The 144,179-nt window shown below is 47.3% G+C and overlaps 1 protein-coding gene across 1 annotated transcript; it reads left to right on the top strand.

Annotated features, from left to right (window-relative positions):
• Window positions 1-37,049: 37,049 nt before the first annotated feature.
• On the top strand, window positions 37,050-128,257 carry ADAMTS15 (ADAM metallopeptidase with thrombospondin type 1 motif 15). The gene is made up of 8 exons (XM_088476276.1): window positions 37,050-38,092; window positions 84,545-84,677; window positions 92,772-92,939; window positions 102,637-102,920; window positions 122,134-122,311; window positions 123,829-124,004; window positions 124,327-124,502; window positions 127,110-128,257. Exons 1-8 carry the CDS (start codon window positions 37,130-37,132, stop codon window positions 127,849-127,851), a joined length of 2,820 nt encoding a protein of 939 aa, XP_088332402.1. The 5' UTR covers window positions 37,050-37,129; the 3' UTR covers window positions 127,852-128,257.
• Window positions 128,258-144,179: the final 15,922 nt, after the last annotated feature.

Genomic DNA, 144,179 nt, shown 5'->3' with positions numbered 1-144,179 from the left:
AGGTAGTGACTTCATGTTATGTACTAGGCTCTACAGAACTTTCTCTAGCCCTTCTCTACATCATAGTAACAATGTGGGAGACAATACTACGCATTTCTTCTGCTGTCGGGTCCAGGAACAGGTAGTGACCTCATGTTATGTACTAAGCTCTACAGGACTTCTCTAGCCCTCCTCTACATCATAGTAACAATGTGGGAGATAAACCTACGCATTTCTTCTGCTGTCGGGTCCAGGGACAGGTAGTGACCTCATGTTATGTACTAGGCTACAGGACTTCTCTAGCCCTCCTCTACATCATAGTAACAATGTGGGAGATAAACCTACGCATTTCTTCTGCTGTCGGGTCCAGGGACAGGTAGTGACCTCATGTTATGTACTAGGCTCTATAAGACTTCTCTAGCCCTCCTCTACATCATAGTAACAATGTGGGAGACAATACTACGCATTTCTACTGTCAGGTCCAGGAACAGGTAGTGACTTCATGTTATGTACTAGGCTCTACAGGACTTCTCTATCCCTCCTCTACATCATAGTAACAATATGGGAGACAACTCTATGCATTTCTTCTGCTGATGGGTCCAGGAACAGGTAGTGACTTCATGTTATGTACTAGGCTCTACAGGACTTCTCTAGCCCTACGCTACATCCTAGTAACAATATGGGAGACAACCATACGCATTTCTTTTGCTGTCGGATCCAGGAACAGGTAGTGACCTCATGTTATGTACTAGTCTCTACAGGACTTCTCTATCCCTCCTCTACATCATAGTAACAATATGGGAGACAACTCTATGCATTTCTTCTGCTGATGGGTCCAGGAACAGGTAGTGACTTCATGTTATGTACTAGGCTCTACAGGACTTCTCTAGCCCTACGCTACATCCTAGTAACAATATGGGAGACAACCATATGCATTTCTTTTGCTGTCGGATCCAGGAACAGGTAGTGACCTCATGTTATGTACTAGGCTCTACAGGACTTCTCTAGCCCTCCTCTACATCATAGTAACAATGTGGGAGACAACCCTACACATTTCTTCTGCTGCTGGGTCCAGGAAAAGGTAGTGACTTCATGTTATGTACTAGGCTCTACAGGACTTTCTCTAGCCCTTCTCTACATCATAGTAACAATGTGGGAGACAATCCTATCCATTTCTTCTGCTGTCGGGTCCAGGGACAGGTAGTGACCTCATGTTATGTACTAGCCTCTACAGGACTTCTCTAGCCCTCCTCTACATCATAGTAACAATATGGGAGACAACTCTATGCATTTCTTCTGCTGATGGGTCCAGAAACAGGTAGTGACCTCATGTTATGTACTAGGCTCTACAGGACTTCTCTAGCCCTCCTCTACATCATAGTAACAATATGGGAGACAACTCTATGCATTTCTTCTGCTGATGGGTCCAGGAACAGGTAGTGACTTCATGTTATGTACTAGGCTCTACAGGACTTCTCTAGCCCTACGCTACATCCTAGTAACAATATGGGAGACAACCATACGCATTTCTTTTGCTGTCGGATCCAGGAACAGGTAGTGACCTCATGTTATGTACTAGGCTCTATAAGACTTCTCTAGCCCTCCTCTACATCCTAGTAACAATGTGGGAGACAATCCTACGCATTTCTTCTGCTGTCGGATCCAGGAACAGGTAGTGACCTAATGTTATGTACTAGGCTCTACAGGACTTCTCTAGCCCTCCTCTACATCATAGTAACAATGTGGGAGACAACCCTACACATTTCTTCTGCTGCTGGGTCCAGGAACAGGTAGTGACTTCATGTTATGTACTAGGCTCTACAGGACTTCTCTATCCCTCCTCTACATCATAGTAACAATGTGGGAGACAATACTACGCATTTCTCCTGCTGTCGGGTCCAGGAACAGGTAGTGACCTCATGTTATGTACTAGGCTCTACAGGACTTCTCTATCCCTCCTCTACATCATAGTAACAGAATGTGGGAGACAACCCTACGCATTTTTTCTGCTGCTGGGTCCAGCAACAGGTAGTGACATCATGTTATGTACTAGGCTCTACAGGACTTCTCTAGCCCTACACTACATCATAGTAACAGAATGTCGGAGACAACCCTACGCATTTTTTCTGCTGTCGGGTCCAGGAACAGGTAATGACTTCATGTTATGTACTAGTCTCTACAGGACTTCACTAGTCCTATGCTACATCATTGTAACAGAATGTGGGAGAAAACCCTATGCATTTCATCTGCTGCTGGGTCCAGGAACATGTAGTTACTTCATGTTATGTACTAAGCTCTACAGGACTTCTCTAGCTGTATGCTACATCATAGTATCAGCATGTGGGAGATAACCCTACACATTTCTTCTGCTGCCATGTCCAGGACCAAGTAGTGACCTCACAGGTTGTGTACTAGACTCTGTAGGACTTCTCTAGCCCTACGCTACATCATAGTATCAGCATGTGGGAGACAACCCTACACATTTCTTCTGCTATCTGGTCCAGGAACAGGTAGTGACTTCATGTTATGTACTAGACTCTGTAGGACTTCTCTAGCCCTACTCTACATCAGAAATCAGTGATCAAGAAACAAAATACCTAATGAAGCCAGGTGCGTCAGGGTGTGCACCCTGCGGAACCTATGGACTTCGGAGAAATAGAGTTAACAAAGGTAAGTCTACCATAACTCTTACTCTACATCATAGTAACAGCATGTGGGAGACAATTCTACGCATTTCATCTGCTGCCAGGTGCAGGACCAGGTAGTGACCTCACAGGTTATGTACTAGGCTCTACAGGATTTCTGTACCACTACTCTAATCATAGTAACAGCATGTGGGAGACAACCCTACGCGTTTCATCTGTTCACTTCTTCTGAGGTGTGGCCACTTCCATTTTATATATTAGGTGACTGATTACCCCTATGTACAAATGTTTCCAGAAACTGCACCAAATTGTTAGTGCTCAGAGACACAGAACAGAATCGGACGCCTGGTCTGTGGAATTCAGTGGGTGTTTCTGGGATGTACCAGGGGGGTAGCAAAGCAGATGCAGGCGTGACGCTGTAAGCAGCTACGTCCAGAGAAACACACGCACTCACACAGTTGGCCATGGTCGGACAGATGGACAGCTCCTGCCATAGGGTTGGTGCAAGTTTCAATGGTGCATGTGATGGTTTCTCTAAAGATGCACTACGACAGAACTGCAGTGCCGCAAGAGGCTGAAAGTGGGCTCTCACTATTGATTAAATTGGCTGCAGCATTAGAATAATGAGTAGCAGACAAAGTAGCACAACTGAGGAAGAAGTACACAATTTACAGTAAAAAAGGCAAAAGAATAGGTCCAATATGGGTGACCCACACAGACTTTATACTAATTCCTTTGCAACAACAAAACTAAACATACTGTAGTATAGCTAGTACACTATGGGCCTGATTACCGATGGTTTGTGTACAACTCTACTTGTGCAGATACGGTGGGGTGGCGCTACCTGCGATTCCAGAAAACGGGTGCGTCGACCCCATTTTCTAGGAACAGGGTCGCCATCAGGGGGGGGACTGCCGAGACTTTAGTCCAGGGCCCAGACACTTGGTAAAAGTAATTGACAACTGACAGGCCGCCCACACCCAGCGCCCAGTACTATCCCCCCGGCTGGGCCCTCTGCCACTGTCGTACAATAGAAGTGAGTGACTCGAGTCACCCAGCTGCCCTCCCGCTCCACCTCCTAACATACATACTGGCCGGTGTTCCCTTGAGAACGCTTTTTTTTTATATCACTGAAGACGGCGCGGCGTGACATTGTGACGTCATAACACACCGCTGAATGAGAAGACAGAGAAGCCGAGGTGGGTGGGTGGAGTTAAGATGAAGACTCCTGAGGAACCGCCCGGAGGGAGTGAGGTTTCTTTATTGAGTATGAATAAGGTAGTGGGGGAAGGGGGTTGTGGTGGGGAGGGAGGGCCCTGCCTGTTTTGTCAGTCCCGGGCCCCATCATTTCTGATGGCAGCCCTGTCTGGGAGTGCCTAGGCTAGGCTCTGCATCTTCCAACGCCGATATACTGGCCTCGCAAGCGGGCAGGAGGTGGCCATTCAGAGTACTCAGTTGGCTGATGCTCAAACGTCATGACTGATGGCTTTGGATCATTGTTGGACTGGGACATGAAGGGCCCACCAGAAAATACAATGGTAGGGGCCCAAGCTTAAGGGGTGTGGCCAGCCACCAAAGAGGGTGTGGCTAGCCACAACAGATGGACCTGGCCAACCATTAGAAAGGAAATGCAAGAACAGGGCCCCTTTATAAAAAAGAGGAGACTTGTGTGTCAGCACCGCCCACTTTGATTGGCAGGAGGGCTAATCTTAAGGAGGGGGTGGGGCCCTCAGGCAGTAGTGCCCACCAGAGATTTCCCCTGTACCCCTCTGGGCCAGTCCGACTCTGCTTTGGATGCAGGCATCGGATCGGAGATCCCGGCAGGAGGTATCTTTTCCCATCAGACGCCTCCTGCAGGCATTAGCATATTTTGCACAGCATCTGCAACCAAAGACGTAGCTTCTGTTTGCATAGTGTATATCTCTGTATCAGGCCCTATATGCAAACTAAGGTCCTGATTCATCACGGATTGCAATTGCAACAGCGCACGCAGATTGGTCGATGGTGCGTACTGCGCACTTGTAGGCACCGCAGTGCGTGTGCGCAGGCCAAGATTGCGATAGCACTGCGATCATGCACGCAGACAGAAAGCCATCGCAGAATGAGTGACGGGACATCAGCGTTTGCGAGTGGTGACAGGGGAGTGGTTGGAGAAACGCAGGCGTGCCTGTCCGTTTGAACGCTGTTTCCTCGGCGCGCATAAATTAGCCACTGCAATGGCATACACAGCTTGAGTACTCACTGCATGTGAGGAGACTTGCCAGACCTGCTGTAATAGTGCGTGAGAGGCCGATGTTACTTGATGTTACCGATGTTTTTTACGCAGGATGTGAGAAAGCGGTAGTGGGCGTCTCTATGCTGACTGAGCGACGGCTTTGCGATTGCAGCCATTAGCATATTTTCTAGGGGTGAGCGGGTTCGGATTTCTGAAATCCGAACCCCCCCGAGCCCCCCCGATCCGAGTCCGATCCGAGTCAGGCTCGACTTTTCCCGCCTGACTCGGATCTGACATCGAGGCAAAACGTCATCATCCCGCCTTCCGAGTCTCGCGGGTTTTGGATCCTATATAAGGTACCCGCGTCGGCGCCATTTTCTCACTCGGCTGTGGACAGTGAAGAGGGAGGGTGGGAGTTAGTGCTGTGTAGTGTAGTGTAGTGTAGTGCTGCTGTTGTCCACTACTTCAAAGTCCATAGGGGCTGGCTGTGTTGTGCTGTGCTGCTGTTGTTAATAGGGGCTGTGTCCACTACTTCAAAGTCCATAGGGGCTGGCTGGACTGTGTTGTGCAGTCAGTTCCAAAGTCCTGTGCAGTGTCCCAGTCCTAAAGGGGTGCTGTAGTGTTGTCCAGGGGGTGCTCTGTCCATCAGGGGTGCTCCCCCCAAGTGCTAAAAAAATAATATATTTTCTGTGTTTGTGAATTGTGTGCGCAGTAGCCGCACGTGCATCAACAAAGTAGTGCCAAGAGTGCGCCTGTGTCATAAGTAAAGGGCCGGCTGGCTTGACCGTTAAAGGGTGCTGTAACCCCCGAAAGTACACTCCAGTCCAAACCAAAAAAAAATTATTTTCTGTGTTTGTGAATTGTGTGCGCAGTAGCCGCACGTGCATCAACAAAGTAGTGCCAAGCGTGCGCCTGTGTCATAAGTAAAGGGCCGGCTGGCTTGACCGTTAAAGGGTGCTGTAACCCCTGAAAGTACACTCCAGTCCAAACCAAAAAAAAATTATTTTCTGTGTTTGTGAATTGTGTGCGCAGTAGCCGCACGTGCATCAACAAAGTAGTGCCAAGCGTGCGCCTGTGTCATAAGTAAAGGGCCGGCTGGCTTGACCGTTAAGGGTGCTGTAACCCCCGAAAGTACACTCCAGTCCAAACCAAAAAAAAAATTATTTTCTGTGTTTGTGAATTGTGTGCGCAGTAGCCGCACGTGCATCAACAAAGTAGTGCCAAGCGTGCGCCTGTGTCATAAGTAAAGGGCCGGCTGGCTTGACCGTTAAGGGTGCTGTAACCCCCGAAAGTACACTCCAGTCCAAACCTAAAAAAAAATTATTTTCTGTGTTTGTGAATTGTGTGCGCAGTAGCCGCACGTGCATCAACAAAGTAGTGCCAAGCGTGCGCCTGTGTCATAAGTAAAGGGCCGGCTGGCTTGACCGTTAAAGGGTGCTGTAACCCCCGAAAGTACACTCCAGTCCAAACCAAAAAAAAATTATTTTCTGTGTTTGTGAATTGTGTGCGCAGTAGCCGCACGTGCATCAACAAAGTAGTGCCAAGCGTGCGCCTGTGTCATAAGTAAAGGGCCGGCTGGCTTGACCGTTAAAGGGTGCTGTAACCCCCAAAGTACACTCCAGTCCAAACCAAAAAAAAATTATTTTCTGTGTTTGTGAATTGTGTGCGCAGTAGCCGCACGTGCATCAACAAAGTAGTGCCAAGAGTGCGCCTGTGTCATAAGTAAAGGGCCGGCTGGCTTGACCGTTAAAGGGTGCTGTAACCCACAAAGTACACTCCAGTCCGAACCAAAAAAAAATTTATTTTCTGTGTTTAGCCGCACGTATATATCAAATCGATATAACATAAATGGAGGACCAAACTTTCTCCGATAAAAATAAAATAGAGAAAGATCAAGAACCACTTCCTCCTAGTGCTGAAGCTGCTGCCACTAGTCATGACATAGACGATAACATGCCATCAACGTCGTCTGCCAAGGCCGATGCCCAATGTCATAGTAGAGGGCACATACAATCCCAAATGGCAAAGTTCAGGAAAATGACCTTGAAAAAGACATTTAAATCAGCTGAAGAGAAACGTAAACTTGCCAATATGCCATTTACGACACGGAGTGGCAAGGAACGGCTAAGGTCGATCCCTAGTATGTTCATGACTAGTGGTTCAGCTTCACATGACGATGGAAGCACTCCTCCCACTAAAAAAATCAAAAGAGTTAAGCTGGCAAAAGCACAGCGAAGAACTGTGCTTTCTAAGAAGATATCACAAATCCCCAAAGAGAGTCCAAGTGTGGTGGTGGTTGCGATGCCTGACCTTCCCAGCACTGGACGGGAAGAGGTGGCTCTTTCCACCATTTGCACGCCCCCTGCAAGTGCTGAAAGGAGCACCCACAGTCCACTTGCTGATATGCAAATTGAAGATGTCACTGTTGAAGTACAACAGGATGAGGATACTGGTGTAGCTGGCGCTGAGGAGGAAGTTGGCGAGGAGGATTCTGATGGTGATGTGGTTTGTTTAAATCAGGCTCCGGGGGAGACAGTTGTTGTCCGTGGGATGAAAAAGCCCATCACGGTCATGCCTGGGCAGAAGACCAAACATTCCACCTCTTTGGTCTGGCAATATTTCTATCCAAATCCGGACAACAACTGTCTTGCCATATGTACCATATGTAAAGGTGAAATAAGTAGGGGTAGGGACGTCAACCACCTAGGAACATCCTCCCTTATACGGCACCTGCAGCGCGTTCATAAAAAGTTACTGTCAAGTTCAGAAACTTTGGCTCAGACCGTAAGCAGTCCAGGGACACCTAAATCCCGTTGTCCTGTTGTATCCAAGCGCCTGCAAACCACACCGTCAACTCCCTCCTCGTCAATTTCCTCCTTAGTCAGGATCGGAAGTAGTCCTGCAGGCCATATCACTGGCATGACTGACTCTCCTATCCGGGATTCCTCCGGAGGATCCTGCATTGCTACGCCTACTGCTGCCGCTGCTGCTGTTGCTGCTGCTGCTGGGAGTCGTTCATCATCCCAGAGAGGAAGTAGGAACACCACTACTTTTACTAAACAATTGACCCTCCAACAGTCCTTAGCGAGGAGGATGAAGTACGACAGCAGTCATCCTGAAGCAAAACGTATAACTGAGGCCTTGACTGCTATGTTGGTGTTAGACGTGCGTCCGGTATCCGCCATTAGTGCAGTGGGATTTAGACAATTGATGGAGGTAGTGTGTCCCCGGTTCCAAATCCCGTCTAGATTCCACTTCACTAGGCAGGCGATACCGAGACTGTACAGAAACGTCAGAAAAAGTGTCCTCAGTGTCCTGAAAAATGCCGTTGTACACAATGTCCACTTAACCACGGACATGTGGACAAGTGGAACAGGGCAGACTAAGGACTATATGACTGTGACAGCCCACTGGGTAGATGTATCACCTTACGCAGCAACAGCAGCAGCGTCACCAGTAGCAGCATCTCAGAAACGCCAGCTCGTTACAAGGCAGGCTACGCTGTGTATCACCGGTTTCAGTAAGAGGCACACCGCCGACAACCTCTTAGAGAAACTGAGGGAAATCATCGCCCAGTGGCTTACCCCACTTAGACTCTCCTGGGGATTTGTGATATCTGACAACGCCACCAATATTGTGCGGGCATTACATCTGGGCAAATTCCAGCACGTCCCATGTTTTGCTCACACAATAAACTTGGTGGTGCAGAATTTTCTGAAAAGCGACAGGGGCGTGCAGGAGACGCTTTGGGTGGCCCGAAAAATTTCTGGCCACTTTCGCCATTCAGCGACTGCGTGCCGAAGACTGGAGCGCCAGCAAACACTCTTGAACCTGCCCCGCCATCACCTGAAGCAAGAGGTTGTGACGCGGTGGAACTCAACCCTCTATATGCTTCAGAGGATGGAGGAGCAGCAAAAGGCCATACAAGCCTATACATCCACCTATGACATAGGCAAAGGAGGGGGTATGCACCTGACTCAAGCGCAGTGGAGAATGATTTCCGTGTTGTGCAAGGTTCTTCAGCCCTTCGAACTTGCCACACGTGAAGTCAGTTCAGACACTGCCAGCTTGAGTCAGGTCATTCCCCTCATCAGGCTTTTGCAGAAGCAGCTGGAGAAAGTGAAGGAGGAGCTAAGACGGAGCGATTCCGCTCGGCATGTGGGACTTGTGGATGAAGCCCTTCATTCGCTTTGCCAGGATTCCAGGGTGGTCAATCTGTTGAAATCAGACCACTACATTTTGGCCACCGTGCTCGATCCTAGGTTTAAAGCCTATGTGGTGTCTCTCTTTCCGGCCGACACAAGCCTGCAGAGGTGCAAAGACCTGCTGGTGAACACACTGTCAGCTGAAGCGGAACGTGACACGTCAACGGCTCCTTCTTCATTTTCTCCCGCAACTGGGGCTGCCAGGAAAAAACTTAGGTATCCTAAGCAACCCGCTGGCGGTGATGCAGGGCAGGCAGGACCAAGTTTGGACATCTGGTCCGGACTGAAGGACCTGGCAACAATTTCTGACATGTCTACTGTCACTGCATATGATACTGTCACCATTGACAGAATGGTGGAGGATTACATCGGTGACAGCATCCAAGTAGGCATGTCAGACAGTCCATACCTGTACTGGCAGGAAAAAGAGGCAATTTGGAGGCCCCTGTACAAACTGGCTCTATTTTACCTGAGTTGCCCCCCCCTCCAGTGTGTACTCCGAAAGAGTGTTTAGTGCAGCCGGGAACCTTGTCAGCGAAAGGCGTAGGAGGTTGCTTCCACAGAATGTGGAGAAGATGATGTTCATCAAAATGAATTATCAGCTCTTCCAGGGAGACCAGCCTCCAGAAGGTACAGAGGGACCTGTGGTGGTGGATTCAAGTGGGGACGAGTTAATACTTTGTGAGGATGAGGATGTACACACTGAAGAGGGTGAGGAATCGGTGGATGAGGAGGATGAGGATGACATCTTGCCTCCGTAGAGCCAGTTTGTGCAGGGACACATTAATTGCCAGCTTGTTTTGTGGGGGCCCAAACGAACCAATCATTTCAGCCACAGTTGTGTGGCAGACCCTGGCGCTGAAATGATTGATTTGTTAAAGTGTGCATGTCCTGTTTATACAACATAAGGGTGGGTGGGAGGGCCCAAGGACAATTCCATCTTGCACCTCTTTTTTTCTTTGCATTATGTACAGTTTGGGGCCTAGTTTTTCTAACTGCCATCCTGCCTGCCACTGCAGTGTCACTCCTAGATGGGTCACGTGTTTGTGCCGCCCACTCGTGTCGCTTAGCATAGTCATCCAGCTACCTCGGTGCAACCTTTTGGACATAAAAACACTATTGTGAGGTGTGAGGTGTTCAGAATAGACTGGAAATGAGTGGAAATTAAGGTTATTGAGGTTAATAATAGCATAGGAGCAGAAAAACCTACAAATTCTGTGATTTTAGCTGTTTTTATGCTTTTTTAAAAAAAAATACAGATCCAAAACACAAAACCCAGAACCCAAAACACGGAAGGGTGGTTTTGGCAAAACCAATCCAGATCCAAAACACGAAGAAAGATCCAGATCCAAAACCAAAACACAAAACACGAAAAGTGGCCGATGCACACCCCTAATATTTTCGCAGCAGAACAGCGTGCGTAATCGCAATAGTGATCCGTATTGAATCAGGCCCTAAGAATCAAAAGGAAAAAGTAGGAAAATTGAGGAAAAAATGCACAGCATGGGAATGGCGCTGAATTGCTAACGATGGTCTCCAATATCAATATACATGAGACTTCCCATACATAATGAGGAAAAACAATGCAGCGTTTGGACAAATAAGACTGACTTTATCCATTTATGGGCCCGCTCGCAAGCGGGTCGATGGTGGGCCAGTGCGCACATGCGTGGCGTGCGCAAGCCCTGTAGCGAGTGAGAAATCACTCACTCCAGGGTTCGCAACAAAATGGGGCGGCTGTCGATGTTGATTGACAGCTCGCCCTGTTTTCTAGGCGGGGAGGGGGAGTGGCTTAACAAACGGAGGCGTTCCCAAAGGTATTAGGGACATAAGCTATAAATTCCATACTAATCTGTTTAATAAACAATATTATTATTACTATTCAGTATATGTGAGTCTCCATGTGGTGAGCGCGTGGAGATTTGCTGTTACACAATCACCTATATTATTCAGGCTTGGGGTACGTATGTTATATATATTTATTTCTTGCAAGCTATTATTAGTGCAGCCTTTCCTTTCCTTGTACCTACTACAACTTTTTATTGTTATCCTTGCAAGGGAGGACCATGTCATAGGGTGCTCATACTGGGATTCTCACACCTACACAATAGGAATGGATTCTAACACCTCTCCACAAGTCGGCTTTGTTTTTGGATTAAGTTGTGTGACAGTAGATCAGCAGCAGCAAAGAAAAGTCAGTATATTTAATTATTCCCTGTTTTAAAATATATCCTTAGGGGAGAGAGAGAGAGAGAGGGGCGTCTTCATCAAACGATAAATGGCCCGGTAACAGGAGATTAGATATAGTCTCAATAGAACCATAATACTCTCCGGACCTCATTCAGAGTCGGTCGTTGCGGCCGCACGGTCGTACGCCACCGATGTTCGATAAACTGCGCATGAGTAAAGTTCGCAATGCGCATGCGCAAACTAGCTGCTACGATCAGAAATTTCTCTCTCCTTGAACACAGCCAGGTCGGTAGTTTGAGTGACAGAATGAGGCGTTTGTGGGTGGTAACAGGGGAAGGTGCTTGAAAACGGGGGAGTGGAGATCCGAACGCAGGCGTGCCTAATTATGCGAACAGCGTTTTATGGGAGTGCATAATTAACAAAGTAGTGTCATGGCACACGTGACATGGGTGGTTTGTACACTGACCTGATCGTAGTGCTTAAGAGAGGGTATGGTCAACCTTAAGCTCTACGACCAGTTCCGATGGTTACCGATGGTCTCGATCAATCCTTATATGGCGGGAGATGACGTGTAATGCGTACGAGAAGGGGGCGTGTTTTTCGTCTTACGGCCGCATCCTCCCCTTGGTCAGCCAGCTAACGATCCGATCTTAAGGACGCAACTTGCGAGTGCATCATTTGCATATCCGGCCCCTTTTCCCTTACGACCGTGCGGCCGCAACGACCGACTCTGAATGAGGTCCTCCATCTCGACACTGGGGGGTAAATTTACTATAAATCGAGTTTGGTTGAGTCTGCTCAAGAACAAATACTCTGAGCTCCACCAGGACTCGGGTGAGTTTTGTCAAATCAAATTCTCAAATTTACAAATAATCGAGTGTTAGGAGTGTTAGCTGAAACGAGTTTTCTGATGGTGAATGAGATTGAGTTTTCTCTGGCGAGTTCCCTGTGTCTGACCGCGACTAAACACACCCGAACATGCAGCCTGCACATATCTGTAAGATACGTGCGGTCTGCATGTGTATTCTGTATTAAAAAGGGTTAAAAAATAGGAAAAACAAAACAGCGTGGGGTCCACCCCCAAAGCATAACCAGCCACGAGCTCCTGATGCCTATCCTGGTTCTAAAAAAACGGGGGACAAAACATGTAGGGTTCACCCGCATTTTTTGAAGCAGCACTGGGCTCTGTGAGCAAGTCCTGATTTTAAAAATGGAAAAAATGGCGTGGGGGTCCTTGTATTTTTAAAACCAGCACTGGACTGAAACTAGCCAGGGTGTAATGCCACAGCCAGGGGACCCTTTTATCGGGTCATCCTGGCCAAAGCATTATCACCACAAGCTAGTCAGCCCAGGCTAGGGATCTCAGGGGAGGTGGGAACCCCCCAATAAAGGGGTCCCCCCTCTCCTGAGCACCCCAGGCCTAGGCTTAAAACCTGGGGATCTTCCCTGCACCCATGGCCGGTGAGTGTAGGTGTAATAATAGATGTATACTATTGTTTTTACAATGGGACTACAGGTGCCAGTGTGGCTGCCCTTTGGCACTTGTGGGACTACAAGTACCAGCAGGTGGCTGGCACCTGTACCTACTGTTCAAAAAAAAAAGTAAACAAAAGACAGTACACGCACACCATAGATAGTAAGATTTTATTACACACTAAACACACTCTCACATACTTACCTTATCCACGGTGATTGGTCCACTTGTCTAGTAGTATTCCCAAGATTTCCCTAGAAAAAAAATGAAATACTCACCTACCTCCTGGCGCAGGTTCGTCCTCTTCTCCAGTAGCTGAGTCCAGACTGGCTCACAGAGCCCATTGCTGGTTCATAAAATATGGGGGAACCCGACACGTTTTGCCCCCCATATTTTTAGACCCAGGACTGGCTCAAGAGCCCGGGCTGGTTATGCTTTGGGGTGGGAACCCCACGTCATTTTTAAAAAAAATTTAACTATTTTTGGGCTAATTAGGAGCAGAAACATAAGATGGATCACACTGATCTGAGTATGTTTATGCAGAACTCGCATCTCACAGGCAGTGGAACTGTTTTCCCGAATTTGGCCCGTTCGTGAGTCTTATAATACTCGATATTTGGTAAATTCCCGAATTGTATCTTTACTAGGGAAAAAGCTCTCGAGTTTGGCCGATGGTGAATTGAAACGTGTTTGCTAACTCTCCTGAGTTTTTCTGTAGCAAACCAGAATGTGCTCCCGAGTTTGTTGTTGGTAAACTTCCAAGTTGTAAAGAAAACTCTCCCGAGAATGCTATTGCTTACGCGACCAAACCTGATTCTTAGTAAATATACCCCTGAGAGGTCGGAAACACTACAACATCATCTATGTCCTGTATTCTGTACAATCTTAGCTACATCCATAGGTTATTTTATGAAAACATTAATAAAAATGTATTGATGTAGAAAACTAAGCATCCTGTAATATTCTAATTTAACATCTGTAAATCAGTTTAGCAGATAAAATGTAATAAACTTACGCTCTTGGCAGCACAAAGTTGGCCATAACGATACAGGCTTTTATATCCCTGTAACTATAATGAAACCAAATGACATCCAGTACATTAGCCTAGAAGCGATGCTTGTGGAGCATTATGAGGTTTGCATAATGTCAGCACTAAATGTATTTGACAGAGTGCACTGGATTTGATTTATAATCTTACAATTGGGTACTGCATAGCTATTCTCTATCAAAACAGGGATATAATTGGTGATTTATGAGACCCTCTAGAGAACAAGGCTGTGAACTATATTATTAAACTGTTACTTAATGCTGGCTTAGGAGGTTCTTACTCTGCATCTCAACAGACCTGCAAAGTTCAAGAAAGTGATAACTAAAGTGAGTGCCTGGTATAGGAACATGACAGGGGCTTAATACTGTGATGTGTTTGCTAATTAGGGGTCTATTTACCCAGCTGTGTTAGGAGATAAAGTGAACGGTGATAAGGTACCAGCCAATCAGCTCCTAACTGCCATTTTTCAAACACAGCCTGTGATACGGCAGTTAGGAGCTGATTGACTGGTACCTTATCACCGTTCACTTTATTTCCTAACACAGCTTATACCTCTTTTCCACCAAAAACCCAGGTCCGACCTGGGTTTTTGGACATGGTTCCAACCCTGGTCAGACCCATTTACACTGCACCTTTGATTAGGGTTACTCCCAGGTCAGCCCTGTTCACACTGAACTCAGGTCTGCCCTGCTAAACCTGTGAGATCATAAAAAGTGGAAGGTGGATGCTCCACAACCACCAATCCGCTCATTTTAGACATGATCCAGGTCAGATAACCCGGGTTGCACCGTTTACACTGCACCATTACCTGGGTCCATCCTGGGTCCAACCCTGGTAGCTACCTGGGTTGGATTGCAGGGTCACTTGACCCAGGTTATTTTTCAGGGACCCTTTTACACTGAGCTGCGACCCGGGTAGACCCAGCAAAAACCCAGGTTTTTGCTCTGGTGTAAAAGGGGTATTAGTAAATAGACCCCACAGTCTTGTGCGAAAAGCGTTGTATAGCTGTTTATAGAGCTTTGTTAAGCTGGACTAGTTGGTGGTATTAGGAAGAACTGGATATTTTGTTAACAACTGGCAGAGGAGCCTATTTATCAAATAATATTTGCGGAATATCCCACGAAAAGACCCATTTTCGTGGGGTACCTGCAACTATTAAGCATCCCCTGAATGTAACATGGACGGACCACAGCATACATCACTGATATCTGACACGGTCCCTTCATTTCAGAAATAGACTGGGAGCTCCTAGACTGACGGATTTACCAAGTTCCAGAATGCAAAGATGGCGTCATGCGTTGTAGGCTATGGGCTACTTACCGCAGAAATGACCGGGAATCATTTCAGGTGCAGCATGGAAAAAGGGGCGCATAGCCAAAAGCTGCGCTGGCGTGGTGTGAACTGCGGTTAAAAGGGGAATGAATGAAAATGAAAGGTAACCTATTTGCCTAATTGCACCCAGCAAAGGTGAATGTGTATGCCAGACACGGCTTAATGGTAACCCTCTCTGCAGAGCCTGATATATAGAGGTGGACGGTGTATGAAGGACGCTCACAGGGCCCACTTTGTAAAACAGAGGGTCCGTCTGCCATGCACCCGTCATCATACTGTAAGTATTTGAAATCGCACCAGCCCATGCTAAGTGCAATTTTAACGTCTGACTCAATGGGCCTACTAACAGCGTGCGCTGGCTCTGCTGACGCCAGTAATTTACATAGGCAGTACACCCGGGACTTTCCTGTGTAATTGCGGTCCCTGCTGTGTCTGGTAAGCCACACCCACTTTACAGAATATACTCTTAGTTGGCGCAGTTAGCGCATGTGCAGATCATTCATCCAGTACTTTCGTGCATGCGCAGAGGCTGAAAAAATCGCCACTTTCTGTGCGCTCTTCACACACCGTCCACCTCTGAATGAGCCCCTCAGTGAGTGCCTGCTACTTCTTTACCTGCTCTGTCATATTATCATTCCTGTCAGACCTGGCTGTCCTTCCCAGTGACATCATAGGCCACCCCCCAATGATGTCACACACATTCTTTGTTGCTAGACCACACCTCCAGCTAATATAGTGTCAGACTCCCATATGACTGACAGGAGAGCATTGGGAGGGGCTAAAGGGTGGATGAGGTAGAGGAGAGAAACAATGGCATCTGCACTGAGCGATGAGAATTACCAGCACCATAATAGATACAGTCAGGTGCATAAATATTGGGACATTGACAGAATTTTCATATTTTGGCCTCTATTCACCACCACAATGGCTTTGAAATGAAACAAACAAGATGTGCTTTAACTGCAGACTTTCAGATTTAATTTGAGGGTAATTACATCCAAATCAGGTGAACGGTGTAGGAATTACAACGGTTTCTATATGTGCCTCCCACTTTTTAAGGGGTCAAAAGTAATGGGACTATCAACTCAAAAGCTATTTCACCCAAAGCTATCAACTTAAAAACAAATTACTACTCAAAATATCAACTATTGATATCTCTGTGATTGCTCCCAATTCCTATTAGCTATTTCAGAAAAGGCCTCAGAGTTCTATAAACATATAACCCCTGCAGAGGCGAATGGTTTTACACCTGTGCATGGTGCGTTGTCCTGTGCTGAGGTCCCCGGGTGGTGAAGCAGCTTATATGGCAGCACTGGACCAATACTGTGACGATAATAAGTTACTGGCTAAGAATGCTGCGTGGACCTCTTTTGTATAAAGGTTCAGTGAGTACAGTCAATGGGCCTGATTCAGAGTAGGGATGTGCAGGCTCGGATAGGTTCGAGTTTGCACGTGGAGTTCGGATTTTTCCCTCCAAAAAAACGGAACTCAGAACGAGGCAAAACGTCATCTTACATGGACGAACATCATCATTCCTGGTCTTTTGTCCAGGAATGATGATGTTCGTCCATGTAAGATGACGTTTTGCCTCGTTCTGAGTTCCGTTTTTTTGGAGGGAAAAATCCGAACTCCACGTGCAAACTCGAACCTATCCGAGCCTGCACATCCCTAATTCAGAGCCGCTCGTAAGCGGCAGCTCGTTCGCTCTGAGCGATGTTTGCCCAACTGCGCATGCGTACGGATCGTTATACGCATGCGCGAACCAGTCAGTGCGGCCGAAATTCATGTGCTCGCAAAATAGCGAATACCTGCTATTTTGAGTGACAGAATGAGGCGTTTGTGGGTGGTAACAGGGGAAGGTGCTTGAAAACGGGGAGTGGAGATCAGAACGCAGGCATGCTTAAAGGTCAAAACGGGCGTTTTATGGGTGTGCATAATTAATACAGCAGCGTCATTGACCACGTCACTGGGTTATTTTATAGCCAGAACTGCTCACAAAATTGTGGTAGCAAAAACCAACCACAAGAATAGCGAGCAGTTCATACCCTGTTCGATGTACTCGATTAATCTAATAAATAGCGGACATGACGTAGGATGCGAGCGGCCAGGGGGCGTAGTTTCCCAAAAAACGACCGCAAGTTTTGTACGCTCGTTCAGACCTAGAGGCGTGAACAGACCGCAAACAGCGAACGGTTCATTTGAATAGCCACCCCTATTTTCTGGACGAGCGAGCGCTAATTGCGTCCGGCTCTGAATCAGGCCCAATGTGTTCCTCAATGGCAATATATCATCAGCATTTTTATGTTATCCATACAAGAGCCGGATTTAGATCTCATGGGGCCCTAGGCAAGATACCTGTTTGGGGCCCTCCTCACTCAAACTGTGGGCCTGATTCAGAGCCGGACGCTCTGAACGAGCGCCCGCTCTGAATCAGGGCGTTTTTTTTTTTTTATTGGTGCGTCCTCCTGGACGCTCGCATAGCTGTGGGTTACCACCCACAGCTTATGTGAGCGTCCATGATGATGGTCGCGATGGTCAAGACCATCGCGACCATCGGGCTTGCGACGAGACCCTGTGGTAGGGTCTCGTTGCCGCAAGCCCTGGAGTGGTTTTGGCTCTATCAGAGCCAAAATCACTCCCACTGACATCACTAGTGATGTCAGTGGGGCCGGACTCAGACGATAGGCGTTCCCATGGGAACGCCTCCGTCAGGGCAGCCACTCCCCGGCACCCCCACCAAAGGGGAGCGTGCTGTCACTCACCATCGACAGCACGCCCCCTTTGGTGCGAGACACCGAGCGACGGCTTCCCCGTCGTTCGCCGGGTCCCGCGCATGCGCATTTGGGTACATCAACCCGCTTGCGAGTGTCCTGCGCTCGCGAGCGCGTCTGAATGAGACCCTGTATTCCCTAATACCTTAACTTAAACAACTAAACTAACCCTAAAACCCTAACCCTAAGATTTTCCCTTTTAGTACTATCAAGGTGGAGTGCCCGCTCCCCATTGCATACAGGCTGCTGTGCTCCACTGTAAGCCGGATCCTCACTGTCTCACCCAGATTCAGCCAGTGACATAGACAGGGCCCCCCCCCCTCCATTTGAGCAACTCCAGCACTGCAGTCTCTCTCGAGTTCCCAGCCAGACTTCCTTGTGTCTCCAGCCAGCTAAGCCCCTTCTGTGTCCCTGCCAGCCCCTCCCTTCTGTGTCCCTGCCAGCCCCCGCTTGTGTCCCCTGCCAGCCCCCCCTTCTGTGCCCCTGCCAGCCCCTCCCTTCTGTGTCCCTGCCAGCCCCTCCCTTCTGTGCCCCTGCCAGCCCCTCCCTTCTGTGTCCCCTGCCAGCCCCCCCTTCTGTGTCCCCTGCCAGCTCCCCCCTTCTGTGTCCCCAGCCAGCCCCCCCTTCTGTGTCCCCTGCCAGCTCCCCCTTCTGTGTCCCCAGCCAGCTCCCCCCTTCTGTGTCCCCTGCCAGCTCCCCTTCTGTGTCCCCTGCCAGCCCCCCTTCTGTGTCCCCTCCCCCCCTATGTGTTCCCTGCCAGCTCCCCTTCTGTGTCCCCTGACAGCCCCCTCCTTGTGTTCCCTGTCAGCCCCCCCTTTCTGTGTTCCCTGCCAGTGATCTTTCCCAGTCCCCACACTTACCCTCTTGTTATTGCTCCTATAATGCGACAGCTATACGGCTCCTCACGGCGGCGTGGAGTGACGTCATGAGCGCCGGCCCGGTCTCCGAATAAAAAAAAAATCTAACAGCACACGAGTGCCGGGCAGCAGGTCACGATGATATGCAGGCGGATAGGCAGGATATTTATTGAGCGGGCGGACGATCAGCGGGAACGCCATTCATCATAATCATAGACTTGATGATTATGTGCCCGATTCATTATGGATCGCAACTGCAATTACGCACACAGACGGCCGATTATTGCATTCCGCGCATGGATCGCAGTGTGCGTGCAATCGCCGACACTATGCAGACCCATCGCAGAGTGATTGACAGGAAGTGAGCGTTTGGGGGTGCTGACGAGGTGGTGGACGGCGAAACGCAGGCGTGTCAGTGCATTTGAACGCCATTACAGGGGCGTGCATAAATTAGCCACTGAGATGGTATACGCAGCTTGAGCAAGTGTACATGAGGCTACGATGTTACCGATGGTTTCGCTGCTTTGCTAAGTATTACGGACGTGAGTAAGGGGAAGTCGGCGTCCTTACGTTAGGCTGCGACGGCATTGCAATTGCAAACAGCATATTTTTGCAGCTGCGATTAGTAATGAATCAGGCCCAATGAACGGTGTCTTTATGCGTAAACGTGATACCAGCACTTACAGCCTTGGCTAGCAGTGACAACATTTTTAGGGGGAAGAATAGTGTGGGTCCCCCACCCTTCCCCCTGAAACCATTGGTGCGCGTCAAGCCTGGCATAGTATAAAACCAGCATATCCTTACCTCCAGGTCCCGCTGGGGTCTGTAGTGCATCTGGAAATGAAATAATGGAGATATTTTTTTGGTAAATTGTAGTGATAACTGATTTTTCTTTTTTTATAGTAAAAGAAGCGTATTTATATAATAGGCCCTATTTGTGCTGACCATCCTTCTGTCATTTCAGCATTACCTTGTTTTGGCCAGTAGGTGTCCCTGTTGTTTTTAAACAAAACAATCATTAAATGAATCGGTATTATAAATATACGAGCAGACAGCAGTATTGTAAAGCCGGGCAAAGCTCTGACCGCATCAATGAATATTTTTACAATGAACGTTCTCATTTTTATTTTGGACAAAATAATAAAATAGTATTTTGTTGGTTGTTCCTCCATGTAGTGATTGCTCTGTGATCACCATATATGACCATTCTCCACGTCTCTTCTCGTTTGGAAGGGTTCCGGGATGAAGATGAATTGGGAATAACACACAATACATCAGTGTGTACATCTGGGAAATGTGCGCTATTTGTGGAATGTTCCTGGATATTTCTATCAGTAATTAAAATGCACTTCCGGCTCTGCCATGTGTTCTGCTGTGTGTGACCTGTAAATCAGAGGGGAATGGGCCACGTTCCTGCTGCAGATTTATAGCTGTTGTAACAATGAACCTTCACGCCTGAGTTACACCTTTCAGATTGCCTGAATCCCCCATGTCTACTTTACAGACCAGGGTAATGTGCACAGCTGTGCAATACAGGAAATGTACTGTACATCCTATCACCATGGGTCTCTCTCAGGCTACTATATATTTACACACAGTGCCTATTTCACTTTCCCTCCCTGTATTGCTGCTTGTGGGGATAATAATCAAAAGTGCCAATAGAGGGAGGGGGGTGGGTACAAAGGGAATCAGTATGATTTACCGCCGGCAGCGGCAGCCCGGCAAGGGTGAAAAATCCTGATCGTTAATTAAGGTAAGTATCGCTAACCTTTCTCCCCCCCCTAACCCTCCCTTAGGGGTGCCTAACCCTAACCTCCCTCCCAAGTGCCTAACCCATACTTGCCTACTCTCCCGATGCTTGCTGCTCCCGACCTCCCTGGAAGGCAGGCAAGCCTCCCGGCTGCCGCCGACCCCTCCTAACCCCCCGCAATGACATGTGAAACCCCCGCAGCGGGGGGGAGGCGGTGACGCGATTCACACGGAATCGCGTCATTTTGGCCCCCACCCCCTGCTTCACACTGCCTGTAATATCGGCAGTGTGTAGCAGGGGCGGGGCCAAAATGTTGTGATCGCGTGGGTCCGCCCCCGCCTTGCCCGCAAACACTTGTCATCTGGCTGGTCCCGCCCCCGTTTGCTGGCCCACGCCCCCCCCCCAGTCATGCCGATCTGGAAGGGGCAGCCAGATAGTCGGTAAGTATGGCCTAACCCTAACGCCCCCTTCCCCAAGCCTAACCCTCCTGGGGGCTGCCTAACCCTAAGTCCCCCCAGGAGCCCCTAACCCCCCCCCTGCGGCTATCCACGCCTGGCTTACCTTCGTTCCGGATGCCGGGGGCGTCGGGCTCCCGGCGTAGGTAAAATGACAGGCGTTGGGATTTCGACGTCTGTCATTAGATCCTTGCCGGGATTAGACAGTCGGGATGCCGACGGTCGGCATTCAGACTGTCTGCATTCGACTGCATACTGGTACAAAGTACCTGGCCGGGCCTGCCAGTGAGGGGCACAGCTGTATGCAGCTTATGCAGAGGGCCCCAGTATTCATAAGATGGCCTGACCACAGCCCCCATGTTTGGCCATAATCCTCCCTAGTATCGGGGTCTGACAGATCTCTTGTTGTCCCTGCACAGGAGCTCCCAGCGCCTCTGGTCTGTGCTCACCTCTACGCTGTGTAATCTGCCCTCTCCCTCCGTCTCTCCATATCTAGGAGAGGTCCAATCCTCCTGAGATGGCGACAGTGATGAGAGGCTGAATAAGCCTCCCCCGCAATGTGCATACGGTGTCTATCGTCAGAGGTAGCGCTAAATGGTATCGTCTGCTTATCTCACTACAGCAAATGAAGAAATATACACCGTATGCCACCATGTGATAAGTCAGTGATCGGCACAGGTTACACACCAGTTTCCAGTATTTTATATGCAGCAATACCCATGACTGGTATACCCGACAGTGCCCACATCATACTCAGCAGTGCCCAGCGTATTACATTCAGCACATGGTGATGTAGGCTGCACAATGCCAGGACACACGCTGATCCCTCTGCTCCTCCTCGCTGCGATCTGGATGGATGTATAATCTCTGACATCTGTGACTTATCTGTGTGACAGATGTATTAGATCATGGAGGAGACACAAATCACAACCAGTGAATTACACATATAACACGGGTAACTTACATATGTAACACGCAGCGCAGGAATGTGCATCTACTTCTGCACTGTTGTAGTAATGTGCGATTTGCATCAAGAAAAGCTTCTGAAATCTTCACCCTGTGTGAGATGGGTCTTATGTACTGTCCTGGAAATGCACAAATACCGCTTACACATGTCCTCTCTGTAGGCCAATCCTCCCGTAGGATACGCGTTTCACCACCATTGTATTGGTTATAAAGTGGGGGAGAGAGCCAGAGGGGCTGATCACATGGTGCTGCGACCGCTTTACCGTCTTTTGTCGTAGTTGCATCTGTGACTTTATGATAATGCTGGTATCAGTCCTTCCCCTGGCGTACAAGCATACGTCTGAGTGTCCAAGGACTGGGATGCCCACTTTGAGCATCTTTAGATTTTGTAATACCACCTGGTGCGTCTTTAGATGCCCCCATCAGACACACCATCAAAACTTACACCGGCCCCATGCTAGGTGTAAAGTATGGACTCCAATGTGCGAGATTAAGCATCTGAGTGGGTCATTCAGACCCGCTCGCGAGCGCAGGACGCTTGCAAGCGGATCGATGTTCCCCCACTGCGCATGCGCACGACGGAGGGAGCTCCGTCGTGCGCATGCGCGAGACCCGGACAACGACAGCCAGGCTGTCGCTCCGGGTCTCGCACCAAAGGGGGCGTGCTGTCGATGGTGACTGACAGCACGCCCCCTTTGGTGGGCGTGCCGGGGGCGTGGCTGACAGACGGAGGCGTTCCCATGGGAACGCCTACCGTCTGAAGCCGGCCCCACTGACATCACTAGTGATGTCAGTGGGAGTGATTTTGGCTCTGATAGAGCCAAAATCACTCCAGGGCTTGCGGCAGCGAGACCCTACCGCACGGTCTCCGTCGCAAGCCCGATGGTCGCGATGGTCTTGACCATCGCGACCAGGAGGATGCACCAATAAAAAATGGACGCTCGCATAAGCTGTGGGTGGTAACCCACACCTATGCAAGCGTCCAGGAGGACGCTCCAAATTTTACTAAGACGGCCCTGATTCAGAGCGAGTGCCTGAGTTCACAACCAGTTCAGTGGCGCGCCTGTGACATTCTGACAACACGTCCATAAGACAGACCATCAGCAAATTTCCAGGACATTTCTGGTGCTATGCTTCTCAACCGCAACTGCGCCTCTGAGCAGGGCGCATCACGGGACACATGAGCTGTACAAGTTTTTAGGGATTTTTGCACATGCTCAACAAAATTGCTGAACTCCATGAACATCAGGATTGAGTGAGACCTTGAACCAGGACCACAGTGTCTAATTCATGTTTCATATCCTTCCATCATAGTTTACACAGGCTTCCTATTCCGGCATCCCAGATACATTATTTCACCTTTGCAATTGGCACACCTATAACCCATTGTGTTGTACAAATCCTGATTCTCAGAGCATAACCCTGAGCAATCACATCAGATACGAAGCGGGTTTTGATCTGCATGCCAGCTCTGAGACATTTCTCCTCAAACGCCTGTGGCCAAGCTGTGACTTGGTCATTTCATTTGGTCCTCTAGTTGTGAGCAGGCCCCTGATCAGGGGCGTTGCTAGAGAGGAGGGGGCCCGTGTGCAGTCTCCGACACGGGCCCCCTCCTCTCCGCCCGGGGGCCGGCAGCGCACTGAGCTGTGCGCGGCCAGCGCCGGAGTTATAGACTGTGGGCACTAGAGTGTGCCCAGAGTCTATAGTGTATGCATAGATCGCCGGGAAAATGGCCGCGGTGGCCATTTTCCCTGTACTGCGCATGCGCAAACAATGGAAAAATGGCCACGTGGCCATTTTCCAGTCATTTTACAGCGCCGGACGCCAGCGCTGATGTGGGACTCCGGAGAGGTAAGTAATATTATGGGTGCAGGGTGTGCGGTCCGGTGCGGGGCCCCCTTGGACCCAGGGGCCTGTGTTCCCAGCACACCCTGCACCCATTATAGATACGCCCCTGATTCAGAGATGTACGCTATACACAGAGGCTAGTTTCACTCACAACAGTTTTGGCCGTCCGGAAAACGGACGGATGGACAGATGACTTCCTCTCACATGCAACGGATTTTATTCGGATGAAACAAGCATTGTCTACAAGGCCACCGGAACGTCTGAAATCTGCGGCACTAAGTTCTGGAGCCAGCACGGCAGCCGTCCGTGTCAGTGGTTGGTGCAGTGTGAAAGCCCTAATGTATTTATCACTTCCACTGACATTAAACAACGGGAAACAAAGTCTGTTTTTTTGCCGGACGGACAAATCCGTTGTGTGTGAAATAGCCAAAGAGTCTTTGGTCGCAGCTGCTGTGTGCAAATGTGTTAATGCTGCAGGAGGTTTCTGAGGACAAATGTCACCTCCTCATCTCTGGTATTGCAAATCCAAATGCTACATTGGAAGAAGCAGCATCAAATCAATATAGTGACTAAGGATACTCAGATTAGCTACCTCATCTGCACCTGAGGCCAGTAATTCTGCATCAGAAAACTCAGACAATGGACGCTGCACTCCCAGAAAACACGGACGGCACGTTCATGTTTTAGGGAATGCTGCCCAGCACTGCCCCCAAATGGCTGCAGCCTCTCAATCAGGCTGAGGTTTAGTGGGCACTGCATGCAGTGATGCTGGACCTGTTCTGAACATGCACAGAATGGGCCCTGCGCATACACAGACCAGTCATGACCGCAAACCATCATGGCTAATGTAGTGAACCACTCTTCATTGCAGCTGCAATGCCTAGTAGCACCTGAGTCAATATATCAACAATCTTTTCTGTGGCTGTCTATGTCACTCAAAGCTGACTTATCTTTGCTGTTGCAATTCTTATTCTGCATAGCATTTACATTCTTCAGTTTACATTCAGACTCTTTGTGACCTATTTTGCAACATACATAACATTTGTATTTTCATTTTCTGGGCTTTTCACTTTTAGGAGGCGATTCAATTATTTTCCCCAGTGGCTTTGACTAATGGATGCCCTATGGAGAATTTCAATTGTTGCTCTGTTTGGGCATGAATAGCCACCAATGCTGGCTTTTCTGCTTGGACCCTCCTGAGATGGCGAACAGAAATGTGCAATGCCTTGGTTTTGGGCACCCAAACTGTTGTTTGGGTGCGCTAACCAGGACTTTAGAAGGCTAAACCTGGTCTAATTGGATGTGGCAAGTACAATAATTAATGGGTGCCCAAAACAAGTGAATTGTTACATTGGGTGCCCATTAATTAGCATGCCTAAAAAACTATTAAATTGCAGCCTTAATGTGTAATGCAGTATTCTTGGCATTTAACTCAACTGACACACACTCTTGGGACTGTAACAATTTGTCTTGACCATTTCTGTAGTTAGCTTTACTGTGTTTGCTTTTAATGGCATTACCAGAAAGTCAAACTCAGGTGTCAAGTTGGTCAACTGCTGGGATATGGACATCATATTGCCAATGTAGTCACTCATACTTGTGAATTTGCATAATTTGGTATTATACAATACACACCACAGATTAATTCTTTTTATCAGACCTTCATCCTCATATGCTGCCTGCAGTGCTGTCCACATGTCTCTTACACTTTCTCATGAATGTTGTTCAACACTAAAGCCAATTGTTCCCCTGGCTCTCTTTATCAACTGGGTTTGGACTATCACCTGGGTCAACTGTAACTTTCACGCTTTAATTGCTTTTCCATTGTATATTTCCGTGTGGTATAATTTTCTCCACCTAAGCTACACCCATCATGGGTGTAGCTCCTGCATATATGTTACGCACTGACATAGCTATGCAACTTCTCTGCTTCTCTGGTTAACACACTAACACACTGTGCTGGAAACACACTGTGCTTGTCCACTCTGTGATTGCACTTGTCTATGGCATCTGTGTGCTACTGGGCATTTTAGGTGCTTGAGGCCTGTGTGCCTGGCGCTTGTGTGGAGAGAACAGTAGTATATGCATCTGGATTACGTATTATATGTGCCTGGGTTATTCCTGAAGAAAACAGTAGTATATGTGCCTGGGTTACACCAGGAGAGAACAGTAATATATGTGCCTGGGTTACACCAGGAGAGAACAGTAGTATATGTACCTGGGTTACACCAGGAGAGAACAGTAGTATATGCACCTGGGTTACACCAGGAGAGAACAGTAGTATATGTGCCTGGATTACACCAGGAGAGAACAGTAGTATATGCGCTTGGGTTACACCATGAGAGAACAGTAATATATGCGCCTGGGTTACACCAGGGGAGAACAGTAGTATATGCGCTTGGTTTACACCAGGAGAGAACAGTAGTATATGTGCCTGGGTTACACCAGGAGAGAACAGTAGTATATGTGCCTGGGTTACACCAGGAGAGAACAGTAGTATATGTGCCTGGGTTACACCAGGAGAGAACAGTATTATATGTGTCTGGGTTACACCAGGAGAGAACAGTATTATATGTGTCTGGGTTATACTAGGAGAGAACAGTAGTATATGTGCCTGGGTTACACCAGGAGATAACAGTAGTATATGTGCCTGGATTACGCCAGGAGAGAGCAGTAGTACATGTACCTGGGTTATGCCAGGAAAGAACAGTAGTATATGTGTCTGGGTTACACCAGGAGAGAACAGTAGTATATGTGTCTGGGTTACACCAGGAGAGAACAGTATTATATGTGCCTGGGTTACACCAGGAGAGAACAGTAGTATATGTGCCTGGGTTACACCAGGAGAGAACAGTAGTATATGTACCTGGGTTACACCAGGAGAGAACAGTAGTATATGTGCCTGAGTTACACCAGGAGAGAACAGTAGTACATGTGCCTGGGTTACACCAGTAGAGAACAGTAGTACATGTGCCTGGGTTACACCAGGAGAGAACAGTAGTACATGTGCCTGGGTTACACCAGGAGAGAACAGTAGTATATGCGCCTGAGTTACACCAGGAGAGAACAGTAGTACATGTGCCTGGGTTACACCAGTAGAGAACAGTAGTACATGTGCCTGGGTTACACCAGGAGAGAACAGTAGTACATGTGCCTGGGTTACACCAGGAGAGAACAGTAGTATATGCGCCTGAGTTACACCAGGAGAGAACAGTAGTATATGTGCCTGGGTTACACCAGGAGAGAGCAGTAGTACATGTGCCTGGGTTACACCAGTAGAGAACAGTAGTATATGTGCCTGGGTTACACCAGGAGAGAACAGTAGTATATGTGCCTGGATTACACCAGGAGAGAACAGTAGTATATGTGCCTGGGTTACACCAGGAGAGAACAGTAGTATATGTGCCTGGGTTACACCAGGAGAGAACAGTAGTATATGTGCCTGGGTTACACCAGGAGAGAGCAGTAGTACATGTGCCTGGGTTACACCAGGAGAGAGCAGTAGTACATGTGCCTGGGTTACACCAGTAGAGAACAGTAGTATATGTGCCTGGGTTACACCAGGAGAGAACAGTAGTATATGTGCCTGGGTTACACCAGGAGAGAACAGTAGTACATGTGCCTGGGTTACACCAGGAGAGAGCAGTAGTACATGTGCCTGGGTTACACCAGTAGAGAACAGTAGTATATGTGCCTGAGTTACACCAGGAGAGAGCAGTAGTACATGTGCCTGGGTTACACCAGGAGAGAACAGTAGTACATGCGCCTGGGTTACACCAGGAGAGAACAGTATAACCAGGAGAGAACAGTAGTATATGCGCCTGAGTTACACCAGGAGAGAACAGTAGTACATGTGCCTGGGTTACACCAGGAGAGAGCAGTAGTACATGTGCCTGGGTTACACCAGTAGAGAACAGTAGTATATGTGCCTGGGTTACACCAGGAGAGAACAGTAGTATATGTGCCTGGATTACACCAGGAGAGAACAGTAGTATATGTGCCTGGGTTACACCAGGAGAGAACAGTAGTATATGTGCCTGGGTTACACCAGGAGAGAACAGTAGTATATGTGCCTGGGTTACACCAGGAGAGAACAGTAGTACATGTGCCTGGGTTACACCAGGAGAGAGCAGTAGTACATGTGCCTGGGTTACACCAGGAGAGAGCAGTAGTACATGTGCCTGGGTTACACCAGTAGAGAACAGTAGTATATGTGCCTGGGTTACACCAGGAGAGAACAGTAGTATATGTGCCTGGGTTACACCAGGAGAGAACAGTAGTATTTGTGCCTGGGTTACACCAGGAGAGAACAGTAGCATATGTACCTGGGTTACACCAGGAGAGAACAGTAGTATATGTGCCTGGGTTACACCAGTAGAGAACAGTAGTATATGTGCCTGAGTTACACCAAGAGAGAGCAGTAGTACATGTGCCTGGGTTACACCAGGAGAGAACAGTAGTACATGCGCCTGGGTTACACCAGGAGAGAACAGTAGTATATGCGCCTGGGTTACACCAGGAGAGAACAGTAGTATATGCGCCTGAGTTACACCAGGAGAGAACAGTAGTATATGTGCCTGGGTTACACAGGAGAGAACAGTAGTATATGTGCCTGGGTTACACAGGAGAGAACAGTAGTATATGTGCCTGGGTTGCACCAGTAGAGAACAGTAATATATTCGCCAGGGTTACACCAGGAGAGAACAGTAGTATATGTGCCTGGGTTACACCAGGAGAGAACAGTAGTATATGTGCCTGGGTTACACCAGGAGAGAACAGTAGTATATGTGCCTGTGTTACACCAGGAGACAACAGTAGTATATGTGCCTGGGTTACACCAGGAGAGAACAGTAATATATTCGCCAGGGTTACACCAGGAGAGAACAGTAGTATATGTGCCTGGGTTACACCAGGAGAGAACAGTAGTATATGTACTTGGGTAACACCAGGAGAGAACAGTAGTATATGCACCTGGGTTACACCAGGAGAGAACAGTAGTATATTCGCCAGGGTTACACCAGGAGAGAACAGTAGTATATGTGCCTGGGTTACACCAGGAGAGAACAGTAGTATTTGTGCCTGGGTTACACCAGGAGAGAACAGTAGCATATGTACCTGGGTTACACCAGGAGAGAACAGTAGTATATGTGCCTGGGTTACACCAGGAGAGAACAGTAGTATATGTGCCTGGGTTACACCAGGAGAGAACAGTAGTATATGTGCCTGGGTTACACCAGGAAAGAACAGTAGTATATGTGCCTGGGTTACACCAGGAGAGAACAGTAGTATATGCGCCTGGGTTACACCAGGAGAGAACAGTAGTATATGTGCCTGGGGTACACCAGGAGAGAACAGTAGTATATGTGCCAGGGTTACACCAGGAGAGAACAGTAGTATATGCGCCAGGGTTACACCAGGAGAGAACAGTAGTATATGTGCCTGGGTTACACAGTATATTGTATGTGTCTGCTTTACACCACACGTGGCTTTACAGTGTAATAGTACTGTTAGTGCTAAAATAACAGTTTGGACAGTGCTATCAATGACTAAGGTCCTGATCTACACCTGCTCACTAGCAAGCGATTGCTCGTTGCTGATGATTTTCACCAATGTGCGCATGCGTATACTTCACAGAGCTCGTGCGCAAACTAGTACGAGTGATCGGAATGTGCTCGCTCACCCTGCAAAGACAGCCCAGTGGAATGAGTGACAGGAGACGCCGTTTGTGGGTGGTAACAGGGGCAGGTCAGTAGTAATGGGGGAGTGGAGTTTCAAATGCATGAGTGTTTTCCACGCCGTTTCAGAGGCGTGCATAATTAACAGGCAGCGTCATAGTACATGTCACCTAGTTGAATTATACACTGAAGTGCTCGCAGTTCTTGCGGTAGGGTACACTCTACCGCAAGCGCTGCAGTCAGATCCGATGGAACCCGATGTACCGATGGCTGTATATACTTCCTGGAGATGACGTGCGCTTGTGGGCGGCTAAAGACAGGCTGGTGGGCGTCTGTAAACACAAAGTGATCGTTCGCCATGACATAGTGGGCGTGCTTTATGCCTTGCCGACCGAGCGGCTGCCTTGACGTCACTTAGCTGAATTTCCATATGCTGGAAGCGAGCGGCCGCATCTAGCGAGCGGGTCTAAGTCTCATTAACCATGTCAAACAAAATGAAACTATGATGCAATGACATAATTAGAGCTGAATTACACATATCTGTTGCCTTATCTTTTAAAAGATGGAATGGAAATATGATTTATTGCTGCAGACCGAGCCCTGTAGTGATGCGAATAGGTCAGAGCAGCATTATTACTATAGTTTTAGTCATTTGGAAGTGGCCTCCAATGGTCGCCATCATCACTTCGCAGCGAGCACACCTTAGAGGTCTGCCCCAAACAGGTGCCTGTCGTGGGGTCAGCATGGGATGAATTTAGGCCCGTGCAAATCTCAGCCCCATCTCCACTAGCGGCTGAGTGGGTGTAACTGGGCGCACTGCGGGCGGGGAGGTGGAATAGCGGGCTATTTAGAGTTGAGCGTCTGATGTCGGGCTGATCTCTTGCACCTGGTATAGGGCTTTTGCAGGTGCCCCGTCATAGTGATGAAGCAGGTATATGGGGGTGGTGTGGTCACATACAGTAGATGAGGCCGAATCCTCTGCAGACCACTTGGCTGCCACTCACTGAATCAGGCACTTAGGGTTTATTTACAACCCGGCGCTTCTGATAGTGATTATGCCCAATATTTAAAAGGGCAATGCTCATACAAGCAATACACGGCAAGTAAAAGCATCGACTCTTTAAATATCGGGCATAGGGCCTGATTCAGAGCCGGACGCAATTAGCGCTCGCTCGTCCAGAAAATAGGGGTGGCTATTCAAATGAACCGTTCGCTCTTTGCGGTCTGTTCACGCCTCTAGGTCTGAACGAGCGAACAAAACTTGCGGTAATTTTTGGGAAAAATACACCCCCTGGCCGCTCGCATCCTATGTCATGTCCGCTGTTTATTAGATTAATCGAGTACATCGACCAGCGTATGAACTGCTCGCTATTCTTGTGGTTGGTTTTTGCTACCACAATCTTGCGAGCAGTTCTGGCTATAAAATAACCCAGTGACGTGGTCAATGACGCTGCTGTATTAATTATGCACACCCATAAAACGCCCATTTTGACCTTTAAGCACGCCAGCGTTCGGATCTCCACTCCCCGTTTTCAAGCACCTTCCCCTGTTACCACCCACATACGCCTCATTCTGTCACTCAAAATAGCAGGCATTCGCTGTTTAGCGAACAAACGAATTTCGGCCGCACTGACTGGTTCGCGCGTGCGTATAACGATCCGTACGCATGCGCAGTTGGGCAAACATCGCTCAGAGCGAACGAGCGGCCTCTTACGAGCGGCTCTGAATCAGGCCCATAAACCCTTAGACGGCATTCTGTCACCCTCCTTATAATGTATCATACTAGGGAGTCCTGCGCAACAAAGTATCATCTTCCCTGAGTCTGTCTAATGGTGCATACACACGGTCAGATCTTTCTTCAGATCTGAACGATAACGATTTAAAAAATCGTTCAATAGTTCATATCTGAAGGAAAATCTGAGATATCTGACATGCCTGAACGATGAACAATAAGCATTCCCGATGGTCTGATAACGATATCTGACATCTGATGTGTTTGCAGTCAGACTTGGACGATTCCATTTACTTTAATGCAGTCAAATATCGTTCAAATCGTTGGTAAAATCGTTCAAAGCGTTCATCTGACAAATCTGGCTAATCCGACCGTGTGTATGCACCATTACTTTGCCTTGTTTGCTTCACCTGCCCACAGTACTACATACATTTTATATGAATACTAACGTCTCGCCCCCCGGTTTTGCATGGGAGCAATTTTGAATTTACGGCAATGTTTTTTTTCAACCGAGGTCTTATAAGATCGCCTCGTAGACGACATTATTAATTTTTCCTCCTGACGTCAACACGAAAAGATTTCATTTTGACGTGACACGCAAAAGGGCCACGTTATGTTGTCGGTAATCAGGACTTACCATCAATTTTTCTGGAGAAACTGTATAATACATATAAATCTCTACATGGTATAAAGTAAAGTCCATCGTTATGATATATCTGTAACGGTTTAGGCAGCGTAAACCGAGAAAGCACTTTGGACGTCTGTTTTTTCATTGACTTGCTTCACTGAAATCGTCACTGCTCGGCTCTCTTTTGTCATACATTAATGTGCCATACACCTAATCCTTCCTCCACACATGCTCTATACAATAGTCAAAACTAGATCAAAATCCGTCCAGTGGTTCTCGAGATTAGCCCGAATACACAGACAGAGGCCTACCAGGGACTTCATTTTATTCTCTGGGCCAGATTCAGTTAGTCGCGAAAAGCCGAGCTCGGCGATAATCGCGATGATTTTGCCTCATTCGCCTGTTTGGATGTGATGCTTTCGCCATGCGCATCCCTGCTTTTCGCCCTATTCAATTCCAAAACAGGCGAAAACGCGGATAGGCGAATGTAGTGAACAGCGAAACTAGCAAAAAGGGCAGCATATTTTTGGGGAAATCAGTCTGTACCCCTTAAAGAGCGCCCTCTTAATGGCCCTAATGAAAGTATTTAGTGATCTTATATTGCGTCAAAGGGCTGTTATATGCATATTTGCATAAGTGTGGGAACATGATATAAAGAATTGTTTGTTGAGAAAAAGAAGTACCGTAGTTAAATTTGGGGTACATGTAAATGGGTACTAGTATATTTTGTTTTTGAGTCTCTAAAGTGAAGATTTAAGAAATCCCAAAAATACACCTGCTGCAGCCTCCTGTAATCCTAAAAACACCTGTCTCAACCTTATAGCCCCCCAAAGTACCAGGCCCACTAACTTTGTACCCCATTTCCAGCACTTTTTACATTTTCGCCCCCAAAAATGACATGTCTTTTTTGGGGGTGAAGATATTTAATTTTTTTTGCCGAATTAGTCGCTAGGGGGGGTGTCCAAAGGGTTCTGAACCAAGTCCCCACATTTGTACCCTAAAATATGGATTTTGCACCTCTTTTCTCCTGTCTTTTGCTGGAGATACTTTTTCGCCTTTCTAGGCAAAAGCGTCCTGGAATTGAATACGGAGATACTTTGAAAACAGGCGATAAGCGCAAATTGGCGAAAACTTTTTTGCCGATCGCAGCTTTTCGCCTCTAATTGCATATGGCCCGTATTGATAAATAAATATTTTTATATACACTGTGTAGACGAAAGTGATTGGACACTGACAGCAAATTGATCAATGAGATGTTATTGACGTCAGCACTTAGTAGGTCCTCCACGTGCAGTGATCACTGCTCTCCCCCTTTTTGGCAAACTGTCCACAAGTTCCTGGACAGCAGCAGGCGGTATGTTCTGCCATTCCACCTTATGTACAGGGTATGCAGCCGGGAAGCCGGCGGACCTAATCCCGACAGCCGGCTTCCCGACTGTCATATCCCGGCAAGGGTCTAAAGGCAGGCGTCGATATGCCGATGTCTGTCATTAGACATACCCCGGGAGCCCGACGCCAGGCATCTCGATCAAAGGGACTCCGGGCGCCGAGCGCGGATAGCCCAGCGGTGGGGGGGTTAGGTTTAGGGTTCCAGGGGGGGACTTAGAGTTAGGCACCCCCCCGGGAGGTTAGGTTTAGGCTAGGGGAAGGGTGGATTAGCGTTAGGCACCACCGGAGGGGGACATAGGGTTAGGCACCTCCCCGGGGGACTAGGTTTAGGCGGCGGGGAAGGGGGGGTTAGGTTTAGGCACTTAGAGGGGGGGTTAGGGTTAGGCACTGGGAGGGAAGGTTAGGGTTAGGCACCCCAAAGGGAGGTTTAGGGGGTAGATATAGGTTAGTATATACTTACCTGGGGACGATCGGGATTTCCTCCTCTGCCGGGATGCCACTGTCAGGATTCCAACCGCCGGGCAGGGATCCGGCGGTGAATCATACCGATTCCATGTACAGTGGTCAACTGTGACACTGATGAAGGTCGGGTTGGCCTAGAACGTACCCGTAGCTCCAATTCATCCCAGAGGTTCTCAGTGGGGTTAAGATCTATACTTTGAGTCTATCCGGGTTACCGAATTTTCTGTATACCAGTCCAACGTCGCCCTGGAAACATGACAGGTGGCATTGTCGTCCTGATAAAAACATTTGTTGTCTCCGTAGACCTGCAAGTGCACGGGCCTCCCTACCAAGTGCCCTTGTCAAAACCACCACATTAGCGGCCATTTGGAACTCATGTGCAATGGTATGTATGGTATGCATTTCGCTTGCGCGGAGGTGTCCAATCACTTTTGTCTACACATAGGTTATGTGTGTATCTGTATAATCGGGTCTTGTTTCAGACCGTTGTGTGTGGTATCTTGATAGTGAGAGCTCCGCCTTTTGCACCTGGGTTAGAACACCTAGAAGAGAAAGCTGGATGTATTGTATGGAGCTACCTACGTAATTAGATTTATGAGCCTTAGGGGTCTATTTACTAAGCAGTGTTAGGAGACAGAGTGAAAAGTGATAAGAAAGTGATAAGGTGCCAGCCAATCAGCTCCCAACTGTCATTTTTCAAACACAGCCTGTGACATGCCAGTTGGGAGCTGATTGGCTGGCACAGACTTATCACTTTTCACTCGGTCTCCTAACACTGCTTAGTAACTAGTTCCAAAAGTGACCACACTGGACATATGGGGGAGATCTATAAAATGATAGGTAGGTGCTGTTTGGTTGCTATGGGCAACTTCTCCATTCTTTAGAAGCTTTGATACATCTCCGCTTTAGCTTGTAACGACGTAGGGAGAATGAGGCAGCTGCAAATGGAGAAACCACACAGATTTGCGCATCAAGGCCGCGCTTGTGATCAGAGCCGGATTAAGGGGAGGGCGACAGGGACGGTCGTCCAGGAGCCGCCACACACAGAGGGGCCCTCACACAGGGTCAGTGTGACCCTGCCGAGAACAGGTGTCCAGCTGGACACCTGTTCCCGGCTCACCAGCCGCGGCTATTCTACCTAATGGAGCAGCACAGTTAGTATCTAGGGAGGAAAGGGGCCGGCTTCACATGCTAGCGGATGCAGGGGAGGGTTCTGAGTATCTATAAACCCCTCCTCCTCACTACAGTGACTGGCTGCATCAGGGGCAGAGCCAATCCGGCAAGCCCCACCCCCATAAACTCACGGATTGAGACTTTGCATTGCGGGGGGTGGGGCCTAATGGATTGAGGTGCCCGGTCCCTGTTGCAACTTGGACTGGTCCTACAGCAGCTGCTGCATCAAGTGAAGGTAAGTTTGTGTACTGTTTCAGTGTGTCTCTATGTGGGGATGTAGTGAGGATACCGGTGGGCGCTATCCCACCTGCCGATATCCTGACATGGGACTAAAGATAGGCGTCGAAATCTCGACACCTATCATTAGCCCCACCCAACACCCGGCTTACCAAACGAAAGTAAGCAGGTTGTTTTAGCGTGTAGCCGCGAGGGGGGAGGGTTTGCTTTAGGGACCCCCCGGGGGGACGTAGGGTTAGGCACCCCCCCGGGAGGGTTAGGGCAGGGAAAGGGGGGGTTAGGGTTAGGCACCACTCGGGGGGGTTAGGGTTAAGCACTTCCCCGGGAGGGTTAGGTTTGGGATTGGGGGGGGTTAGGTTTAGGCACTAACGGGGGGAGGTTAGGGTTAGGCACTATGGGGGGAGGTTAGGGTTAGACACCACTAAGGGAGGGTTAGGGTAGGGAGAGGGGAGGGTTAGAGTACTTACCTGATGCTGCCGGGATTCCGACCCGTCGGGCAGCCGCTGTCGGTATTGATCTGGCGGTTTAGCCGCCGGCATTATGTACCGATTGTGTATGTATGTATGTGATTCTGTGTGTATATGTGTCATGGTGTATATGTGTATACTGTGTATGTGTTAATGTGCATATATGTGTGAGTGTATGTTGTATATGTATATTTAGGACCCCCACTCCCAAAGAAAATCCTGAGTTTCCCCCTGTCTTCATGTGGCCGGGAGGCGGGGGGGGGGGGGGGAGCTCTGTGTGGTGCTTTAAGGTGGGGGGATAGGCTCTGTGTGGCCTGGAGGGGGCCCCCACAACTTAGTTGCCCTGGGGCCCCCACAGGCCTTAATCCACTCAGGGAATAGAAGGCAAACAACAGAGCTGTACTTATTGGTGAGATTTGCCCACACTTATGAACAGCATCATAGAAAATAGGGCCCAAGCCCTGTGTATCATCTCCGTTGTGAGAAAAATAAGGTTTGTATCCTTCCTGCACCAGTGATTCTGCAGGGTACAGACAGACAGTGACAGCACGCCGCTGAGGTCACAGAATTACCGCCGGGCTGAAGTGAGGCCAACATCAGATCATCGTGTAACGAGCTGGAGGAGGAGTTTTCATAATAATACTTGTAGTAAGTAAAGCAATCAGCTAAATAATAATAATGAGTCCCAGCTGTTCTGCTGGACACTAGTTGCATGGCGGTCTCTTACTATTACATCTTTTAAAAAAAAGAGAGAGAGAGAGAGAGAAAATCTCTGGAGGAAAAAGTTTTAGAAAGTACAGTAACTTCTTTCCAGCATCTTAAAATCAACCATAAGGAGTCAGAATAACAGTGCGGTTATATACATGTACACTGGGGACTTCTGGACCAGTTCCTCCATTCAGGTCACAGGGGAGCGGCCTGGTTGCATTCTGGTAACTGTCCTGCTGAACACAACATATCTGTGTCAGGCCACTCGCTGCCTCTAAATTGTTAAAGCATTGTGCAGAGGAGAGCTGGCTGAGGCAGGGAGAAAACAGCTGCTTCTAACAGATGATGAGATTTGCTGGCTCTTTAAACCCTGCCGGCAATGGAAGGAGAGGGAGGCTGTGTGTGTGTGTGTGTGTGTGTGTGTGTGTTTCTGATAATGAGCTACAAGTCCAATAAGCCTTCACAGCACCTCCCAGAAAAAAAAAACTCTTTGCACAGGACAGGGATGTATATATAGCCCTGGAAGAGGCTGATACTGCCCTGTGTGCAGACAGGTAGAGGAGCTGCAGCATGCACAGTAAGACTCAACCAGTGGGACACACAGCAACATGAACATCTGGATTAGTGGCTGAAGGACCAGCTCAGGCTCTTACTACTAGTGAATGGGGCAGCTGACTACACCTCAGCCTTACGGACATCTCTCACTTTCCTTTCCAATTTTTGCAGAATTTTTGTCATTAAATTTGTAGCAACCTTTAAATGGTGGATAGTTTTTTTTGTTTTTGTTCTGTATTCTTGCAATGTTTTTTGGAGATATTTTTGCACGACTGCAATAGTTTTTTTTTTTTTCCTTTTTCTCCATAAAGTACAGTTTTTTTTTTTTCCCCTCTCCAGTTTTTGGCCGATTTGTGGTCAGAAACACCATGAACACACACCTGGCTGTCACCTCGCTGCTGGCTTTAGATTTCTTCTTTCTCAGTCCTTCTTTGTGTTCCTCTTTGGAAGGAGTTCTGGTCACCCCCAAAAAGCTGGATTCCGACATAAATGGAAGGAAGTATTTTAAAGAGGGCAATGAGCAGGCTAAAGACTTGGGAGTCATCTTCCAGATCTCAGCTTTCCAGGAGGATTTCTATCTAAATTTGAGTCCCGATTCTCAGTTTCTTGCACCAGCTTTCACCATGCATTTTCCTGGTGCTCTCCCCAAACCGTCGCAAAGCCTGAGACGTTGTTTCTACTCTGGAGACGTCAATTCCGACCGGGACTCCTTTGCTGCTCTGAGCCTCTGCGGAGGACTTCGGGGGGCTTTCGGCTACCAAGGGGTGGAATATTTAATCAGCCCTTTGAAAAACGGCACGTGGGACCAGTTTCAAAGTGGCCAGCAGGGGCCGCACCTGCTGCAGCGAAGGAGAGCGCAGCATCAATCCGTGGACACCACCTCCAGGTGTGGGGTTGGCTCTGGTTTGAACCATGGCATCATGGAGGCTCTAGAGAGATACAAAGGCTCTAAGCACAACAAAAGCCAAGCCAATGGCACCAGGGCCAGGGGCAGTCAGCGCTCCAGGCGTTTTGCATCTATTACCAGGTACGTGGAGACCTTGATTGTGGCTGATGAGACAATGCTCAAGTTCCACGGAGATGACCTCCAGCACTATTTGCTCACCCTAATGGCTACGGCAGCTCGTCTATACCGCCACCCGAGCATCCAGAATCCCATCAACATTGCCGTGGTAAAGTTTATGGTTCTAACTGATGATGGGAAGGGACCCAAAGTTACCACCAATGCTGCCATGACACTGAGAAGCTTCTGTGCCTGGCAGAAGAAATGGAACAAAGTGAGTGACAAGCACCCCGAATATTGGGACACCGCTATCCTCTTCACCAAACAGGTGAGCCTCTAAGAGCAAGACATGACCCATGTCAGGTCCCAGGGTTCAGGGAGAACTCAAAGTGTATGTGTGATGTCTGTTCATGTTATATCATCCGCTGCTTTAACATAGGCTTATAGAAATCAGAATTCTCTGCCCTGTGTAATTAGAATCCCCTAAAAATAAATGTTATCTCTATAAAAGTTGTACAGATTGTAAACATTGGCATTACACCATATCATATGTTTAAGTAGAAGTTCTGGTCTGCCAAAGGAGGAAACTAAAGCCTGGGGTCTGTCAAGACAATATGGATGTAAAGCTGGATACACACTATTCGATAGGGTACAATATATCATTCCGATGCAGATCCGAACGATAATTTGTACACATCGTACAGCGTGTAGCCCCAATCCGTCACTCACGGCGGTCGTTCATCGCATGGTCCCATCTGCTGTTTTGCACGTCAGATGGGACAATGCAATGAACGATGTGGTATCGTTAAATGCAGAATGTAACAACACATCGCGCCGGCGTACAGCGGACCGTGCACTCTCTATGGCGCGCGCAATGTATCGTTACATCGCAATGCACTGTCTCTTGGTCACACATCGTATAGTGAGCACCCAGCTTAAGGATTCTCTTCTTGGCAATAGAATAATGTGGCCTCAACTTCATGGCGTGATTCCAGCTGGGTAATAACAGGTGGGGGACGCGGTCGATGTGGGACGCGGTCGATCTGACCATTTTCCTCCCTACTGAGAATTCTTTTTATGACATTTGACAAACACTATGTGAAAGTGTTTTACACGGTCAGTCTTGGACTCATGTTCACTACACATAGAAAAAAATAGACCCAACAAGACAGATACAGATGAGAGTTCACGGTAAGGAAAAGCTAGTGCAGAGAGATGAATGAATGTAGGTCTATGGCAGCTGGGTAGATCAGGACACAGGGACAGACCACAGGAAGATCCTGCAGCAAAATCCATAACAACACAGAGAGACCGGTTACTCCCCATCACAGTCACATCCTGTACTTCAGCAGGTGGAGGCAGAGCCGTGTGTCAGGGAACTAATGACACATTACCCTTTCATCTCACTGACACGCAGTCTGCTGCCTGCACTGTATTTAGCAGGTTTACACAAGGAAGACAGAGTAGAATCTTTATTTTAAGTCCCACATGAGCACTGGAGCCGCAGTCCGGTGTCATCTAGCAAAGCAATATAAAGACGCTTTAGGAACCTTTTGTAACAGGATCCAGGACTTGTAACATGTTCATCCTGGCTGATGTTCAGACCGGGACAGGGATATGTATTCATAAAGTACTGACCCATGCCACAACGCTGTAAGATGGTATCACCAGCACCCAATGGCTGCTCACCAGGCAGGGCTAAGAATGTAGAGCACAGCTCTCAAACCAGACTTGTGAAAACCGAACTGGCCATAAATAGAGTTATTCTTGTTTAAGGGGGTTGTGTCTGCTGCAGTGCCTTATGCCAGTGGCACCTGTATTAATGCTGTTTATGTGTGTGTCTGCTTTTTTGATACTTTTATTTATTTTCAACAAATAGACCTCAAACCCCAAATCTGGGCTGGCAGTCCGGCAGCCTGCTACCCGACTGTCATATCCCGGCGAGGGTGAAATGCCGGGCGTCTATATCTAGACGCCTGTCATTTCCCCGACGCCGGGAGACAGGCGACTGGCATCCTGATCGAAGGGATACCGGGCGCCACGAGCGGACAGCCTCGGGGGGGGAGGGTTAGGTTTAGGGCACCCGGGTGGGGGCTTAGGGTTAGGCACCCACCCGGGAGGGTTAGGGTTAGGCTAGGGGGAGGGAGGGTTAGGGTTAGGCACCCCGGGGGGAGGTTAGGGTTAGGCACTTAGAGGGGGGATTAGGGTTAGGCACAGGGGGGGAGGTTAGGGTTAGGTACTCCTAAGGAGGGTTAGGGGGGTTAGGTTAGTAGATACTTACCTTAGGACGATCGGGATTTCCAGCGCTGTCGGGCTTCCGCTGCCGGGCTCTGCTGGTTTGTCGGGCTGCCGCTGCTGGGATTCGAGCTCCCGGCCATGCGGCAGCCGGGATATCATACCGATTCCGTGCTGAGCATGGGCGAGCAGCCAATACGGGTTGCTCACCCATGTGAGCGCATTAATATGGCATGGAGGTCAATGTGTGCTCCAAGTGATTGCTGAATTGTATATGTAACTGTATCTATGGTTAAACACATGGATATGCCAGCCATGGTGGTGCATGATGACCAATGTTTGCACTGTCTGCTGGGGGGAGTTAGACATTTTGGTAGCGTTCCTATGTGCGGATTAAGTGGATTTCATTTTGCGGATGGGATTATCGGCATGAGCCTGTGACTGTGGTGCTTCCCACAAAACTTTTCCTCCCTGCAAAAGAGCTGGAACTCCAGATACATTTCTGAATTTGACGTAAACTTTGACCAATGTTAATTGAAAACTATAAACAACTGACAGTGATTCATATAATGAAGTCCCGGGGTCCCCTCACTCCCATGGTCACTGTATAACTAATGAGCCTGAAACGATCAGGAGGAAAGAGGAAGAGTGTCAATGAATGAAGAGGATTGTCCTAAAGTGGTAGCGAGTTGGTCTTGGACATTTCCAGCCCACGACTATAGTTGTAGAATGATTTTACAGATGTGAAACATTCTGGGTGGATAAGTGATGGCTCTTGTACATAGAGAGGCTTTGCAGGGCTGCACTTTGTGCCTGCATGATAAAGTGCACCTGTCCCCAGCACACAGCAGAGGAGACTGACGGTTTCTTGGCTGCACAATGTTAATGATTATACAGAGTATCTAGTCACTAAGAACCAGTGACACTTTCTAACACACACATTTTCTCATACAGGGAGCTGATTCTAAGCAAGGCGCAAAGCAAAAAAAAAAAACAAGTAACTGTATCTGGAACAAACCATGGACCAGATTCAGACCCGCTGCTCGATGCGTATGCCAGTTCGGCAAGGCAGGCGATCGCACAGCAAGGCATTAGCACGCCCACTGTGTCTTGGCATGTGATCGCTTGGTGAATGCAGACGCCCACCAGCCAGTCTAAAGATGCCCACTTGCGCACGTCATCTCCAGGAGGTGTATGTAACCATTGGTACATTGAGGACCGTCGGAAGCGAACGCAGCGCTTGTGGCTGACTATTCCCTACCACAAGCACTGCGAGCACTTCAGTGTGAAATGCAACCAAGTGATGTGTACTATGACGCTACCTGTTAATGATGCACGCCTCTGAAACGGCGTTAAGATGCTCAGGCACGCCTGCGTTCGCACCTCCACTCCCCCGTTTCTAGTGGTCTGCCCCTGTCACCACCCACAAACGGCTTCTCCTGGCACTCATTGTACAGGGCAGTCTATGCGCAGTGAGGTGACGCTCCCCGCTCGCTCACACTGGTTCACGCACGCATATGCTTGCGCAGATTGTAAAGATCATCTGGCTGCGTGCGAACGCTTCCTAGCGAGGGGGTCTGAATCGGGCCCCATGTGCAATGCAAAGGGGGGCAAATAATTTTTTTTTCATGCAGGCCAAATACCGGCTGCTTTTGCTGGACTAGAGTTGGCCATCGACCATGTATAACCACCGACCATAGATGTTTTTGCCATTGATGGTGAAGATCCGCCATCGATGGTACAGAGCCACCAATGTGTTTGTTTTTTTTCTTTATACTTGGTGCCAGGACACTGGGCCTGATTCAGACCCGGTCGCAAGCGCTGAGTGCTCGCATCCGGGTCGATGGTGGCCCAGAGCGCATGCGCGCGACGGAGCCGGCTCCGTCGTGCGCATGTGCGAGACCCGGATAGCGACGGGCAATCCGTCGCTCCGGGTCTCGCACCAAAGGGGGCATGCTGTCGATGTTGAGTGATAGCACGCCCCCTTTGGTGGGCGGGCCGGGGGGGTGGCTGCCCAGACGGAGGCGTTCCCATGAGAATGTCTACCATCTGGGGGCGGCCCCACTGACATCACAAGTGATGTCAGTGGGAGAGCTTTCGGCTCTGTTTGAACCGAAATCTCTATGGGGCTTGCGGCCACGAGACCCTACCACAAGGGTCTCATCACAAGCCCGATGGTCGCGATGGTCTTGACCATCGCGACCATCATCCTGGCCACTCGCATTAGCTGTGGGTGGCAACCCACAGCAATGCGAGCGGCCAGGAGGCCGCTCCATTTAAAAAAAAAAGACGCCCTGATTCAGAGCGATCGCTCTGTCAGAGCGTCTGGCTCTGAATCGGGGCCACTGTGCCTAGCTCTGCCCCCAATGTGACCTATGAAGCCCGGCTCCCACCTCTGATTGGCCCACTGCGTAATATCGCAGGGATGACCATTAGTGGGTGAAACCATCGATGGTTCCCCTGCCGATGGTTTCATACCATCAAGCTTAACCACCGATTACACCATCGATGGTTAACCCACATGCAGCGCAGCTTGGCTTTACCTAGGTGCACAGATATTTGCTTTTTGTTTGCTTCACTTTACTACCCTCCACTAGCTTAGAGTACATCTTTTATTTATGCCCAAACACTGCAGTTACCTAGGACATGGGGGTTTATTCATACTTGAGGGCCGATTAGCCCCCAATCATTAAGTATCCAACTTGCCAAGATTTGCAGTGGTGGATACTAAAATACCTTAGCAAATCCATTGCTCCATTGTGGGGATGGCTGGGGATTCTGTAAAGTGTCCGTCCTCGCGATACCTACCAGCGCTGACCCGGCCGTGTTAGTGCACATTCGTAAATTAAGTTCACACATGTGCACTACCGGAGGGATGCAGGGAAGAGGACAATGAGGGATACTAACATATCCCTGTTCGCAATGCAGACCTCCTTCCCAACACAGGGCGGGACAGTGTGGGGGTCATTCGTGGCGCGACTTAGGGGGAGGGGGTGGCAGCGCGATCGCCCACTGCTATACAATGCAGAGATTACTGGCATTGTACAGCGGGGGACGTGGCTACGATAATGCGATTCAGTGCGAATAATGTAATCTGCCGCCCAGACCACCCACTTCACCCAGTAAGTAGGTGGTTGGGGGGGGGGGGGTGTACAGGCAAATTTAAATTGGCCGCTCGGCCGCTTAAGTGAATGTCCACCTTAATTCAGAAAGTCACTGGTAAGCATTCTTATCTGCTGCTGAGTCCAGCACCCTCTAGCAGAGGTGACCCAGCTTAATGAGTACATGTGGGGTGGGGGGGCAGGACGTAGGACATAAAGACATAAAGAGGCATCTGCCTTTCTAGGGGTGACTGGGATAACTTTGAGAGGTTACATCCTAACAGTGATCACATGGTTCTGTAGAGATTGCTGGGAAGTTGTGACAACTAATATAAATGCTGTACAGTATATTCATCCAGTCATGGCACCTTACTAAGGTAATGCTGTGTAATAATATATTGTATACTAAAGCTGAGACTTGTACAACTGCATAAGTAATAAGGACATAAATAGAGTTAGACCTATATTGTACATTGGATGGCATTATTGTATGCATAATATCCTGTCTGTAACCATCTGCGCCGTGTTACCATCCTTCACGCCTCTGCCCATGCATGAAAGGACTCGCTCCATGGCCCATATTATCCATGAGCACAGACTTTATCCTACACCTACTAGGATAATGCAGAGAAACAAATGCCTGGTCACGTCCCCTGACTCCTGTTAGTACTGCATCAGGCTGGCTGGAAAATCACTGGAGTTACAGAACGTTCTGCCTCATCCCCTCCAATTCTATATATAAGGCAAAGGACTATACTCCCAGCATTAATCTGATGTCACTTTACATGTAGGTGTAACACTCTCCAATAATTTCGTCCCTTCCTTGTCTTATTCATCCCCATTTGCCCCACTGGGACATTCAGATCAGCCTACGGTCCTCTTCTCCATCAATTGGCAGCCAACCCAACCCCGCTCTATGGGCCTGATTCAGAGCTGAACGCTCTGACCAGAGCGCTCGCTCTGAATCAGGGCCCTCCTCCATGAAAATTGAGCGGCCTCCTGGCCGCTCGTATAGCTGTGGGTGTCCACCCACAGCATATGCGAGCGGCCAAAAAGATGGTCGCGATGGTCTTGACCATCGCGACCATCGGACTTGCGACGGAGACCCTGCGGTAGGGTCTCCCTGCCACAAGCCCTGGAGTGATTTTGGCTCTATCAGAGCCAAAATCACACCCACTGACATCACTAGTGATGTCAGTGGGGCCGGCTTCAGACGGTAGGCGTTCCCATGGGAACGCCTCCGTCTGGCAGGCACGCCCCCGGCACGCCCACCAAAGGGGGCGTGCTGTCAATCAACATCGACAGCACGCCCCCTTTGGTGCGAGACTCATAGCGACGGCCGGCCGTCGCTATGCGGGTCTTGCGCATGCGCATTGGGGAACATCGACACGCTTGCGAGCGTACTGCCGCTCGCGAGCGGGTCTGAATGACCCCCAATTTGCTATAGAAATCTCTATTAAAGCAGCACTAAAGGTGCGTAAACACTCAACGATTTTTTGTACGATTTAATTATAACGACGTCGTTATCGTTCAAAAAATCGTTCAGTGTAAAACGATAAACGATGAACGATTATCGTTCATGCGCGTTCACGTTTGTCGATTGTAGTTTGTAGTTCAGTCAGACCGGCCAACTGAGCGATTTTCAATTGAAGTTGCAACATTTTTCCTTCAACAGACAGAAAATCGTTTATTACGTAAAGTAAAACCAACTACTTTGTAAAACGATTTTCGTTCACTTTTTCAAGGGAAAAACTGAACGAAAATCGTTCAACGAAAATCGTTCATTACTTACATCATTGTGTGTGTGTGTGCGCAGCTTAACAGCTGCATACAAGCTGTTTAGGGCTGTCAGGCCAGCAACTTAGGCCCTCATTCAGAGCCACTCGCTAGCGGCAGTACGCTCGTTCCGAGCGATGTTCGCACATCTGCGCATGCGTACGGATCGTTATACGCATGCGCGAACCAGTCAGTGCGGCCGAAATTCATGTGCTCGCAATATAGCGAATGCCTGCTATTTTGAGTGACAGAATGAGGTATATGTGGGTGGTAAGAGGGGAAGGTGCTTGAAAATGGGGAGTGGAGATCCGAACGCAGGCGTGCTTAAAGGTCAAAACGGGCGTTTTATGGGTGTGCATAATTAATGCAGCAGTGTCATTGACCACGTCACTGGGTTATTTTATAGCCAGAACTGCTCGCAAGATTGTGGTAGCAAAAACCAACCACAAGAATAGCGAGCAGTTCATACGCTGGTCGATGTACTCGATTAATCTAATAAATAGCGGACATGACGTATGGTGCGAGCGGCCAGGGGGCGTTTTTAACAAATAAACGAGCGTATGTTTTGCTCGCTCGTTCAGACTTAGAGGTGTGAACAGACTGCAATTTGCGAACGGATCATTTGAATAGCCACCCCTTGTTTTTGAACGAACGACCGCAAATAGCGAACGGCTCTGAATCAGGCCCTTAATTGACTGCAGCTCCTCAGCATTAATACCAAGCTTTTCAGAATATACAAGTTCATCAATGTTAAAGAGTCCATAGCAAACAAATATAGAACAGATGTAAAAAAACAAAACAAACCCAGCACATTTCAAAATCATATAAACTACGGCTGGTAATGACTTACTAGACAACCGTCATATCTTGTGCAATGCTGACAATTTGTTCTACGCCAGCAGGCGCTTTCTCCAGGTTAACCATTTACATGCTGCATTTGAAATAAAACTTTATGGGCCTGATTCAGAGCCACTCGTAAGCGGCCGCTCGTTCGTTCTGACCGATGTTCGCTCATCTGCGCATGCGTACGGATCGTTATACGCACGCGGGAACCAGTCAGTGCGGCCGAAATTCATGTGCTCGCAAAATAGCGAATGCCTGCTAATTTGAGTGACAGGAGGCGTATGTGGGTGGTAACGGGGGAAGGTGCTTGAAAACGGGGGAGTGGAGATCCGATCGCAGGCGTGCTTAAAGGTCAAAACGGGCGTTTTATGGGTGTGCATAATTAATACAGCAGCGTCATTGACCACGTCACTGGGTTATTTTAAAGCCAGAACTGCTCGCAAAATTGTGGTAGTAAAAACCAACCCCAAGAATAGCGAGCAGCTCAGACCCTGTTCGATGTACTCGATTAATCTAATAAATAGCGGACATGACGTAGGATGCGAGCGGCCAGGGGGCGTAGTTTCCCAAAAAACGACCGCAAGTTTTGTTCGCTCGTTCAGACCTAGAGGCGTGAACAGACCGCAAACAGCGAACGGTTCATTTGAATAGCCACCCCTATTTTCTGGACGAGCGAGCGCAAATAGCGACCGGCTCTGAATCAGGCCCTATAGTAGCAATCACAACATCTACACAACGGTAGTTACAGGATCTTGTAACCATCCGGAATGTATACGTCTTCTGTCTAGATGTGATGGATGCCCTGTTTGTGCTTTAAGATATAAGAAAATCCCAAATAATATACAAATAAATATTCCAGAATCAGCCTTTGCTTACTGTGGGGGGTTGTGCAGTGTTACTATGTATATCACAATGACTTTATTCATAGTACTCTTATTGGTTTATGCCTTACGTGCCCGGTATATAGTGCTGCCACATAAACGGTGTATACTCTAGCACCATGGACCTGACTCACTACTGACTGCAACTGCGATTCCGCACGCACTCGGCCGAATATTGCGTGTGCGCGAACGCTCCACTGGTGACGAGGCGGGTGGTTGGAGAAACGCAGGTGTGCCAGTGCGTTTGAACGCCGTTGCAGGGGCGTGCATAAATGATCCACTGCGATGCCATACGCAGCCTGAGACCTCATAGCGTGGGACGAGGTTAGCAATTCCTGAGTAAAGTCAGGGCTTGTGCAAGTGTGCGTGAGGCTGCGATGGTACTCCATGTAACCGATGGTTTCGCAGTCTTGCTAAATATTATGGATGTGTGTAAGGTAAAGTGGGCATTCTTGTGTAGTGCAGCAGTGGCATATCGATCGCAATGGATAAGCATACCATCGCAGTGGTACTGCGTGAGTAATCGCTATTGCATTTGCAGTTGACATCGGTAGTGAATCAGGCCCCATGTCCTGTATACAGTGCAATTCCCATACACTACCTATTATATACAGTAGCTCTATATATTAGCACAACGCCTCCTGCTGTTTAGCAAATACTGCACATAGCATAATGCAGATTTCTGCCCAGTATACAGTGCAGTCCCCATGCACTACCTATTATATACAGTAACTCTATATATTAGCGCAACGCCTCCTGCTGTTTAGCAAATACTGCACATAGCATAATGCAGATTGCTGCCCAGTATACAGAGCAGTCCCCATGCACTACCTATTATATACAGTAGCTCTATATATTAGCGCAACGCCTCCTGCTGTTTAGCAAATACTGCACATAGCATAATGCAGATTGCTGCCCTGTATACAGTGCTGTCCCCATACACTACCTTTTATATACAGTAGCTCTATATATTAGCACAACGCCTCCTGCTGTTTAGTAAATACTGCACATAGCATAATGCAGATTGCTGCCCAGTATACAGTGCAGTCCCCATGCACTACCTATTATATACAGTAGCTCTATATATTAGCGCAACGCCTCCTGCTGTTTAGCAAATACTGCACATACTGTAGCATAATGCAGATTGCTGCCAGGTATACAGAGCAGTCCCCATGCACTACCCATTATATACAGTAGCTCTATATATTAGCACAACGCCTCCTGCTGTTTAGCAAATACTGCACATAGCATAATGCAGATTGCTGCCCAGTATACAGTGCAGTCCCCATACACTACCTATTATATACAGTAGCTCTATATATTAGCACAACGGCTCCTGCTGTTTAGCAAATACTGCACATAGCATAATGCAGATTGCTGCCCAGTATACAGTGCAGTCCCCATGCACTACCTATTATATACAGTAGCTCTATATATTAGCACAACGCCTCCTGCTGTTTAGTAAATACTGCACATAGCATAATGCAGATTGCTGCCCTCTATACAGTTCAGTCCCCATGCACTACCTATTATATACAGTAGCTCTATATATTAGCACAACACCTCCTGCTGTTTAGTAAATACTGCACATAGCATAATGCAGATTGCTGCCCAGTATACAGAGCAGTCCCCATACACTACCTGTTATATACAGTAGCTCTATATATTAGCGCAACGCCTCCTGCTGTTTAGTAAATACTGCACATAGCATAATGCAGATTGCTGCCCAGTATACAGTGCTGTCCCCATACACTACCTGTTATATACAGTAGCTCTATATATTAGCACAACGCCTCCTGCTGTTTAGCAAATACTGCACATAGCATAATGCAGATTGCTGCCCAGTATACAGAGCAGTCCCCATGCACTACCTATTATATACAGTAGCTCTATATATTAGCACAATGGCTCCTGCTGTTTAGCAAATACTGCACATAGCATAATGCAGATTGCTGCCAGGTACAGAGTGCAGTCCTCATGCAAAACATGAAATCTGACAGAGTTTCCCAAACTCCGCCATTACAGTCCAGGTTTTAAGGATATCCATGCTTGAGCACAGGTGACTTATTTAGTCCCTCAGTCAATTTGATTTAACCATCTGGACTAAACCATGGATATCCTTAAAACCTGGACTGTAATGGCGAAGTTTTGGGAAACTCTGCAATATGATATAGCCCACTTTCCAGCACATACAGCCCTTTGTCCGGGGTCATTACAACCCTGTGCCTAGAATACAGGATAGTCCACATGCTGAGCACATAGTAAAGACCCACCATTACACAGTACACATTATAACCTCCATCATTCCTCTTGTAGCCCAATATACCTTACTGCCCCATGACTATCATTGCACCCACACACACTGCGTTGCCACCTTCAGTGGAGTTTGAGGGCCTCATTCAGAGACGGGTGCAAATGGCTTCTCAGCTGCGATCCCGTACGCAGCTCGCTTGTTAAAATATGCAATTTCACAGCCGTCTAGCTTCGTATTGAGGCGCCCACTAACTGCTCCCCAAGTCTGCCGCTTGCATACGAGGACGCAACCATCGGACGCATATCGGTCAATAATCAACCATCTGAGCAACCCTAGGGTTGCGCCGAATGACCTTTGGGAACTGAGACGCCGATCCTAGTCTGCGACACGCCCCAGACACCATTGTGACCCTCCCCCTCTACCCCCCACAAACGCTCCCTGTCAATCAAACTGCATCCAAATCCTCACTGCGACCACCTGTGGTAATGAAACTTGCCGCATGCGCAGTGTGACTCATACGCCAGTGCACACCACCGATAGTCGCATTAACTGTGGAAACCTCGGCATTGCGTCCACCTCTGGATTACGCCTCCTGCAATGCCCCCTGGAAATGTACTACAAAGTGTTTTTGTAAATAAAAAGACTGTAGCGCTTCCAGGTTCTATCTCATACATGATGCACGCTGAGGCGCTGGCTCATAGTCGCCGACAAAGTGGCTGCAGCTGCGGTCACCTGATTTAATGCAGAACTAACGCGGGGAATCGCGCATCTGCAAATGGTAACCTGTATGCCAATTGATTTTACACCAGCCGCTGCAACCATCATCATTACTGTGTGATGCACCAGCCCCATTCTAGGTGCAAGAGATCCGTCAGAGACAGGCTGCCCTACCCCTTGCGCACAACTCATAATCGCACAGAGCTTTTGTTACTACACTCCCACAAGACAGGGTGGTTCTGTGCACTCAGATTGTGGCCGCCTGATTTCACAGAAAGACAGAACCATCCCAGGGCCTTCAGAATCAGAATAGGATGGACAAACTCGCCGTCTGCGTCTGCGCGAAGAGATCCGTCTGACTCAGAATAAGCCCTTGAGGCTCATGTTCAAACAGAAGCAACAATATTGTGCCCCAAATAGCAGATCATGATTGTACAGCTGTTACCGCAAAGTACTGTACACACTGTCCCCATTATACAGTATGTACAATAGTTTTATAGAGAGAGGACTGTGGGGCTGATTCACTACGGATCGCAATATTGCGTAGGCATGCAGTTCAAATGCGATGATATGGTAATCCATTGCAATCGCTATGCAAACTCAGCTTAAAATAAGGACGCCCACTTTACCTTACACACATCCGTAATACTTAGCAAAATAGCGAAACCATCGGTACAATCGAGCACCATCGCAGCTTCACGTACACTTGCACAAGCCCTGACCTTACTCAAAAATTGTTAACAACCATGCACGCTATGAGACCTCAGGCTGCGTATGGCATCGCAGTGGCTAATTTATGCACGCCCCTGCAACGGCATGCGAACGCACTGACACGCATGCGTTTCCCCGACCACCCTCCCCGTCCCCGTCACCACCCACAAACGGTGCTTCCTGTCAGTCACTCTGCGAGGGGTCTGCGTAGCCTCTGCAATCGCAGTCCTGATCGGTACGGGCACGTGCACTGCGATGTCCCCACATTTGACAGTAACCTTCCTTCAGTGCACCACGGTTCTGCTCCATTATTCCTTTGCTGCTGACTCTAAGCAAGGCCCAGTGTGCCACAGGGATTGGCTGTGGGGCTCTCTCTCATCTGGCGGAGTCAGTCACTCTCATCCCACGGCTCCTGACTCTGTGCTTCCTCCTGCTGTAGGAAACATTTCAGGGCTCCCCGGGGTTCACAAGAGTTCATCGCGCACAGTTCTCCATACCTCTGTCCTCATTTGCACCACTGGCCACATAAATACACATTCTACAAATATGACATGTCATTTCATTTCCTTCTCTTCCTCTGCCCGTCCCAGACAGACTGCGGGCTCTGTTTCCCGTCCTGTTTCACAGCTCATCTGTAACTGAATGTAACATGCGCTGTCTGGTTCTGTTCTGCAAGATAAGCCGCGTGCCCGGTGCCAGATTGCTCTCTGCTTCCTTGTAATGGAGATGGACATGTTCTGGGTTTCTGGGTTTGTCCAGTCTGATTGTCCATTAAAGCAGTAGTCAGCGCTCTCCCTGTCATCTACGCTGTTAAGCTTATTTTGCATTTAGTGGTTTAAATGCAAATGTAAAGTACTTTCAGTCCTATAAGTGCTAAAAGTGCTAGTTAAATAACATTATTATTATTATGATAAATGCAATATATAGACACATTAGTGTAAAAAAGCAAAGTATTGTATCCATTTTCCTAATAAACCAGCACACTATGACGTCATATAGATTTATGAATGCCGTTCAGTCGCTATTTTGCGCTGCTAGTCGCTTAAGAAAGAATTGCTTTCCAGTCTAATCGTGTGGTACCAAAGCATAAAAAGTTATTTATGTCAAAAGGGGCAACAAAATAAACAATAGTACAAGCCGATACATACGCGTGCGCACTGGTCCCAGTATACAGTCATCAATCCAGAAGTCTGCGGTCGCAAAGAAGATGTCTGTACACTGGGGTCAGGACACAAGCCTACATACCTTACAGGTTTCAGAGTTAACAAAGGGACAAATTGACAGGTTTTCATTGGTTCTTGCTTATGGTCAATCTGATCATTGGTCAGTTCATACGGTGTCATCAGGGGTATGGCTCAATCTTCCAACAGTCACATTGTGTAGCTTCCCGCCGAAGAACTGGTTAAAACTGGCTACAACACTGCATACAAGTAATAACATTCTACTCAATAACTCCCTATCATCCATAACTAGCGGACGCATGATGCAACTTCTTTGCCGATAGAAACAGATGTCTGCAAATAAACAGGGATTTAGTATGATACCAAACATGACATGTCCATTGTATTCTGAACCTTAGATCTCTTTTAAGTACATCTCACATCATAATTATTAGCTAACAATACCTTTAATAACTCTGGTTATTATCTATAATGTGTGGGAACCATTTTATATGTATGCGTTCGCATATGTGCGTCTGTGTATGTGAATACATGTGTGCGTTCGCATTTGTGCGCATTGGATTGCACCGACCCAAAGTAGCGTCCAAGTAACTCTTCATCAGACTAGAGACGACTATATCGTCAGATAATAATTGTAAAGCGATCATACCCAATTATTTGTCTTTGACAGACTATATACAGTATACTGTTGTGATGATATGAGAATATCCGATCTTGGGATTTCTGTATAAGGAATACCTTAAAAACACTACAACAGTTACAAAAGCATCTGAATACTTGAATGAGTTTGAGGACAGATAAGCCCCCTGTTTGATATGTAATTTTGTTAGGTAGCTTAAGTTTTATAAGCTGGGGGGGGGAGTGCGGTTAGGTATTGGTCATTTGAAGAGTGTAAGCCTATTGCAGGCATTAGGAGGATGGCCGATAGGACTCATATAAATAGCCTGGTGAGAGGAGCCATCTCCTCTTTCCAGTTTATTAAACCCCCCCATCTAAGCTGGTCTGTATAATTTTTTATTTTTGGGCAGCCTGGCAGGAAGCCTGGGTAGCATTTCACCTTTGAGAGTGGCAAGTTTGTCACCTCCTAAGGGGGGTCCTGGTCTCCGTCTAAGGGAGAGGCCAAGGCTGTAGCTGATGTAGTTTATACTATCCTTATACCCCACTTTCGTTTGCACCATCAAGACTAAGGGCTCTATTTACTACAATCCACATATTGAATGCAGATTGTAGTGTGATATTAACGACTGAATTCGCATTGCGAATTCAGGCAATATCACAGGGATTTACTACAAATCCCTTGCAGGGACAGAGCTTGCGAAAAAGCTCTGTCCCTGCGAATCCCCTTCGGAGCCTTATCACGGTATTTTCGCAAAAAATACCGTGATTAAGTGCCCGCGCATGCGCCGACTGGTCGCCGCTGCTACCCCCCGCCCCCGGCACTAAGCCCCGCCCCCCACAATCGCGGACCCCCCGCGACCCCCCCCAATCCCTTAATTACACTTACCTGCATGCTCCAGGCCTCCGGTGATGTTCTCCATTCCTCTGGTCAGGTGATCTCCCATACTGCACTGGGACCCGATCACCTGATGACCGGGCAGCAGTGTACTATGGGAGACCAGCTGACCGGAGGGGAGTCATCACCGGAGCCCCGATCACCGGTCCCTGGAGTCAGGTTAGTAATTTTTTTTTTTTTACTATTTTTTTTTTTCTTTTTTTTTACAGTAATAAGCTTGCGGTCTGTTTAGACCACACAGCTGATTACTGGGACCGACTCCCGGCTCTGCTCTCCCCGTTAGAGCAGGGCAGGAGCCCGGTAACCGGGGGAGACCCTGGATAACGACACCTCCAGGTGGCGTTATTATCACAGGGCTTTCCGCGATATTTTTTCACATTTTATTTTTAGTAACTCTGGTCAGATCACATTTCCCATTACAGTTATGGGAAATGCGATCTGCTTTACTAAAAATAAGTGATACTTAGGGGTTGGAGTAGAATTTTACGAATTCTACTCCAATTGCCCTGTAATAACTATAGGTGATACTAAAATAATGTGAAAAGGGTGTGAAAACACCCTTTTTCACTTTATTTTAGTAAAAATAATGTTAATAAATAGAGCCCTATGGCAGGTGCAGATTTACTGTCTGAGTATGGGTCTCCAAAGTGAATGATTTAGTGTTTAATATGCAAACACGTCAGTGTTGCGGCCGCGACACTCCCATAACGCCCATAAGATGGACCATCTCCGTGCACTGTTTAGCCACCTCCCAGCACTTTCCCAGGACATTGCTGATCCCGTGAGACTGATTGGCAGCAGCGCCTCTGTGTGTACACTCTGAGTACTGCAGGCATCGTAGGAGTTTTAAGGAATTTTTGCGCACGTGCAGGAGCAAAAAATCGCCCAACTCCGCAAACATCGGCACTGGGTGACTCTCTGAATCAGACCCTATATATCTGTAAACACCCCAGTAGAGAGAGCATTCCTCCATATAATACACACTTTCTATAATGAATGTGGACATGATAACAGCATGAAGTAGGGTGTGTGGGCTATTTGGGTACCCCCGTGTGCACTGAAATGCCTCTATTTATTTTAGCTAGATGTCCTAAGTACAGTAATAAGGCGCTGGTTACATGGAGCGTCTGAGATCAACGAAAAGTGTCAAATCCTCTACTAATTGTATTGCTTCTTAATTTATGTAATAAGTATATATGTATAGATGGCAGCGATTGACCTTCGTCCTACATACACCTAACATCTGCTCCACTGTTATACATCAGTGTGTCCTTGGTCTGTATGGCACTGATAGGCTTCTGAGCAGAACATCCCCCAGGATCTGACATCTGTTCATCTCCCCTTAGAATAACACGCTATTGTCATGTTATATCTGTGTGGGAAGAACAGCTCAGATTGTTTGGGAATGTGGACCTTCTGTACCCGATCTCGGGCCATGTACTTTTCTCAAACTTTAATGAACTTGAGTTCACTTTCTCTTAAGGCCCTATATAAAGCAACACAGCAAACTTGGCCTGAACTCTGGAAATAAAAGTCAGTATGCTCTGATCTGAACTAAAACACAGATGCATGAAAATAGTATATTATTATTTATCAGGAATGAGGTGCTATTGCTGCACTCTCCAGTCTTCTCTCTTCCTATTCTTCACATGCCTGGATCAGTGGTCTCATCATCCCTACAGTAACCAGTAGGGTATTGCTCTTTTGCCCTGTTGTATTCGGAAACTCAATCTGCACTATGGGGGGGGGCTTCATTAAAAGTTGGACGTCGGAGGACTGGGGCCGGGTCAGTGGTGAGTACAGTAAGGGGTAAATTTACTAATGTGAGGGTTTTTAGAAGTGGAGATGTTGCCCATGGCAGCCAATCAGATTCTGCTTAACATTTAACTAGCACCTTCTAGAAGAGCATAGTTAGGGGTAAATTTACTAAGATGGGAGTTCTATTAAGAAGTGATGTTGCCCATAGCAACCAATCAGATTCTACTTCTCATTTATCTAGCACCTTCTAGAAGATAATACCTGGAATCTGATTAGTTGCTATGGGCAACATCCCTTCTTAACAGAACTCCCATCTTAGTAAATTTACCCCTTAGAATCTGGTTGCTATGGGCAACATCTCCACTTGTGTGTGTGCATGTCAGTGTAGCACAGCGCCTGGAGATGTCACCTGACACTTGGATGCATCCACAGAGACTCTTATTAGCAGATGCGCTTTGTATGGGTACTGTAGCTCTGATGTTATGATACCAGCAGAAACTATCCAGCTGCTGCTGACTGACTGTAAGTGTTCTAGCCATACTTACCGACTATCTGGCTGCTCCTTTCGGGAGGGAGCAGCCAGATCGGCAGAACAGGTGGCGTGGCCGGCAAAAGGGGGCATGGCCAGGCGGGCTGAGGGCAGTTTGCGGGTGTGACAGGGGGCAGGGCCACGCGACCGCGTCATTTTGGCCCCGCCCCCGCTACACAATGCCGAAAAAACCAGGCATTGTGAAGCAGGAGGCGGGGCCAAAATGATGCGAATCGCGTCAGCGGCCCCCCGCTGCGGGGGTTTAACAGGTACTGGCGGGGGGGAGACGGGGGATTGGCGGCAGGCGGGAGGCTTGCCTGCCTTTCCGGGGGGGCGGGAGCTGCACCTGTTTATCGGGAGGGTAGGCAACCCTGGTTCTAGCTGATAGAATGTCACCCATCAGCACTGCAGCTATGTTACACAGTGTCACCCATCAGCACTGCAGCTATGTTACACAGTGTCACCCATCAGCACTGCAGCTATGTTACACAGTGTCACCCATCTGCACTGCAGCTATGTTACACAGTGTCACCCATCTGCACTGCAGCTATGTTACACAGTGTCACCCATCAGCACTGCAGCTATGTTACACAGTGTCACCCATCAGCACTGCAGCTATGTTACACAGTGTCACCCATCTGCACTGCAGCTATGTTACACAGTGTCACCTATCAGCACTGCAGCTATGTTACACAGTGTCACCCATAGGCACTGCAGCTATGTTACACAGTGTCACCCATCGGCACTGCAGCTATGTTACACAGTGTCACCCATCGGCACTGCAGCTATGTTACACAGTGTCACCCATCGGCACTGTAGCTATGTTACACAGTGTCACCCATCGGCACTGCATCTATGTTACACAGTGTCACCCATCAGCACTGCAGCTATGTTACACAGTGTCACCCATCGGCACTGCAGCTATGTTACACAGTGTCACCCATCAGCACTGCAGCTATGTTACAGTGTCACCCATCGGCACTGCAGCTATGTTACACAGTGTCACCCATCAGCACTGCAGCTATGTTACACAATGTCACCCATCAGCACTGCAGCTATGTTACACAGTGTCACCCATCGGCACTGCAGCTATGTTACACAGTGTCACCCATCGGCACTGCAGCTATGTTACACAGTGTCACCCATCAGCACTGCAGCTATGTTACACAGTGTCACCCATCAGCACTGCATCTATGTTACACAGTATCACCCATCAGCACTGCAGCTATGTTACACAGTGTCACCCATCAGCACTGCATCTATGTTACACAGTGTCACCCATCAGCACTGCAGCTATGTTACACAGTGTCACCCATCGGCACTGCAGCTATGTTACACAATGTCACCCATTAGCACTGCAGCTATGTTACAGTGTCACCCATCGGCACTGCAGCTATGTTACACAGTGTCACCCATCAGCACTGCAGCTATGTTACACAATGTCACCCATCGGCACTGCAGCTATGTTACACAGTGTCACCCATCGGCACTGCAGCTATGTTACACAGTGTCACCCATCGGCACTGCAGCTATGTTACACAGTGTCACCCATCGGCACTGCAGCTATGTTACACAGTGTCACCCATCGGCACTGCAGCTATGTTACACAGTGTCACCCATCAGCACTGCAGCTATGTTACACAGTGTCACCCATCGGCACTGCAGCTATGTTACACAGTGTCACCCATCAGCACTGCAAATAGCGTGTGCCTCTGAATTAGGCCCTCATTTTTGTACAATAGTGAATGTTACTGAGTTGTGGCGGAGTAAATACAGCAGGTAGGAACAGGTAACTGCGCAGCTTGTGGCAACTGAATGTTTTTCTGGCTGCAGAGTGTGTGGCCATGGGCACTATGAGGCAAACCACGCCCCCAGCGTGATGTAGCCACACCTCCTGTGATGGTGCCTATATTCATCCTTTGCTCCTCCTGGTTTCAAAACCTGGCTACGCCACTGTTCGTGGCCATTTTGACTTAGGGTCTGATTCACTACCGTACGCAACTGCAAATACGCACGCAATCTGCCGATTGTTTCGCACTGCATATGCGCACGCATTGCAGTGCACGACCTGGCCGCTGTGATGGGGAAAGCGATTGCAGCGGCTGTGCAGACCCATCGCAGTGTGATTGACAGGAAGTGCCGATTGTAGGTGGTGACCGGAGGGGGGGGGGGGTGATCAGCCAGACGTAGGCACACCAGCGCGTTCGCGCACCGTTTCAGGGGAGTGCATAAATGAACTACTGCGAAGCCATACACAGCGTGAGGTCTCATAGCGTGCGTGGCTATTAGCAATTTCTGAATAAGGTCAGGGCTTGTGCAAGTGTGCGTATGGGTCCGATGGCACTCAATTGTACAGATGGTTTCGCTATTCTGCTAAGTATTGCGGATGTGCTATAGTAAAGTGGGCGTCCTTATGTGTTGTTGAGTTTATATTGTGATCGCAGTGGTTTGGCTCTCTACCGTAATTGAACTGCGTGCGTACGCAGTATTGTGGCCCTTAATGTTATGTGCTGTGCGGTTTGGGCACAACCAGTTACCTGGTTGTTCCCCATCCCCCTTAAAGTGTTGCACAATAAAAGCCAGTGGCCATGTTCTCGCCACAATACCATGTCCTGTATCTATTGTCCAGGTGAGGTCGGCTGTGGTTAAGGGGACCATGGAGCATACAGAGAGGGGCACTAAATCATAATGAAGAAGAATGCACCTTTAAGCTAAAGCACCCTTTAAATTCCCCACTTTCTGCACAATAACTGTTAGCTGAAGAGTTTGTGTCAGGCTTCTGGGAATTTGGGGAGGAAAGATAACAAATGATCTTGTTCTCCAAATAGCTGCAGGCAGCCAGTGCACCGAGAATCAGGAATGCTAAGAATCCCCACAAGAGAAATAGGATAAACCTGCATTATGTCAGTGAGGTGCCAGCGCTGGGTTCATTCTCATTAGTTCTGGGAAGTGTCATGTCAGCAGCCTGTGGCCTGTACACAAAATGTGACTGCAGTCAGGACTTCAGTGATTGGAATAGAGAGACAATTCATAAACCGGGTACACACAGGTATAACGGATCACTTCATTCTGCTTTGCAGTAAGAGGGTCTTCAGGACACCACTGTGGTTCAATCCACTTCATGACAATTAAATAATGAGGTCATTTATTAGTGCAAAGAAATTCATCTTGTCATTGTGTGTTCACTGCCTTATCCTCCTTGCCAATGGATGCTTTTATTTGATATGTACTGCATATATACAGTATATATATATATATATATATATATATATATATATATATATGCCAATAGCCCGGCACTCCCACACTCAGACAATTTTTCCCCAAGACTCCCCTTCTTTTGTATAACTGCTCAGAGCTTAATAGCAGACGAAGGTCGTATAGGCGTGAGAATAAATAAAAATCCTGCGTTTTTGCTGATTGGCTGTCTTGACAGCCTTGTTACTAGGTAGATTAGCTGAGTTATTGGTCAGGTAGTTGGTTATCTGACCAATGGAGTGAATTGTGGGAGTGTTTGAGGATTATGTACATTTTATAAGAAGTGGTTGTGCATGTGATCAGCCTCTTTCTCATTTCTGGAGCCCACCCTTGCGCCCAAAGCTTTGCTGCTGGTTTTTTATTGTGCTAACTTTTTATTCCGGATTCAAGGAAGGCGCAGCATGGCGGGAGAACGCTACATCTCAGTGTCTTTATTGTGGCGCAAGAGAGTGTTGTGAGGGCGCTGGACCTCGATGTATTATGGAGAGTTTGTCCTTCTCGTACGAGGGGACCCAAGCGCTTTGGTACGGAAGTGCTCGGACTATGCCCAGGAGGGAGGCGAGACCTTCGCAACGTAAGTGCATCTTTAGGGGGAGCGTTTCAGTCGTTCCCCGTGTATGTCTCCAGCTTGAAAGCTAGAACTGAGTATGCAGCGTCTCCTGGCCACCTTGGTTAGGTGAATTATTTAATTGATAAATAAAAGCTGTGACCCTTTTAGCCAAGCTGTATTTGTGTCCATCTCTTTATTTATTAGATAAGCTAAGTATTAAGTTAGTAAAGATGTTTAAGATATTAATCGCCAATAAACCAATGGAGGTCTTATTGTCTGTCAGACGAGGGTGTGACCCATGGACCTATAAGGGAGCTGGGATGCAGTCGGGTTGCCAATGGTCTAAATGTCGATCGTCGGCATCCCGACTGTTTAACCCCAGCAAGTGTCTAATGACCGGCGTAGTCATTAGACCTACGCCGGGAGCCCGACACCCATCTTACCGATCGAAGGTAAGCCGGGCGCCGGACGCCGGGCGCGGACAGCCGCGCGGGGGGGAGGGTAAGGTTTAGGGTTCCTGGGGGGGGGCTTAGGGTTAGGCACCCCCCCGGGAGGTTAGGTTTAGGCTAGGGGAAGGAAGGGTTAGGGGACTTAGGTTTAGGTGGCAGGGAAGGGGGGGTTAGGTTTAGGCACTTAGAGGGGGGATTAGGGATAGGCGGTAAATCGTATGTATTCCAAGGGAGCCACATGCATTGTGTATGCAGCTTCCTATTGGTTGACACAGTCACTCCTGCATAAACTACAATGGAATCCTGGGAAACGCCTGCCTCCATCTGCTGTTCCTGGGACTCCCACTAAGGGGTGAAGCAGCTGAAGTCAGGACAAAGGCTTTGAGAGCAAGGCCAAGCTTATGTAAAGAGCTTTGTGCAGTGGCCCCAGTACTGTATCTAGGGGTCTAGGAGCCAGTGTCAATGTGAAGGACTTGACTACTTGACACTTCTACTCAGCTGTGTCACGACATCATGTCGCCACCCGTGCTGCACTTCTGGACCACAACAACATGGAGACTCTGTGACATTTTCCCAGAGCCTGCAGCTCGGAGCAAAATATAAGGCTTGGGTGATTTGCAGATAGCTTTCCTCAGCGTGAGGCAGCAGCTGGCCCCCCAGGGGTTAAAATTTGTGGGCAGCGAGTTGGAGGGCATGACGGCATCCCTCTCCCTCCCTAAACCAGCGCTCCAGGAGAGTGCTATCTGGCCAGCCAGTAGTTGTGGTCGGCCCCACTGAAAAGGTGGCCCTGGGTTTCTGTTACAAGAACCAGGTGTGACTCCAGACTGCTTCTCATTAAGGTTTCAGGCTGGTAAAGTCAGTTTTTTACTGCAGTGCTCACCAGTGCTGTCAAACACATGTGAAAATGCACCTAGGCATATATACATTATTAGATGTGTGTATATGTGATGGAGTTGCTCACAATTACTGGCTCATGTGCACATGTACACACATTAATTGGATTTAAACAAATATTTTTTATTTAAATGGATTGGACCTGGGTGTATTAAACAGCTGATTAGCGGATATGAGATACTGCAAACGGGGATGTGGGGGCTGATAGAAGATAGTAGATGACTGGATGGAAGGGAGAGGGGCCCTGTTACTTTCAGTCCATGCAGCGTCATAGTCAGTCACTGCATCTGGAGTACAGCCTCTTTACAGCAAAATATGGACGAATGAGGGGTGTGAATCTCCCCTCCTATGTATGGTCTGTCAGTGTACCCTATTTGTTCCCAATTGTGCAACCCCTGCTATGCAATAATAAATAATAATGGTAAGTGGATATAGGGCCTGATTCAGAGCTGCTCGCTAGATGATATCGCTTGCGCAATGTGTATGCAAATTGCGTAGGTAGTGCTACCACACAGCAATGCATTAGCACGCCCAGTATTTCTTAGAGAGCGATCACATAGTGTATGCAGACACCCACCAGCCTGTCTTAAGACGCCCACGTCATGTCCAGGAAGTGTATGCAACCATCGGTACATCGGATGCTATCGCAGCGCTTGAGGTTGACCATACCCTGCCGCAAGCACTGCGAGCACTTCAGTGTAAAAACCAGCCAGCTGACGTGTACTATGACGCTGTCTTATAATTGTGCATACCTCTAACACGCCGTTGAGATGCTCAGGCACGCCTGCGATTACACCTACACTCACCCATTATTAATGGCCAGCCCCTGTTACCACCTACAAACGGCTTCTCCTGTCACTCACTCTGCTGGGCCGTCTATGCGCAGCGAGCGAATGCATTGTGAACTTTTGCTAAGGTATGTGCACAATGTATACACACTGCATACCATCGACGGCAGCGAGACTATGCATCTTAGCCAGCGGGTCTGAGGACCTCATTCAGAGTCGGTCGTTGCGGCCACTCGGTCGTACGCAGACGATGTTCGCTAAACTGCGCATGCACAAATTCGCAATGCGCGTGCGCAAACTAGCTGTTACTTACGATCAGAAATTTCTCTCTCCTTGAACACAGCTAGGTCGTTAGTTTGAGTGAAAGGATGAGGAGTTTGTGGGTGGTAATAGGGGAAGGTGCTTGAAAACGGGGGAGTAGAGATCCGAAAGCAGGCGTGTCTGACTATGCGAGCAGCGTTTGATGGGAGTGCATAATTAACAAAGTAGTGTCATGGCACACGTGACATGGTGGTTATTGCACTGACTTGATCGTAGTGCTTAAGAGAGGGTATGGTCAGCCTTAAGCTCTGCGATCAGCTCCGATGGGTCCCGATGGTCGCGATTAATTCTTATATCCCAGGAGATGATGTGTGTTGTGATCGAGAAGGGGCGTGATTTAGTCTTACCCTCGGTCGTTCAGCTAACGATCTCATCTTAGCGACGCAAATTGCGATCGCTTCATTTGCATATCCGGCCCCTTTCCCCTATGACCGAGCGGCCGCAATGACAGACTCTGAATGAGGTCATGAATCAGCTCCATAGAGTTCACACGTTCAGACTGTCGACATGTTTTTTTTTTTGTTGATATTTATGATTAGGTTTAGGAGCTAAAATAAGCAAAAGCCTACATGCCGACATTCTGAACATGTCCATATTTTAACACGTCGACCTATTATTCAAGTCGACATTCAAAACCTATCAACATTACGGTGCCGACCTTCTGAATCTCTATTAGTCATACCACAGCCATTATCATTGTTTCTTTATAAGGTGCCACAAAACTACGAACGAGGACATAAAAGGGTAGAGGGGGAAGATGCTGACGTGAGATGGGGTAGTGAGGGTCTTGCTGGTCTGGAAGGCGAGGATAATGAGGAAATAGGAACTAGAGGGACGGGATGGCAGCTGGCAGTGCCCAGTAGTAGTAGTATCAGGTGCATCATGTGTAGAAGGCACAGGGCAGGAGTGATGTCTGTAAGTGGTATTATGTAGCTTGTTATATTATTATGTACTGGCAGCACTATGAGCTGGCATTTATAATTAGGACATGCGCACGCATCACACTTTATTCAGCGGTCTGTGGACTCTGGGCCTGATTCAGACCCGTTCGCTATCTGCGTATGCTTGCTAGATGCGTATGCAAATTTTTCAAAGTGGCGCCACGGGGAGCGATCGCTTGCCAAGGCATAAGCACTCCCACCATGTCTTAGCGAGCGGCCACTTTGTGTATGCGTACGCCCAATCGCAAAAAAGCAGAGCCGCCCACCAGCAACACGTCATCTCCAGGAAGTGTATTAAAACATTGGTACATCAAGCACCATCGGATGTGAACACAGTGCTTAACGTAGCTTTACCCTCCTGCAAGCATTGCGAGGAAATCAGTGTAAAAAAAGGCAAGTGACGTGTACTATGACGCTGCCTCTTAATTATGCACACCTCTAAAACGGCGTTGAAACACTCAGGCATGCCTGCGTTCGCATCTCCAACCCCCCGTTATTAGTATCCTGCCCCTGTTACCACCTACAAACGGCCTCTCCTGTCACTCATTACCCTGGGCTGCCTTTGCTGGGTGAGCGAGAGGGTTGCGATCGCATTGAGTAGTTCGCGCACGCGCAGAATGAAGCGTGCGCATGCGCATATGCAGAACATCGGGCCGCTTGCGATCACACAGCGCGAGCGAGTGGCTTTGAATCAGGCCCTCTGACAGGGAAAAAAAGATGACATATTCCAGCATATTATTATATATTAAGACTAAGGGCCTCATTCACTACGGATCGCTATTCTGCTTATACGCATGCAACGCAGTTGCTAATATCAGCGGTGATATGTAAATAATTGCAATCGCATTGCGATAAGGACGCCCACTTCCCCTTATCCACATCCATATACTTTGGCAACAAAGCAAAATAATCGGCAACATCGAGTAACATCGGACTCATACGCACAGTTAGGGCAGGTCAGACCTCACTCGGGAATTGCTTACTTCAGCGCACGCTATGAGGCCTCAGACTGCGTATGGTAGCAAAGTGGCTAATTTATGCACGCCCCCTGCAACGCCGTTGAATGGCACTGGCACGCCTGCGTTCAGCCGGCACCCCCCTGTCACCACCCACAAACAGCACTTCCTGTCAATCACTCTGCCATGGGTCTGAGTGGTCATTGCGATCGCAGCTTCTGGTTCCTGGTTCGCGGACGCACACTGCGATGCGTACGCACGCACAGTGTGAAATAATCGGCCAATTGCGTGCGTATAAACAACTGCGATCCTTGCTGAATCAGGCATTGTGTCAGCAATATGTACTACTACTACTAATAACTATCATAATGTACCACGTCACGGTTACCTCATCAGGTGGGTCCCTAACATCCCTAATACTGACACATTGTATAAATATATCTAGGACTTAAGGGGCCTATCCATTAGCAGATAAATTTGAACGATGAACGATGTATCGTTCAGTCGTTCAATTTATCTGCTGATGGATAGGCTCTGAACGATCAAAATGCGCACTCCCGCTGCTGACAAATTTGGTCTTTTGTCTCTCCAGCATGTTGGTCAATTATCGTTTATCGCTGACAGATATTAGAAATATCTGTCGCGGTAAACGACGAATGATTTTTTTTTTTATGAAAATGAATAGAAACAGAAAAAAAAATCCACTCCCAGAATGATGTCATGCAATATCGTTCGCCGTTTGCAAAAATCTGTCATGTACATGACAGATATCCGTCACAGCAGCCCCAGGAATTTTCAAAAGATAAATCTTTTGTCTTTCAGAAAGATCTGCTAATGGATAATCCCCTTTAAGGTGCATACACACACAACGATTTTTGAACGATTATCAGTATCGATATCGTTTATCGTTCAGTCATTGAAAAAATCGTTCACTTTCTGAGTTAAAACGATGAACGATTATCGTTCATGCGTGTTCACGTTTGTAGTTCAGTCAGACTGACCAACTCAACGATTTTCAGTGAGGGAATATGCAAATATCGTTTGTAGTTCAAAAAAATCGTTCATTACATTTAGTAAATGAACGATTTTAGTAACGATTTTCGTTCATTTTTCCCTTGAAAAAATGAACGAAAATCGTTTACTACTGTAAAATCGTTCATTTACTAAATCGTTGTATGGGCCTGATTCAGAGCCGCTCGTAAGCAGCCACTCGTTCGCTCCGAGCGATGTTCGCACATCTGCACATGCGTATGGGTTGTAATGCGCATGCGCCAACCAGTCAGTGCGGTCGGAAATCGTGTGCTCGCAAAATAGCGAATGCCTGCTAATTTGAGTGACAGAATGAGGCGTTTGTGGGTGGTAACAGGGGAATGTGCTTGAAAACGGGGAGTGGAGATCCGAACGCAGGCGTGCCAAACGGTCAAAACGGGCGTTTTAAGGGTGTGCATAATTAACAAAGCAGCGTCATCGACCACGTCAGTTGGTTCTCGTTTAGCCTGAACTGCTCGCATGATTGCGGTAGGAAAATGCTACCACAAGAATAGCGAGCAGTTCATACGCCTTTCGATGTACTTGATTAATCAAATAAATAGCGGAGATTACGTATGATGCGAGCGGCCAAGGGGCGTCTTTACAAAATAGCGAGCGCATGTTTCGGACGCTCGCTCAGACATAGAGGTGTCAACAGACCGCAAAGAGCGAGCGCTCAATTTAGATAGCCGGCCCTCTGAATCAGGCCCTGTGTGTATGAAGCTTTACCCGTAATAGTGCCCATTACATTGGAACCATTCTAATTAAAATCACCTGGGGCAGGTAGGAGTTGTACTAGCCCAGGAGAAGGGGTCTCACACCTTCAAGTGTATCTTAAATACACACATACATAGGAAAAAGGCCCTCATTCAGAGCCGTACGCTCTGAGCAGAGCGCACGCTCTGAATGAGGGCCGCCCTCCATAATTATGGAGCGTCCTCCTGGACGCTCGTATAGCTGTGGGTCACCACCCACAGGCTATACGAGCGTGCATTTTGATGGCCGCGATGGTCGTGACCATCGAAACTGCGAGCCGGAGCATGCGGTTGAGGTTTTCAACCGCAAGCTCCGGAGTGATTTTGGCTCTATCAGAGCCAAAATCACTCCCACTGACATCACTAGTGATGTCAGTGGGCCGGCTTCTGACGGGAGGCGTTCCCGTGGGAACGCCCCCGTCAGGGAGGCACGCCTACCAAAGGGGGCGTGCTGTCAATCAACATCGACAGCACGCCCCCTTTGATCAGACACAACGAGCGAAGGACTTTCCTTCGCTCGTCGCGTCTGGCGCATGCGCACGACGGAGCTCCCTCCGTCGTGCGCATGCTCAGTCCAGAACATCGACCCACTTGCGAGCGGACAGCCGCTCGCGAGTGGGTCTGAATCAGGCCCAAAGTGTGAGGGGGCTGCACATCCTAATTTCAACATAATAAGAGGTGCTAGCCAGGAGAACTATGTTATTTGATAGTTTATTATATATATTTATTATTCTTAGTGCATCTGCTTTCCCCTTTTTTCTGCATTAGAACTACAGGTCTCAGCATGATAGCACCTCTTATTATGTTAAAATTAGGATGTGTCGCCCATCCCCCCCTTTTTAACTATTATAATGTGTCACCATATTCTGCAGAGCTGTTTCCCCCATACCGTTAGCCTCTATGTCCCATGGCACCATAAGCTGGCATACGTGCATTTTATTCACTCTGTCAGCCAGACTGGGGTCAGTGTGTCGGGTCAGGTGTTGGGCGCCACGCCACAACCCTGTCATCGGGGACGGAAGCCGCTTGTGATTACAGCACAATGAAGAGCTGCGGGGTGTCTCCTGCAAATTGGATATTTGTAATTATTGGGCGATTCAGAAATGCAATGTTGGACACATCAAAGACCAGTGTTGAGTTTTATGGCACAAGGTCAATCAGACACAAGAACTTGAGGCTGCGTTACACAGCGGTGTAGGGGTTTAGTGCTTTGTTGGCAAGTAGAATGCTATAGTCGGCTACTGAAGTATATCCGTGTTCCCAGCTGTTGTCTGATATACTGACATAGGCGGCTTGATCCTGGGTTTAACCATATGCCTGTTTGCAGAGCGCATATGGGGCCTGATTTAGAGATGGCCGCAGTGCTGAGATTTACGGCTGCATTACCGACCATCTCATCAGGCACTTTACGTGGTTTATGGAGTTCCGATCCTTTTTGAGGGTGGGTTGTTGAACTGTAGTGCATTCAAGGGACCTGTTCCTGTGGGGAGGGGGACAGGAGTGGAAATTAGGTGATACTTGTTCTCCTACCTTCTGTAATGGGGATCCTGGAAGTTTTGAAAGTGATGTTCACGAGGCCGGCGGTTCAAATCCCGACAGCGGCAGCCCGACAAGGGTGAAGATCCCGATCGTCCCTAAGGTAAGTATCGCTAACCTAATTCCCCCCCCCTAACCCTCCCTTAGGGGTGCCTAACCCTAACCCCCCCAAGTGCCTAACCCTAAACCCCCCTCTAAGTGCCTAAACCTAACCCCCCTTCCCCGCAGCCTAAACCAGTCCCCCAGGGGGCTCCCTAACCCCCCTTCCCCTAGCCTAAACCTAACCCTCCCGGGGGGGTGCCTAACCCTAAGTCCCCCCGGGAGCCCTAAACCTAACCCTCCCCCCCCGCAGCTGTCCGCGCCCGCCTTACCTTCGTTCGGTATGCTGGGCGTCGGTCTTCCGGCGTATGGTTAATGACAGGCGTCGAGTTTTCAACGCCTGTCATTAGTACCACGCCGGGATTAGAAAGTCTGGAAGCCGGCGGTCGGCATTTAGACCGTCGGCTTCCAGACTACTTCCCATTCAGGTAACGTAATCAGTATGATTTACCGCCATGCGGCCGGCGGTTCAAATCCCGACAGCGGCAGCCCAACAGAGGAGGAAATCCCGATCGTCCTAAGGTAAGTACTAACTAACCTAATTCTACACCCTAACCCTCCGTTAGGGGTGCCTAACCTCCCCCCAAGTGCCTAACCATAACCTCCCCCCAAGTGCCCAACCCTAACCCCCCTCTAAATGCCTAAACCTAACCCCCCTTCCCCGCAGCCTAAACCTAAGTCCCCCCGGGGGTGCCTAACCCTAACCCCCCATTCCGCTAGCCTAAACCTAACCTCCCGGGAGGGTGCCTAACACTAAGTCCCCCCCGGGAACCCTAAACCTAAAGTGGCTGTCCGCATCTGGCACCCGGCTTACCTTCGATCGGTAAGCCGGGTGTCAGGCTCCCGGCGTAGGTCTAATGACAGGCAGGGCCGGCTCTAGGGGTGTTCGACCAGTGCGGTCGCACAAGGGTGCCCCCCGTAGGGGGGCGGCACCCCTCCCCAGCATCCCGATTTCAGCGGGACAGTATTGTCCCGCTGTTTCACCCGCGGGCCGAAGTGGCCCCTGGGTGGTCAAATCGGGAGACTGGGGACCCCCACCGCCGCAGATGTGCGGCGGTGCCGGACCCCCTGAGAGAGAATTGATGCCGCGCGCATGCACGCGGCAACCATTCACTGCCAGGAGAGGGCTGGAGGAAGCCCAGCCAGTGACGGAGTGCTGGGCTTTACCCCCAGCCTGACGTTATTTGAAGGCGTGCCATGCGGGCACGCCTCCAAATAACGTTACACAGGGCGTGGCCTATGGTAATTAGGCCACGCCCCCAAGTTCAGTCTCGTGCAGCTTCGCCGCGTGCAATCTTAGGGCGCACTCTCAGGGTCCGGCACAGGGTGCTCAGAACCCTGGAACCGGCCCTGATGATAGGCGTCGAGATTTCAACGCCTGTCATTAGTGCCTTGCCGGGATTAAGCAGTCGGGAAGCCGGCGGTGGGGATTACGTCCGTCGGCTTCACAACTGCTTCCCATGTAAAAAGCCTCACCCCACCAATGCCCCTGAGCTACCATAGCTGCCCTCTGTGCTGCTCCGGGACTCTGCTCCCTCCTGTGTTGTCTGTAGTAAGGACACCACAAGGCATATGAGTCCCAGAGTGGTATGGATGAGCTGGTATTCTAGGCCTCTAAAATGACGTTCTGCTCTTAAGAAAATTACATTTGAAGTTCTCTTCCTCACTGAGCAGGAAATGAGACGGAAGCAGAGGAAGAGGCGACAATGACTATTAAGGTGAGGGGAGAGAAAAGATGTCCTCCCCCAGAAACCTGGGCTGCATCAAGTTCCAACTTATTTACACCTGTGCATTGCTGACCACACCTGGCTGTTGGGATAATGGGACAGACCTCAATAACTCGGACTGTCCCTTCTAGGGGCCTCATGTAATAACGAGCGATAAATTATTTACAGTAACACTGTTTTCTAATGGTAAAAGGTGATTAAGCACCGGTCCTTTCCAGTATCTTTTAAGGCAGGTTCCGCAGTTTGTCTAATCGTAGCGCCCGGCTGCTTTCTCCCGTCACTTGTAAATCATGATTTTGGCCATTTTTGTGTACCCTGCTAGATATACAGTATGAGGTATGTTCTCTGACACTTTATAACGGACGGCAGGTGTGGAGACCTGGATAATATCAATGGCTTGTAGCTGTTGTGTCCTGGAAAGTACATGTACGTAATGTAGCGTGACAACCCAAACGCCACGGAATGAAATTCTATAGTATAATGGTGCATTTAATGACTCTAGTGTAAAAACCTGCTTTCACAAACATTTCCTGCCCAGATCTGCAGAGCATCGCACACTGCAGAGATTATGATGGATAGGAAGTGCTGACAGGCATCTGTGAACGCGCTGACAGACCTGAATGAGCGCTCAGCCGGCTGAGTGACATGTCCGCGCGGAGATGTGTCTGAGCATGCCCCCCACAAGGCTCCTTGTCAGCCCGTGTTTTGCCCTGTAAAGCTCAAAAGATTAGAACATACAAATGGCCCCCTAAGTCAGTCACGGGTCACTGCGTCCTCTCCCAACTCTGTGGGTTACCAACTGCAGATCCAAAATACTTAGTTAAGCCTTATGAATAATTACGCACAGTCACAGCATGTACCCATGATGTGCAATTCCGTAGGCGCATTCTCAATCCCTACAAAGCCTTATTACCTAATGCAAAGCACTTCTATACACCACATCCAGTGACTGTACAACCGCCACGTTCACTCAGGATTGCATTTCCTGTGAAGCGTCTTTTTTTCCTGTCACTACTTATTAATCTCGTGATATTTCTGTGTGAAGCCACAAGCAATTAAAGATGATTGCGGACCCCTGTACAGCTCTCAGTTCACCAGACATGTGTTTCCTTGTTTCACTGTATAGCAGTGCTTTCATTATGGAGGCAAGATGGCCTGTAGTCATAACACATGAGGAATCAAATAAAATTGTGTATAAAATAACCTAGGCATCAGGAAACGCTCCTATTTCTCAGACATTGGGGTCCTATTCTCAGACATTGGTCTATCACCATAAAGTGGATGGAGATAAAGGGGGAGATGTATCAAACCTTGGAGAATGATAAACTTAGAGAGATAAATTTGGGGTCTATTTACTAAGCAGTGTTAGGAGACAGAGTGAAAAGTGATAAGGTGCCAGCCAATCAGCTCCCAACTGTCATTTTTCAAACTCAGCCTGTTAGATGACAGTTAGGAGCTGATTGGCTGGCACCTTATCACTTTCTTATCACTTTTCACTCTGTCTCCTAACACTGCTTAGTAAATAGATCCCTAAGTGTCAACCAATCAGCTCCCAACTGGTATTTTTCAAACACAGGGGCCTATTCATTAAATGTAAAAATTCTCTGGAGATAATTAGAACTCTCATGGAGTTCTAGCTAATTATAGGTGGAATTCATCATTCCACCTCTCCATAAGTATCTATTCCGAAAAGCTGTCATTTTTGCGATGACAGCTTTTCGGGAAATAGATACTTTTCCTGCCTACACTACCTTATTGCATCTGGAAACAGTGCTGCGCATGCGCTGTTACATCTGTAAAACCAGCGCATTCGCAGCACTGCCTACAGATGCGGTAAGTTTCGTCCGTCCCCCGACCCCCCCCACCCCCCTCCGCTCACCTTCCCCCCTCCCCGATTTACCTGTTCGCGCAGCAGCCTCCGGCTCCGTCCTGCTGGTCTGTCATGTGGTTTCCCAGCAGACCACATGACAGATTAGAAAAAAAAACTAAACTTTTTTTTCTTTTTCTAAACTTTCTTGTGCTCTGCTGGGGAGCACACATGTCCGACCAGCCTCCGGAGCCTGAGGACGGAGCAGAGCGCCGGAGGGACTCGTCGGGGGACCTGCACACGCTGATACAGGTAAGTGGATTCTGCTATTCGCCACCTCACAGTGGCGAATAGTAACTGCATCAAATTCCGAAAATTGATAATTTTCGGAATTTGATGAATACCACAATTTCCACATCCCCATACTAATGTACTAATGTACTAATGTATGGGGAGTGTGGAAATTAACGCAGGGGAACTTAGCAAGGAGATATCTGTGATATCTCCTGTGTTAAGTCTGCTCATGAATACCAAAATAACGTTATTTAAGGAAAATGTCCTTAAAACGTTATTTTAGTGTTGATGAATAGGCCCCATAGCCTGTAAAGTGACAGTTAGAAGCCGATTGGTTGGTACACTGAAATAGGCGATACTTTTTCTCCACAGAATAGCAGGAGAAAAAAAATGCAAAAACTACATTATGGGGTGCAAATCTTTGGAAACCACTCAGAACCCTTGGTACACCCCCCCCCCCCCCAGGACAATTCACCCCAAAAAAATACCACTAAAAAAATCCAGGAACACCGTAAAAAAACGCCAAGAGAAATCTGGTGCAAAAATGAAAAAAGTGGGGGGACAACTTCAAAAACTAGCGAAATAAGCTTCTGGGGTTGCTCTAAGAAGGGGCCAAGTGTTTTTGGGATTGGAGGTGCTTGTATGACGGAGGACTTTGACTTTTTCAAAAACTTCACTTAAGAGACAAAAAAATATGCTAGTACCCATTTTCAAGCACCCCAAATTTGATGGAACTACTTATTTGTTCCAAAAGACACGGCTTTATGCCAGTCTTCACCACTTTTACCAAGACGCTAATAGCAAGCAATTACCACCACTTAAGTACCCTAACTAGTTCAAATAGGGCTAATACTAAGCTACCATAATGATTTCCAAAGTCAGACCATCTTTTTCTGGGGTACAGACTGATTCCCCCAATTCATCCTGCACTTTTTCGCCTGTTTCACATTCCAGGTCTGGTTTTCGCCTGTTTTGGCAATTGAATACGGAGTAAATTGGGAGCGCGCACGAAAAGTTTTCGCCTCAAAAACAGGCGAAGGCGGTGAAAAGTCGGGCAGGCGGAACTTTCTCGTCGATGCGCAACAAATTGAATACGGCCCTATGTTTATTATTTTCTGATTCACTTGTACTAGAATATTACTGACATGTGAGGGGTAATTACAGACTGTAGAGTCCTTTGTAATTCTACCTGTAAAACACTTTCCAGCTTTAGCCTATGACCTTGGCCATTTGTCAGCCGCCGTTTGGATCCATTGGAGCTTCCTCAGAGACAGAGACGGCCATGCAATCATTTACCAATCTTTCCGTTGCGCCATAAATCACTTTGTTGCCATTTGTTTCTTCCAAACCTCTAGGGTTTTACTAACATCTGTAAATATAAGTGTATGGCATGTTAGAAGGCATATATGTTCTGTCTGCAGGAGGCCTGCAAGATCATTACAGATATACTCGGACCCAGATGCCAGGACAGAAAAACAACAGTAGTATTTCATCTCTGCCCCCCCCCCCCCCCCCCCCCTATGCGTCTTGTCCCACTTGGGCCTTATTGTGCGAAAAAAAAGGTTGTCCTCAGTTAAAGATGTCATCATCTATTACATCCAAACTACGAAAAAATATATTTTCGGAGTTCGATGCATTTCAGTAATATTGCAAGAACCGTTGTGAGTTTGGACATTTTGTTTTGGGTGCTAAGTTAACCCACCTAACCAGCAGTGCATCATCCCATCCAATAGTATGGCTATCTGTTTGGATTGTACCATGGAGAATGAAGATCAGGTTGTCTATGGGCCTGATTCAGTACCGATCGTATGTGCGAATATGGGCGCAGATCGCACGCGTGTAAGCTGCACTGCGTGCGCACTGCATTCCGCATTGCGATTACGGACGCGCAGAAGAATCCTTGGCAAAGTGAGTGACAGGCTGCCAGCGTTTGGTGATGGGGGAGTGGCCTGTCCGTTTGAACGCCGTTTCATGGGCGATGGTACCGCTGCTTACTCAGAAGAGCGATATAGGACGGATATGAGAAAGCAGCAGGGGGCGTCTTTATGCCGAGTGAGCTTTGCAAAACATTTGCATATTTTAGCAATACCGAGTCAGGAGTTTATGGTGACCTCTATAGCAGATTCCCATTGCATTCTGATTACAGTCTGATCAATGTGTCCCTCTGGCCTCCACGTATGTGGTCTAATACAGATGTGTCCTCCTACACCCATCCTTTAGGCGCCATATGGCGAGATTTCCGTTCTGTGCACTTTTACCTCTATTTTGCTACTTTCTCCTCAAATCTGGTCTCACTTTGCTAAAAGTTTACTGTACTAGGTACTTAGGAATTTTTTTTTTAGTTGCAAAGGACTTAGTATAAACTAAAGTCACAAATGAAGCATAATGATGCATGGCGCGGGTCACTTGTTCAGACCCGCTCGCAAGCGGGTCAATGGTGAGGCCCTACGCACGTGCATCGGGCGCAGTGCGCTAGCTCTGGAGTGAGTGACAAATTCACTCGCTCCGGGGTTCGCTACAAAAGGTGTGGCTGTTGATAATGATCGAAGGCTCGCCCCATTTTGTAGGCGGGGAGGGGGGTGGCCGGACAAACGGAGGCGATCCTGAAGGAACGCCTGCCATTTGTAGGAGGCCCTACTGACATCACTGCTTTGTTAGAGCAGGAAGCTACCTTGGGCTTGCGGGAGACGAGATCCGACCCCAAGGGTCTCGTCACAAGCCTTGATGGTCATGATGGTCTTGACCATCGCGACCATCACCTGGTCACTCGCTAAAGCTTTGGGGGGTCATCCACAGCTTAGCGAGTGGCCAGGAGGCCGGATTTTAAAGAGGAAGCGGCCGCCCTCATTCAGAGCGAGCGCTCGCATTTTGCGAGCGGATCTGAATGAGGTCCTCTGTCCTATGACTCACATGGTAAATATAGGTAGATTAGTGTATAGTGCTCTATATTTGGCTGGTTCTGTACACAGTAGTATGGGATCATGCGATCAATGACTGAGTTACTGCTGATCCAGGTTACTGAGCGGAAAGTTAATCCTCTGGCTGCCCAGCATATTTGCATATTTGCATAATAAATGTTTTCAGATTATACTGTGGCCTAAGGATCTCAGGAGAGCTATAAACTAACACAATCCAATATGGCATACTTGCCTACCCTCCCGATTCGTCCGGAAGCCTCCCGATGGGGGCGATGACGCGATTCACGATGATTTGCGTCATCTTGGCTTTTCAATGCCGGCAAACACGGCATTGCGTAGCAGGGGCGGGACCAAAATGACGTGTTTGCATGACCACGCCCCGCTCCGCCCACAACATCCGGGTAAGCCATCCAGCCGCGCCCCCTATACTGGCCACGCCCCCGTTATGCCGATCTGCCTGCCCCTCTCCCGAAAGGGGCAGCCAGAATGTCTGCAGTCCTGCAATACGGGTCAACGCAATTGTCCGCAAAGGGTGTGAGTTGCCATAGCCACAGCATTAAAGCGTTGGGAATGGCCCCACATCCCGCACCCCTCTCCGAGCTTGAGTTTGCACAATTTTGCTCAGGCACTTTTGTGCGAGTTCGGGCTGCCGTAAAGTGCCACGATGGCTTGCATCTGCGTGATCATCGCAGCTAATTGGATTGAGCCCTTAGCAATCCTGTTATAGGTAATATATGTTCATGAAGGACTGAAATAAAGTTATAATAATAATACACTACAATAACGGCTTTGCATGCATGAAAAACACTCAGCAATATTTACTAACATGCCTGTCAGCTTATCCCTGCAGATTTAACTTGGTTTAGCATAAATAAATTGTGAGTGAGTGGAGTCTGTATTACATCGGTCACTATTCTACTTATGAAGCTGTTAATGACATAATGCACTTAGAAATGGTCTTTCCCTCAGAAATATGGGATGAGCCCAATCTGCAGCTCAGCACTAACCCAAATATGATTGTGCACTAGAAATATCAGTGTAGCCCCTGCACACTGCACAGCAAGGGGCACCCCCAAGATGTGCCCTCTGCACCCCTTTACCTCACCTCAATAATCTTGCTGACTAAAAGAAAACTTTGGTTTTCTACTGCACCAATAAACTAGGAGCACCGGTGCGTCTGACCCGGAATAAGCAGATGGCGAACGCCTGCTGCTGCACAAACACCGCCATCTTCTTGCGCAGGCTCACGGAATCTAAGCACACTTGCACCAATGGAGACGGACAGCAGCATCCCTCAGGGTGATGAACTGCACCTCCGGCGTTCTAAGCTTCATAAAGGCTGTACCCTTCCCTTGTGTCTGTCTATAAACCTGAGAATCAGCTCCTTCCATCTGACGCTGGGCAGTAGCCAGAGCATTATACTGTATCTCAGACTTGGCCGTAATATAAAGAAAAGAAAATGCTGAGCACAGATTCCGGGATCCAGATATCACAAGACTCATCCATCATCCGACACAAACACTCTGCATTCCCCCTCGTATTCCTGTAGTGTTATTAAGTGTGATAAGTAGATGACATTGTATTGTATGTATTGATTACTGACATCTGGGAACAACGCAATGATCTGTGTAAGACAAGTGAGAGTTGTCAGGGACTACAGACACCCTACTTTTACTGTTAGAGACTGCTCCCAGCTGGCAGACCATGTAGCACACACAGCATCTATATAACCGCACTCCTCCCCACTGTCACCACGGTTATCAATGTACCCATCCCCTGACAGATCACATGTGTATGTAGGCCTGTATTACTTCCCATCCATGTGTCACCAATTACCTCACTCCTCCCCACTGTCACCACGGTTATCAATGTACCCATCCCCTGACAGATCACATGTGTATGTAGGCCTGTATTACCTCCCATCCATGTGCCACCAATAACCTCACTCCTCCCCACTGTCACCACGGTTATCAATGTACTGTACCCTCCCCCTGACATGATTAGAATGTCGACAAACCGTCCCTGGTGGTGACTAACCTAGTACAGCAGGTGTAGCGGCTCCAGCAGCTATTGTGCCTAGCATAACCTCCCCTCTCATAGCCTAAGCCTAAGCTACCCTCCCACAGCATAACCCTCCCCCAGTGCCTATCCCTAATTCCCCCTCCCACAGCCTTACCCTCCCCCTAGTGCCTAACCTCGCCTCCCGCTGATGAACCCTAACCCTCCCCCAGTGCCTAACCATCCCCTCCCATAGCCTAACCCTCCACCTAGTATCTAACCCTAGCATCCCCTCCCGCAGCCTAACCCTCCCCCTAGTGCCTGACCATCTCCTCTCATAGCCTAACCCTACCCTAGTGCCTAACCATCCCCTTCCATAGCCTAATCCTCCACCTAGTGACTAACCTTCCCTGCCCAAAGCCTAACCCTCCACTTAGTGCCTAACCCTCCACCTAGTGCCTAACCTTCCACCTAGTGCCTAACCATCCCCTCCCAAAGCCTAACCCTCCACCTAGTGCCTAACCCTCCCCCTACTGCCTAACCATCCCCTTCCATAGCCTAATCCTCCACCTAGTGACTAACCTTCCCTGCCCAAAGCCTAACCTTCCACATAGTGCCTAACCATCCCCTCCCAAAGCCTAACCCTCTCCCTAGTGCCTAACCATCCCCTTCCATAGCCTAATCCTCAACCTAGTGCCTAATCTTCCCCTCCCAAAGCCTAAGCCTCCACCAAGTGCCTAACCATCCCCTCCCACAGCCACAGGTGTCCTGCGCTCTGGATTTGAGCCTTAGTATGTTAGGGACCTGCCCGACAAGAGGTTACCCGGATATGGTGGACAGGCCCATAAGCTTGGCCAAGATTATGCCAAATACCTCTATTGTATTTACTGCAAAATTTATTTATTTGTATATAATCAGTTAATTTGGAGTTGTGCACCTGTATTTCTTCTTTGTGTATATATTAATGGTCTCCACAGGTAGCACCTCCAATTTTATATATATATATGTCCAGAATGTGCAGTCTGAGATCCTTTTTTCTTTGCCTCCCACAGCCTAACCCTCCCCCAGTGCCTAACCATCCCCTCCCATAGCCGGATCCTCCACCTAGTGCCAAACACAAACCTCCCTTCCCGTAGCCTAACCCTCCCGCTAGTACCTAACCCTCCACCTAGTGCCTAACCCTCCTCTCCCAGTCCATGCAGAATATTAGCGCTTCACATGTCGATATATCACATGTCAACATTCTGCTCATGCCGACATGTTCAATGTCGACATTTTGACTACATCCCCTGCAGTATAATGCGTCGCCATAGGGGAAGGGACCAAGTGATAGTGTATAGTCTTCATTGGGATGCGTTCGGCATCTCAGAGGTTAGGATGCCAACACTTACATTACCGGTGCCAGAAACCCGACACCAGTCAGAATCCCGACCGATAGGATGCCGAAGGTAAGTAGCGGGGTTGGAGGGAGGGTTAGGTTTAGGCACTAAGGGGGGAGAGTTAAGTTTAGGGTGCGGGGAGGGGGCGGAAAGGTTCAGGCACTAGGGGGGAAGTTAGGGTTAGGCACCAAAGAGGGAGGGTTAGCGTAGGGAGAGGGGGAGGGTTAGCATACCGACTGTCTGCATTTCATACCCAACCCCACCCATTTATACATAAAGATACTCCTAAATATTCATTTTCACTGCAAATACATCACATGCCAGTGTGAGATTGGTTACAGTGTCTCCGGAATCAGTAAGTGCCAGATTTCCATTGATGTAGGGGAGCAAAGATAGCAGACAATTAAATGTTGTTTGGATCTGATACTGCAAACTGCAATTTTAATCTGTCCCCATTGCCTACTCAGAGATTATGTGGGATTACAGTTTCTCAATTCATTATGAACTAATAACTCAGGCACAAGGTACAATAGATGATAACATATGATAACATATGCTGCTTCAGCCCACAGAGCCACTGGCTCCACTGTGTACATAACATCAATCTTAGGGCCTGATTCACTATGGTACGCAATATTGCGTACCCATGCAGTTCAACTGCGATAGTATGCTAATCCATTGCGATTGCAATGCAAACTCAGCACTACATAAGGACGCCCACTTTATATTACACACATCCGTAATACTTAGCAGAATAGCGAAACCATCGGCACAATCGACCACCATCACAGCCTCACGCACACTTGCACAAGCCCTGACCTTACTCAGCATCTGCTAACAACCACGCAGGCTATGAGACCTCAGACTGCGTATGGCATCGCAGTGGCTAATTTATGCACGCCCATGCACTGGCTCGCCTGCGTTTCCCCGACCACCCCCCCGTCACCACCCACAAATGGCGCTTCCTGTCAATCACTCTGTGTGGGATCTGCCTAGCCTCTGCGATCGCAGTCCAGACGCAATAGCTAGTTCGCGTACATGGACTGCGATGCATATGCAACCATCGGGCGATGGCGTGTGTAATCGCAGTTGCGCACGGTAGTGAATCAGGCCCTTGGACAATCTGAGCATCATTTAAGTCAAGATTTAACTATTCTTTAATCGTGCATCTTACCAATAATGCTCCACTCTCCTAATGATGTACTGTATGTACTAACTGCAAGGAATCCTCCTATAATAAAACATGCATGTACAGGCTGCACGCGGTTCTGTCACCCAGGGAAATTACCATCATTTGTGCCCTGCTAAAAACATCCTTCAGGTATTGACAATTACACATTTCTCTTCAGCTTGCAATTTAGGAAGTCAGATTTATGACCCCACCTTTACATGCATCTCGGGCCCCATCTAAGGAGCCGCTATAGAGAAATCCTTGTTGAGACAGAAATAAGAGGGATCTCCGTTCTTCCAGGATGTTATTCTTACATTGTGTTGACAGCATAATAACACTTTACATAGACAAATCAGATCCTACAGTATCATATAGTGTAAGTGCAGACAACATGAAAGAGGCCTTCCTCCCCTCAGTATAGACCGACGTTACAGCTAGATGTCACTGACAGCCATGGTGACTGTCTGCAGATGGAGGGGATTATGGGCACACGCAGTACAGTACGGGCGTGCAGACGCATGCACCTTCTTGATGCGCCCCATATGAAAAATACACTAACTACATATGAGACATGACCTGTGAACTTAGGCACATGTGATGAGTTGATGATGAAGGAGTTCAGTACACACAGCTACAATTGAGTCCATGTATACTAATAGGATACTACTGAAATTCAATCTGGAATAATGATAAATACACAGTGTTCTCCCCAGGCTGTTTTCTGCGGGCACAGCGCCCGGCTCTTTTCCCCACCGACCTCCGCTGTGGAATGCTGGCCTCTGAAGTGACCGGAGGCAAAAGAAGCCTCCGATCGCTTCAGAGGCCAGCGTTCCCAGTGATGCACTGCGCGGGTGATGTCATGACATCACCCGCGACATGAGGAGCCTGCCCCTCACGCCTACTGGAGTGGGAGCGGCCAGCAAGTAAAGGTAACTGCTGGGCTGGGGCCAGGACCAGTCTGGGGGCACTGCATAAGGGACACTATTAAACCTGGGGGCACTGCATAAGGGGCCAGTCTGGGGGCACTGCATAAGGGACACTATTAAACCTGGGGGCATTGCATAAGGGGCCAGCCTGGGGGCACTGCATATGGGACACTATTAAACCTGGGGGCATCGCATAAGGGGCCAGCCTGGGGGCACTGCATAAGGGACACTATTAAACCTGGGGGCACTGCATAAGGGGCCAGCCTGGGGGCACTGCATAAGGGACACTATTAAACCTGGGGGCACTGCATAAGGGGCCAGCCTGGGGCCACTGCATAAGGGACACTCTTAAACCTGGGGGCACTGCATAAGGGGCCAGCCTGGGGGCACAGCATAAGGGACACTATTTAAGCCTGGGGGCACTGCATAAGGGACACTATTAAACATGGGGCACTGCATAAGGGGCCAGCCTGGGGCACTGCATAAGGGACACTATTAAACATGGGGCACTGCATAAGGGGCCAGCCTGGGGGCACTGCATAAGGGACACTATTTAAGCCTGGGGGCACTGCATAAGGGGCCAGCCTCGGGGCACTGCATAAGGGGCCAGCCTGGGGGCACTGCAAAAGGGACACTATTAAACCTGGGGGCACTGCATAAGGGGCACTATTTAAGCCTGTGGCATTGCATAAGGGGTCAGTCTGGGGGCACTACATAGGAGCACTACTTCAGCCAGGAGGCAATGCATAAGGGCAAAGTTAAACTACAGGGGGCAATGCATAAAGGGGAAAACTACAGGGGGCACTGTATAATGGGCACTTTTGACTGAGAGCCAGTGGTGGAGCAGCCTGAGTGATGTCGGGCTGGATTGGCAAGGGAGATACCCCTTTTCCCGGTGCGCGCATAATTGCGAAGGCCCCCACCTAGCTACTTTTGGATGCTACCCGGCTGGAAAAAAATTCTGGGGAGAACACTGCATAGGTAACATGCAGTGCTAAAGTGCCTACCCTGCGCCTGATTCAGGGGTCGATGCCGTGAGCAGTGAGCGTCTCTGTACGAATCCCATCGGCTGCAGCGTTAGCATACAGATGGACTGCATTAGCGTGCAATCAAGCCCACTATGTTGGAGGTGCTGTACTTGTACATTATGTAGACAAAAGTGATTGGACACTGACAGCAAATAGATCAATGAGATGTTATTGCCATCAGTACTGTGGGCCTAATTCAGACCCGCTCGCGAGCACTGATTGCTCGCAAGCGGGTCGATTGTGCCCTAATGTGCATGCGCACGATGGAGGGAGCTCCGTCGTGCGCATGCGCGAGACCCGCATAGCGACAGCCAAGCCGTCGTTATGGGTCTTGCACCAAAGGGGGCGTGCTGTCGATGGTGAGTGACAGCATGCCCCCTTTGGTGGGCGTGCCGGAGGCGTTGCTGCCCAGACAGAGGCGTTCCCATGGGAACACCTACCGTCTGGGTCCGGCCCCACTGACATCACTAGTGATGTCAGTGGGAGTGCTTTTGGCTCTGATAGAGCCAAAAGCACTCCTCGGCTTGCGGCAGCGAGACCCTACCGCAGGGTCTCATCGCAATCCCGATGGTCGCGATGGTCATGACCATCGCAAACATCTTTTTGGCCGCTTGCATAAGCTGTGGGTGGTCACAAGCCAGGAGGACGCTCCATTTTTAGGTAGGAGGACCCTGATTCAGAGTGAGCGCTCTGGTCAGAGCGTCCGGCTCTGAATCAGGCCCTGTGTACGACCACCACATGGACAGCAGCAGGCGGTATGTTCTGCCATTCCACCTTATGTACAGTGACCAACTGTGACACTGAAGAAGGTCGAGTCGGCCTAGAACGCAACCGTCGCTCCAATTCATCCCAAAGGTTCTCAATGGGGTTGAGATCTGAACTCTCAGCTGGTCAATAAACCCGGGTTACCAAATTTTCTGTATACCAGTCCAGCGTTGCCCTGGAAACATGTCACGTGGCATTGTAATCCTGATAAAAACATTTGTTGATTCCGTAGAACTGCTAGTGCATGGGCCTCCCTACTAAGTGTCCTTATCGAAACCTCCACATTAGTGGCCATTTGGAACTCATGTGCAATAGCACACCTTTCCCTTTGTGCAGTGGCACACCTTTCCCTTTGTGCAGTGGCACGCATTTCCCTCTGTGCAATAGCACACCTTTCCCTTTGTGCAATGGCACGCATTTCCCTCTGTGCAATGGCACGCATTTCCCTTTGTGCAATGGCACGCATTTCCCTTTATGCAATGGCACGTATTTCCCTTTGTGCAATGGTAAGCATTTCCCTTTGTGCAATGGCACGCATTTCCCTTTGTGCAGTGGCACGCATTTCCCTCTGTGCAATAGCACACCTTTCCCTTTGTGCAATGGCATGCATTTCCCTCTGTGCAATGGCACGCATTTCCCTTTGTGCAATGGCACGCATTTCCCTTTATGCAATGGCACGTATTTCCCTTTGTGCAATGGTAAGCATTTCCCTTTGTGCAATGGCACGCATTTCCCTCTGTGCAATGGCATGCATTTCCCTCTGTGCAATGGCACGCATTTCCCTCTGTGCAATGGCACGCATTTCCCTTTGTGCAATGGTACGCATTTCCCTTTGTGCAATGGTAAGCATTTCCCTTTGTGCAATGGCACGCATTTCCCTTTGTGCAATGGTAAGCATTTCCCTTTGTGCAATGGCACACATTTCCCTCTGTGCAATAGCACGCATTTCCCTCTGTGCAATAGCACACCTTTCCCTCTGTGCAATGGCACGCATTTCCCTCTGTGCAATAGCACGCATTTCCCTCTGTGCAATAGCACACCTTTCCCTTTGGGCAATGGTACGCATTTCCCTTTGTGCAATGGTAAGCATTTCCCTTTGTGCAATGGCACGCATTTCCCTCTGTGCAATAGCACGCATTTCCCTCTGTGCAATAGCACACCTTTCCCTTTGGGCAATGGTACGCATTTCCCTTTGTGCAATGGTAAGCATTTCCCTTTGTGCAATGGCACGCATTTCCCTTTGTGCAATGGTAAGCATTTCCCTCTGTGCAATAGCACACCTTTCCCTCTGTGCAATGGCACGCATTTCCCTCTGTGCAATGGCACGCATTTCCCTCTGTGCAATGGCACGCATTTCCCTCTGTGCAATGGCACGCATTTCCCTTTGTGCAATGGCACGCATTTCCCTTTGTGCAATGGTAAGCATTTCCCTTTGTGCCATGGCACGCATTTCCCTCTGTGCAATAGCACACCTTTCCCTTTGTGCAATGGCACGCATTTCCCTTGCGCGGTGGTGACCAATCATTTTGTCTACATAATGTACCACAGTGCTACACCAGTAATGCAACAAAACAAAACACAAAAATAATACACTCTATAAATAAAACGGATGTACTGTATCTAGAATAAACATGCTGTCAATAAATAGCAATTTACATTAAGTTTCATTTTATTTCTTATGCTCCATTAACTAAAACGACCCATATGTTCATTTAGATACAGAGTCCATCATCAATAATTACAAATAGACCAACTGAAAGCAACAATTCAAGGTATTAAAAGCACAAGTGACTCTTTTTAATTGTGTACAGGGAAACTGCCTCTGGTCTCAAATCCTGAGAATAGCGCTACGTTTACGTAACAATGACCCCAGTCCACACAGGTGGGGTAACGAGCCGTGTCCCATCGTGTCTATATAAGGAGGGTGCCAGGACATGCTGTCTGCACAGATATAGGAATGTACAGGGAAGGTGCTGTGAAGTAGGTCAGCAAGGTGAAGTCAAGGACAAATGTCAGTAGTGTGGGCGGGGTGAGGCACAGGTAATGTATATTATAATACCTGGGGCCTCAGGTAAAGGAGAGAGTTAGGAAGTAATATAATAACTTGGGAAGGTGTGGCAAATTGGTAATGCAACTGAATAAAGGAAATAGTAAATACTATCAGGCAAACCAGGATTAAGAATATATCCTTAGGTTTATGAATAAGGAGGTGGCTCAGTGAGTAAGAGCATAATAATAATAATAATAATGAAATAATACCAATATTTGCGTTCGCCTTCTTTTGTCACATCCTACAATTGTACAGGAGACCCAGGCAACTAATCACTGGCTATTACTAATTAATCTCGCAGGTGAATGGGTCTAGATTTCCATGGGATGTCACCAAATAAAGTTTCAATGGGCGAAAGTCACTTTTAAAGTGCTAAATTCCCCTTTTGTGCAAAGGAAAGAACATACGGGGTGCCCCAATACAAGGTATGCTCCCTACCAGAAACCTTTAACAAATCCTGGACCCCGGCCACAAATAACAGACGTTCTGCCAACGGACCCGACTATTCAAACAATCAAAATTGTTCTTAAGCTGGCACAAATAAGAGTGATTAATTCCATAGCATTCACGGCCTTCCCCGGCTGCCAGACAAGCTCTTTTATCTGTACTTATGAACTATTACATAAAACAACCCAAACACAAAGGAACACTGGATATCTGTAAGGTGCCAGGAACGTCATCTGGAGGAATGCTTGGCAGAGGTGGATAATACACAAACACAATAATTACTCTGCCGCAGTACTGTCTGGGCTTTGCTACATTCTGTAAGTTACAGGTGTCTGCAGTGGCATGAGAAATTGGAGGATAGCGCTGTACTAAACGGTGTGTGCCATTATTGTTCCCATTATTGTTCCCGAATGAGCACTTTTTATTTATCTACGGGCCTGATTCAGCAAGGAATGCACGGATGCAGACGCACGCCATCGGCCGATGCTCGCGGTCTACGTCTGGGTCTCAGTGCGCGAACTGCTCACTGCGTCCGCAAAATCGAGTGCAGTGGATACTCAGACCCAGGGATAAGTGATTGACAGGAAGTGCCGTTTGTGGGTGGATTCGGGGAGGGTTTCGGCCCAAACGCAGGCGTGCCAGTGCTTTGGCACCCCGTTACAGGGGCGTGCATAAATTAGCCTCTGAGATGCCGGACACAGCCTGGCGTCCCTCTGCGTGCAGGAAGTCTCTCAATTCCTGCGGCAGGATCAGGTCTACCTTTAGTCTGCGTGCTGCTCCGATGTTACTCGATGTTCCCGATGTTTTCTCATACTTGCGCATCAGTACGGATGTTAGCGGAGGGTAAAGGGGGCGGGATTATGTAGTGCTGGGCATCAGCATCTTTGTGCTGCGATTGCCGTTTCGTATGCAGTCATTAGCATTTTCTCGCAGCGACCGGGGGCGTGCGTCTGCATCCGTGCGTTCCTTGCTGAAACAGGCCCTAAGTCATCAATTCTAAGCAATCAAATGAGCGAGTTATTCCCTGTCAGACAAGTGTCCGGCCAGACATTGCACTTTATATACCCCCGGGCTTCAATTATTCCGCTGTAGTCATGATGAAAGAAACTCTTAAAATAATGATTGTGTCATTTTGGTGTAGCTGGGTAAAATGTGGGGAAAATCTGGAGAATAACATTTCTTTCCCTCCCTGCAGGATCTGTGTGGTGCCGCCACCTGTGACACTCTGGGAATGGCGGATGTGGGCACAATGTGTGACCCGAAGCGTAGCTGCTCCGTGATAGAGGACGATGGGCTCCCTTCAGCCTTCACCACGGCTCATGAACTCGGTAAGTTTCCTGGAGCATAGATAGTGTAGTAGGGCGATGATCTCAGGACTAGAAACACAACTGTTTAGTTGTCAGTGACCCAGCAGAGAATGGTCCAAAGAGGTCCCCCACGGCTCTCTGATGAGGATAGAAATGAACCCGTAACATAAACATTTGTAGGATAAAAAGAGGGATAAGGCAGAGATAAAGCTGCACGTTGAGGAGAGAGGCACCTAATCGTCATGAACGTTTTAATTTCCATCCTTTTCCTCCAATGTGATCAGAAATGTTGGGGTTGTATGAGATCCAGTAACAAGGACTACCTGGGGGGCGGGGGGGGGGGGATTTGAGTTTAGGTCCAGGACAGTCTGTGAAACAAGGACATTTGGCATAGGGTAAGAACCATAATTGGAGAAAGTGCAGATGTTTCATCGATTTACCCGCAAAATATTTTTTTTGTCGGCAAAACGAGGTTGGCTTTTATATTTGACCCATTGTCTATGTTATTAGAATTTTGTGTCAACTTCGAATTCTAGATCAATCCAGATTATCTCTATTTCTAGCATCAAGTGGTTTCATTAACAGAATGATTATTAAGGGATGAGAAGAGGCAAAATAATAAGGGGGGATTGGGGAACCATTTGACCAGCACTGAGGCGTAAAGGTATTAATATAGGGCTGTGACTCCTCTTACTAAGTTACAAGAGGACTCTTTGCATAAAGAGACAATCTATTCTAGGAATTGCCTTTTTGGCATCTAGAGCTACAACAAGGGCCGGGAAAGAGTCCCTATGTATGCTGGTATTAGTTACAAAGGATGTAGTTTGGAAGCCGACGGTCTAAATCCCGACCGCCGGCTTCCAGACGTTCTAATCCCGGCGTGGTACTAATAACAGACGTCTAAATCTAGACGCCTGTCATTAACCAGACGCCGGAAGACCGACGCCCGGCATCCCGATCGAAGTGATGCCGGGCGCGGACAGCTGCGGGGGGGAGGGTTAGGTTCAGGGCTCCCGGGGGGAACTTAGGGTTAGGCACCCCACGGGAGGATAGGGTTAGGCTAGGGGAAGGGGGGGTTAGGGTTAGGCACCCCCGGGGGGGAGGTTAGGGTTAGGCACCCCCCCGGGGACTTAGGTTTAGGCGGCGGGGAAGGGGGGGTTAGGTTTAGGCACTTAGAGGAGGGATTAGGGTTAGGCACTTGGGGGGAAGGTTAGGGTTAGGCACCCCTAAGGGAGGGTTAGGGGGGGAATTAGGTTAGCGATACTTACCTTAGGGACGATCGGGATTTTCAGACAAATGGTGGCGGCCTCTACAGTTGTTGGTGAGATGTGAAATTCTTAAGAAGTATGAAAATTGGGTTACGATATGTTTGGTGAGTTTGGTGTATTGGGGTTGTAATATACTTTAGGCCCACTAATCAAAGCCATTGTGTACTAATATGTAGAATAGATTAACATCTTTTCGGGCTATAGACAAGAATCACAGTAGAGAGATTATGGTTCCAATGAGTAAGATGTACAGTATGGAAGGTTGTGCTGCAAAGGCCTGAGGCAGCTATAAATGAGACTGTAGGTCTCCCTCTATAAGGTCCACTGGTATAGAGTGCATGGGTGGTGACATGCTGAGGACTTATTTTGGGGCATGTTGGTCTGGGTAGTAGCAGAGATGGGATTTTATTATATATTATGTATGGACTTTATTATATATTATTTAAAGGTCCTAAAAATGAAGCCAGACAGGGTACACTAGACCGCGTTGTTATACATTGCGCACTCACCAAAGTTTCCAGGTGTCAGGTAACTGAGTAAGTTATCCCAGGATCTCTGAACACAGGCCTTTGTTGGCAGACTGGCAAGAGACCGGATGCAATATTATTTCTTGTGCCATAGCACTTTTATGCTAAAATGGGGAAGATCCACAGACATGGTTGCTTTGATATGTGGGTGACATGCAGTCAGTTGGCAGGAACTAATCTATGGGTAGCCTGTTGGGTGGAATTCAATCAGAAAGGCTAGGATGGTCTCAGTGAAGGCGGCTTTCACCATGTTCTACCTTTGTTAGGGCCAATGCTCCCAGTGACTAAGGGTAAAGTCAAGTTGTGTTTCTATCTTGGGCTTCGGAAAATGGTGCCGATTAGATTTGGCCACCATGGCGTTCTCGGTCAGGGCCAAAGCACAATGTGGTAGTCGGCTTGTTACCTGCATTCAGGGGTGCCTCTGACTCTGAGAGTGTGGCTTTTATAAATTAGGGATGGGGAATACTGCTGTATTGGTTAGGATTAGGATAGCTTTCTCTAGAGTTGTTCAAAAGCATTTCTCACTTTTTAGGCTATCATGCCACAACACCGTATATGAGTCAACTCTTTGATACTATTCTGTCATTTAGTCCTTTCCTAAATAGCAGGCACACAAATAATTATCCCCATTCAGTTGTAAAAAATTCTATCTATGTTGGGTACCCGAGGCAGATTTCCTTAGGTACAGAATTGGAATATATCTCAAAGATTTGGAAATTACAAGAAAAATTGCACTTTCACCTGAGTTTTTCAGCACAATCCCCAAGTCAGCGACCGTGGAGCTCAGATGTAGAAAAGCTTAGTAAGTGTGACAACAATTGAGACAATCCCAGATGTAACAGGATGAAACAAGGCACACCAAGTAGTGAGTTGCTTTCTGTGTTTCAGTGACCACCGGGATGGTATTGTAATCCTAAGAGATTCTGCAGCAGCTTAGGTGCTATACTGCAAGTGTTGTTTAGGTTAGCATGGCTCAGATAAATAGCGTCACCCATATGGGCGGGTGTGGTTCATTGTATTTCCAGTTAGTAATAGTTTTAGGCAGAATGTTTCCGCGAATGTTACTGTTTACACAGTTACATTCCTTTTCAAAACTTATAGCAGGGTCAGGCCAGTTTACTGCCACTTTGTGCTATTTAGATTTCCGAAACTGTAGAGCAGTGATTTTCAAACTTTTTCAACTCGAGGCATACTACACAAGATTATAAAATTACCAAGACACACTATCCTTTTTTTTTAACCAAATATAATATTTAATTACAAATATCAACATATATTTACTATGCCTAATTGCTCCCCACAGAAAACCGCTCCCAACAGAAAACCGATTTGCCACATTACTCTCCACAGAGCACATATGCCTCATTGCTTCCCACAGAAAACATATATGCCACATTGCTCCCCACAGAAAACCGCTATGCCACATTGCTCCCCACAGAGCACATATGCCACATTGCTCCCCACAGAAAACCGCTATGCCACATTGCTCCCCACAGAGCACATATGCCTCATTGCTTCCCACAGAAAACATATATGCCACATTGCTCCCCACAGAAAACCGCTATGCCACATTGCTCCCCACAGAGCACATATGCCTCATTGCTTCCCACAGAAAACATATATGCCACATTGCTCCCCACAGAAAACCGCTATGCCACATTGCTCCCCACAGAGCACATATGCCTCATTGCTTCCCACAGAAAACATATATGCCACATTGCTCCCCACAGAAAACCGCTATGCCACATTGCTTCCCACAGAAAACTGCTTTGCCACATTGCTCCCCACAGAAAACCGCTATGCCACATTGCTCCCCACAGAGCACATATGCCACATTGCTCCCCACAGAAAACACATATGCCACATTGCTCCCCACAGAAAACCGCTATGCCACATTGCTCCCCACAGAGCACATATGCTAGATTGCTCCCCACAGAAAAAAAAACATGGTTGGCCCCCACAGAAACAAAAGAAAACCACATTGCTCCCCACTAAATAATAAAACATGGCTGGCCCCCACAGAAAAATATGATGACCATTGGTCAAACTAAAACTCACGCTGCACAGCTGTCAGCAGCGGGCGAGCGGGCGGGAGGGCAGACAGACAGGCAGCCTGTAGAGAGAGGGAGCGGGCTGGGCGGCTGGTGGAGCGGGAGGCAGGATGGGCGCCAACGCGGCGTGCGTGACCTGTGATGTCACGCCACCGCATCTGGGCAGGTCACGGCCTGGGCGCTCCTGAGTCTTCCAGAGGAGCTCAGCGGCAGCCCTGGCCACTATACTGTAAAATGTTTTTAACAACCATCCAGCGTGAGCTAATGCCTGAGGAGCACATTAAAAATACTACAGGATAAATGGTCTCATCGGGTTCCCTCTCACTCTCACCACTAGAATACAGCACAATCTATTTTTCATGTGTTATAATAATAACATGCGCTATCAGTATTGGTACTGTAAAGGTGCAATTGAAAATTGATTTTCAAGTAAAAGACTGATCGAGTATACAGATAACTGTTAATAAATAAAGCGTGTGTTTCTATTCATATGCTTAGTGAATATTTGTGGAAGATCCGTTCAGATTTGTGGAAAAACAGTGAGGTATATACTGTATTGTGGAAAGCAGTGAGGTATAAACAACTGTATTGTGGAAAAGCAGTGAGGTATAAACTGTATTGTGGAAAAGCAGTGTGGTATATACTGTATTGTGGAAAAGCAGTGAGGTATAAACTATACTGTGGAAAAGCAGTGAGGTATAAACTATTGTGGAAAAGCAGTGAGGTATAAACTGTATTGTGGAAAAGCAGTGAGGTACAGTATATACTATATTATGGAAAAGCAGTGAGGTATAAACTGTATTGTGGAAAAGCAGTGAGGTATATACTGTATTGTGGAAAGCAGTGAGGTATAAACAACTGTATTGTGGAAAAGCAGTGAGGTATAAACTGTATTGTGGAAAAGCAGTGTGGTATATACTGTATTGTGGAAAAGCAGTGAGGTATAAACTATACTGTGGAAAAGCAGTGAGGTATAAACTATTGTGGAAAAGCAGTGAGGTACAGTATATACTATATTATGGAAAAGCAGTGAGGTATAAACTGTATTGTAGAAAAGCAGTGAGGTATAAACTGTATTGTGGAAAAGCAGTGAGGTATAAACTGTATTGTGGAAAAGCAGTGAGGTATAAACTGTATTGTGGAAAAGCAATGTGGTATATACTGTATTGTGGAAAAGCATTGAGGTATAAACTGTATTGTGGAAAAGCAGTGAGGTATAAACTGTATTGTGGAAAGGCAGTGAGGTATAAACTGTATTGTGGAAAAGCAGTGAGGTATAAACTGTATTGTGGAAAAGCAATGTGGTATATACTGTATTGTGGAAAAGCAGTGAGGTATAAACTGTATTGTGGAAAAGCAGTGAGGTATAAACTGTATTGTGGAAAAGCAGTGTTGTGTATATTGTATATAGATTGGTTAGGTTATGCTGTAGTACATGATGGAAGAGTCAAGCATCAACACATTGGGGTAAATTTACTAAAAATCGTGTTGGTCCCGATTTGTCCCGTTTTTCAACTCGGATAGGATCGATCAAAACCAGACGTTTTTTTAACTTTAAAAATCAGGAATTTACCAAGCTCCCAGTTTTGACAGGATCGTTTTGATTGATGGTGTGTTTGGTCGTTCCTGTCCGTTTTGAAGTCCCGATTTCACCGCCCGAATTTCTATACCGAACAAGCAGGCTGCACATATCAGTGAAATATGTGCAGACTGCTTGTTTATTATTTTATATTTTGAGGGTTAATTTTAATAAAGAAATTGGTGTGGCCCCCCACCAAAAGCATAACCAGCCCCGGACTGCTTAACCAGTGGAAAAGCATTGAGGTATATACTGTATTATGGAAAAGCAGTGAGGTATACATCTAGCGGTCTCTCATTGGCCGGGGTACACGTCGGTTCCAGCCAATGAGAAGCCGCTAGATGTAAATCGGCCTCTGAATGACTGGAGGGACATGTGAAACCACGTGACGTCCTGGCAGCTGGCATTCGCGCAATATTGGAATGAGTGACAAGACACACATCAATACTAGTTCGTTTGGTTTTGGGTAAGCGTGTTATTGTTTGGCCAAGACCCCCCGGGATCCTACAGAGACCAGCGCGAGGATCAGGTGAGTATAGGATCTTTGTTGCAGGTACTCCCATTGGAATCTACAGGGACAAGTGGACAGAAACATCTGGTAGAAGGTAAGTATGTGTGATTGAGGTATGCATGTAATAAAACTTTTATTAAAAACGGTGTGTGTACTGTTTTTATTTAACTATTTATTTTACAGTGGGAGTACGGGTGCTGGCTGCCTGCTGGCACTTGTAGTTCCGCAAGTGCCAAAGGGCAGGCATGCTGGCACCTGTAGTTCCACTGTAAAATACAATAGTTTCATACTTTTTTACACTTTATTACCTCCGTACCCACTGCTGCAGGGGTTGGGCGAAGAGCCCCGGACTTCAGACCAAGCCTGGGGTTTTGGGAGAGGGGGAACTCCTCCCCTGAGATCCTCGGCTTGGCCTGACTGACTTGGGGTGAGAAGAATGCTTTGGCCCTGGAGACCCGGTAATAGGGTCTCTGGACTGTGGCATTACACCCCGCTTGTTTTGGGTTCGGTGCTGGTTTTAAATGTAGGGGGACCCCTACGCATTTCCCTCCCCCCCTATATTTGAAACCAGGACTGGCCCTGCAGCCTGGTGCTGGTTCTTAAATTACAGTGGAACCCTACTCATTTTGTTCCCTGTAATTTTTGGAACCAGGACTGGCTGACAAGTCTGAACTGGTTATGCTTTTGGGGGGGACGACTCTACATTATTTTTTTTTAAATTAACCCTTACAACACACTTTCCATTCATAAACATTCACAAATCACACTGATTTGTGTATGTTGGATGGCAACTCGCAGCTCTGGAGATGGTGCATTTAAAACTTCTATTGAGTCCCCGATTTGAGTGTAAAAATGGACGAATATAGCAAAATGAATAACGGTAAATTCACGATTTAGGCAGAAATGAATGAAAAGTACTTCCGAATTGAGCTGATGGTGAATTCATTTCTAATGCTAAAAACGGACGAATCTGTGGCATTAAATCACCCGATTTTTAACCCCAAAAGATGAACAAATCACCCGACTTTAATGATAGTAAATTCCTGATTTGCAAAAAAGTGATATTATCACCTGAGAATGCAAATCGGGACCAATACGATTCTTAGTAAATTTACCCCATACCGTGTACTGTGTAAGCTATTCTACTTTGATTTGTGATGTAGTTTCTGACAATGGGCTCTATTTACTACAATCCGCATATTGAATGCGGATTGTAGTGTGATATTACCAAGTGAATTCGCATTGCGAATTCAGGCAATATCACAGGGATTTACTATAAATCCCTTGCAGGGACATAGCTTGCGATAAAGCTCTGTCCCTGCGGATCCCATCCGCACTCTAGTCGCGGTATTTTCGGAAAAAATACAGCGACTAAGAGCCCGCGCATGCGCCGACCCACCGTCGCTGCTACCCCCACCGACGCTAAGCCCCGCCCCCTGCGATCGCGGACCCCCGCGACCCCCCTCCCTTCATTACACTTACCTGCATCCTCCTGATGATCTTCTCCGGGCTTCCCGATCAGGTTATCTCCCATACTGCACTGGGGCCCGATCACCTGATGACCGGGCAGCAGGGCACTATGGGAGACCAGCTGACCGGAGAGGAGCCATCACTGGAGGCCCGATCACCGGTCTCTGGATTCAGGTAAGTAAAAAAAAAATGTTTACATTTTTTTTTTCTTTTTTTTACAGCAATCAGCTTGCGGTCTGTTTAAACCACATAGCTGATTACTGGTACCAGCTCCCGCCTCTGCTCTCCCCGTTAGAGCAGAGTGGGAGCCCGGTAACCGGGGGAGACCCTGGATAACGCCACCTCCAGGTGGCGTTATTATCACAGGGCTTCCCCCGGTATTTTTTTACAATTTATTTTTAGTAACTCTGGTCGGATCACATTTCCCATTACAATTATGGGAAATGCGATCTGCTTTACTAAAAATAAGTGATACCTAGGGGTTGGAGTAGAATTTTACTAATTCTACTCCAATGCCCTGTAATAACTACAGGTGATACTAAAATAATGTGAAAAGGGTGAAACACCCCTTTTCACTTTATTTTAGTAAAAATAATGTTAATAAATAGAGCCCAATATATTTTAGAGATGTCAACATTCTCTCTCTCTCTCTCTTTTACAGCTTGTGACATTTCTAAATGATACTTATCTCTTTCCTTCTCTCCTTAAGGTCACGTATTCAATATGCCCCACGACAATGTGAAGGCCTGTGAAGAGGTGTTTGGGAAGCTGAAGGAGAATCACATGATGTCGCCGACACTGATACAGATTGACCGAGTGAACCCGTGGTCTGGGTGCAGTGCCGCCATCATTACAGACTTCTTGGACAGTGGACATGGTGAGGATAACGGAAGGGAAATAGGGCCCTAGTAATTATGTTGATGTTACGTTTCCAAGTATATTGCTTGTAGTTATATAATTATATAACTCCTGTGATTGTGGCTGATACATTGGGACATGACCAGATTCCTAAGAGCAAAGCCACCCCAGTAGGATCACAGTGCCAGGGGGTGTATCCCCAGCCAGTAGGATCACAGTGCCAGTGGGTGTATCCCCAGTCAGTAGGGTCACAGTGCTAGGAGGTGTATCCCCAGTCAGTAGGGTCACAGTGCTAGGGGGTGTATCCCCAGTCAGTAGAGTCACAGTGCTAGGGTGTGTATCCCCAGTCAGTAGGGTCACAGTGCTAGGGTGTGTATCCCCAGTCAGTAGGGTCACAGTGCTAGGGTGTGTATCCCCAGTCAGTAGGGTCACAGTGCTAGGGGGTGTATCCCCAGTCAGCAGGGTCACAGTGCTAGGGTGTGTATCCCCAGTCAGTAGGGTCACAGTGCTAGGGGGTGTATCCCCAGTCAGTAGGGTCACAGTGCTAGGGTGTGTATCCCTAGTCAGTAGGGTCACAGTGCTAGGGGGTGTATCCCCAGTCAGTAGGGTCACAGTGCTAGGGGGTGTATCCCCAGTCAGCAGGGTCACAGTGCTAGGGTGTGTATCCCCAGTCAGTAGGGTCACAGTGCTAGGGGGTGTATCCCCACTCAGTAGGGTCACAGTGCTAGGGTGTGTATCCCTAGTCAGTAGGGTCACAGTTCTAGGGTGTGTATCCCCAGTCAGTAGGGTCACAGTGCTAGGAGGTGTATCCCCAGTCAGTAGGGTCACAGTGCTAGGGTGTGTATCCACCGTCAGTAGGGTCACAGTGCTAGGGTGTGTATCCACCGTCAGTAGGGTCACAGTGCTAGGGTGTGTATCCCCAGTCAGTAGGGTCACAGTGCTAGGGGGTGTATCCCCGGTCAGTAGGGTCACAGAGCTAGGGTGTGTATCCCCAGTCAGTAGGGTCACAGTGCTAGGGTGTGTATCCCCAGTCAGTAGGGTCACAGTGCTAGGGTGTGTATCCGTCAGTAGAGTCACAGTGCTAGGGGGTGTAGCCCCTCCTTCCCCAGTAGGGTCACAGTGCTAGGGAGTGTAGCCCCTCCTTCTCCAGTGGGTTCACAGTACTAGGGGGTGTATCCCCAGTCAGCAGGGTCACAGTGCTAGGGTGTGTATCCCCAGTCAGTAGGGTCACAGTGCTAGGGGGTGTATCCCCAGTCAGTAGGGTCACAGTGCTAGGGTGTGTATCCCTAGTCAGTAGGGTCACAGTGCTAGGGGGTGTATACCCAGTCAGTAGGGTCACAGTGCTAGGGTGTGTATCCCCAGTCAGTAGGGTCACAGTGCTAGGGTGTGTATCCCCAGTCAGTAGGGTCACAGTGCTAGGGGGTGTATCCCCAGTCAGTAGGGTCACAGTGCTAGGGTGTGTATCCCTAGTCAGTAGGGTCACAGTGCTAGGGGGTGTATTCCCAGTCAGTAGGGTCACAGTGCTAGGAGGTGTATCCCCAGTCAGTAGGGTCACAGTGCTAGGGTGTGTATCCACCGTCAGTAGGGTCACAGTGCTAGGGTGTGTATCCACCGTCAGTAGGGTCACAGTGCTAGGGGGTGTATCCCCAGTCAGTAGGGTCACAGAGCTAGGGGGTGTATCCCCAGTCAGTAGGGTCACAGTGCTAGGGTGTGTATCCCCAGTCAGTAGGGTCACAGTGCTAGGGTGTGTATCCGTCAGTAGGGTCACAGTGCTAGGGGGTGTAGCCCCTCCTTCCCCAGTAGGGTCACAGTGCTAGGGAGTGTAGCCCCTCCTTCTCCAGTGGGTTCACAGTGCTAGGGGGTGTAGCCCCTCCTTCCCCAGTAGGGTCACAGTGCTAGGGGATGTAGCCCCTCCTTCCCCAGTAGGGTCACAGTGCTAGGGGGTGTAGACCCTCCTTCCCCAGTAGGGTCACAGTGCCCCCCCTTCCCCAGTAGGGTCACAGTAGCCCCCCCCTTCCCCAGTAGGGTCACATTGCTTTGGGGTGTAGCCCCCCAGTAGGGTAACAGTGCTAGGGGGTGTAGTTGTGCTGCTCTTTTCCACTCTTGGTCCCCAGAGAGGCCCAGGCACCAGCCTCACCTCTTGTCCCTTTCAATGCCCTTGCCTATACTACATACTGCAGTGACCAGTATATATATATATATATATTTATAATTATATGAAAAGGGGGTTAAAGAGACATGCGCCTGATAGTGTAGTAAGTTGGTTAGAGTGATAATTAGTGCTCAAAACTTTGGACCTCACTCAGAGTCGATCGCTTGCTGCAAGCGATCGCTCTGAATGAGGGCGGCCGCTTACTTTTTAAAGTGCCGCCTCCTGGTCGATCGCTAGACTGTGGGTTACCACCCACAGCTCTTGCAATCGACCAGGGTGATGGTCGTGATGGTCAAGACCATCACGACCATCGGGGCTTGCGACGAGACCCTAAGGTTGGGTCTCGTCAACCGCAAGCCCCAGGGAGCTTCCTGCTCTGATCGAGCAGGAAGCTCCGCACTGACATCATTGCTGATGTCAGTGGGGCCGTCCCCAAACGGCAGGCGTTCCATCGGGAACGCCTCCGTTTGGCTGGCCACGCCCCCTGCCCGCCTCCCAAACGGGGCTAGGTGTCATTCACCATCGACAGCTCACCCCCTTTGGTGCAAGACCCGTAGCACCGGGGCACCCGTCGCTAGCCGGGTCTTGCGCATGCGCATGTCGGAGCCGGCTCCGACGTGCGCATGCCCAGTGGGGAAACATCGACCCGGTTGCGAGCGCTCAGCGCTTGCGACCGGGTCTAAATAACCCCCTTTGTGTGCGTACCAGAAAAAAAATCTTTAATGCTTATCTGATTTACAATGGTATAAGGCTCATACAGGATGGGATGTATAAGATGTCATCTACTGGAACACCTTAGGAGGGGCTCGTTCAAGCCCGGGAAAGAGGAGATGATATAGTGTAGTTTGTTTTTATAGGAGTAGCAAGACAGGACTACATATAGCTGCGTACCATATATTGTTGTATATCAAGCGTGTAGTATGTATATCCAAAATATATCATAGTATACCTTTCTCCTTAGTATTCCTTGGAGGAGTGTGCAGTGCGCACAGGCTTTGGAATAGATACAGAAATGATCCCCCATCAGTATATTTTAACACGGGTTTTATTTGGATACATTAACATAGGGAGACAATTGTAGGAAAACATACAAATAATAAAAAATAAAAAAATACTTATCTTTTAAAATGGTACCCAGTCCTCTTAGGTATAAGTGTCCAATGTCTAGAGAGCCTGGGTCAGGTGGCCTCAACGCGTTTCGTCCGGTAGGGACACACTCTATATCTTGTCTGGCATTGTCTATATTATTATGATCTTGGAAGCTATGCAGTAACGGGCCTGGCCAGTACCTGGATGGGAGACCACCTGGGAATACCAGGTGCTGTAGGTTATTGGAGGTGGATTGGGACGGTTTGGTAACACAGCAGAGGGGTAACTCAGCACAGCACTTGTTATTGCATTCTCATATATCCTACAATTTCGTCGGGATAATACTTTTATCTGACACATGACTAGGGTTATTAGGGTACTTGTTTCCCCACATACATTTGTTATAGCACCATTATGGTGACGTGGGGGACTACTTACCCTTTGTTTAATATTTTTGCCTACTCCACATTTGGACCTATATGTAGTCTCATTTGACACACATCATATAACTTTGCTCAATACAAGGGTATTTATCAATTTTACATACAATTATTAAAGGCTATATAATTTTACACTTGTTAATTCCATGTGACTATAAGAGTGCCCCAATAACAAGCTCTTCTTTTTCTTTTCTTTGTACACTGACAGCTGTAGAGCGGAGGTTCCTGGCTGATATATAAGGGGTACACTGACAGCTGTAGAGCGAAGGTTCCTGGCTGATGTATAAGGGTTACACTGACAGCTGTAGAGCGGAGGTTCCTGGCTGATGTATAAGGGTTACACTGACAGCTGTAGAGCGGAGGTTCCTGGCTGATGTATAAGGGATACACTGACAGCTGTACAGCGGAGGTTCCTGGCTGATATATTAGGGGTACACTGACAGCTGTACAGCGGAGGTTCCTGGCTGATATATAAGGGGTACACTGACAGCTGTACAGTGGAGCTTCCGGGTTAATATATATGTGGTACACTGACCGCTGTAGAGCGGAGGTTCCTGGCTGATATATAAGGGGTACACTGGCAACTGTAGAGCAGAGGTTCCTGGCTGATATATAAGGGGTACACTGGCAGCTGTAGAGCAGAGGTTCCTGGCTGATATATAAGGAGTACACTGACCGCTGTAGAGCGGAGGTTCCTGGCTGATATATAAGGGGTACACTGACAGCTGTAGAACGGAGGTTCCTGGCTGATATATAAGGGGTACACTGACAGCTGTAGAGCGGAGGTTCCTGGCTGATATATATGGGGTACACTGACAGCTGTAGAGCGGAGGTTCCTGGCTGATATATAAGGGGTACACTGATAGCTGTACAGCAAAGGTACCGGGTTAATATATATGTGGTACACTGACAGCTGTGCAGCAGATGTTCTTGGCTGATACATGAGGTGTACACTGACAGCTGTGAAATGGATGTTACTAGTTTGATACTGGAGGGGTACATTGACAGCTGTGGAATGGATGTTCCTAGTTTGATACATAAAGGGTACACTGACAGCTGTGGAATGGATGTTCCTAGTTTGATACATAAGGGGTACACTGACAGCTGTTGAGCGGAGGTTCCTGGCTGATATATAAGGGGTACACTGACAGCTGTAGAGCGGAGGTTCCTGGCTGATATATAAGGGGTAAACTGACAGCTGTAGAGCGGAGGTTCCTGGCTGATATATAAGGGGTACACTGACAGCTGTAGAGCGAAGGTTCCTGGCTGATTTATAAAGGGTACACTGAGAGCTGTGCAGCAGAGGTTCGTGGCTGATATATAAGGGGTACACTGACAGCTGTGGAATGGATGTTCCTAGTTTGATACATCAGGGGTACACTGACAGCTGTGGAATGGATGTTCCTAGTTTGATACATAAGGGGTACACTGACAGCTGTGGAATGGATGTTCCTAGTTTGATACATCAAGGGTACACTGACAGCTGTTGAATGGATGTTCCTAGTTTGATACATCAAGGGTACACTGACAGCTGTGGCATGGATGTTCCTAGTTTGATACATCAGGGGTACACTGACAGCTGTGGCATGGATGTTCCTAGTTTGATACATCAGGGGTACACTGACAGCTGTGGCATGGATGTTCCTAGTTTGATACATAAGGGGTACACTGACAGCTGTAGAATGGATGTTCCTAGTTTGATACATCAGGGGTACACTGACAGCTGTGGCATGGATGTTCCTAGTTTGATACATCAGGGGTACACTGACAGCTGTGGCATGGATGTTCCTAGTTTGATACATCAGGGGTACACTGACAGCTGTGGCATGGATGTTCCTAGTTTGATACATCAGGGGTACACTGACAGCTGTGGCATGGATGTTCCTAGTTTGATACATCAGGGGTACACTGACAGCTGTGGCATGGATGTTCCTAGTTTGATACATAAGGGGTACACTGACAGCTGTAGAATGGATGTTCCTAGTTTGATACATCAGGGGTACACTGACAGCTGTGGCATGGATGTTCCTAGTTTGATACATCAGGGGTACACTGACAGCTGTGGCATGGATGTTCCTAGTTTGATACATCAGGGGTACACTGACAGCTGTGGCATGGATGTTCCTAGTTTGATACATCAGGGGTACACTGACAGCTGTCTGCAGCCTCTAATGATTTCCCCAGCTGAATGCTTTAGTCCTATTGTTGGCTTAGTTATGACGCCTTTTTAAACAGTTTATTCTTGGCATCCGGTTGCATTTGTAAACTTAACAGGAAATCTGGCTTCATGTACTGTCAGATAGGACTCTGTGGAGGGGATGGGTGGCTGCAGATGTTTGTTGCTTTCGGGGCAGGATTTATGGGGACAGTAGAGATTTCATCTCAGTCCTGTCAGCAGAATATCACTTGGATATTTGATGTATCGGTGGCATTTACGGTAAACCAGCGCTAATTGCTGACATATTAATGGCCAAAGTCACAACATAGGTGATATTAGTGTCCTGAAGTTTTGTCAAGAAAAATCTAAATAATGTTGTGTTCTTGACTTAACATTTACTTGTTTATTGGTGAATCCTCCGTTAATTACAGATCATCACTCGGAAATAAATCATTAGTCTTCAGTACTAAAAAAAAAATGACCTGAGCTTTTCTTACCAAACCCTTTTACTCCAGAGTGCCAATGTGAGTCTGTGCCAACGCCAGCTTACGTCAGGGTGTGGATTCTCTGTATATAGGTGTCTGTGTATACATGGGTCAGTCTGTTTATAGGTGTCTCTGTGTCTGTACCATACATGCCTACTTTTGAAAAAGCATTTCAGTTTGTGAAAGCAGCACCTATGAGCGCGGCGGTAAAGTGGGCGTGTACTGCTACATCTGAGAGGCGTGTCATACATGTGATGGGCGTGTACTGCTACATCTGAGTAGCGTGTCATAATATTGGCTTACATCCACACGTGAACAAGCCCCAAAGCAGTTAGTAAGAACTATTTCAGAAGATGTATGTAGCCATAGGGATCATTGGGCCTTATAATCAATGCAGGGAAATTATACCATTTGAATTTATACAGTATATCTCTGTTTTTTTTTTTTTTAATATAACAGCTTCATAATGGGGGTAAGGTGGAATCAGGGAGATTGCCAGACTCTCCAGGGATACAGGGAGATTGCTGCAATTTCAGGGAGCCACCCTGACAATGAGGGAGCTTTGGCAAGTATGGTCTGTACACATGTTTAATTGTGTGTATATACTGTATATCAGTGTGTGTATAAGATACTCTAAAGCTGGATACACTACACACCTTACAGATATATCAGCAGATGAAGGTTGTTTCTATACACTGAGCAACCATTATTTTTCTTCTGGGCGCAGGTTCGGCTGGCCGCGGGGCGTGTCGCACCCTCCTCCCCGTGGCCTCCGCTGCAAGTGTACGCGCGGTCGGCTGACCACCCGTACACACAGCACGATGCTCCAATATATCTGCAGGCATCGGCTGTGCCGCACAGCCGACGCGATGTCTGTGAACGAAGTTGTTCACAGACCTATCGCTGGTACACACCAGCCGACGCACACAAGATATATTGACCGATCAATTGATCGCCCAACATATCTACCAGTGTGACTGTGTACCCAGCATACTGTGTATATGTATCAATGTGTATGTGTACAGAGTTTTTTACATTATTTATTTTTATCCATACATTACACATCTATGGATAAAAACAACTGGCATCACAATTAAGGTAATAATGGTGAATGGAACCACTAGTAAAGTATGTTCATTTGCTTTAAATGTATCTTCATACATAGGCCCGTATTCAATTAGAAGCGAAAAGCCGAGATCCGCGAAAAAGTATCGCCGATTGCGACTTTTTGCCAGGCGAAAACATACTGTATCTCTGTTTTCAATTCCATCTGCTTTTCACGTATGCGGAAAGTCAATGCAATGTAATTGGCGAAAAACATTCTCCTCTGAATATCAGGAGAAAAGAAAGGCACATTTTTCTTTTTGGGGTGTAAAGGTGGGGAAACCACTCAGAACCCTTGGGACAGCCCCCCAAAGGCTAACTGCCTCAAAAAAGCCCTATAATAAAGTGAGGAACACCCCAAAAAAGTACTTTTAATTTGGGGGCAAAAAAGTACAAAGCGGGGGTACAAACATAAAAGTAGCGAAATAGACTTTTTGGGGGTCTGCAAGTATGGGGGAGGTGTTTTTTTGATTGCAGGTGTTTGCTTAAGGTGCCTTTCTTAAGTTTTTTAAAACTTTACTTTAGCGACTTTACAGATATACTTGCACCCATTTTCACGTACCCCAAATTTGGCAGGAGTACCTATTTTCTCCAAAAAAAACTCATTAATGCCATTCTTCACCACTTGTGCAAAGACGCTAATTAGAGGCAATTGTACCAACTTAAGTAACCCAAACAGTTTTATTAGGACTAATGGGCACTACTACATTGATCCCCAATGTTTCTGCATCTTTTTGGGGGGTTCAGGCTGATTTCCCCGATTCTGACAACACTTTCTGCCTCTTCTGACTTCGCGTGTCGCCCTTTTCGCGTCTTTTGGAATTGAATAGGACGAATAGCGGGTACGAGCATGATAAGTATACGTGCCTAAAGTACGTGTTGTAGGTCGAAAAGTCCGGCAGACGAAACTTTATCGCATACGCGAAACTAATTGAAACGGCCCATAGAGGGAGATGTTTAAAACCTATGAAATGGAGAAGTTGTCCATAGCAACCAACTAGCTTCTAACTGTAATTTTATAGACTGTGCTAGATAAGTGACAGTTAGATGCTGTATGGTTACTTTAGATAACTTCTCTGCTTTATCTCACTCAACAAGGCTTGATACTTCTCTCATTAACACACTATTTTCAATTTGATAAGATAGGTGCAACTCAACCAAACCTGCGTTTCAGGGGGTTTTCAAGCGTACAGAAATGCTCACATACATAGAGGCTTGTCACAGTCAATGGGAGATCAATCTTCATCTCCTTGGTGGGAATACAATTATCGCTGGAAATACTCCCTCCCACTTTACTTTTCTCATTGTGCTCCTGATAATGTCACTGTTTAGTATCATTTATCCATTAAATGAATCATGAGAGTGAGGGGACATCATGAATGTCTGTATTACGTGTCATTTATGTGTGTTGATCGAAACCCACATATGAATTAAAGATGAGCGACTCCCATAATATTTGCCAACTCAGGGCCTGAAACTCACTGATATTTCACTGAAATAACCTTTCCCTAAAAATGTGAAATGCCCTTTTTGCTGCATAACTAAGCGCATTCATACACAAGCAGCCCGGCTATTTCTGTAGGACTTATTTGAGGGGTCTGTCATGCTGTCACAAATCGCCCGGCAGTTGCAGAAGATTATTCATTAACTGCAGACCAGGAGTGGATGGACACCGTGCGCTCCCGTAGTTAAGGGTTATAAGAGATAATTGAGGCAGATAATGCGCCACCTTCATGACCCGGGCACGCCTCCTCTGAGACATGTTCCTTATCCAAATCCGCTCACATCCAATGTTGACGTGCATGATATCAGAATGTGCAAAAGTTTGGACACCCATGTTGACATGCATAATCTATGCACATAACTCAAAATTTTCAACATTTGTGCAAAATCAGGTGCACACTCTGGTTGGTGTGTGCGCTACAATATAATTCAATCTGATGACAATACAGCAAGCTGCACTATAACACTTAGGGGTCTATTTACTAAGCAGTGTTAGGAGACAGAGTGAAAAGTGATAAGGTGCCAGCCAATCAGCTCCCAACTGTCATTTTTTAAACACAGCCTGTGAGATGACAGCTAGGAGCTGATTGGCTGGCACCTTATCACTTTTCATTCTGTCTCCTAACACCACTGCTTAGTAACTAGACCCCTTAGCTCTATCCTACACCTGTCTATTTCATTGAGCAAAAGTACAGGTTGTTAGTGTGCACTGGATGAACCAGATCTGTATTTCTCTGTTTTGGTCCTATTCTCTAATCCTGTGCTCTGTTGCATACTGTGTTTAGGTGAGTGCCTCTTGGATGAGCCAGCGAAGCCTATCTCTTTGCCCGATGAGCTGCCCGGTGTGGGTTATGGCCTGAATCGACAGTGCGAGCTGGCATTTGGTCTGGGATCCAAGCCGTGCCCTTACATGCAGTATTGCACCAAATTGTGGTGCACGGGCAGAGCCCGGGGGCAACTTGTGTGCCAGACTCGACACTTTCCTTGGGCGGATGGCACAAGCTGCAGCGATGGAAAGTTCTGCTTGAATGGGGCATGTGTGGAGAAGCACAACACCAAACGGTATAAGGTGAGAACCGACAGCAGCGTCTATGTGCCTCCATACACAGTACAGTGTGTGCTCATCTTTCACCCGATGTCACATGTAGGCATTGGATAATGTTCCCCTATAATCACCAGATGTCACATGTAGGCATTGGATAATGTTCCCCTATAATCACCAGATGTAACATGTAGGCATTGGATAATGTTCCCCTATAATCACCAGATGTAACATGTAGGCATTGGATAATGTTCCCCTGTAATCACCAGATATCACATGTAGGCATTGGATAATGTTCCCCTATAATCACCAGATGTCACATGTAGGCATTGGATAATGTTCCCCTGTAATCACCAGATGTCACATGTAGGCATTGGATAATGTTCCCCTATCATCACCAGATGTAACATGTAGGCATTGGATAATGTTCCCCTATAATCACCAGATGTCACATGTAGGTATTGGATAATGTTCCCCTATAATCACCAGATGTAACATGTAGGCATTGGATAATGTTCCCCTATAATCACCAGATGTCACATGTAGGCATTGGATAATGTTCCCCTATAATCACCAGATGTAACATATAGGCATTGGATAATGTTCCCCTATAATCACCAGATGTAACATGTAGGCATTGGATAATGTTCCCCTGTAATCACCAGATATCACATGTAGGCATTGGATAATGTTCCCCTATAATCACCAGATGTCACATGTAGGCATTGGATAATGTTCCCCTGTAATCACCAGATGTCACATGTAGGCATTGGATAATGTTCCCCTATCATCACCAGATGTAACATGTAGGCATTGGATAATGTTCCCCTATAATCACCAGATGTCACATGTAGGCATTGCATAATGTTCCCCTGTAATCACCAGATGTCACATGTAGGTATTGGATAATGTTTCCCTATAATCACCAGATGTAACATGTAGGCATTGGATAATGTTCCCCTATAATCACCAGATGTAACATGTAGGCATTGGATAATGTTCCCCTATAATCACCAGATGTAACATGTAGGCATTGGATAATGTTCCCCTGTAATCACCAGATATCACATGTAGGCATTGGATAATGTTCCCCTATAATCACCAGATGTCACATGTAGGCATTGGATAATGTTCCCCTGTAATCACCAGATGTCACATGTAGGCATTGGATAATGTTCCCCTATAATCACCAGATGTCACATGTAGGCATTGGATAATGTTCCCCTATAATCACCCCATGTAATATGTAGGCATTGGATAATGTTCCCCTATAATCACCAGATGTCACATGTAGGCATTGCATAATGTTCCCCTGTAATCACCAGATGTCACATGTAGGTATTGGATAATGTTTCCCTATAATCACCAGATGTAACATGTAGGCATTGGATAATGTTCCCCTATAATCACCAGATGTAACATGTAGGCATTGGATAATGTTCCCCTATAATCACCAGATATCACATGTAGGCATTGCATAATGTTCCCCTGTATTCACCAGATGTCACATGTAGGTATTGGATAATGTTCCCCTATAATCACCAGATGTCACATGTAGGCATTGGATAATGTTCCCCTATAATCACCCCATGTAATATGTAGGCATTGGATAATGTTCCCCTATAATCACCAGATGTCACATGTAGGCATTGCATAATGTTCCCCTGTAATCACCAGATGTCACATGTAGGTATTGGATAATGTTTCCCTATAATCACCAGATGTAACATGTAGGCATTGGATAATGTTCCCCTATAATCACCAGATGTAACATGTAGGCATTGGATAATGGCCCTCATTCAGAGCCGCACGTTAACAACAGTACGCTCGTTGCGTTCCGATGTTGACTAACCGCGCATGCGTCGGTGTTACACCGCGCATGTGCGTACGGCAGATTGCGAGCTTTTTTTCTCTCGTTCCTAAAATAGCGTACAGGAAGTGACATGTCAAATGTGATTGACAGAACAGGGCGTTTTTGGGTGTTGACGGGGGTGGAGATGAAAAAACGCAGGCGTGGCGAGGCGTTTTTGGGGCGTACATACATTAGCAGATGCGAACGTCAAATGTGTTCGGACCGTCTCATACGTCACTGAAACATCCGCTTTCCCTTCAAAATGCTCGCACAGCTTAGGGTCAGGATTACTCGACCACATTGGCGATGGCCTTCTCCTCCGTCCCGGGACTCCACGATGGTGCAGCGATTAATCGTGGCTGGTCAGTAAAGTAATTAGTGTTGGATTGAAATCCGGCTTGGTATGTGTTTGGAAAGCAGTTTATTGGGATAGCACAAAAGCGTACGCAGGTGGAAATCAGAGCTGCTAATGTCATGATTACATAATCAATTAGCGTACATTTTTGGGCTTTTATTTTGGCCACAATTTGGTGGTTATGGCCTATTGTAACAATAATGTCATCATCTTTTAATTAGCTCCCCTTTTTTTTTGTTTACTGTGGAATTTGCATCGCTATGTGTTTTTTTAAACGTTCCTTAAAGAGGCCTTTTTTTTTTAAAAAAGAGGGTCAGTTTTTGCGTTTAAGGCCAGGATTAAATGTAACCCATTTGTACAATAATGTCACAATACAATGTCAGTGTTTTGTTTTTAATTTATTGTTTACACACAAACAAATTGGCATAATATTGTATTGCCTTTTTTTGTGGCCAAGATATTTGATCAAAAAAAAAACAAAACATAACTACTAACATAAGCGTAAATACAAAATTTAAAAACATTTCACAAGAAAGGAGAGGGAAGTTTTGACCAGAAAGGAATATGAGCCAAGCACAGAAGGAAAGTGGGAAAAGTCGCCATTGCTGTCACCGTTTTCTCGCCCGTTTGGCTGGGTGAGGGTGGGCGCCAGACCGGGTCCGGGATGCCATCGGGCTGGCCTGTCCAGAGGCAGATGTTGTGGCCTCTGGACTAGGCACAGGGCTAGGCACATTTGAGGGTTGCCTGATGTTGTGCCAGAGGTAGAGGATCTGGATGTTCCGGCAGGAAGGGAGGTCGGCTCCACCATGTGCTGGCGAACGAGCTGCTCCAGGGCATCGGCGATGCGGATGTTGGCCCTGGTATTTTCCGCCAGGGCCTGAGCAATGGTCACGTTGGCCGCAGCATTTTGCTCCAGGGCCTCAGCCACCCGTATCACACACCCCTGTGCCATCTCTTCTAAGTCTGTCAACTCCAATGACACAGGGGTGGGACCCCCAACTGTCCCCCTTGCATGCCTAGCCCTGTCGGCAAGTTTTTGTTTTAGACGATATTTGAAGTCTGCCCATCTGTGGAATGAATTTGGAGCCATTATCCTTTTTTTTACAATGGGGTTTGTTTATAGGATGGGAAAGTGTTTACTTACCGCCGTTTGACATCCCGGGCTAGACGGACATAATCACCCACCCTATTGACAGCAACGGCGACCTCCTCCCACATTCTCCACTTCTGGCTTTGGCTCATATTCCTGGCTGCCTGGGGCAGGATGTCAACGCACTTCTGGATCAAAACCTCCATCTCCTTGCTTGTGAAATGTGGCTGCCTTTTTTTTTTGCAGCTTTGGCGGGTTGACTGGGGCCAGCAGTCTCTTCCATGTCATCCTCCTCACCTATTTGGGTAAATATGCAGATTTAGCCACTTCACAACTTGCACAATATTATGTTTTAAAATACTCATTGACACAAAATGCATGAAGGCCTTACCGCCGCAATTTTGTCCATTGTTTCCCTGGTTTGAAGCCATGTCTCTGCTTCCAGCATGAAATCATCCAGAAATTCTATGTGATTTCGTGACGTCTTTATACATGCGTCGTTAGTTTGCGGCCGCATCATTGATTGTGCGTCCCTATGATTCATCCTTAATTTGTGCGGGAAAATAAACACTATTTATGGCTTGGTGTGTGTGGATTCGAGGTGGGGTTGTTGGAGTGTTGTCGGTTAAGTGGTTTGGATTTGGTTGGTTGGTTGCGTTTGGAGGATTTTGGAGAGTTGTTTTTTTGTTTGTTTTTGCTACATTTCTTTGGTTTTTCCGTTCGCATTTTTTTCATTTTTTCAACATCCTTTCCTGATTTGGTAAGTTTTGTGCATTCAAATTTGTGGCCAATTGGTGTATTCTTCTGTTTTGTGGTTAGTTAATTTGTTTAACACTCATTTCATCTTTTTTAGTTTTTTTTTGTTTTCGGACCCAAAGAAGTTTTTTGAGGACATCTTATATATTCGAGTTGGGTAAGTCCATTTTTTGTCTTGCATTTGCGAATGAATTACGGCATTTTTGACTGTTGGTGTAGCGCCTTGCATTTGCGAATGAATTACTGCATTTTTGACTGTTGGTGTAGTGACTTGCATTTGCGAATAATTTACCGCATTTTTGACTGTTGGTGTAGTGACTTGCATTTGCGAATAATTTACCGCATTTTTGACTGTTGGTGTAGTGACTTGCATTTGCGAATAATTTACTGCATTTTTGACGGCTTATTCATCATATAATCCAGTTTTGCTTTTCCCTTTTCCATTTTTTGGGTCCATTTGAACCCTATTTGACGTACGGTGTGCAATGTAGTTTTCATCGATGGCCAAATGTGTTTTTCCGCTATTTTCTGTGTTGGCTTGCAACAATTTTTAAACAAAAAAAACACCCTCTAAATTTTTGAAGTCTCATTGTTGCCTTTTTTACAGTTTATACGTATCATGACAATACCCCGGCATGTAAGCAGCTATGGATGGTATCAGAAAGCTAAGTTGTTTTTTCTTACTTTTGGGGTGGGTCAAAAGCCTTACATTGTAAACTTTGAATTTCAGGTAGATCTGGGGCGAATTGTTCTGGCCCTGCTCCCGGAAGACGACCAACCTCAAACTCGTCCCAGGCGTAGGCATCGTAGGCATGCAAGGCCCCAGATATTTCGAACACGTGTCACCCTTTTTGGAATGCCCGATGATGAGGTTTTAAGATGCTACCGTCTACCTCCCAAAATCATCATAGACACTCTCTCATTAATAGAAAGTGATCTTGAGCGGCAAATTGACAGTCCAACAGCAATACCACCACTTACGCAATTTATGGCGGTGTTACATTTCTGTGCCTCAGGATCGTTTCAAACAACGGTGGGAATAGTGGCGGGCATCTCCCAATCCTCCTTTTCCCGGATCCTGAGGGCAGTGATGGAGGCACTTTTCAAGCACCTCCATCATTTTATTAAAATGCCTTTGGATATGGGTGCCCTTAGTGTGGCCAAGGCCAATTTTTACCAAATAGCTGGCTTCCCACACATCATAGGGGTTGTGGATGGTACTCACATACCACTTCAGCCTCCAGCACGGCTGGAGGCAATATTTAGAAACAGGAAACACTATCACTCCCTGAATGTAATGGTGGTATGTGATGCCTCCCTCCAGATCCTGTCCCTGAATGCTAAATTACCAGGAAGTGCACATGACTCCTTCGTCATCCGGCAATCAGGGATATGGCAGAAATTAACCAACCTACAAGCTGGTGATGCGTGGCTTCTGGGTAAGTGGAGACCTTTAGTACATAACAATGTTAAGCTTGATACACAGTGTTCCTGATGTGGTCTATTTTTGTTCACAGGAGACAGTGGATACCCTTGCATGTCCTGGCTGCTCACTCCTTATTTGGCTCCCACACCAGGGCCACAAAGTGCGTATAATTCCGCACTTACAGCCACCAGGCAAGTGGTGGAGCGCTGTATCGGCCTTTTAAAAGGCCGATTCAGATGCCTCCACCGCTCTGGTGCGAGCTCATGTATGTGCCGGATATGGTGTCTAAAATTGTGGTCCTGTGTGGGATATTTCACAACATTGCCATAAGGAGTGGTGTCCCAATGCAGCCAGAGGATGCCTTACCTGAGGATGGCCCCCCCGAGGTTGGTCGAAGGTCAGTATGTGGGGGGGCCATACGCGATGATGTGGTGGCCAGATGTTTTAGGTAAGTTTGTTCAAAACTCCAGTGTTTATACCTAATGTGTTTGTTTTTTTTGGCAAACATCTAATTTATTTTTAATTTTCTCACCATCTTCTGTTTGTTCACATAATCTTTGGCACTCCAACGCTCACTACTTCCTGCTACCCTTACCAAACCTGGATCTGGTCCTTTTGGGCATATATTCTGGAACCCATATCGCAACGCCATGTTTGTGGAATCATGTTGGCATGGTCCTTCGTCAACCAGTTCTTGATTTTGTGTTTTTATTTATTTTTTTCTTGGTATGTGTTGTATTTGAATTTATCACTGTGTATTTTTTTTGGGAGTGACCACTTTGTTTTCTCTGTTATGTGGTGAATAAATGTTTGAAGAGTGAAATGGTCTTCCTTTTTTGGGACGTTAACAGCAAGTGTAACCAGGTTAACACAAGTTACATTTGACTAAGGGGTAAACCAGTACTGACGCCAGTTGAGCAAAACTGAAATATGTTTTCAGCTTTCCAATCCACACCAAAAGGAAGCCTGGCCCAACCTAGGGATTTGTAAGATTGGCCTAAGCAGCTTGCGCACCAAGTAGGAACCTGGAAAATGTAGAAATCTGAAATTGACACTACACCCAAAAAGGGAAATTACATTGTTACTGTTATGTGTTTCTGGTGTCTGTTTGACATACAAAGACAAAACACAATCTAACTTTTAAAAAAGGGAAATCCTTGCAGGAACTTATGTCAGGCTAAACTATCTTGGTTTTGGTTTTTAAAAATGAGCCACAACGTATATTTGTCTTTAAAAATTTATTTGGCAAATACAAAAAAAAACAAAAACTAATGCCGAAGGAGGCCAGACAGCCGGTCGAGGGCCACCAGAAGGCCGATTACATGGTGGCGCATCTGCCCCACAACATCCGCCACCTCTTGCCGACGCCTCTGTTCCTCTGTGGGTGAGAAAAGTGTGTGGGTTAATACAACAATAGGGACTCCACAGAAAAACATTAAAAAAAAAACAAATCACTCCTAAACCCAAAAACATAAATAAAAAGGGTGGGCTGGCAAAAATACAAGGCCTAGGTACAAATTCCCACAGGTATGATATGTGTATGCTTAAATCACCAGGAAGAGGTAAAGGCAAACCTTCACAATCAACAAAAGTCAAGCCACAAAAACACGAAGAAAGGCACGACACATGATTACATACAAACAGTTTGTGCTTTAAAAAAAAAAAACATACCGGGAAACAAATCGGGAGCTCCGGCAAAACCTCCATGATCCTCCTCGGAGGATCCGTCATTCCCCAAAGAATGGGGCGGAGTTATGCTGGACTCCGGGGAGGGGGTAATTGGAAGAGGGGTGGGTGGAGGAGAGGGGGAAGTGGGACGGAGGGGAAGGAGGCCCGACATTTCCGGGAGAGGGTCTGGGAAGGATGGGGAGGAGTGGGGAATAGGCGAAAGATTTGGGGTGGAGTGTTGGCTGGGGGTTGGGGAGAGTGGGCGGGAACGCCGACGTTGACGGCGGAGTCTTGGCTGTCCCCCTAAAATATGTCAAATAAATTGCGTTTAGTTTATGGACAAATCCGGGCAAACAAACAAAAAAAAAAAAAGAAAAAATAAATAAAACCAAAAAAAATAGCAGTATAATGAATAAATCAGAAATAGAGGGGAAACATGCACACGCAGATATGAGTACAAATAATAAATAGAACAGACAGGAAAACATGCACACGCAGATATGAGTACAAATAATAAATAGAACAGACAGGAAAACATGCAGACGCAGATATGAGTACAAATAATAAATAGAACAGACAGGAAAACATGCACACGCAGATATGAGTACAAATAATAAATAGAACAGACAGGAAAACATGCACACGCAGTTTGCCCCACAAACACAAACATTAAAACCACAATACATAACACTTACTTGCCAGGATCTGCATGCGAAAGCATGCCAGCAAGCGGGGCGTTCGCCGTTGCAGGTCGGACCACCTGCGCTCCAGCTGCCCGATGTTGCGGCGTGATCCGAAGGACCGCAGGCGGGACCGTACCTCCGCATACGCGGAGCGCTTCTGCCGGTTGGTCATGGGTTCTGGCTGGCTGGTGATCCGGCGATCCATGACCTCCGTAAGCACCAGCAGCTCACGCCTGGTGAATGCGGAGGCTCTCATGATGGCAATGGTGTTTTTCTTAAAAATCATTTTTGATAAAGTGTGTAAAAATTTTCTGATTGGCTAATGTATTTTGGAAATTAACAGGAGCAATTTTATTGGTTAGTGTATGAGTCATGTGTTCGACAGGGCCAGAAATCTCTGGAGAGTTAGGATAGGCTTGATGCAGTGACATGCGTAAGCAAATTTAAATAAAGAAATGAACCCAGGGAAATATGCGGGGATACACAGCAATAGTACAATTGTTTAATTGTGGTTCACATGTTTTTTAAACAATAAAAGCGAATGTTTCATCCGTACGTATTCTGCGGGTAAACACAAACACAGACAAGAGTAAAGTTTCTTGCATTGTGTTGAAAAAAAACAAACAATTAAGCTAATTGATACATTGATTGGCATGATACGATTGATGGAGGTAGGCAGAATAAAGGAGCAGGTAATCGACATCTGACAAGGCCACTTCCTGTTTATACTTGTGCGTGCGTTCCTTTCAAGCCATTTCGGGGATGTACGCTCGCTATTTCGTACGCTCGTTAGTTAGAGGAGGGGTCGTCAGAGTTTAGGGAGGAATTTTAGATGCGAACGAAAATACGAGCGAGCCATTGAATTTAAATATTTTTGTACGTACGCCTAACGTACGTGCGCCCGCTTGCGTGCGGCTCTGAATGAGGGCCAATGTTCCCCTATAATCACCAGATATCACATGTAGGCATTGCATAATGTTCCCCTGTAATCACCAGATGTCACATGTAGGTATTGGATAATGTTCCCCTATAATCACCAGATGTAACATGTAGGCATTGGATAATGTTCCCCTATAATCACCCGATGTAATATGTAGGCATTGGATAATGTTCCCCTATAATCACCAGATATCACATGTAGGCATTGGATAATGTTCCCCTATAATCACCAGATGTCACATGTAGGTATTGGATAATGTTCCCCTATAATCACCAGATGTAACATGTAGGCATTGGATAATGTTCCCCTATAATCACCAGATATCACATGTAGGCATTGGATAATGTTCCCCTATAATCACCAGATGTCACATGTAGGCATTGGATAATGTTCCCCTATCATCACCAGATGTAACATGTAGGCAATGGCATTGGATAATGTTCCCCTATAATCACCAGATATCACATGTAGGCATTGGATAATGTTCCCCTATAATCACCAGATATCACATGTAGGCATTGGATAATGTTCCCCTGTAATCACCAGATGTAACATGTAGGCATTGGATAATGTTCCCCTATAATCACCCGATGTAACATGTAGGCATTGGATAATGTTCCCCTATAATCACCCGATGTAATATGTAGGCATTGGGTAATGTTCCCCTATAATCACCAGATGTAACATGTAGGCATTGGATAATGTTCCCCTATAATCACCAGATGTAACATGTGGGCATTGGATAAAGTTTTGTGTGTTGTAAAATGTGGGTCACAGGGCCTGATTCAGAGCTGCTCGTAAGCGGCCGCTCGTTCGTTCCGAGAGACGTTTGCACAACTGCGCATGCGTACGGATCGTAATACGCATGCGCGAACCAGTCAGTGCGAAAATCGTTTGTTCGCTAAATAGCGAATGCCTGCTATTTTGAGTGACATGAGGAGGCGTATGTGGGTGGTAACAGGGGAAGGTGCTTGAAAACGGGGAGTGGAGATCCGAACGCAGGCGTGCTTAAAGGTCAAAATGGGGGTTTTATGGGTGTGCATAATTAATACAGCAGCGTCATTGACCACGTCATTGGGTTATTTTATAGTCAGAACTGCTCGCAAGATTGTGGTAGGAAAAACCAACCACAAGTATAGCGAGCAGTTCATATGCTGGTCGATGTACTCGATTAATCTAATAAATAGCGGACATGACGTAAGATGCGAGCGGCCAGGGGGCGTAGTTTTACAAAAAACGACCGCAAGTTTTGTTCGCTAATTCAGACCTAGAGGCGTGAACAGACCGCAAAGAGCGAATGGTTCATTTGAATAGCCACCCCTTTTTTCTGAACGAGCGAGCGCAAATAGCGTCCGGCTCTGAATCAGGCCCAAAGTGTTTTGTGGTTCAGGAGTATTTAGAGCTTTCTATCTAGTTAAGTAGACTATCATTATATAAAATGTCAGGACAGGACAGCACGGACGGTGTAATGGTTAGCACTGAGGGCCTGATTCAGAGCTGGACGCTATTTGCGCTCGCTCGTTTAGAAAAAGGGGCCGGCTATTTAAATTGAGCGCTCGCTCTTTGCGGTCTGTTGTCGCCTCTATGTCTGAGCGAGCGAACGAAATATGCGCTCGCTATTTTGTAAAGACGCCCCCTGGCCGCTCGCATCCTACGTCATCTCCGCTATTTATTTGATTAATCGAGTACATCGAAAGGCATCTGAACTGCTCGCAGTGCTTGTGGTTGGATTTTCCTAGCGCAATCATGCGACCAGTTCAGGCTAAGAAACAACCAAGTGACGTGGTCGATGACGCTGCTTTGTTAATTATGCACACCCTTAAAACGCCCGCTTTGACCTTTTGGCACGCCTGCGTTCGGATCTCCACTCCCCGTTTTCAAGCACCTTCCCCTGTTACCACCCACAAACGCCTCATTCTGTCTCTCAAATTAGCAGGCATTCGCTATTTTGCGAGCACACAATTTCCGACCGCAATGACTGGTTCGCGCATGCGTATTACAACCCATACGCATGCGCAGTTGTGCAAACATCGCTCGGAGCGAACGAGCGGCCGCTTACGAGCTGCTCTGAATCAGGCCCTGAGGTCGTTGGTTCGATACCCACTACGGCCCTAACTGTGTGGAGTTTGTATATTCTCCCTGTGCTTGTGTGGGTTTCCTCCGGGTGCTCCGGTTTCCTCCCACACTCCAAAAACATACTGGTAGGTTAATTGGCTCCCAGCAAAATTACCCCTAGGGTGTATGTGTGTGTGCATGTGGTAGGGAATATAGAGTGTAAGCTCCACTGGAGCAGGGACTGATGTGAATGGCCCAATATTCTCTGTAAAGCGCTGCGGAATATGTGTGCCCTATATAAATAACTGGTAATAATAATAATGCCCCTTTCCTAAGAACAGTCAGTGACAAGAGAGGTTTGATGCATTGTAGCTGGGGAAACCCGGTTCCCGCACTGTCCACATAACTCTCATCATGTGTCTGACTAATCGGAACATTTATTTTCTCTGTCAGGACTGCGCTACAGTGTGTCAAATGAGAACAATGAGCTCTCTGCTCTCCTGGTGACGCACTGTGTGATTGCAGTGGATACAAGCAGCCATAGGGTGCCAGTTTGTGTGATTTATATTGTGAGAAACTCAGAACCGGTTAATCCAGAAAATACCGTAGGGAAGTGTGAAATGTCCAGCACATTATAGGCTGAATACACCGTGCTAATTGTTGGAGAAGAGAGGTAACCATAATGTATGTAACCATTATAGTGTGCATCTAGAGTTACTGTAATGCATATAACAAGCTTAGCTAACCAAAAATAAATAGTAATCTAAACTATCTGCAGTTATGAGAACTATTGATCAACGCAATGTCCTGGGCCAGCCGCGGCCAGCCTGAGTAAGCTGAGGCTTATGTAGAAAAGGGCCCTAGACTGCACACCCTGATTATATACATTATATAATGGTATAATGGTAGGTGCTACCTGTGGAGACTATTGTTGCATACACACAAAGAAGAGTTACAAGTGCACAACTCCAACAATACTATTTATATATAATACATTTTGCAATAGAATTTTGCAATAAATTATTAGAGGTTTTGGCATAATCATGGCTATGGTTATGGGCCTACCCACCGCACCCAGGTAGCCTCTGAGGGTAGGTCCCTAACATACTGGGGTTGAAATCCAGAGCGCAGAGCACAGTCCCCCAGGGGGGTGCCTAACCCTAAGTCCCCCCCGGGGTACCTAACCCTAACCCTCCCTCCCCCTAGCCTAACCCTAATCCTCCCGGGGGGGTGCCTAACCCTAAGTCCCCCCCGGGAGCCCTAAACCTAACCCTCCCCCCCCGCGGCTGTCTGCTCACGGCGCCCGGCATCACTACGATCGTGATGCCGGGCGGCGGTCACCCGGCATCGAGGAAATGCGGGCGTCTACATCTAGATGCCCGGCATTTCACCCTTGCCGGGATAAGACAGTCGGGAAGCCGGCTGCCGGTATTTAGGCAGTCGGCTTCCCGATTGCCTCCCTTGCTGAATCAGGGCCACAGGCTGTATGGTCAGTCATTGAATCTAATCAAAGAGTGATCATTCAGGATGGAGAATCATGTTGGCCAATGATGCACATGTTGGACATTTCATGTGTCCTTGAAGGAAAGCCAGCTATCTGGTCATTCCATGATCAGGCCAAATAACCATATCTGACCTTAAGTCAGGAACCTTTCTGAGTCTAATAAGTGACTTGTGAAGAGTACAATAGCTTGGTCATGTCAGAACTGGTGAGATGAGTGCGAATTTAATGGAGGATGGAAATGTGCCAGTGGAGAGGGACAGGTTGAAGAGATGGGAATCCAGTGGGGGAGAAAAGAGCAGAGACGTTTGCTTCCAAATTACATGAGCAACTTGTCTACAACTTCCTGACCCATTAATTGTATACTCTCTGCAATCAGGCATCTGCCCTCTACACCCCACCGAGACTGCTCTCGCTGATAAACTTGGCCACCGATCTACTCAAGGCTTACCGCTTCTCACTCCAAGACTTGTGTGCTACTCCCCCCTGGCAGAACTGCCGTCCCTGTCTGACCAGACAATCCAACATTTCTGTCTATCAAAAACTCTCTCAAAACCCAAATCTTTATGTCTATGCAACCTGATATTACTCATTCTGCATGTTCTCTCTGCTCCAGTACCATGCCCAAACCACATCCCATAGGCTTCTATCATTTCAGCATTGCCCTCTCATTTATTTATTTATTATTTATTACCAGTTATTTATATAGCGCACACATATTCCGCAGCACTTTACAGAGAATAGTTGGCCATTCACATCAGTCCCTGCCCCAGTGGAGCTTACACTCTATGGGGTCTATTTACTAGGCAGTGTTAGGAGACAGAGTGAAAAGTGATAAGAAAGTGATAAGGTGCCAGCCAATCAGCTCCCAACTGTCATTTTTCAAACACAGCCTGTGAGAAGACAGTTGGGAGCTGATTGGCTGGCACCTTATCACTTTCTTATCACTTTTCACTCTGTCTCCTAACACTGCTTAGTAAATAGACCCCTATATTCCCTATTACATGCTCGCACACATACACACTGGGGTTAATTTTTGTTGGGAGCCAATTAACCTACCAGCGTATTTTTGGAGTGTGGGAGGAAACCATACTTGCCTACTCTCCCGGGACTGTCGGGAGCCTCCCGAAAATTGGGTGCCGCTCCCGACACCCCGCAAGACTAGGCAAGTCCCCCGAAATAGATGCCGGCTCCCCGCTAACCCCCGCGACAGCCGCAAAAGTGGGCGGTGCGGGGGTGTGATGACGCGATTCAGCGCGAATCGCGTCATCGTAGCCCCGCCCCCTGCCTTATAATGCTGGTAATATTGGCATTATAAAGCGGGGGGCGGGGCCACTATGACACGATCGCGTCATAACGCCCCCGCTCCGCCTCTTTGACCCGCCCCATCATCCCTGCTGGACGGACCTGCCAGCCCCCTCCCGGATTCCCCTGCCGAGATGTCGGCAAGTATGGAGGAAACCCACGCAAGCACAGGGAGAATATACAAACGCCACACAGTTATGGCCGTGGTGGGAATCTTTTAGACTGCAAGCTCTTATACACAGGCTTTTCTGGTGCTTTACAAATAAATTACTATACTGATATTACAGTAATGTAAATGACAAGTATACATACAGGGACAAAGAAAAAAAAGCAAACACATAAACGCATTATACAGTAGTGCCAACATTGTATCAATGCCGGCGGGTGTGATGTGTTATACCAGAATGGCACATCGCGTCCATCGCATTGAATTTAATTGCCCTCCAAGGTTAGTTGCTTTTCTTGCTTCGCTTCTAACTCATAATCAACCTCACAGTTTTCAAATTCAGAACTCCAGTAATGGTAATGATCATTACTGTAATGGTATCGTACACCTACAGTATTCTCTCTACAATTATCCATGCTATCACTCAGATAGTTTTGCACGTGGTTGTGCTACATGTTTGAACTTGTTGACCCTATAACTAAATTCTGTAGTGGTCTATGGGCCTGATTCAGACCCGCTCGCAAGCACTATGCGCTCGCAAGCGGGTCGATGGTTGTCAGGAGCAAGTGAGAAATTCACTTGCTCTGGGGATCGCTACAAACGGGGCGGCTGTCGACAGCTCGCCCTGTTTTGAAGGCAGGTGGGGGGGGGTGGCTGGACAAATGGAGGCGTTTGTGGGCGGCCCCACTCACATCACCAGTGATGTCAGTAGTTAGCTTCCGGCTCTATTAGAGCAGGAAGCTCACTGGGGCTTGCGGTAGACGAGACCCTACCACAAGGGTCTCGTTGCAAGCCCGATGGTCGCGATGGCCGTGACCATCGCGACCATCACCTGGCCGCTCGCAAAAGCTGTGGGTGGTCACCCATAGCTTAGTGAGCAGCCAGGAGGCCGGATTAAAAAAAAAAAAAAATGCGTCCGCCCTCATTCAGAGCGAGCGCTTGCTTTTTGCGAGCGGCTCTGAATGAGGTTCTATATGTGATTAGAATCGGTTGGGAGCAGCTACTTCTTACCCAGAATTGTAGAAGCATTAGGGAGTTAATTTAAAACACAAAGCGAGAAGCTGCCCAAAAAAACCTGCAGCTTTTCGCTTTGTAAATATCCGCCGTATTATATATTTTTGAAGTGCTGGGACAGCCATTGCGGTAAAGGTCTGTCCCGGGGAAGAGATTTCAACCATCTTTTTTATTTACGAAAGATGTTTGAATGCTCAGTGCATGCGCTGATCAGCGTTGGCGACGTTAGACTGACGCTGATCGCCAAAGCTGGTCGGGGGAGCAGGCCAGAACCGGCTCCAGGAGGAACCGCGCCCTGTGCAGAACGGGACTGAGGTGCCTGTTAACCCTGTGTGCGGCTTTGCCGCACATGCTCGAAAATGGGGCGTGGCTTAATTACCATAGACCACACCCCCAAGTGGCGCTACCTGTACCCTAACCTCCCCTGTCCCCCCCTCCTAACCCGCCCTCCCTGGGGCCTAACGCTAACCTCCCCCCAGGGGTGCCTAAACCTACCCTCCCCATCCCCGCATCCTAAACCTAACCCTCTCGGGGGTGCCTAACCCTAACCTCCCTCCGGTGGTGCCTAACCCTAACCCTCCCTCCTAGGGGTGCCTAACCCTAATCTCCCCCCATCAAACCTAATCCTAACCCCGCTAAGGGCCGTAGTCCTAACCCTCCCCACCCGCGGTTAACGCTAAGGGCGCCCTGGATTTACCTTCGTTCGGGCTGGAGTCCTCGGCGTTCCAGCATCGGGATTAACATAAGCGTCGGTATTCCCACGCCTATGTTAACTCCCTTGCCGGAATTCTGCTGTCGGGATTGAGACCTAACTACATCTCCATGTAACTTAGTATAAATAACAAAAGTGTAGTTTTTTCCAGCTAAAATGCTGGAGAAAAACCATACTCTAATTTAATAAACAGACATGTATCATGCTAGAAAGATAGGGGTCTACATTTTCATCAGAGAAAGGGCTTAGATCAGCCTCTCAATGTAACAAAGAGGCTGTACAATGAAGAAATCATAGGTATCTCTGGTGCTAACCCATATTACACACCTCATGATGGACCCTTCAACGGCAGCGTTAGGTTATTTACCGCAGCAGCATGATAAATAGACGTTATAGAGACCTAGATAAAGGTAGAAAGTGCATAGGGGGTAGATTTACTAAAGCTTCTAAAACAGACATGTGGTGGTGTTACCCACAGCAACCAATCAGATTATAGTGATCATTTCTCTAAATGATAGACAGAATCTGATTGGTTGCCATGGGAAACACTACTACATATCGGTTTTAGAAGCTTTAGTACATCTACCCCATAGTGTGTTATTGCAAATAACAGGGTTATACATTCCGCATGTTGCTTAATCAGATCTGTATGAAGGCTAGAGAAGATTACGGTTATTGTATGTTACTACATGTGGGCCGAGCAGTTTATGAGTGTCACTGTATACGAGCCTGCATTAAGCACATCCATTAGGGGCCGGCTGCCTCACATCTGTTAGTATTCTCTGTCAGAGTCATTAAGATGAGTTATGATGAGGGAGTTGGGTAGTACTGGTACCTATTGCGCTCACATGTCCATCACCCTCTCAGTCTATGACATCAAAGTGTTTACTACTGGTCTTTGCAGGCTGATTTACAGGCTTGCGAGGACTTCTTGGAGGTACAGTGTTAGCTTGTGTCACAGAGCAGAACCCAGACCCTGGAGCTACAGATAAAGAAGCTGTCCATATACAAATTCATGAGCTGTAGCAGAAAGCAATCTCTCTGCTCTCTTTGCAATGCCATTTTGTTATAGATTACGCAGGAGCCGGTTTTCTAACCTAACGACAACGTGCGGTACACTGCGGTATACTGCGGCCTACTGTGGTCGTCGGTGGATACAGGTGGCATAGACGGAACTGCTGCTACCAGCTGATAGAACAGCATGATGTACCACACAAGTGATTTGTAGGGGCATCCGGTCAAAATCCCGACAGTCAGGATGCAGGTGCCGGAATGCCGACAACTGTCAGAAACCCGGCTTTCCGACCGTAAGTACTGGATTTAAGGGGAGTGTTAGGGTTAGGCACAAGGGGGGTAGGGTTAAGTTTAGAGCGCAGGGAGGTGGAGGGTTAGGCACCAGGGAGGAGGGGTTAGGCACTAAAGGGGGGGTAGGGTTAGGTTTATGGTGCAGGGAGGGGGAGGTTAAGATTAGGCACTAGGGGGGAGGTTAGGTTTAGGCACCAGGGAGGGAGGGTTAGGGAGAGGGGTAGGGCTACTGGCTGATGCTGTCAGGATGCCGGCGTCGGGATTCTGACGATTTGTAGAGTACAGAAAATGTAAGTTTAGTGTGTCTATGTGGCCCCTTTATGAAGAATCACTTATTGCAATCTGGGTGCGATATAAGTGTCCATGATGACATTGCAGTATGCGATAATGCCGACGGAATGTATGAAATAGCGCACACATGAACAGGGGCTCCGAAAAGAGCGTGTCGCTGCGATGTGCTTGGAGTGAAGTCAACGCATCAACAGTCTCCTCACTCCTCAATCGGGACTCCTGCGCACGCCCGGTCTACGGACCACGCACATGCAGCGGCCATTGCAGGGGAGGGTGTTTCCCGGGAGAACCCACTCCCGTAAAATATTGCAAAGTGTAGCCCATAGGCTACAGCAGCACAACGCCGATGTGAGATCACGGAGCAATGAGCCGGTTGTTATTCGCTGAACAGAATGACAGACCGAGACTGTACAACTAGAAAATTAACTACGAACAGGTTCACATTTCTGCTAATAAAACTTTATCATTGGAAACAGAAACTGTAAAAACACAACTCCATGGTCATGTTCTTCTTATTAGCCCAAAGTGCTCTCAAAATCAGGAAAATCCACTACGTTACATGTAAAAGTCTATATGGGTTTAGTAATAGGTTCCGAGATTATGAACCTGTCCTTATTTCGGCCAGTTCGTTGTTAAATTTAAAGCGGCAATCAGTTCTACGGCGAAAGCAGCCTTATGACTGATTGCCGCTTTAAATTTAGCATCAAACTCGTCTAAAATCACACCGATTCCATTTTCTCAGGACCTATTACATAACCCCTATACGTAGAATTGTTAACTACATAAAAAGTCATTTGGCTTGATGCTGGGTTGAACTACGTCTGTATTTTGTGGGTTTTCGGAATGCGCATACCCTGGAACACAACTACAGTATTGTTTCGGTGCACACACACCTGATTTACGATTAACTTAAGGCCCATAGGGGTCTATTTACTAAGCTGTGTTAGGAGATCAAGTGAACGGTTATAAGGAACCAGCCAATCAGCTCCTAGCTGCCATCTCACAGCCTGTGTTTGAAAAATGACAGTTAGGAGCTGATTGGCTGGTACCATATCACCGTTCACTACATGCCTACCCTCCCGGTTTTCGCGGGAGGCTCACGATTTTTCGGGTAACCCCCCGCACCCCCAGAAGGGTAGGCATTTCTCCCGTATTCTGCCCACTTCCTAGTGAAGTGGGCAGAATGAGGAGAATACCCGCGGCGATCGCGGGTCTCCGTGAAGGGGGCGGGGGCTTAAGATGTGATTCTGCATGAATCACAGCATTTGGTCCCGCCCGCTATGTAAATTTTACCCAATCGCGGCAGTTTTGCCGTGAGGGGGCGGGGCTTAATGACACAATTCATTAGGCCCCGCCCCCATCGGCCCCCTGCTGCTTCTCTTACACGGGCTTCTCGCGGGAAGAGATTCTGAAAGGTAGGTAAGTATGCGTTCACTTGATCTCCTAATACAGCTTAGTAAATAGACCCCATAGCGTTCCGAGTCCAGTGACAGGGTACCATCTTCGGATCCAGGGTCATTTCTGGCCTTATATGTTCCTTTAGTCCTCAGCAGGTTGTGAGGTAAGGTGAGTATTAGGCTGGTACGTTATTTATGCACAGAAGCGGTTTTCATGTCTATTGCTTTGGGCAGCCAAATCTATCCCCAATAAGGCCGGGGACATCATGTTATGTGTATATAGGTAGAAATGAAAGGATATGTCTGTATAAATGACTGACCATGTAAGGTAAATTAAACTCCAGGTATAAATACTATGTGTTACTCTGACTGTGCTAGAGATGCCAGATTAGCACGTTCCATACCGAAGTCCTTGGCACCGCTGAGAATAAATAAACGCCTGACCCGGTTCCTGTAACGCTTCCCCCTGTGGATCTGCCCACACTTGTACTCAGGTTCATTCAGAGTCTGTCACTTTCTCTCCATTATTATTACACAGTGATCCTATTGTAACAGGTGGTCTGCCCCGCGCACTGCAGAATTTCCCTCTGCGGCACTAACATAGGCTGCAGCGCTGTACAGTGGGAAAGGGCTGAAGCTGTAGAACAGGAATAGAATGATTGTGTAGATGGAAAGAGCAAGGATAAAAATGGTGGCTTATCGGCTCTCCCATTCTATTGCACAGGTGGATGGTTCCTGGGGAAAGTGGAGCCCATATGGACAGTGCTCCCGGACGTGTGGTGGGGGCGTTCAGCTGGCGAAACGAGAATGTAACAATCCAGAGCCATCACATGGAGGAACCTACTGTGAGGGGTTACGCGTGAAGTACCGATCCTGTGCACTGATCTCCTGCCCCGATACTGGTGAGTAACCAGCACACACTGGTGTACAGTACTGTGTATATTACACTGATCTCCTGCCCCGATACTGGTGAGTGATCAGTACACACTGGTGTACAGTACTGGGTATATATTATACTGATCCCTGCCCCGATACTGGTGAGTGACCAGCACACACTGGTGTACTGTACTGTGTATATATTATACTGATCCCTAGCCCAATACTGGTGAGTGACCAGCACACACTGGTGTACTGTACTGTGTATATTACACTGATCCCTGACCCGATACTGGTGAGTGACCAGCACACACTGGTGTATTGTACTGTGTATATTACACTGATCCCTGACCCGATACTGGTGAGTGACCAGCACACACTGGTGTACTGTACTGTGTATATTACACTGATCCCTGACCCGGTACTGGTGAGTGACCAGTACACACTGGTGTACTGTACTGTGTATATTAGACTGATCTCCTGCCCCGATACTGGTGAGTGACCAGTACACACTGGTGTACGCTACTGTGTATATTACACTGATCCCTGACCCGATACTGGTGAGTGACCAGTACACACTGGTGTACAGTACTGGGTATATATTATACTGATCCCTAGCCCGATACTGGTGAGTGACCAGTACACACTGGTGTACTGTACTGTGTATATTACACTGATCCCTGCCCCGATACTGGTGAGTGACCAGTACACACTGGTGTACTGTACTGTGTATATTACACTGATCACTGACCCGATACTGGTGAGTGACCAGTACATACTGGTGTACTGTATTGTGTATATTACACTGATCCCTGACCCGATACTGGTGAGTGACCAGTACACACTGGTGTACTGTACTGTGTATATTACACTGATCTCTGCCCTGATACTGGTGAGTGACCAGCACACACTGGTGTAGAGTACTGTGTATATTACACTGGTTCCTGCCCTGATACTGGTGAGTGACCAGATCATTTAGGTGTACAGTACTGATACTGATGGCCAGTACAAACTGGTGTACAGTACTGTGGGCCTGATTCAGACCCGCTCGCAAGCGGTTGAGCGCTCGCAAGCGGGTCGATGGTGTGCTCTGCGCACGTGCAGCGGCCGCACTGCGCGTGCGCAAGCCCTGGAGCAAGAGAGAAATTCTCTCGCTCCGTGGCTCACTACAAAAGGGGCGTCTGTCGATGTTGATCGACAGCTCGCCCCGTTTTGTAAGCGTGGCGGGGGGGTGGCTTCACAAACAGAGGCATTCCCATGCGAACGCCTGCCGTTAGTGGGCGGCCCCACTGACATCACCAGTGATGTCAGTGGGAGAGCTTCCGGCTCTGTTAGAGCCAGAAGCTCTCTGGGGCTTGCGGCCATGAGACCCTACCACAAGGGTCTCTTCGCAAGCCCCAATGATCGCGATGGTCTTGAACATGAGGAAAAGAGGACCTGCCCGTGAGAGCGCTTACATTTATATATAATACTATCTATATTATAGAGAATATTATTATTATAGAATTATTTACAGAGAAAGTGCTCTTGTTCTGTGTTGCAGGAAAAGGTTTTCGGGAAGAGCAGTGTGAGAGGTTCAATGGTTTCAACCAGAGCACAAATCGACTTACCTCCGCTGTAGGGTGGGTCCCTAAATACACCGGGGTGTCACCGAGAGATAAATGCAAGCTGATCTGCAGAGCTAATGGCACTGGTTACTTTTATGTGCTGGCTCCAAAGGTTAGTATAAGGCACTGCCATCATCAGCCAGACGTGCATGGCTAAGAGATGTATCTTGTCAAACAAACTTCTGAAAATTGCTTTATAATATGGATTACACTATGTATATTTATTAAAATTGCCAAAGGTGAGCCGTCTTCTGATATGGTGGTGGTTAAATTCCACTTTAATGCATGAAGTACGTAACCTACTCCTGGCTCCTTCTGCAGATACGTGCCCTGTTCTCTGAATGTCTTGCGCCATGCTCTCCTGGCAGCATTAGGAGAGTGTGTGCTCTGACAGCTGCAGCAATGTGTGACATTGTGATTCTCATACCACACAGGTGGTGGATGGCACCCCATGTGCTCCTGACTCCACGTCCGTGTGTGTGCAGGGCAAGTGCATTAAAGCTGGGTGTGATGGTCAACTGGGTTCCAAGAAGAAGTTCGACAAGTGCCGGGTGTGTGGTGGGGACAATAAAAGCTGCAAGAAGATCTCTGGTCTTTTCACTAAGCCCATGTGAGTGCCCAGCAATGGTTCCTTTCCAGAAAGAAATGTCAGGCTGAAGCAGCCGCTCCCAGATCTCTGCAATCCCTGGGAAGTTCCGCCACAGAGTGCATCGTGTTAGCCAAATTTCTTTAAAATGCTTCTGACTTTTTATTGGTTATGTCTACCTTTGTGGGGGGAAATGTATTACGAATATCCTGAACATTGCGGGTGTGGATTAGCAGATAGACAGTAATTAGAAAGACAATGCCTAGATCAGTGATTTTCAACCTTTTTCAACTTGCGGCACGCCGAAAAAGATTTTAAAATGGCTAAGGCACTCCATCAGTCCCTCGCGGGAAAAAAACACACACACATTGGCCCCATGGGAAAAACACTCACAAATTGGCCCCCCCCACAGGAAAAAGAACAGACATTGGCCCCCACAGAAAAACAAACACACACATTGCCCCCCACAGAAAAAAAATAAAACACCATGGCCACCACAGAACAAAAACAAACACATTGGGCCCCACAGAAAAAAAATACAAAACAAAATGGACTACACAGAAAGAAAACAAACTCACATATTGGCCCCCACAGAAGCAGAACAATCACATTGGCTGGTCCCCACAGAAGAATAAAAAAAACAGAAAAAAAATCACTTTGACTCTCTGAAGAGCCCAACACTGTCCGGGCCAGTAGTACAAGTAAAGTCAGCTCTGACTGCACTGACCTCGCGGCACACTTGACAACTGCTTGCGGCACACTAGTGTGCCACGGCACAGTGGTTGAAAAACGCTGGTCTTGATAGACACCAGATGTTAGACAGTCAATAGGTCGACTGGGACAAAAGGTCGTCAGGGACAAAAGATCGACACACTAAAGGTCGACATGTAAGAAGATCGACAGGTACAAATAGTCGACGGGTTCAAAAGGTCAACATGAAAATGGTTGACACAAAAATGGTCGACACATGATTTTTTTTATTTATTTTTTTAGCCCAAATCTTCACCAAACCCTCCCCTTGGTGCCTAACTCTAACCCTTGCTCCTTGTGCCTAACCCTAACCGTTGGGGTAAATGCCTAACCCTAAAAATAAAATAAAAATCATGTGTCCACCATTTGTACCTGTCGACATTATTACATGTCGACCTGTAGTGTGTCGACCTTTGTCCCCAGTCGACCTATTGACTAAAACATCTGGTGTCTATCTAGACATTGTCGACCTTTTTACTGTCTAGCTATAGTCCGAACCCCGGACATTGCACACCCTGTAAGGAACTAGTTCTGTGTGTATATACATTTTTGTCAATTTGGTGCAGAAGCTCAATTTTGCTTAGAATTTTGGTGCATTGTTAATGATAATACAGGCAAAGAAATACAGCAAACGACGGCCTTGAGGAAATGCACAACGTCACGGTGCAATGGCTGTGACTGCCTGAGTAACGTGCAGGTTTTTTAGAAGTGGAGATGTTGCCCATAGCAACCGATCAGATTCTACTTATCATTTATCTAGCACCTTCCAGAAGATATCAGCTAGAATCTGATTGGTTGCTATAGGCAACAACTCCACTTCTGAAAACCAGCACTTTAATAAATATATGCCCCCTGGTGTATTTCGTGCCACTTGTTTCATAACAAATTCCTCCATATCTGGATCTTAGCCTGAGTGATGCCTAAAAACAAGACAGGTGACCCTCCTCCAGCCTCGTGGCTATGTCTTAGCTGCTAGGACACACCGAGGAGCTGTCAGAATTGATTTGCAGATAGAACCATTTTTTTTAGGCCGGGAAAAGATGGGACAGTGAGCTGCAGATCCCATAAATTCAGGTGTCCATATTTCATACTCTACAATAAAGAACGGGGTATGAGATAAATACTTTACAGTCGGATTGTGGTGCCCACCCGGTCCAGGGACACATTGCTCTTACAGCACCTGCAAGATGCAACTGAAGGGTATCCGCCTTCTGACCGGGTGGGCTTGGTGTGGAAGTACCTCTAAGGCTGGGTAGACACTCAACAGATATATCTGAAGATGATGGTTGTTCGTACACACTGACCAACTATCATCTGTGTCCAGTGTATAGAAGGGGGCGGTACCCGCTGGCCGGGGGGGCGGGGCAGGTCCTCCCGCGGCTGCCGGTGAGGTGCACAGGCGGTCTGCCGACATATCTGTCCATCGGCTGTGCAGCACAGCCAATGCGATGTCTGTGAATGACGTCGTTCACAGACATATCGCGGATACACACTGGCCGACGGCCAGCAGATATATTGGCCAATCAATTGAGCGGCATATATATCTACCAGTGTGTACCCAGTTTAGATTGTACAGGCTGAAGGCAACTGGATTTGTTAATAGTGTTAAAACTGGGGGTAACAAGCAGCTCTTTTCTGTGTCAGGAGATCCAGGCTAGTGCCATGAAGGCCAAGATTCAATTTGCATTGTCTCATGTTGGTCTGTATGTTTATTTTGCCCAAAAACTCAAACTGCAATTAAAGTATTCAGAAAAAGGTGTATAACCCAGCGTATGGAATTTTTGCTATTGTTGGGGCTTATCGTGTGTTGCTCCTGTTTAAAATAACATTTAGAATCTCTTCCATTATTTCCTCAACTGACATATTCCCCCTTCTTTACAGACACGGATATAATTTTGTCGTTACGGTCCCCTCTGGCGCCAGCAATTTGGATGTGAGACAACGTGGTTATAAGGGTCTGATTAACGACGACAACTACCTAGCAGTGAAGAACGGGCAAGGACGTTACCTGTTGAACGGGAACTACATTGTGTCTGCGGTGGAGCGTGACATTCCGGTACGGGGGAGCCTCTTGAAGTATACCGGTACAGGGACCGCCGTTGAGGCATTGCAGGCTGTCAATGGGATTCAAGAGCCGCTGACTGTAGAGGTGTTATGTGTTGGAAAAATGACTCCTCCACGGCTCAGGTACTCCTTCTACATACCACGGGAAAAGAAAGATAGTAAGGCCGGGGATGTGATCAGTAATAGGCTTGCTGCCCTTCCTCCTCCTCCACCCCGGCCCAGACCCCAGTCCCACTGGACGCCAGGTAATTGGGGACAGTGCTCGGTTAGCTGTGGTGACGGACAGCAGACCAGACTAGTCGAATGCCGTGACCCTTGGGAACAACTGGCGTCAGACTGCCAAGCCGCCCTGCGGCCTCCGGAGATAAGGACCTGTGGTGACCCGTGTCCGATATGGGAGGCTGGAGAATGGACAAGCTGCTCTAAAACCTGCGGCCGGGGATTTAAAAGACGGCAGTTGCGGTGCAGTGCTGGAGGAAAAGTCGCTCTACCTAGAGAGCACTGCAAGTTGACGAGAAAGCCTCAGGAACTAGACTTGTGCATCCTTCGACCATGCTAACTCATGGGACCAGGAATAATAATAATAATAAAAAAAAAAAAAAAAACGGGTGACAAATATAGAGCAGCACTCATGTCTGCAAATGGCACTGAACTATGGAGATGTGCTATAAACCGGTGGCCCCTTATTAATGACCAAAAAAAAAAAAAGTTTACTGCTGAAAACCAGAGTAATGACCGCAATGGTTTGGAACAAAAGGGACATTTGAAGGCTAATGCTTTGCACTTTTTTATTAGCGTGTTTTCTTGTGTTAGTGTCTATTGTCTTTTTTTCTTTCAGTGTCAAGGCCGGATCATTTTGCAGTTGTTTATAGGACACTCACTGCGAAGGGTAGCTGTTTTTTTCCTACGATGAGTTGTATGACGCAACTCTTCGGTAGTGTTAAATGTACCGATGGGTTTGTGAAAAGAGTTATCTCACTGTCATGTCGCTTTATGTTTTTGCCGTCAGGAATTTAGGATAGAGTGCCTCACGTATTTAATAAGCAGCTAGCCAAAATTTCAGTAGCTCCGTGATGTCCTCAATCCATTGCAGTGCACGGTGTACCGTGTCATCCCTCAAGAGAAAATGAGGACTGCAGTAAATAGGTGCGAGCTTCAGTAATAGCAGGGTTGGCGAGGCCTTGCTGAAACTGCTACAGGCATAGCTGTCACGGCTAAGGTTGAGGTCATGAAGGAGAATAAAAGCATTAGTAAGGGTGAAGAGGCACTATACTCTAACATTCAGCCAATGCAGCTATTTAGTATTATGGCATCTTTCACTCATTGGATGATTGGTCATCTATGATCAAAACATGCAATAGAGATTTCCATAAAATGGACGAATAAGAGGATGAGTTCAGGGATGAAACACGGGATCTGCCATATCAATGTAGGGAGTCAATTAAGTCAACAAAATGATCAAAGGAATTGCAGGGATCTTTTATAACACGGAGAGCCATTCTCACCTGTATCCCCAAACTACAATTCAGTCCCAAAAACAATTGTGTTGAACTTTGATATTTTTAGTCACAAGCAACATTGTCCAACATCTCTACTTAACTCTATCAGATGTTTTTAGATCTGCCTCCGACTTTCATCAGGGCTGTGTGGCAAATATGGGATTAAACAAACCTCTAAAATAATCTACCTCTATGTATCTCCTGTATGGGATGATGGAGAGGTGAGGGGCTTTAGACATTCGTATTTATGGGACTGGCATGGAAGCAGGTCTCTGTCATTCACAGTCAACAATTGAGCCCTAATACACTGACGCGTTTCACTCAATGAAATGACAGGGATGTAGATTCTCTGTTGATCGTACTGTTTCTTACTTTAAAAGGTGCTAAAACAGAGTTGTCCAGTTAAGGTCCTCTAGACATAATACAACCTTACATAAGTCAGATCAGACTTACTGTAGGTGATCGGTGGCTCTTTGTGTGATATTTCAGGGTTTGATGGTACATGTAGTTCCACTACTAGACAGTTGTGTTTTATGAACAAACGCTCTGTTGAAAGCACTGGTATTTTTCTTGAAAATTAAGGACATGACATTAATGAAGTACATATGAGTCCCCTTTTTTTTGTATAGCAGAATTCATTAGTACTTCAAACAGTTGTATATATTCTATAAGGAGACATTCAGTAATATTAAATAGTCAGGCATTTGGTACTAACCTATGACCACGATGATAAATCTGAACAAGTTAGATCGATAACTATTACGCGGCAATAATATAGATGATATAATATTATAGATCACCTAGATGTATGAAGAAACACCCACAGGGTCAGGGGCTAATTGCTAATGCGATCCCTTAACATCTCCTCTGGAAGCCGTGCGCTCTATTGCGCATACGGGGTCAGTGGATCCCTTTCCGGTAACTCTTGCAGAATGTAACCTATAGACTCCGCGACTAGTAATCGGGGGTCAATCTCCAGCATGCATCACATTCAGGAGCTTGGTAAATTCTGCAAAAAAGCAGCCCCATAAATGCCAGGAATACTTAATATTTGCGAATCCCCTCCTCAAAACAAATGTTTTCGGGGGGATATTGCACAAATATTCATTGACAAATAGGCCCCTGATATCACTTTCAGACAGAAAAGCCAAAATCCCGGTTTTTACCCTGCACTCAAACTTTGAGTCCCGGGTCGTTGTGCCGGTACCAGCCTGAACCCCCCTTCAGACAGAAGAGCCAATTACCGGGTCAAACATTTCTACCTGGTAATTTGCTGATTGAGACAGAAAAAATATCTGTGTTAAAGGGTCAACCCATCTCAAAATTCCCAGGTCTCTGACTCTGGTAAAAAAACCTGGGTCGAAGTCCTGGGAATTTCGACCTGGTTTGACCCTTTCAGACAGAAAAAGGACCCGTGTTGATCATCAAATTACAATGAAGAAATGTTTGACCTGATAATTTGGTTCTCTGTCTGAAAGGGGTATACAGTAAAAGGGGGTTTCCACTACGCGACCTGAAAGTCTGAACCTGTAGCTTTCAGACCTTCAGGTCGCCGAGGTACGGTACCCACACTGAACGGCATTCACTGAACGACGTTCAGTGCAGGAGCCCGACCTCCTATCCCTGAACATGCCGAAACTGACATCCGTCTTCAGGTTGACGGGCATGTTCAGTAGACAGTCGGGGTGGGCAAGGACCTAGCGTGCAGGTGCATCACTGGTCCTTGCCGGCTATCCATTACCGGCCTTTGTGAACATTGCGACCAAAACCTCCTGGTTTTGGTCGGATTGTTCACAAAGCCGGGTAATGGATGGGCCCCATAAGTGTCTTAAGGGGGGTATCCACTTAGCGATTTAACCAAGCGATTGCACGACAACGACTTAGTTATCGTGCAATCGCTTGCAAATCGTGCATGCATCGGGCATGTTTTGGTCGGAAGCGACCAGCGATGCGCATGCCCGCTGGTCGCTTCTGACATCCGACATCGCCCGTACATGCTGGTCAACCTGACGATCTCGTCAGGTTCAGCATGTGCGGGGATGAGGGATGTGCCGGGACTGAACGAGTGAACGTTCAGCCTAGACACATCACTAGACATACAAACGAGAACACGACAGCAATATCGTAATCGTGCTCTCGTTTGTATATCTATAAGTGGATACCCGCCTTAACAGGTTTTAATCAGGCTTTCCATTGTCAGGGACAAATGTAAGAAGAGCTATAGTATCCTGAGTACACATCAGTCATCTTTTATTTCTCTATCTTATATACAGATATAGAAAACATGTATTTTCATAAACAGTCATTTTCATGTGAATAGTGTATTGCTGAGTGACATATCATGAATGTCAGTGACATTTTTAGGAGAATACAGGCTTAAAGAACTCATTAGTCATTTCCCAGTGATAAATCGCACACCTGATCCTTTAATTGTTAGGGACTCTCTCCAGCAGACAGGATGTTTATTTTCACATTCTATATAAGCTGCAATTTGGTGACTGTCTATAAGGCACACAGGCCCAGCCGCCTCCGTGTCATTTTCCCCCATGTCAGTGAGCTTTCGGTCCCCAGGACAGAGAGCGCTAAACTCTGGGACACACTGATGGAGGGTGAGGCCTGTATGCACTGCGTACAGTCATTTATTTTAGGCTTGCAAAGAAAAGGAAAGTAAACATGTTATTATTACATGCTAATACATGCACACTTGGGAGAAAGCGAATCGAACACATTAAAGGTGTAAGATTGAAATGACAATTACGGTGTAGAAAAGTCTTTCAAGTCCAATAAAAGTGACTGTATCCTGTAATGGTAACAGGGCATAATGACTGAAGTATGTGTTAATGAGAAGAATTCTGGAGCACCTCCTCGATGGACATCCCTGCGTCTGACATATGTTTTCTACTCTTCCCAAAACATACTACATGTCGGCTCAGCCAAGTCTGCAGCGAGTGGTCATTCCACCTGGCCAATAAACATGGATGACATTTGGAGATAGCATCTGCTCTAGATAAAACAATCACTGATTGGCTGATGTTGGAAGGCAGAGAAGGGCTGATGACCCCACATGGGACTGCTGTGTTCCTCTGTATTATATGTTTTTGTACATTTATTTTTCAGTATTTTTGATACAGCAATGACACAGACAAGCCAAGGTACAGGCTGTATGTATATAAATATGTATACTGTGTATACTCTCTATAGGCATGTGTGAGGAGAAATAAACATGTACAGACCCAAGTAAACCCTTGGTGTATGTACTGCACAAAGTCAGTTACTTTATTGTTCTCTGTTGTCACTTTGACCCAAAATGGCCATTTCTGCTATTTATAACATGATTTAATTTTGGGGGGGCTAGACCCCACTAGGGTGCCTATAATAATCATTCTCAGGTCAGTGACATCATTGTGTCCACACCTTTACTATTATTATCCGTTATTTATATTGTGGCGTCTATCTACTAAACTACAAGGGGTCCGCAGCGCCTTACAAAGGGCACGAACAGATAATAAGCAAAAAGCGAGCGCTCGCTCTGAATCAAGGGGGGCGCAGGTTTTTTTTAGTTGCGGCCTCTTGGCCGCTCGCATAGCTGTGGGTTACCACCCACAGCTATTGCGAGCGGCCATGATGATGGTCGCGATGGTCAACCATCGGTAGGGTCTTGTGGCCGCAAGCCCCAGAGAGCATCTGGCTCAAATAGAGCCGGAAGCTCTCCCACTGACATCACTGGTGATGTCAGTGGGGCCACCCACAAACGGCAGGCGTTCGCATGGGAAAGCCTCCATTTGTGAAGCCACCCCCCCTCCACGCCTACAAAACGGGGCGAGCTGTCGATCAACATCGACAGCCGCCCCTTTTGTAGTGAGTCCCAGAGCGAGCGGTTTTTCCGCTCGCTCCGGGGCGAGCGCACGCGCTGTGCACACGCCACGCGTGCGCACTGGGCCACTATCAACCCGCTTGCGAGCGGGTCTGAATCAGGCCCTGTATTCATGAAAGCTTGGAGAGAACTAAAGTACCGACCGATCAGTTGCTAATGGTGCATACACACGGGACGATCGTCAACGAAAATGATATCGTTGAATGATCTCCCGGGTGTGCTGGATGATGGATATCGAATTGTACAGGCTTTGTGGCTGCTTGGATACAGTGGGCCTGATTCAGACCCGGACACTATCCGCAGTGCGCTCGCTATTGCCGATGGTTGCTAATCTGTGCATGCGTATGCATCGCAGTGCGCGTGCGCCAACTACACAGTGCATTCGCAGATCCCTCGCTCGCTCAGCATAGCCAGCCCAGCCATAGCGAGTGACAGGAGAGGCCGTTTGTGGGTGGTAACTGGGGCAGTCCAGTAAAAACGGGGGAGTGGAGGTGCGAACGCAGGCGTACCTGAGTGTTTCAACGCCGTTTTAGAGGCGTGCATAATTATCAGGCAGCGTCATAGTACACGTCACCAGCCATTTTTTTACTTGGTTTTCCTCGCAATGCTTGCGGTAGAAAAAAGCTACCACAAGCACTGCGTTCACATCCAATAGTGGTCGATGTACCAATGTTTTCACAAACTTCCAGGAGATGACGTGGGGCTGTGGGCGTCTCTGCATTCGCTAAGGGGAGTCGGCATACACAAAGCGAACGCTCGTACAGGTAAGATGGGCGTGTTTATGCCTTGGCGAGCGATCGCTCCCCGCCGCGTCACTTTCAAATATTTGCATACGCATTGAGCGAGCGTACTCTCATAGCGACCGGTTCTGCATCAGGCCCATACATGTTTTTATTTAGTCATAGAACCTGTGTAATTTACACGAGTCAGTAATTAAAGGGTTTACTTTAAAACCATGGTAAGCTGTTGCCAAATCCATTTATGTAACAGACTACAGTATGCTTTGTGTCAACGACAAGACAGTGTGATAACTGTACAGTATTATCAGCAAATGAAGAGACGTGAACTTACTTTGCTCTCGGCGCTGGAACTGATATGACATCTTGGAATGTTTGGTGACTGACAAAGCTTACATCCTAGTATGTGTTAGGGAAGTGATAATACCTCCACTACTGTACTGTATGTTGTTTATCACATCCCATTGCAGAGAGCAAACACTGAGGCTGCTGCCTCTGTGTAGCGTAACTGCCACTCTAAAGTAGGTGGATGGTGAAAGCAAGGTGAGGCTATCCATGACTAAGGGGTCTATCTACTAAACTTTGATAGGAGCTAAAGGGAACAGAGATAAGGTACCAGCCATTCAGCTCCTAACTGCCATTTTTCAAACACAGCCTGTGACATGGCAGTTAGGAGCTGATTGCCTGGTACCTTACCTCCTTTCGCATTATCTCCTAACAAAGCTTAGTAAATAGACCCCCAAGTGTTTGGTTTAGAGTCTTCTAGTTACCAGGAACCCAGCCATCGCTCTGCCCCATATACCTTGCCATACTAACCAAGGGCAACAGCTGCTTTATGAAGAGATTGGGGGCTGGGAAATTACTGACAGCCATGTTCAAAATCCATCCTCCTCCTTTTGCATTGTATAGTTTATATTTTCTACTTTACCTGAAACATCCACACATTCAATTAAAGGTTTACTTTTTCCTCTACAATACGATGAAGCCTCATCTAAGCCATGTACTATCTATATTTGTGAACCTAGAAGCTTGTTTTCTCCTATGAAGATCGCCTTATTGAAAGCTTAGACTGACATCCCATCTCAGACACTGATGGTGTGTACACACGGTACGATATCTATGAACGATATGAAGATATGATGGTATCATTCAACGATAAATCGTTTTTCTATCATTAAATTTTACGCAGCGAACGACCAACAATGCGTGTTCCCACGTGGATGATAACGATATCTATGGTCGTCCGTACATGCAGCCCAACTTGGACAATTTCATCAAGATTTGCATGTTCCCTTCTGCGGAAAATATCGTTATGCACAATATCCCACCCTTAAGTTGCGTACACACTAGCCGATTCATCTCCATGAGCGATATCTTCTAGTGCGTCCCCGGCAGGGGTGTGTGCAGTGTCGTTAACTATATTGAGCACACACATTGAACGATATCATGCACTGCCCCTCATCCCCGAACCTGCAACAACCCGACAAGATCATCAGGTTGCCACGCAGGTACGGGTGATGAGCGACCATGACTAAGGTCCCGCGGGAGCGCGCACCGTTGGCTGAAGATGCATACACACTGGCCAGTATACTGAACGACCGAACGATATCATTAGGTCGTTTAAAATATCGGCCAGTGTGTACACCCCTTTAGCGCTAATGTATACATCTTGTCACTACAAAAAATGTTGTTTTTGCATCCGAGTTTAGTGGTAACCAGCAAAACCCCCAAATCTGTGCAGCTCCTCCCAGCATAGGGTCCAGAGAAGGAGAAGTCAACAAAGCAGAGGGAGAAAGAGATAGGTTTAGATTCTATTGGTCAGACCCCCTCCCCCCCCCCCACACAAACTCAGCTTGGTTTGTATGTACTCCCATTGTTCATGTGCAAGGCCTATCAATCCTCTACAATTAGCCGAGAGAGATGCCTGATGCTCCTCCCAAATGGAAGACTATCCGATGTTGTCTGGGCCTGTTTCAGACCCGGACGCTATGCTGCGCTAGCTTGCATTGAGCGATTTTTCGCAAACTGCGCATGCGTATGAGTCGCAATGCGCGTTCGCGAACGAGTCATTGTGATGGGAAAGTGCTCGCCCGTAGCCCACAGTCGGGCAGATAGTGACAGATAGCGCCGTTTGTGGGTGGTAACGGGAAAGTGCTTGTAAACGGGGGTGCGGATGTGCGAACGCAGGCGTGCCTGACTGTCAGAACGGCGTTTAATGGGTGTGCATAATTAGCAAAGTAGTGTCATTACACACGTGACTGGGTTGTATTTTAGCCAGGACTGCTCGCAATGCTGTGGTGGGAAAAGGCTACCGCAAGCACTGCGAGCAGCTCCGATAGCTCTCGATGTTCCCGATTAATCCAGCAACTGCCGGAGATGTTGTGTGTTGCGAGTGGCAGGTGCGAGCGCATAGTCCGGCCACTTGCTATTACTTAGTGGGCGGCTTTACGCAATGGAGTGCGAGCACATGATTTAAATAGCCGGCCCCTTTTAGCCAGTGAGCGGCCGCAAATAGCGTCCGGGTCTGAATCAGGCCCACTGTCCACTGAGGGAGAACACATGTACAGGGTAGCCAGTTGCTAATGACCATCACTACAGTCAGCGAAAGACATCCCAAGGTCACCCAATGTATAATGGAAAACTCAAGCGGGAAATTAAAACTTGGTGCACGGATTGTTAGCAGAGACTTCTAGTTGCATGATAAAAAAGAAAATGTCCCAAAGAAAATGGTTAACAGCCGTCTGGCCACAGAGCTGTTAAACACAAATTCTACTTAAATATAGGCAACGTGCGTAAAATATTACCTTGTGCGAATTCTGTGGGGCCAATATTCTGGCGAGTTAGGCTGTAATTGTATTATATTGCATACAGAGAATACAATCTCACCCGAAATTGCTATTTTTCTCAGCTTTGGAACCTATTGAATCCGCCCCCCCCAAACTGATTCCAGCGTTAGACATATTTTCAATGCAAACACTAATTCAATTTACCCACTGTGTGTCCCAACACACTCTCTGTTTGAAGAGATCTCCAGATACCCAGGGGTGAATCTACGGAATGGAGCATAATCATCTTGTAAACTTTTATCTACCAAGCTATGAAATCTTCTCCTGCCGAGTGCCTCCTACTTCTCTACCAGTCATTTCATTCTACATTTTGTTTGATGCCATTTTTCCAAACAAACACAATTTTTAATGAACGCATATACAGTATACTGTAATTGCCAAATGATAACATTAAAGTGACGTCAGGCTGATTTATTCTAGTTCACGGGTCACATGTTTTTAGGAAATACGCTTGTTTGGGGCTAACAGATGTAGCAGAAACCATTAGTTTGAAGGTAGACATTTTATTTAACCCCCAGGATCCTTCCTCTAGAAACCCCAGATGAGCAATTCAGGAGATGAGAAAAATCAGCGCTGTTGCTAGGACACAGAGAAACCCATAAGGCATAGGCGTAACTACCATAGGTCCAAGGGGTGCAGCTGCTATGGGGCCCAGGGCTGAGGGGGGCCCGTCTTGCTTGTCATAGTTACATGTGTTATATACATTTCATCATTGGGTAGTACATAAGGGCCCTTGCAAACCATTGCTATAGGGCCTTCAAATACCTAACCGGGAACAGCCCCGGAAAAGGTTCAGTTTTTTGGTGTGTTTTACATCATGTCTCTAAAACTGGTTACAGACACATGTCCAAGTAAGCGAGTGGAATTAGGAAACTTGTGGCCGATCAGAGTGTCAGAATGTTGACGTTATAGATGTTTACAACCTAACCGATCACTGCATGTCCATGCACAGGAAAAGCTGAAGTGGATGTAGTATGTAGTCAATCCAAGCATCACACAAACTGGAGCAGGAATAATATGGTGTCTAATGCACATTTTTAAGACCTATTTCTTATATCCTACTTCTAATATGCCACGCGTTTTACCCTCATTTCTTATATCCTACTTGTACTTCCAATATGCCACGCGTTTTACCCTCATTTCTTATATCCTACTTGTACTTCCAATATGCCACATGTTTTACCCTCATTTCTTATATCCTACTTGTACTTCCAATATGCCACACTCTCATTTCTTACATCCTAATTGCACTTCTAATATGCCACGCGTTTTACCTGCATATCTTATATCCTACTTGTACTTCCAATATGCTATGTGTTTTACTCTCATTTCTGATATCCTAATTGCACTTCTAATATGCCACGCGTTTTATCTGCATTTCTGATATCCTAATTGCACTACCAATATACCACATGTTTTACCTTAATTTCATATATCCTACAGGTATTTCCAATATGCCACATGTTTTACCTTAATTTCATATATCCTACAGGTATTTCCAATATGCCACGCGTTTTACCCTCACTTCTGATATCCTAATTGCACTTCTAATATGCCACGTGTTTTACCTGCATTTCTTATATCCTAATTGCACTTCCAATATGCCACGTGTTTTACCCTCATTTCTTATATGCTACTTGTACTTCCAATATGCCACGTGTTCTACCCTCATTTCTTATATCCTACTTGTACTTCCAATATGCCACACGTTTTACCCTCATTTGTTTAAGTTGAATCCAGAAACTATGGAGGCACCATGGCTGCCTTCATTTATGCTGAAATGTTTCCATAGTTAAACAGTGAAGTGCTAACTTACCCCAACATGAAATACGTGCATTCTCCTTCTCTCCCCGATAATGAGCCACGGGTCCTGATTCTGAACCAGAAGAACTGAGACACCCACTATCGGCGTCCGTACAAGCTGAGACACCAATGGTGTATCTTTAGATGCCACCATCGGTCGCATCATCAAAACATACCAGCCCTATGGCAGGCGCAGTTTCTCCGCCCGAGTATGGCCTCCCGAGCGGTTGAGCGTCTCTGTATGCAACCATTTTCAGCAACACAACCACGACACTCCTATAATACGCCAATAAGATGGACCATCTCTGGGCATCATCTAAGCCACCTTCTGGTCACCGACAAGGAACACCCATATACATTTTCAAGACATTTCTGGGACTGTGCGTCTGCCGTGCGCCTCAATGGCAACTGACTCATGCGCACGCTTTATAGACGCATGCGCAGTGCTACTGTACATAGATGAATGCGCACGACACCGGCAGGGCATGCGACTCAGAGTCAGGCCCATAGTGTCTGGTAGAAGATGACCGCCCGGAAGCTGAATACCCAGAGATGGCACACCATGACCGGCAATAAGATATGTCATTCTCAGACACAAATACCTGGCTGAGGATGCTGCTTGGCTTTCATTACAGTAATTCCTGGTGAAACATCAGATGAACCTAATGGAAAAGAGAAACTGATGTGACACAGGCCAGAGCATCCTCCTGGTCTTTTTTGTGAGGGTAAAAAGTTGAAAATAGCCGATACTCAGATTAGAGGTGGGATCATCAAACTTTCTAAATGTGACTTACGTGGTGTCTCCTGATACCTCTAGAGGTCCAGCGTGCACAAATTATGTTTCGAGGTCAGTTGTGGATGATATCGACTGTGACATCTGAACCATAGGCATATTTCTAATGGGTGCAATGAGGGGCCTACCCTGCCCCCGTAATATACTTTCTTTGCGCCAACAAACGGGCCCCTCCTACACTCCGCGGCGCCATCTACCCAGTGGTATTCGGGAAGATAGTGCGGCACAGTTAAAAGCAAAGACTCTCTCTTGTGCACATGTACCATCTTCCTGAATATCACTGGGAAGCAGTGGAGGCTCCAGAGGTGGTGCTGCAGCATAATACAAAATTCCAGTAGGATAGCCACACCAACTGCCAGTGATGTTTGGCAGCAGTTGAGGGTGACAGTTGGTGTGACTCCGCACCTATTTGAATTTTGGACCGTGCTACAGCCCCACCTCTGGATCCGCCACTGCTGGGAAGATAGCGCCACGGAGAAGGAGGGACCTGCCTACCAACACAAGATAAGATGCGGAGCTTGGGGTGGGGAGTCCCCGCTGCTCAGAGGAGGGAGCCCGCTTCACATGGACCCTCTTGGGCATTAATTATCCGATCTGAACCTTATATGTTTCTGTGCCGCTGTGCTTGTGAGAGTGACTCAACTAACAGTCTGACCAGCCATTTCCTACTCTACTATTACAGACTCCTACTTGTAGAAGCTCTTAATTTTAATTAATTTGAATGTCAATTCTGCACAGTTCTGCTATACAGGATATTCATAATGTACCTTCCAACCTGGGGCTATCCTGAGAGCACAGTGTTGTTATACATTTTATACGGTTATAACCTTTATACATCTCAGTTATTTATCTAGTGATAAAATATCTTCAGCCTTTTCCTATCTGCAGCTTAAACAAAATCATTCTCATACAAGACTGCAAACTCTATACTAGACTGGCATAGCCCAGTGACCTGGGAAAATTAGGCTCAGAGTTTGGTATAAGAAAGAAAAGGCCGTCATGCCACTCATTCCTACTTATACAGTCCAACCCCTGGGAGCACTCGGACTCTCTTGTAGATATGGATCTAGTCTACAGATAGGAGACAGACAGCAGAACTGTCTGGGGTCTCTGGTACCACTGTGCCCGCTGATGCCAGCCATACACGCTGTACTTTTCTTGCTCATTCTACAAGTTTACAAGGATTTGATTTGTGCGACATGGGAATAACTTTGACTTTCTTTTACCCGTCTCTTGGAACTCTGTTGTTTCTTTGCCCAGTTGCTGGATAGAATTCACAGCGTACCAGGGTTCTAAGCTCACGGTAGTTCCAAGTTTATGCCTTTCTGTAGCCAGAAAGAACAAGTTATATGATGGATTGCGTCAAATGCCCTTTAAGCAATGAAATTATCAATCATTCCGAGGGCTGGGAAGCTTTTTTTGGGATGGCTGAGGCCACATCTGGTGAAGAGGCCTCATGTAGTTCACTGCATACCTCATAAGACTGATAGGCTGTTAAATTAAAGACTTTTCAAGCTACTTAATCATTTCCAACACACATTATTCACTGCTGTGTTCTCCGCTGTTTGTAGACCTCTATTGGTGGCACAATGTTCCTCTTACAGTTATATTATGTTACATTTGTGTTGTTGTTATTTGTGGGAAGTTTTATTGTATATCAGTCGCAGCCACAATAGACTGTCTTTAGAGCACTACAAGCAAGAAAAAAAGCTGTAAATACCATTAATTTTCCATTAAGGATATATTCATGCACACATTATTATTATCATTATTATCTTTTATATATATATATATATATATTCCAAAACTTCCTACAACAAACACTGCACATAACACAAATACTAAACAAATATTCTGCTTTCCACTAAAACAATAAATGACCAGTGTTGATGCCATTCTATGGCCCATATTCAATTTGAGGCGAAAAGTCTGGATCCGCGATACTTTTTCGCAGATGACGTCATTTTCTCCTGTTTAGCTTTTACCCCGTATTCAATTTGAAAGACTTTCTGCCTAGGCGGAAAGTCAATGTAATGTAATAGGTGAAAAAGTTTCGCCTATGAATAGCAGGCGCAAAAAAGTGCAGAATTGGTGTTTTGGGGTGCAACATTGCGGGAACCCCCGTGCAGCCTTCAGGCAGTCCCCCAAAGGTAAACTGTGTTAAAAAATGTAAAAAAAAAACATTTAAGGACACCCCAAAAAATGACTTTGAAAAAGGGGGCGAAAAAAAAAAATGTTGGGGTACAAAGATAAAAACTAGCGAACTTGACTCTGGGGGGGTCCCCAAGTATGCCCCAGGTGTTTTTTGGATTGCAGGTGCTTGCGGCAGGTGGATTTTTCATGATATTTTCACATTCACTTTAGCAACTTTTAAATATGGTGACCCCCATTTTCATGTACCCCAAATTTGCTGGGATAAGTTATTTTCTGGAAAAAATACTCCTGAATACTATTCTGCACCACATATAGAAAAATGCTATTTAGCAGCTATTGAGGCCGTTTAAAAACACCAAATACCTTCAGCAAGCCAAATCGGGGGTATCATAGCTAACCCCCATGTCAGTGCATCATTGGGGGGTGCCAGGCTGATTTCCCCAAATCTGACAGTACTTTCTGCTTGTTTTAGTTTCGCCGCGTCCCGTTTTCGCATACTTTCAAATTGAATACGGGGTAAAGCGGGCACGCGCGCGATACTTTTCCGCCTACAAAACAGGCGAAAAGTCCGGGATGCGAAAAAGTATCGCGGCTCGGCTCAAATTGAATACGGCTCTATATCGGTTGCCTCGTGTTACTGCAGTCTGGAACACAAATGCACAGACACTGGGCCTGATTCAGAGCCGGACGCTATTTGCGGACGGTCGTTCAGGAAAAGGGGGTGGCTATACAAATGAACCGTTCGCTCTTTGCGGTCTGTTGACGCCTCCATGTCTGAACGAGCGAACAAAATTTGCGGTAGTTATTTGGATAACTACACCCCCTGGCCGCTCGCATCCTACGTCATGTCCGCTATTTATTAGATTAATCGAGTACATCGACCAGCGTATGAACTGCTCGCTATTCTTGTGGTTAGTTTTTCCTACCACAATCTTGCGAGCAGTTCTGACTATAAAATAACCCAGTGACGTGGTCAATGACGCTGCTGTATTAATTATGCACTCCCATAAAACGCCCGTTTTGTCCTTTAAGCACGCCTGCGTTCGGATCTCCACTCCCCGTTTTCAAGTACCTTCCCCTGTTACCACCCACATACGCCTCCTCATGTCACTCAAAATAGCAGGCATTCGCTATTTAGCGAACAAACGATTTTCGGCTGCACTGACTGGTTCGCGCATTCGTATTACAATCCGTACGCATGCGCAGAGCAAGCGGCCGCTTATGAGCGGCTCTGAATGAGGGCCTCTGTGCCCAGGTGAGAAGACATGGCTGACCAGCCCCTTACCACATGCACAGCTTTTACATTTGGTTCTACAGGGAAAAAATAATTAAGACTATTAAAATCCGTACGCATGCGCAGTTGGGCAAACATCGCTCGGAACGAACGAGAGGCCGCTTACGAGCGGCTCTGAATCAGGCCCACAATGCTGAGATCAAGCTTCTAAAGCTGGGTACACGCTATACGATGTGTGTACCCGGCGACGGTATGATGAAGAACAGCAGATGGGACGATGCGATGAACGACCGCCATTAACGACGGTTCAGGCGTACACACTATACGATGTGTGCAATAGATGGTTCCGATCCGGGTCAGAACGATATATAGTACGATATATATCATATAGTGTGTACCCAGCTTTAGATGAGAGTGACCTACAATACGAATCCTAGTGACCAAACTGCATTTAATCATCAGGGCCAGGTACCCATCTTCATGTGCACAGGCAGCAGGATGGACCGCTCACTCCATGTTCTATTTACTTACTCAGTGACACAGTACAAATGACCATAAGAAATGTTCCTCAGAATATTCGGCCCCATGAGATGTGCAGTCGTGCCAAACAGCCCCTCAGGTCCTTTGCGCCTATGCTAGTGCCAGGTGTCTTTCTAGCATCTTTTTTGCCCAAAAATGTGCATTATCCGCAATGTGACGCAGCTAAGACGCAGCAGGAGACAGCACTGACTCATCTGATATGCAAAACTTGTACAAGTGTGCGTCTGAGTCTGAATACGAAGCGCTACGATGCAGCGGCTGCGTTTTTCTCCACGCCAAGTTCATGCTCGCCGATTTATAAATTCTCCTCCACGGGAGAAGCCTGGGGTGGAGAAGCAGGCGGGGGCGGAGTTGGGGGGCGGGGCCGGCAAGGTTGAGTCTCATTAAGCCTCGTCCTGGCTGTAATTCGCCACGAACGCCGGATATTTAAATTAGGGGAAGGGGCTGAATGACAATTCTCAGAATTGCATCATTAGGTCCTGCCCCCAATGCACGGACTCGCCGATTCCCGGTAATATTCTCCACATTCTGGCCACTTCACTAGGAAGTGAGCAGAATGCGGGAATAGTGCCTAACCTTCCGGGCGTGTGGGGGGTTACCCGAAAAATCGCGAGCTTCCCGCGACTTCCGGGAGGGTAGGCAAGTATGGCCAAGTTCCATTGTGCTTTATATACAGACTCAGGTGGGCACACATATATACAAGTGTCACAAAGCAAATTAATCAGCACAGTCTCCTGGTGCGTCCTAGTCGCATCGCATTGCCATTAAGACACAGTTTCGGGCAAAAAAGATGCCTGGCACTAGCATAGATGCACAGGACCTGGCAGCTCACTTGCGCCACATAACATATCGAGGCTAGATGTACGAGGGCACTCAGTATGAAATACCCGGCAGCGCCAGCCCGATGTGGAAGGAAATTCTGATTGTCTGTAAGGTAAGTATGAACTAACCTAACTATACCCCCTAACCCTAACACTCCTTTAGGGTGCCTAACCCTAACCTCCCCCCCCCTGTGCCTAACCCTAATCCCCCCTCTAAGTGTCTAAACCTAACCCCCCCTTTAATCGCTGCCTAAACCTAAGTCCCCCGGGGGGGTGCCTAGCCCTAACCTTCCCCCGGGGGTGTCTAACCCTAACCCTCCCTCCCCCTAGACCTAACCCTAAACTCCGCCTCCTGGGGGGGTGCCAAACCCTAAGTCCCCCCCGGGAACCCTAAACCTAACCCTCCTCCCCCGCGGCTGTCTGCGCTCGGCATACCTTCGATCGGGATGCTGGGCGTATTAGTTAACCCACGCCGGTATTCTGTAGTCTAGATCATATTTGCCTACTTTTGAAAAATACTTTCAGGGAGATTGCAGCAGAATGCGCCGCGCAAAGCGCGGCGCGCCATTCAGGGGTGTGGCCTGCC

The sequence above is a fragment of the Taudactylus pleione genome, unplaced genomic scaffold, assembly GCF_031769625.1.
Source record: "Taudactylus pleione unplaced genomic scaffold, aTauple2 ptg000185l, whole genome shotgun sequence".
NCBI classification, from domain to species: Eukaryota; Metazoa; Chordata; class Amphibia; order Anura; family Myobatrachidae; genus Taudactylus; species Taudactylus pleione.
This window is presented reverse-complemented; position numbering and strand designations above follow the sequence as displayed.

What these genes read in the sequence shown, in the direction of transcription:
- ADAMTS15 (XM_088476276.1), top strand. Translation starts at nt 37,130, where the DNA reads ATGAACACACACCTGGCTGTCACCTCGCTGCTGGCTTTAGATTTCTTC. An exon ending in CACCACGGCTCATGAACTCG is followed by an intron (nt 84,678 to 92,771) that starts GTAAGTTTCCTG and finishes TCTCTCCTTAAG; the next exon opens with GTCACGTATTCAATATGCCC. An exon ending in GGTCTTTTCACTAAGCCCAT is followed by an intron (nt 124,503 to 127,109) that starts GTGAGTGCCCAG and finishes CCTTCTTTACAG; the next exon opens with ACACGGATATAATTTTGTCG.